Raw genomic sequence first — 144,179 nt, 5'->3', positions numbered from 1 at the left:
TACAAAACATCAATAGGAACAACACCATACAACATGGTATTTGGGCTACATGCTATACTACCCATAGAGTTTTTAATCCCAACTCTACGAGTAACAAAAATCTTGGAATGGACAGAGCATGAGCTCTCTTCAAGGATTGATGATCTTGAAAAGCTAGATGAACTCCGCTTACGGGCTGTCGCGTCAATCTATGCTAAAAAGAGAAGATAAAAGGAATTTTTTGACAAACATGTGCGTACCAAAGAGTTCAAAACAGGTGATTACGTACTTGTTTATACCTTGAAGCAACATGCCAAGAAACTTAAAAAGCGAGGGATGGGACCATTTGTGATTAGTGATCTATCACAAAGTGGAGCTGTCAAGCTTGCTACATTAGCAGGTGAAGAAATGCCAAACTGGATTAGTGGATGTTGACTGAGGAGGTATCATCTACCACTCACACAGGAGATGCTCCAACAAATTCATCAAGGAAAACAACGAATGAAGGAAAAAGAGAGAGTACGGGTGGAAGCTCAAGCGGAAGCACAAGAACGCATTGCAAAAAGACGGCTTCTGCGACAACAACAACAAAGTGGAGCACCATTGTGAATCAATGCCATTCGAATGACTAAGTTGGAGGAGGAAACAGTGGAGCCAATAATTGCGATCAAAGTGGGCAACAATCAAGTTGAATCAACAGCTTTGCTTGATTCGGGTGCTCAAGCAAATTTGATCTCTTACGGATTATACCAACAGCTCAAAGTCACAGATCAAATTCATCCTACTCCCCAAGTGCTGGAAAGTAGCACATCACACCCATTGAAAACATTGGGATGGACTATATTGCATGTACAGATACATCAATATATTTATCCACACAAATTCTATGTGGTGACAGATGAAAGCACACAATACCCAATGATGCTAGGGCAACCTTGGCAAAAAGCATACAATGTGCAGATAGATTGGAAAGCAAAGGCGGTCAAAATTCAGCACGAACATGAACAACAGATGATAGCTTTTGCTCAGCATTACCATCATGAACAACTGCAAGCTATGCAATCACTGGAAACAAAGCCAAAAGCACAAATACCATCAAAGAACAACAGGAAACCTGAGACCAAAAATCAGGTAAAAGCCAACCATACTACTTACAGACAGATGAAGTCACCGGCCACAATGCAAAAATCTAGGCTACCAAAACAAGGTAAACAAGTATGGATGCGGAAGGATAGAAATGCAATGGCGGAAAAACAACAATGTAACAAACGGATTTCAACAAAGCAGACGGTTCAACCCCAAACCAAGGTCATAAAACAGATATGGATCCCAAAGAAAATGCTTAGCCAAAATCCAAATGTCACTCACATTTGGATACCAAAGCAAAAGCAAAAGGAACTACCTGCCGTACAAGCAACAATGGAAAGCAGACAACTGCAATTCAAAAAGGGAAACCGACATATGTGGATGCCGATGAAAGATAAACTAGTGGCAAACAAGAAAATGCCAAACCATCTACAAAAATCGGCAGCAACAAAATACCAATGGAAAGCCAAGGCCATAAAGCCCGTAGCCATTACATCCCAGCCAATTCTATCCTTAAACACAGCTACGACTCCATCAACAGTGTCGGCAAAGCAATTGCCTCTTGCCAAAAAGATAATTAAACAGAGAGTAGTAGAGTTACAGCTGTTACTTGCAAAGAAAGCAGAAAACCTCGACAGCGAATGCCAATAAGCATCTTGCTTATTCCCTTCTCTTGCACCGCATTAATTTTTCCATGCATTGACCGAGTATGCATAAAATAGGGCCACATTAATCGGCCAGGCATTAGCACAACTTTTTCAACCTATGCACGACACATACTCTGAGGCGAAACCTTGTCGTCCAGGAGGACTCCGGCTAGGAGGGGGGGAGGCATTCTAGAGGCACTCTCAAATGCGGAACCAATGACAGAAATAGCAAAAAAGGGCATGATTTTCGACTACTTTAAGGGTTGTTGTTTGATTGCGAAATTTTCTGGAGTAACCCAAGTACATATGCCCTTATACAGCATGACTCTACAGGTATATGGGACCAAACGCCAAATCAAGCCCCTAGGTGTGTGTATATAAGTAGAAATAGCCATTTTTCAGGCAAGATATTGGTAAAACGGAGAAATCCGGCCATAAAAATTACATGTGAGTGTATATAATGTGTTGCGGTGATGTTTGTGATTTATTATGATTTTTGGGGATTTTTTGGGTTTGATTTGCTATTTTCCTTCTAATTTTGCTAATTTTCGGCAGAAAAACTTCAAAAATACAAAAAGCAGGTGGAAAACAGTCATAATGAAAAACAAAAAAATATGGTGATGATCAGTGACTATAGGACAACCTATGGTACAGTGGGGGTGCAATTATGGGACTGGAGCGGAAAGCGTGTTTTGGCCAGGTTTTGACCGAAATGCCAAATTTCTGGTAAACAGAGCAAACAGAGTCCAAATCAAAAAAAATTTGAGCCTAAACCACATCTCGCAAGAAGATAGGAGCACATGTCAAATTTCATGAAAAGTGGTTAGGGGACCTCCATTATAAGAAATTTTCACCCCATTTTTAGCTCATTTTCACTATTGACCTTGTGGAGAGAGCTTCTGCCACCTAGAGTGGATCGACCTTTCAGCAGCTTCTACGACGCGCACGACTACCCGACCAACTCCAGACATGAGTGGTAGACTCACCACCTTGGGCTTTTTGCACATGTTTGTCGTTATGTCGCGAAAACTAGCGTAGGGGTCACACACAAAGCGAGCGGTAGAGACCTACAGGTAGAGACGGCGGCCTAACGGCTAACCCGAAAGCAACAAGACTTCATCGGCAGGTTACCCTAGTCTAGGAGACCAGTCCTGGATAGCCAAAGGCAGTGGGAAACCATCAGGAAAAACCCTAATTCCCAGAAACCCGCAAGAGGCCACCAAATGGGAAATCGGCGAAACGACGACCAAATGGGTAGGAGCATCTCGACATGCTCGACAAGTCTATATGACCCGATGACCAAAAAGTGACCCGAAGCGGCACTAAAACTCAGAAACGGCATCAAACACACAAAGCGTCAAAATGCACTTGCGGCCAAACCGCAAGTCTGTTTGCCATTAAACTTCACGAGCGGCTTTCCTACACCATCAACAACCAAGTCCTATGGTGGTAGACCACCACAAATCATCAAAGGCATGTAAACGCAACCACGGGTGCTTCTAGAGCGACAAATTGCCAAATGGAGCTCCGATGAAGCCAAAGTTGACAAAAACCATACGGCAAGGATCCCCAAGGGATCGGGAATCTATGGAGACCAACATCGAGAAATTTCATTGCCAAAAAGCACTCCAAAAGTCAAAAAACGGCTCGGAGGCTCTGAAGTCCACACAGGGAGTTATACTCTATCCATTTGACTTTTTTTGTTGAAATTAGGCTCAAAAGGGACTTAGGGGAGCAAAGGACAAGCATTGGGAGCACTAGCACTGAAAAAATCACCAGGAGATATCCTATGCGTAGGATGTCTCAAGGGCACTTTTTGGCACAGACACCAACATTTTTTATCATGCACATGTTCTGAATGACATTTACAAGCCATACACCAAGTTTCATCACATTTGGACCAAGTTTGACCTCATATGCATGGAAAAACGCAAAGTTATGGCATAGAGGCAATAATGGGCCAAAGACCTACCAAATCTTGTCCAAATCCCATGAAACTTGCACAACACATCAACAAACAATCTGTGTGGTCAGGGAGAAAAAATGATGAAATAGACATCCTACGCGTAGGATGTTTAATTGACCTTTTTGGCATACAAGGGATGTTTTATCATTCCAGATCCAATTACCTCATCATCAAGAGCCCATATGTCAAGTTTGAAGCCATTCTAATCACTTTTGAACCCCAACACCTTCAAGATACACTTTTTGATCCCTAAAACACCTCACAGAGCCCTACAAGCATCAAATCATGTCCAAATTCAAATCCAAGAACATGGCCATGCTCCATAGGCCAAGGACAACCCACATAACAAGTTTCATGTCATTTTGATGAAAAAGACATCCTATGCATAGGATGTCTCCAGCATAAATTTAGCCTTCTGTGCAAAGAATGACATCATGGAAGCCAATACCATGGTGCAATGAGCCCATATACCAATTTTCAACCCATTTGGACATCAATTGTTACCTATGATGGACATTCTACCCAAATTGTCACTTAAAGCCTGAATCAGCCCAAAAAATCCACTTTTTGATAGCTAAATTCAAATCCAAGCCTATAGCCATGTTCCATGAGCCTTACACTACCTGCATGTCAAGTATGAACCAATTCTGATGAAAAAGACATCCTACCCGTAGGATGTTTGGATGGAAATTTTTGGCCAGATTTACACTGTGAGCACATGCACAGCTTCATAAGTTCCTTTTAGGCTGTAATTTCAATTTTCAAGTCATTTGGATAAGTAAAACTCAGTTTCGTAGCTAATATGGAAAAAACGCTAACTTTGGACTACTGAGTGCAACAGGATCTATGGCAGCCTCGAAGTCACCGGCAAAGAAGAAAAGAATGACAATCAAAGATTATCTGGACGAGGTGGAACCTTTTGTCATTCCAGAGGGAACAATAAAGCCCAGCAGCACCTGGATACAAGAAGATCTGTTAGAGTCAAACGACCTAAAGATCTACCAGGGAGTGTTCAAAGACAATGAAGGCAATGTAATAGAGCTACCAATGCTGCCAAGAGAGCTCAATGAATTTGTACAAAGCAAAATGGCCGGCTACTTGGAGAAAATTGACCTCCATAACTACTTCGAAGCAATACCAGTAGGGGTGGACATCAAAAGAGTATGGGAGTTTGTAACAAGCATCAAGGAGGATGGAGTGGGCAAGGTGACAGATTTACAAGGCAGACCAGATACAGAGATCATAATCACGGAGTGGGTTGTAGCCCATCCACTCGACCTCTCCAATGAGGGGGACAATGTAACAAAAAGAAGGGATGAAGTCAAGGTGTACAAGGAGAAAAAGGCGAATCACACTTTTGAAGACATTGCCAACCCAAAGGTGGCAATTATGAGCCAATTGTACAACCAGTACTTCCACATGTGCACTAGGAGGCCACAGAAGTACAGGATGCCGCCAGGTGCAATTGCCACAACGTTTACTTGGGCAATGACAAAAGACACCCAAAAGATAATTAACTATGCTGCATACATACATGACAGCTTAGTAAAGATTGGCAACAAAAACCCAACCTACATAGTGCCAGGAGAGCTGATCACCAAGGTGGTTTATGGGGCACTACACGCTAAAGGAAGGTGGCCTGACCCCCCATCTCAGAATGATTGGCTAAGAGTAAAAGAAGACAAGGAAGATGAGCCGCAAAGGGCACCAAGGGTGGCTATGAGGTTGAAAAGATGGCTAGAGCCAGTTGAAGAGGAGCAACCCGAGTAGAAGAAAGGAAAGAAAGAGTTTGCTCAAGTGCCGGCCAAAGAGACAAGGTCACAGAAAGCGGCAAGACTCGAGAGGCTGATGGAGAGTTTCCGAGCAGAAAGAGCCCTCAAGGGGGATTTAAACGAACTCTGGAAGCCATCTCTCAAGTCTATGTCCGGATCTTCCAGAAGAGTGCAAAGGGACCGCTTTGAAGATTATATCAAGAATTTCGAGATTCTTGATGCGGGAGCGGAAAACATCCCCCATCTACCTTTCACCGAGGAGGAAGTGGAGCAGATAAGGCAGACACTGCTAGATGAACAAGAAAGCCAAGAAAGAGAAAGAAAAACAAAAGCGAACAGGGACTTAAAGGGAAAATCGTCAGCTTTACCAGATAGCCCTAAACCCAGCCCACAGCCATCTCCACTGCCATCACCACCTCCCAGCAGCCCTCCACAAGAAGATAATGCAGCTGAGGACAAACAAGACAAAAGGCAAGCAGAAGAGCAAGAGCAAAGGCAAGAACTTGAGCCAAAAGAAGAGGCCAAGCCTGAATCTCAGCAAAAAGGATTAGATGAGGCCTATTATGCATTTTTGGACTTGCTACCTGCAGGCTATACAAAGGAAGAAGCCGCCACAGTCGCATTTGACTTGGCGAGAACAGGGCATAAAGAACAGATGCGAGGCATCCGGCTAGTGGAACTAAAAGAAATTGCTACCGACACGGTAGACCTGCACCCGCCCTCCAATGATTGGGACGTGGTGATGACACAGCTAGCTGGATTGAGGGCACAATCTATGGCTTCAGAGGAAGAGATGATAACTCTCAAAGTCACCGAAGAAAAGACCAAAATGGAAAGGGATTCTCTGCAGGCACAAAGCCAAGGGCAAAAAGAGAGAGAAGTTAACCTCCAGGCCAGCTTGGCAACGGCTCTACAAAACTGCCAAGCAATGGAAGAAGCAAATGAGGTAGCAACAAAAAGAATACGAGCAGCTGAAGAAGAGTGTCTGCAGCTCAGCAAGTCATTGCGAGATGCTGAAAAAGAACGACTTAATCTGACACTACAGTTGGCAGAAGAAACAAAAGAAGTTGAGGCCATGAGGAATGCCAAGGAAAAAGCAGAGATAGAACAAGAAGCAAGCCTGGATGAAGTCCTTGAGCTCAAAGACCAATTAAAAGTCAAAGATCAAACCATCCAGAGGCTGCGAGCATCACCTGCTAGAGTCAGAGCTACGAGCTCGACTCAAATCATTTTCGAGAGTCAAATATATGAAGAGCAAATGCAGGAACTTCAGAAGGAGCTGACTCTCGAGAAAAAGCAGAGGTTAATGATGGATGCAGGTTCTATCGTAATGCAAACAAGAATGGAGGAGGGCCAAAAAGCCCTGCAAGAAGAAGTGGAAAGCATAAAGAAAAAGCTCGAGGAGGCGGAAAGAGTAAACGCTGAACTTAATGACCTCCTCGTGAATATGGGCGGAGAAGCTAAAGCGGAAAAGCAAACACTCCTCAGGCAAATTGAGGAGTTGAAAGGCTAGCAACAAGCAGAGACAGAAAGCTCAGGGCCAGCCGCCAATGAGGGCATCGACCTCAAAAATGTGGCAGATCCTGTGGACACACCCATGCAAGAGGAAATCATAGCAGGATCCTCTCAAGAGCGACAGGATCTAACACAAGAAGAGGAGGAAAAATTGCGTAAGGCAATAGAGGAAGAGCTAAAAGAAAGCACGAAGGAAGCCTTGGAATGGGAGCAGAGGGTCTTCAAATCTATGACAATTCAGAAGATCGACGCCAACAATCTTAGGCGCGAGTGGCTTCAACCCTCTCTCCCATATCCATTGCTGAAATATGAGGCAACAACAATCAACAAGCGGATCAAACAAGAGCCAATGGTACCTCTCTACAATGCAGACACCTCGAAGCCAGAAGGAGTTAAGCTTATAGTAGATTCTCAGCCAAAGTGGAGGAAGGCTTGGCTTACCAAGTACCCACAATACCTAATCCACTTGGTAGAGGCACCTAAACATATCAGAGACAACCTCACCTTCTGTCCTCTACCAAGAATTAGGATGTGGAAGGCACAAGAAATTTTGCAAAGAAGCCAACCCACTTGGCTGAATTACCCAAAGCTGTCGGGCGTGAAGGCAGGTGAGAGAATAAGTGTCCAATACATGGTGAAAACCCTAACGGGCGCCATAAAGTTGTTCACTGGCTCACCTGACCTTACATGCATTATGATGAGGAAGATTTAAAGAACAATCTTAGCAGTGTTCGAGACCTTCAAGCCAGGCCATGTGAACGATAGCATATTCTTCTTCCAGGATATATACAGATGTGCCTATGATATGTCAGGTCAGCCTTCCAAGGAGGTGATACATGCGTTGTATCAAAGAATCATGTTTCTACCCTCCTATCACCTCCAAGCTTTTGAAGAAGCATTCTATACGGGGTTCTTCACCACGAATACAGATATCTTTGGCCCCACAATGCTGAACCTACATGCCAGGTACGAATCACTACTAAAGATACGGAAAACGATAAGATCAAGCAGCTGATCAAGGCCATGTCGGGGACGACATGAACAAGGAGGGGGGGGATGTTAGAAGCTGGACACACCCCACCGAATCTAACTACTCGGAGGACTATTATTTTTGTAATTATTCATTCATTGAGGACTTACAGAAGTTTCCAGATTGTATCCCAGTTTTGATAGTTAGATTGAGTAGATGGTTGATTTTGGAACTTTAGGGTTTGAGACATTGTAAGGTATATACCACTTTTTGACCTTAATGAAAGACCTTTTGTCATTTTAAAACAAGTTTGAAGTCTGTGAGTGAGCGTACTGTGTACGAGAGAGAGAGAGTGTGAGCTTCATCTTGACACTACATGTGCTACAGTGGTCGGAATCGAGTGTGGAGAAGTGCAGCATGTTGCCCCCGACTAGAGCTACGAGCCAATACCAACATTGCGTGCGTACGGTCCGGCTTTGCGAGCTCCTTCTACGAGCTTCATCGGTTGTTTGGGTGAGCATACGTTGTCCGATTTTGCATTGCAACATATCGACGCGTTCACATCGAGTAGAACTACACATTAGGCACTTTAGATTTTGAAAACGAAGACCTGCAGATTTCGGCCAGACATCCTACGTGTTTCTGCACCGAGTGTTTTGGGTCGTGATTTCGGTGCATAGACCTTAGGGAGAGCGGCCTATAGGTATTAGTAGGGTCTCCTTCAAGTTCTATGGTGTTTCAAGATTGTTTGATGGGTGTTCGGCTCTAGAAAGCGTTGTAGGAAGTTTCGTCTTTTGTACTCATGAAGGCTGTGACTTAGACAATTGGTAGAGACCTCTGTAGGAATTAGTTAGGAGTCGGTCGAGTGTAAGTTGACACCTTATGCTTGCTTCCACGCGCTTGCAGGTCGAGCTTCGTCCTTAGCTGACATTACATGTTAGGTGAGTTCTCGCTGTGCTGACGTCCGTCGCGGCGTATCCGTCCAACACCCTCTTTGCCCTGCATAAGGAGAAGTATGGGATTCATACATGAATTTCTTATTGTATGGGTGATTAACACATAGCCTATTGCCATTTGGAAGATAACCATCCTTCAAGGTGAATGGTTCTTTTTTCTTCCCTATTGCAAAGGCTGTAATTACATACTTAAAGTCTCAGTCAGTAGCATACTCATCTATCATAAAAGATAGATCATTGTAAGTTGCTATAGACACCACATTTACCCTTGGTCGTTGTGAAAGTACATCGACCACTTGATTGTGCTTGTTAGCAATGTGAGCAATATGAAATTTAAATTGAAAAAGAAAATTTGCCCACCTCGTTTGTTTGTCGGAGAGCTTGGTTTATTGATGAAGTTCTTGAGGCTTTGTGATCCATTTGTAGGATGAATGGAGTCCCCAAGAATAGTGTTTCCTTGTGTTTAGGGCATATAGAATAGCTAGTATCTCTTTTTCGTATTTGCCCAATATGCACTTATTAAAGTTGAGTCTTTGACTCTCATATGCGATGGCATGCCCTTTTTGAAGCAAAATAGCTTTAAATCAATCACCACAAGCATCACATTGGACCTCAAATGGATTTGAGAGATTTAGTAATGTGAGCACACGTTGAGATATAAGCTTCTCCTTAAGCTTCTTCAAAAGCTTCTTGCACTTTTGCAGTGCATGAATACTTAACATTCTTTTTTTGTTAAGTCATGTAATAGGCTTGCTATTAGCGATTTTTTTTTTAATGAAGCATCTATAGTATGCACACATACCTATGAAGCTTTGTATCTCCTGGAGATTCCTTGGATTAGGCCATCCTTTTATTATCTCTAACTTTGTTGGATCCATATGGGTGCCATCTTTAGAGATAATGTGACCTAAATATTGAATCTCTTGTAGGTAAAATTCACTTTTCTTTTGATTAATGAAAAGCTTATTCTCTCTCACAACTTGAAAGATTACTTGAAGGTGTCGCTTGTACTTCGTAAGAGAATTTGAATGGCCTGAATATTTTTGTCCATCATGAGTTTGAATGCGTCAGGAGCATTTGTCAGGCCAAAACTTGTAAATTATCAAATAGATCTTCTACCCACGGCATGGGAAATCTATTTTTGATAGTGATCTTATTTAGTGCTCTATAGTCGACACACATGTGATATGTGTCGTTTTTCTAATGAGAAATGGTGAACAAAATGGAGAGGAGCTAGACCTCGCCATCCCTTTTTCCACCAGTTCATGCACTTGCCTCATGATCTCCTCTTGTTGAGTTTGTGAAACTCGATAAGGAGGCTTGTTAGGCGCTGAGCTTCCTAATAGGAGATCGATTGCATGGTCATCATCACTCATTTTAGAGGTAGGTCACTAGAGATGTCATCAATGAAAACAACTTGGGATCCATTTAGGAAATTAGAAAACTCTAATTCCTCTTGATTCCCTTTATTGCAAGGATATGGTGTTCCCCAACTCACTAGCATCTATGTACATGCTCTTTTCCTTGTAGGTGAAGTAGATTCTCCTTTCAAGGAACTTCATGTTGGAAGCCATGCGGTTAAACCATGGTGCCCCAGCGATAACATTCTCATGTTTGAGAGGGGAGATGAAGAAATCCTTTTGTCCACATAGCTTTGGACATGAAGCCTAAATTTTCCAATTAAGGAAGTAAATGAGATGTCTTGTCCCTTGATAGCTCCATTGGCTTTCAATGCATCTCCCATCTCGTGGGTTGTATGCCTAGCTTGGTGGTCAACTCCGTGGATATGAAGTTGTGAGTTGAACCAGGGTCGAACAAAATAAAGGCTTCATGCTCTTGCATCTTTCCCCAAGCATAAGAAAGGACAAATCCTTGGCAATGAGCATCCTCTTTTGGAGCTTCAAACATAGAGGCTCTAGGAGTCTCATTGCGGGCAATTCTCTTGGGGCAAGGACGATAACCATGGCCTTGCTCCCCACACTTAAAACATTTATGGTCCTTATGAAAAGCTTCTAGCTCTTTAGGAGAGAGTTTATATTTACCTTTGTAAACTCCCTTCTCCTTGGACCGATTGTTGTTGTTGTTGGAATAGCCTTGGTAAGAATTTTAGGCATTGGTTTTTCCCTTTGCATTACTTTTGTTTTTATTTTCCATGGGCTTGAGCCCCTTGTTGGAAATTGATGCGCGAAGAAGCAACCATGGTGTGGTGGATTACTTTGGTGGTAGAACCAGACCGTTGAGAGTTGACATACTCAACCATCTCTTTGGGTAATATTGCACAGAGTTGTTGCTTTTTCTCGGCAAAGTCTATCTTTTAAAAGATAGTGGCCTTGAGATGTAAATCCCAAAACTTGTCCACATATTTGTGGATAGACTCATGAGAGAGAAGCTTGAAACCTCACCATTTGGTAAGCACTTTGTCCTTTGCATCACTTGCAAGGAATTGCTTCATGATGGAAACTCATAGAGCTTTCCATGTCTTTGGGGCTTCGCCATTGCCACGAAGGCTAGCCCACCATTGACGAGCCAATTTCTGAAAGTGCATAGCTACATGGTGTAGCTTGGAGGACTCCGTGAAGCCCTCGTCTCCAAAGGCCGCATTAAATTGTTGGATGAAGGCCGATGAAGGCCAATACTTTGTTGGTAGCACCAAAGGTGCCATCGTAGGTGAGAAAAGAGATACTTTTTCCTCCCTCTTTGAACTTCTTTAGCTTTTTTGACCTTTGCCATGCAGGGTAAGATTTGTGATGTCCTCCCCTCTTGCATTCTCTAGGAGAATAGCCATAGCTTTCATTGGTAGAGGATGAAGGTGAAGAAGAAGGAGAAGAGGGTGACATCTTTCTTGCCCTTTTCTTCCTTGATTTCGTCTCTTCCCTTTTGGAGTGACGAGGAGAAGGACTATGGGTTAACCATTTCCTCTTGGGAGGAGTTGGCGATCGTTTAGTCCACCTTCTTCGTGGAGCCACATCTTCGGAGGAATTTAGGGATTCATTACTTTCGTGATCTTTGGATTCCTCCTCTCGTATGGGAGAAAGTCTTCTTTTGGGGGTCTCATCAAGAGGCCTCCTAAGCTCTCTCTCCTCTTGGAGAGGAAAGGAAATCCCATAAGCACGAAGTTGTTGAGTAACTTCGGCTTGCAAAGCGGGGTTTCCCATAGCTTGTTGCAACCTAGTGACAAGATAATTAACAAACATGGGAGCATCATCATTAGCACCTTCATGTGCAAAATCAAAGTTATCAATGTTCATTCTACTCTCTTGGTTATTGTAAGCCATGTTAATTAAACTTATGTGTTTACTTAGTGTATGCTTTGGCAATTCAAAACCTTAGTTGTTACTCCTCTTAGCCTTTGAAAATAGGCACTTAAGTATCTACACCCACGGCTCGAAATGGTTCATTATAGAGAGTAGTGGAGTGAGTCTAACATAGCGAAGTTGCTGAGGGATAGCTCCTTTCGGACTTCTTATGGCTCAATAATGGTAAAGCCATAGGCAAGTCTAAAAAGACTCCATTATTAAGACCAAAGCTCTCAAGGTGTGCACCATATCCCACATAGTGGGCTCAACAAAACCGATAATAGATCCAATACCACTTACCCTAATATAATTAACAAAATCAACCATTGATAGGCTACTTAAGGACTCTCTTCTTCAGCAAGAAAAGAAAAACCAAATGCTCTGATACCAATGTAAAGGAAATGGCCTATGAACTTTGAGAGTAGCAGAATTAGGAAATTAGATGAAGCACGAACAACACTTTTGCAAGAGAGAGTGTTTAGGGAACATGACAACAACAACTGAGGACCGGATTCATACGGAAACAGTCCCCCCTCCAGTAGGCATTTATATTATAGTTTCTCCCATCAAGAGAGACTTGGTACAACATAATCTTTGTGTTCCTTGTGACCTAGGTGATGCAATGAAGATGGAAAGCTTCATGCATCACAAGCATGACATAAACTTTGTAGAAAGCATTAACTATCCCAAGCCTCAGTCCCAAGGCCTCAAACACCTTCGAAGGTGGAGAGAGCTAGCGGGGAATGAGGATAGGGAAGAGAAAGAAGAAACATTCCATAGGAGAGAGAAATAGTTCCTCACTTATCATCACTCTTCTTGCTAGCATACATAATAGCATAGTAATGAAGATGGAGAAGATGATAAGCTTAAGCATTGAAGCATGGCTCTTGGTTGGATTTGCATTCCATAGCCAAGAGTGTTTGTGTAGGCTCTCACTTCTCACAAGCTTGGAGAAGGAGGTGGAGTTCCTCAACTTTCACCAAGTGAGAATAAATCCACAAAATGAGTGTGTGTGTGTGTGTGTGTGTGTGTGTGTGTGTGTGCGGTGTATATCCCCCCAGCACCCCCCTTGCTTGCTTGGGGTGAGTTGTAGCTTTTACACATGTTTCAAGCTCATTGGACCCCTCTCCCCCCCTAGCCAATCACATGCAGCATGCATTCAAGTACATGGGTAGTCTTTGGACAAGTGTCCTCCTTACCCCTTAGAGAGAGAGAGAGCTTGAAAATATCTAGATATTGGTTGGATGGAACTAGAAGCTCATTGGACCCCTCTTTAGCCCAACCAATAGCATTCAAGCACACCATGTGGTTAAGCATAGGGAGAGTCTGACATTTGTCCCATGTTCCCTTTGAGAAAAGGGGTGCCCTTTGGGTGAGTGGAAGGTTAAGTCAAAGATTCCCCTAACTTTGGGACTTTCATGAATAGGAAGCTTCTCAAGCACCTTCCTCATTAAGTTTGTAGGGTCTCTTTTTGACTCAAGCACCTTAGCCCCCATGCATGGGAAGCTTCTCAAGCACCTTCCTCATTAAGTTTGTAGGGTCTCTTTTTGACTCAAGCACCTTACCCCCCATGCATGGGAAGCTTCTCAAGCACCTCCCTCATTAAGTATGACAAGCACCTCAAGTACTTTAGTCATCAAGCAGGACAAGCACCTCAAGCACCTTAGTCATCAAGCACGACAAGCACCTCAAGCACTTTAGTCATCAAGCACGACAAGCACCTTAAGCTTAGGTCGGATTCCCACCTCAAGCTCAGCCCTAGCTTGCCTAAGGTCAAAGGACTTTTAACACTAACTATTGGAGGTCTTTAATGAAGTTAACCCTAAGGTCTTTTAAGCTCCATTAGATGCACATTGCTCTTTGATAGACTGCCTCCTTTTGGACTTGTATTGAGATGTAACCATCTCCTCTTGGTCCCCTGTTGAGATAAGTCTAGAAGCACTTATTGCACATTGCTCTTTGGTAGACCGTCTCCTTTTGGACCCCTATTGAGATGCAACCATCTCTCCTTTTGGTCCCCTACTGAGATAGGTCTAGAAGCACATGTCTCTATTCTAACTCTTGTTCCCGTTTATTCTCCCACATTAAATGATTAGTTTAATATGAGAAAATCATTTGGGTTAGTTAGGTATTAGATTTTATGACATATGATATGGTCGCTTCTTTGTTGTCTCTTGAAGCACCTTTTAAGCATGTTCGTGAAGGCTATATTTTGGTAAGATGCAACATTAAAAGTTTGCAAAGGATGGTTCAATAAGGGCTACATGCAAGTTATAACTTGTGCATAGTGATGTTTATGGGCCTATGAAAACTCCATCCTTGGGTAATGGCGTGTACTTTGTGACTTTCACTAATGATCACTCCAGACATGCATAGGTGTATCCACTTAAAGCTAAGTCCAACGTGTTCATGTGTTTCAAGCAATTTTTGGTTATGGTTGAAAATGTCTCTAGATGTACTATGGGCACACTCCGTTTAGATCACGAAGGGGAGTATATAGATCATGAATATAATGCATTTCTGGCTATTCATGGGATACAACACCAATGAACAATGCCGGATACACCTTAGCAAAATGGTGTTGCTAAAAGAAAAAAACATGTCGCTTATAGGTATGGCACGATGTATGGTCAAGAGTCGAGATTTGCCATGTTTATTTCGGTTTGAAGTTGTCATGTGTGCTACTTATGTACTTAAAAGGTGTCCCACCAAAGCCTTGAAATCTAAGACTCCTTATGAAGCATGGCATGACAAGAATCCGTCTATTAATCACATGTTTATCTTTGCTTGCTTAGCTTATGCTTTGGTACCACAAATACAATGTAAAAAATTGGATGATAAGGCTTTCAAATGCATTTTTGTTGGTTGCAGTCCTGAAGGTTATAGGTTTTACCATCTGTAAACAAAACATATCTTGGTTTCATCAGATGCATTTGTGAAAGATTCTGTTCAACCTTTGGTATCATGTGCCAGAGATAGTAATGGACTAGTAATGTAAACTCATAGGACATTTATGATACTTTTTGTGGAATATTTTGCTCAACCTTTGTTACCATGTAGTAGAGATAGTAATGTAAGCTCACAAGACATTTATGACACTTTTTTGCCTCTTTTTAATGGTGGAACTTGAATGTAAGTTCCAATGAGTCAAATGTTCAACCTATAGGGGTTTCCAAAATTTTTATGTAGGAGAGGTCAACTTGGATTATGTGCCTACATAGGACAATCGTGCTACTCAGGATAACCCTGCTTATCTTTTCACAAAGGTATCTTTTCACAAAGGCTCTACTTAGTGAAAAATTCAAAGCTTTGGGCTTATTCCCATTTGTGTGATGATCACATATGGACCTTATCTATGCATCAGTGCTAGTTCATATTCATCGCATCCTCCTAGGGAGATTTGTAACCAGTGATGTGTCCCCACACTTAGGACTGGCGGTGCATTTCTTCCCACACTAGGAAGTTTTTCCCTTGTCTTGAATGTATGCCCATCACTCTAGGGCAAGCCTTATCTTTGTACTAGCACATTTAGTAATATTACTTCATGTGCTGTGTGCTCTTGAGCTTCTTCTTAATATTCTCCATCTTTGTGTCCATTTGTGTAGTTGTATTTCCAACACCAAGATGAACTTTAAATTGTTTTGAAGCAACTTGAATCATCAATGAAGAGTGAAATTGTTTTTAAAACTTTAAATCACAATGTAACAAAAGACGAGTTTTCTTGTTGATAGGATACATGTCTTGTTTTAGACCCAAACGTCTTCTTTATTTCAAGACTCAAATCTTAAGAATAAGATACTTATAGTATTCAAATAGAGAAGACGTATACACAAAATGTTTCAATTAATGACAACATTATGAAGGCACTCTCAACAAGATGTTATATAAGTAAGAGCATTACCATACTATGGAAGTGATGTCTGTGAACAACTTACAATGGTGTCAGACACTTTTTCCCCTCATTAGGAAGGTTTTTCCCTTGACTTACATATGCATCCATCACTCTAAGGGAAGGATTATTTTTGTATTAGCACTCATTAATACTACTTTTTGTGTTGTGTGATCTTGAGCTTGTCCTTCATCTTCTCCATCTTCACGTGCATGGCCATATTTCCAACAACTAGTATCAGAGCCAGGTTTCAACATCCTGAGCACCATCACTAGTATTCTCCACGCTCACATTCTCAAACTAAGGTGATTATTGGTGAAAATTTCTAGGGCAGCATAAACTACAAGCAAATTCATAGAGCATGTATCATCAAAATTTTGATTTGGGCTCATTTCAACCTTTGCTTTCACTACTAGCAGTACTACGCAAACAATTTTATCCTTTTGTGCAGAAATTTTGACAAATTTTTCTTTTTTGATAGCTTTTGTGTAGTCTTTGTAGTACTTTGTGGGTTGTGCTTTATAGCATATGCTAGTTTTGTCCAAATTTTCCACTAGGAAAGCAACTTTTGTATCATGCGTAGTTATGCGCCATGGCTAACAACAATGATGTTTTTTGCATGTTGTCTCCTGAGGACAACCTAGAATGTGGAAACTCTCCACTTGGGGCATACATGATGCGACATCTCCTTTTTGCAAATGTCATTTAGAACGTTGTGTGTGGATATGATGTAAGACAAGATTATGTGGATATAGGTTGTAGATGATGACGTACATTCTAGCAATCTTTTGCTAGAGTTGTTTTGCCTACTACTGAGTAGGCACATTGGGATGCTAAGGGTGCACATGTTAATGTGTTGACTGCACTTAATCACTTAGCATGAACCACAAAACAAGCATGGGATAGACTAGCTTCTTTGTATGCAAGTGTCCTTATTTGGCAAATATTGCTTACTTGCATAAGGAGATAGAGTCCAAGATTATGCACAAGGAATATGATATGGATGTCTTCATTGTGGATATTAAAGATAAAGTGATAAATTAATTTCCATCGGTGATTTCATTCCTCACAATACTTTTGTGCAGACAATTCTTGATGCTTTAGTAGATTCTTAATTGGCTTTTACCTCCATATTTAGGCTTGGGATAGAAATTAGACCTGATAATGTGAATTTTGATGGTCTTGTCTTTGTGTTTTTGTAAAAGGACCAATCTAAAAAAGATAGGGCTAATCAATGTTCTATTGAGCACTATGTTGATCAAGCATTTGTGGTTGCATAGAAAAAGAATGACACCAATGTTGCCACCTCCGGCTTGCCCCCATAGCTGCTCCTTCTTTGAACAACAATAGGACCGAGAATTTTGGTGATAAAGGTCTGACAAATGTCATTACTACAAGGCAAAATATCATCTCATTAAGAAATTTCCTAAGCGTAAGGATAAAGACACTTGTAAGAAGAGGCAAAAGAAACCATTCTAGATGCTTCTTCAAATGTAGATTTGGAAAATGTTGTGCAAGATGTAGAACTGGATTTTTGTGCATAGTGCTGGTATGACCCATCTATTCATGATGCATGTAATTTAACATTGAAAAAGAAATACTTTTTTATGAAAGTTTGAAAAGATTTACGTGCACATGACCTATCAATCATAAATAGAAACAAAACATGTAATTTCCCTAGTGGCATATGTAGAGATAAGGGGAGAGAAATGTGTAAAGCACTACCTAGGTTTGAGTTGGAGTTGAGTTTTAGAGGTAGATTGGTCTCACTTGGACTTGGATGATGAGCCCTTGGGTTCTTTCTTTTTACGAAGTAGAGGCTTGTCAAATGAAGAATCTCTAACCTTCTCCTATACCATGTTGAAATTAGGGTCTGCATTCCCTTGTTGAGTCTACTACACTGCATGCCTCACTTGTTGGAGCTTCTCCTTCATGAGGTCATCATTATCCTTGCAAACAGAAATCACTCAAACACTTGATGAAGTATTCCTATAGCGCGGATAATGTGTCGTGCTCTCTACAGTGGGTGGTCCTCAGTGCAATGTGCGTGACAATCTCACTCAAACAGACTGAAAAGAAAGGAAACAATAGACATCAACAGAGCTCACAAAGGCACAACAGCAGACCAAAACATGTGACTCGACTATCTCAAAGACTGATACAGACTCTGGCGTGGCAGCACACTCAGCTCCAGCCAAGAACTCACAGGTACAATGGGGGTGTCAAGGCTCAGATGTGCCGGGATGGTGAAGACGTGCTCTGTGGATAGACTCGCTCTAAAACCACGTAACTGGACCAGAAGTGAAGAAGATGATGATCCTGACCCAACAGCTACTACTCACATGTACAATCATAAAGAGCCACCAACGGCTCATAAATGTCCAGTCAGCTAAGTCTATCTCCAAACTGAGTGGTGGTGGTGACCTGGCCACTATGTCCATTAGACCACCGTCGGTACCCTGCCACATGTCACTCCCCATCCCAGAGGGTCCGTCCAGTGTGAACCAGACCAACTGTAACCAACTGTCCGTCCTGTGAAGTGACAATGTAGCTCTGCTACTACAGGTTGCCCGCCACAAGACCGCTCACCATCTCGGTGAGAGGAATACTGAAAAATGGTGAAGGAAAACCACTAGGTATTGCATCCGTACATCTATCTTTAAGCAGGTGTTATGCACATGATCTTACATACCTCAAAATTGGAGTTAAAAACACTGCACTGCTTGCAATTGCCTTAAGCCTCTAACTAAGCAAGAACCCAGTATGTATGATTGCATAGCCTAAGAATCTCAATTTGCAAAAAAATGAGGCTCTACAGCAAAGAGATAAGCTTAGTTTGATTCCAGCGCTTCTTTATCTTCCTTAACCATAGTGATAGGAAAATGACCTGGTCCATGCTTGCAGTTGCAGATGAACCCTGAAATACTTCTTGCTGACAATCTCTCGCCGTCTTTCAATTGGGATGCAGCCAACATGACAGAAGCGCAAATGCAAAGCTTTATACCAGATTTAGCGAAGCTTGGCTATGTGTGGCAGTTCATTACTCTTGGAGGGTTCCATGGGGACTCTCTCATCACATATACTTTTGCCAAGGATTTGGTGAAGCACGGAATGCTGGCGTATGTGCAGAACATACAGAGGCAAGAGAGGGAGATGGCACATGGGATAGAGACTCTTGCTCATCAAAACTGGTCGGGTGCGAACTATTTCGACCACTTCCTTAAGACGGTGCAAGGAGGGTTCTCTGCAACAGCTGCCATGGATAAAGGTGTGACAGAGGACCAATTTAAGGATTCACAGGGGCCAGGATCAGCAGGTGCCGGCCGAGGCAGCGATGCATTGCAGACCATGCTTGCCAATTAATAGCTGTAAAAGCAGGGAATGTGAGGGGGTGGGTAGGGGCGAGGGAATGTGAGGGGGAGGGTAGGGGCAAGGGGGGCTGGGTAGGGGAGAGGGGAAGGTGAGGGGGTGGGTAGGGGCGAGTGCAAGAGGGTGGTGAGGGGTGAGGGCGAGTGGGTAGAGGGCGAGGGGGAGGGACTAGGGGCGAGGACTTAAGGGGCAAGGGGGACGGACTAGGGCGAGGGGGTGGGTAGGGGCGAGGGAATGTGAGGGGGAGGGTAGGGGCAAGGGGAAGGTGAGGGGGTGGGTAGGGGCGAGTGCAAGAGGGGTGGTGAGGGGCGAGGGCGAGTGGGTAGGGGGCGAGGGGGAGGGACTAGGGCGAGGGGTGGTGAGGGGGCGAGGGCGAGTGGGTAGGGGGTGAGAGGAGGGACAAGGGCGAGGTGTGGTGAGGGGCAAGGGCGAGTGGGGTAGGGGGCGAGGGCGAGTGGGTAGGGGGCAAGGGGGTGAGGGGGAGGGACTAGGGCGAGAGAGGGGGTGGTTAGGGTGAGGGTAAAGGGAGGGGTGGGTAGGGGCTGAGTTGGGAGAGAGGGGGGACGAGTTGGGAGAGGGGTGGGAAGAGTTGGGAGTTGGGAAACGGCGAAGAGGTAGCAAACTATCAAGAGAAGGGAATTCATCAAGCAGGACCTGCTCTGTGAAGGAGGTTTTCTAGACACAGAGGAGAGCTTTGTCATGGTCGGGGAAGCAGAAACCAATGGGACTGATATTCAAGGGGGTGTGAACTCCTGTAGAGGAGATTTCTTCCCGCTTCTATGCTTCTTCATAGGCTCGCCAAATTCAAAGGCTTCCACCAAGGGCGCATCATGAGTAGGTTCTGTGACCTTCAACCTTTGAATTGGCTCAAATGGCTCATTAGGTTTAGTTACTGTGGAAAAAAATTGGAAGAGGTTGTACCTTCAGGCAAAGAGTGAATAGAGACTCCATAACAGGGCAGAGATTTGGTAGCATCCAACCACTCCAATAGATCCTCGTCTGACCCGTCAAGTGGAGTAGGCTGTTCTTGTTCAGGGTTGGTTTCCATTGACAAAGAGACTTGCTGCACCATGGGATCCATACCTCCTTCTAAGAGAATGGATTGCATCGGGGAGACAGAAGTATGTATCCACATGGCATCGTTTTCCCAATCATGAAGTGCTTTAGTGTGTCGCAGCCATGGTCTTCCAATGAGCAAGGGAAATCCGCCCTCAACCTGGGAAGACGAACAACAACGAAATCCAAGTTAAAAGTAAAGTCTTGTACCTGCAGAGGCACATTGTCCACTATGCCCACTGGGTAGACTGTCCACTGGTCGACCAATGTAACTGTGAAGGGAGCAGGGCGAGTAGGCTGTAGACCTAGAGCTAACATAGTGAACTCGGGCATCAGGTTGATGCCAACCCAAAACGGACACTATCAGGCGACGGCTTCTATAATCAATGAGTGGAGCAGCAGGAGTGGAGCAGCTGAAACTGCTTCCAAGAAAGCTTCATCAAGATCGGAGAGCAAAGATTTGGATTCCTTCATGGCACTGGGGGATGGCTTGTTAACAGCTGTCTACAAGCAGGGTATCCACTGGTGTGAGAATGTGTGGGGGAGTTGAACTTGCTGGAATGCTAAGACCGAGAGCGGCTCTCTGGGCCCTGGTGAGGACGCTCGATGGCTCCTCTGCCAATTGCGGTGTCTTATTTTGAGGGGTAACCACGTTGGTAGAAGGGGGCGACTGAGAAACGGTGCTCACTGTTATCAAATTGAGCTTGGGAAAGGCAAACTCGTTCTGGCTTTGACTTGAGTTCGAATCCGTGGATGCACAAAGTTTAGGGCAATCCTTACTGTAGTGATCCTTCGTTTCAGGGCAATGACAGCAAGGAGGGGACCCTTCTGGCAGGGGGCATTTGCTTTGGTAATGCCCATATTCCCCGCATCTGTAGCACAAAATGGGCCGATTCAAAGGGCGAGTCGAAGGGCGAGGTGGTCCTTGCTCCTGGTGCATTGAGTTGGAGGTGGAGGCATAGAAGCTTTGAGGCGATGAGGGAGCAAGGGTATGATAAAAGCTCTGAGACAGAAAAGTACTTGGCATACCTTGCATAGGAGGGGCTGTCAACAATTGTGGCATATGGTGTGGATGGCCACAAGGAGAAACCATGTTGGATGCAGGTGCTGGCCCTTGTTGAAGAGTAGGACCAATACTTTGCTGTATTTGTCGCAATCCCTTGAGGTAGTAACAGTCCTTGTCCTCATGTCCAGATTTTTCACAGAAGTGGCAATAAACCTGAAGGGGGCATTCATGTGGAGGGTGCCTTGGAGAGCGGCATGAGCTACACCAAACCGTATCCTTAGTCTCTTGCTGACCCTTGAGCTCTTCTAGCTCACGCTTGATCTGTTCCAATGCCTCGTGATGTGGAGGCTTCTCCTGTCTAAGAGAGAAGGACCTCTCCTCTTGAAGAGCTCCCTGTAACTTTAGGGCTTCCAGTTCCTTGCGTAAAGAAGTTAAAGGATCAGAAGGACTTTCCAAAAACACAGAGGGGGTCTCTATGTGAGGGGGGTTGGTGAACAGCTTCCTAGCCCCCTCTATCCTAGTAATAGCTGCGATGAACTCCTCCAGAGTGGCGTCGGGTCGGAGACTCTCGTAGTTTTTGCTGAGAAGTTTTGGGAAGCGCCTTTTCTACCCACTTCTTAACCATAAATTCACCTGGTTGTTGGGGAAGCTTGGCAACCAGAGACTTGGTTTTCATCATAAGTTCTGCAAAAGTCTCCTCTGGCTGGAGCACCATGTTGGCCAACTCATCCAACACCTTCTCCTGGTAGTCACCTGGCATGAAAGCTGCACAGAACTGTTGTCTTAAGGCTGCCCAGGTTTCAAAATGGTTCTCTGCAAACTGGCTGTACCATTTGTCTGCTAAGCCATCCAAGGTGGATGGAAAGAGTACCAAATAAGCATCTTCCCTGTTAAGACCACGACCCCTACAGAGAGATACAAACCTCCTTGCATGGTCGTCAGCATCTTCTGAAGAGACTCCTTTGAATGTAGGGAACTTGATGTTTACCTTAGCCAAAACACTAGCCAACGGCTCCATGGCCCCTTGCTGAGCCTGTTGCTCAGTAGCTTGCTGTAGCAGAATATTAGAGAGCTTTACTAGAGAAGGTGATCTGGAAGATGTGGAACCGGAGGGAGGAATGGGTGATGTCGTATGTGGAGGTATGGGCGATGAGGTTGATGGACTTCTAACAGGTTCCAAGGGTCGTCTTCTGTTGTAGTACTTCAGAGGACTCAGGAGTGCGCTTTGACGCTCAACTGACCGCCTTGTATGGGTCATGCAACGACCACCAAACCAACCAAGCTTTGGGCAAGAAAACCTTGAACTGGCTGAAGACACCATGGTCTAGACTCTACTAGACCAGGCAAGTGACTAGACCAGGCTGGACCAGGGACGAGGAGGACTAGACCAGGGTCGAGGAGGTCTAGACCAGGGACGAGGACAGGTTGGAGCATGGCCAGAGAGGACTAGACCAGTTGGACCAGGTGAGATGAGAACAGTGCAAGGCAAGGTCGACGAAGCTAGGCGAAGCTAGATAGACCCAGCTAGCTTCAAGATTTCCACCTCACAGAGTGAGATTTCAGTTGAGGTCCCATCGTGATCGCCAAAATGAGAGCACCTGAAGCGCGGATAATGTGTTGTGCTCTCTACAGTGGGTGGTCATCAGTGCAATGTGTGTGACAATCTCACTCAAACAGACTGAAAAGAAAGGAAACAATAGACATCAATAGAGCAGACCAGAACATGTGACTCGACTATCTCAAAGACTGATACAGGCTCTGGCGTGGCAGCACACTCAGCTCCACCCGAAGACTCACAGGTACAATGGGGGTGTCAAGGCTCAGATGTGCCGAGATGGTGAAGACGTGCTCTGTGGATAGACTCACTCTAAAACTACGTAATTGGACCAGAAGTGAAGAAGATGATGATCCTGACCCACCAGCTACTACTCACATAAATGTCTAGTTAGCTAAGTCTATCTCCAAAGTGAGTGGTGGTGGTGACCTGGCCACGATGTCCACTAGACCACCGGCGATACCCTGCCACGTGTCACTCCCCATCCCAGAGGGTCCGTCCAGTGTGAACCAGACCAACTGTAACCAACTGTCCAAATGTCCGTCCTGTGAAGTGACACTGTAGCCCTGCTATAATTCCTAATTTAATTGTGCAGACCATTTGCTATCCTTTTAATCTGCCATTAAAACCTTCACACTCTTTTCCTTTTTCCTACAAGAACGCTTGAGCTAAGTCTCATCAATTCTACTCCAAATTGTCAGTGTGAATTAGTGTGGATCACATCATATGTTCAAGCTCTTTTCTTTTTTCCTACAAGAACTCTTGAGCTAAGTCTCGTAAATTCTACTCAAAACTGTCAATGTGAATTAGTGTGAATCACATCCTATATTCAAGTTGACATGTTTGAAAACTCCACAAAATTGAGGCATGGTGATGCAACTCATGTTTCATATGCCACAATGTAGCAAAGCCTACATCAACTTCAATGCCATGGCTTGTCTATCCTTTCAATCTTTGGCAAGCACCTACGCAACATCTTTTCTCAAGATTGACTTTCTTCTAGGAATTGTGTCACCTTCCTAGATACCCTTGCATTGTACCTTCTAATTTTGCCAACATGTCAATGGAAACATGAATTGTTTCTCACCTACCTTCATACAAATCCACCATTAACAATCCACCCTTTCATGTAGTCCTTTTAAACTTACATGAGAGTGAGAGAGAGAGAGAGAGAGAGAGAGAGAGAGAGAGAGAGAGAGAGTACACGTGGAGTGTTGACTATACTCCTATGACATACAACGAGAAGTATTGAATTAGTAAGGCAAGTGAGGTATGGATGCTTCACAACACACTGTGAAAGAGCATTTTTTTCTTTGTTTCTTGTTGGTGAAGCTTACACATTACGACTAGTGATCAAAGCAATGATGAGCGCTACATACATGGTTGACACTAAGTTTGTTGTTGTTGCTTTATTTATGGTTTGATATTAATAATACAGTGAGAATTACATCTACCACAAGGATATTGAAGGAGTACGAGCGGAAGTGCGACGCGAGAGAGAGTGCGAGAAGAAGAGCACGACGATATGGTGAACTCGCTCTACTGTAATGGGTAGAGCATAGTGAGTTCTTATTAGATTTTTTACAAAAGAATATGTGTACATACCTAGTGGTCCGCCCACTTACCTGGGCGACCACATTGGGCTTTATACCCCAACAACCTCCCACTTAAAGTCCAATGTGGTACTTTAAGTGTGAGAGAAGCTACTATACAAGCTAATATACAAGAGATGTAGAGAAGTGATGTACTACCCTACACCTAACTGCTTGCGAAAATGCGCAAAGCTCTCTGAGGGAAGTCCTTTTGTAAGTAGATCAGCAGGATTTTCTGTGGTGTGAACTTTGACAAGCTAAAGTTGCTTATCCTCGAGTATTTCCCTGATGAAATGATACTTCACATCCACATGCTTTGTCTTTGAGTGATAAACTGGATTGCGAGCCAATTGTATAGCACTTTGACTATCACAATATAACACAGGCATCTCTTCTTTGATTCCCAAATCTGTTACTAGTCGATTAAGCCAAATTGATTCTTTGCATGCCTCTGATGCTGCAACATATTTAGCCTCTGTAGTAGACTTAGTAACACAATCTTGTAATCTAGAACGCCATGATACTGCTCCACCAGCCAATGTAAAGACATACCCTGACGTAGACCTTCGGTTGTCTAAGTCACCTGCATAATCTGAGTCTGTAAAACCCTTTACACTTAGCTCCTGACTCCCATAGCATATACGCATACTCTTTGTAGCTTTCAGGTATCTCAATATTCCTTTCACTGCCTCCCAATGTTTCTTGCCTGGGTTTGACATGTATCGACTTACTACTCCCACTGCAAATGCAATGTCTGGGCGAGTAGCAATCATTGCATACATCAAACTACCCACTGCAGATGCATCTGGAATCTTATCCATTTCAGCCTGTTCTTCCTCAGACACAGGACAATCTTGTTTGCTAAGTTTCACATATGGTGGCAATGGAACACTCAATGCCTTTCCCTTCTCCATATTGAAACGTTGCAAAACCTTGTCAATATACTCTGTTTGAGATAACCAAATAAACTTCTTTAATCTGTCTCTCTCAATGCGCATACCAAGTATATGACTTGCCTCACCCATGTCTTTCATGTCAAACGATTTTGCCATCTTTGACTTCAAAGCTGAAATTTCTTCCAAGTGCTTGCCAGCAATCAACATGTCATCCACATACAAAATAAGGATCAGCCAACTGCCATCCTTAGCCTTCTTTGTATATAGACAGTGATCGAACTCACTACGTTTGTAGCCTTGAGAAAGCATAAACTTGTGGAATTTATGGTACCATGCCCTCGGTGATTGTTTTAAGCCATAAAGACTCTTTAACAACTGGCATACCCAATCTTCCTTGCCTTTCTCAGCAAACCCTTCTGGCTGCTGCATGTAAATTTCCACATCTAAATCACCATGCAAGAACGATGTCTTGACATCCATTTGGTGCAACACCAAATCTAATATGGCAACCAATGCAAGAAAGCATCTCAATGTAGTCATCTTGACCACCGGAGAGAAGACCATCAAAGTCAATGCCTTGTTCTTGCTTAAAGCCCTTGGCAACAAGCCTTGCTTTGTACTTTGGCTGACTACCATGAGCGGTGATCTTATACCTGTAAACCCATTTACAGGGTAGAGCCTTTTTGCCCTGTGGTAATTTAACTAGCTTCCATGTCTGGTTTTTATGCAGAGCTGTCATCTCTGACTGCATGGCCAATTGCCAATTCCCGGAGTCCTTCATTTGCACTGTTTCCTTGTAACATGAAGGCTCATTGCAATCAGTCAACATGACATAGTTCATAGATGGAACAAACCTATCAGGAGGTCGCGTGACACGTCGAGATCTACGCACAATAGGTGGCTCAAGCTCTGCCACAACCTGTGGTTCCACTCTATCCTGTCCTTGCTCCTCTTGAGCCCTGACATTTTGTCTTGCACGTGCAGGTCCATCTTCTTTGAAGACAACTCTTCTAATCTCCTCAACCCTCTCTGGTTTAGAATGATATTTGGATTCATTAAAGTGAACATCATTGCTGCGAACAACCTTTCTGGATTCGGGATCCCAAAGTCTGTACCCCATCTCACCAGAATTACCATAGCCTAGAAAGATGCACTTTCTACTCTTTGGCTCAAGTTTGTTCCTAAATTCCTTTGGAACGTGAGTATATGCCTCACAACCAAAGACTTTGAGATGCTTGTATGAGGGCATTTTGCCTGACCATACCATCTCTGGCACTGAATCCTTCTGCAAAACCTTGCTAGGAGATCTATTTACAAGATGAACAGCTGTTGATACAACTTCAGCCCAAAAACCATTTGGCAGCTGTGCATTAGACAACATACTTCTGACCTTCTCTTGTATGGTCCTATTCATCCTCTCAGCAACACCATTTTGAGGAGGATTGTAAGGAGCAGTAAGTTCACGTTTTATACCTTTTGACTCGCAAAAGTCCTGAAAGGCCTTTGAAATATACTCTCCACCATTGTCAGTGCGTAAGCATTTAAGCTTCTTGCCACTCTGATTCTCCACAAGTGTCACAAACGTTTTGAAAACACTAAACGCTTCATCCTTGTGCTTGAGAAAGTAAACCCATACTTTCCTCGAGTAATCATCTATAAATGTTATAAAGTAAGAAGCTCCCCCTAGAGATAGGTTAGGCATAGGTCCACACAAATCACTATGAACAAGTGCCAACTGTGTATCTCTTCTACTGCTTCTATGCTTATGTGGCTGCTGTGTTTTCTTACCATACAGACAATGTTCACAGAATTCAAAATCATTAAATGAAAATCCAAGCAAATAACCAGAACGAGACAAGATTTCCATTCCCTTCTTGGACATATGTCCTAACCGGCTATGCCACAAAGAAACGTTCGGATGCTCGGTTACATTGATTACATTTTTAGAGACATTTGATACATAAATCATGTAAAGTCCTCCAGACTTTACTCCATGTGCTACTGTCATAGAACCCTTGGATATCTTCCACATGTTCTGTCCAAAAGTGGTGACGTAGCCAGCATCATCAAGTAAACCTGTGTTGATTAAGCTCTTAGTAATTGCGGGAACATGTCTCACATTCTTCAGCATGAAAGAAGAGCCATTCTGAAACTTAAATTGAACATCTCCAACACCTAAGATCTCACATGTCTGCCCATTGCCTAGCCGAACATGATCTTTAGTGGTCACATAAGAAGTAAACCACTCCTTGTTTGGAGACACATGAAGTGATGCCCCTGAGTCTATAATCCAGTCACTCAGTGCATTTCCATCAAATGCTGTAAGAAGAGATGAGTCCATTGTATTCTTCAAGAAGTAGATGTCTCTTAACACTAGACTGTCATCCTCTACAACAGTGTTTGTCACATTTATTTCTTGAATCTTCACTGAGCACTTGTTCTTCTCACCATGGTCTTCAGCTTTCTCTTTGCCTTTTTCTGCTTTCCATTCTCTGCAGTCTCTTTTCATGTGACCCTTCTTGCCACAATGGTAGCATTCTATGTCACTCTTGCCTTTAGCACTGCGGGACTTGCTACGAGACTGATTCCTCTTTCCACCTTTGTACTTTTCTTTGGTCCTTCCCCTGACAACTAAGGCTGTTCCTTTGCCTTTGTCCATTGTCTTTCTATTGGTTTCTTCAGTAAGCAGACTTCCTTCTACACCTGCTATGTTCAAACCATCTGGAGGTGCAGAATTACTCAAAGCTGTGCGAAAAGTGTCCCTACTTTCCGGCAATGTGATCAACAGGAACATAGATCTAACAGGTTCATCAAACTTGACACCTTGAGCTGACAACTAACTATAAATTGTGTTGAATTCATTCAGATGATTGGACATAGGTGTCCCTTCTTTCATCTTCAAGTCAACAAGCTTCTTAAGCCAGTATACCTGTGAAGCTGCACTCTGCTTCTCATAAAGATCACTCAGCTTTAACCATGCTTGATAAGCCGACATCTCGTCTGCTACATTGAAGTAAACGCTTTCTGCCAAAGTCAGCATAATGGTAGAAAGTGCCAATTAGCAGCATCCTTAGCCAAGGTGGGGGCTGTTAGCAGCATCGTCACTTGGATCATCTGATAATTAGGAGTTTAAGCTCCCATTTTATAGGATTAATCAGCCCGTTAACGACATCGAGCCTTAACAAGATAGTTAATCAAACTTCAAGCTAATGATGATGACCAAAATTCCCTCCTGTCGCTTTATCTGCCTCAACTAACTTCAAGATTCTGCAAATCTTTATTTAAGTCCACTTTGTTAAATATTAAGCTTCAATTTTCTCAAATGTTCTGCAGCTTCGTGCTCTATTTGCTTTGCAGTGCCTTAACACTAGTTCAGTATAATCGGACACTCAAATGTCATCCATTTCAGCATAATGGTAGAAAGTGCCAATTCATCCATTTCGCTCCATTCATCTTCGTCCATATCTTCTGGTTTTATCCCCTTGAGCTTTATAGGTTTTATCTGCTTCTTTTGTACCAACACGTGCCAAATCTGCTTCTTCCACAATGGGAAATTGGTTCCATCCAGCTTCTTGATATTGTAAAGAGCAGTGTCCTGTGATCCAGCCATAGCTACGCTTCACAGTAGTTTACTTTCCTGGGAAAAGTTTGGCAGAGTTTCCCCTGTAAACTAACCTCTGAACCAATATCAACCTGTCAAATGAACCAAGAAAGCTTCAGATTCTGCATAAATTTCGGCAGAGTCTCCTTTGTAAAATGGCTCTAGTGTACTAAAAAAAACAGACCAAAAAACAGCTCAAAAACACTGTCTCTCTGACACTGTAAGCTGTGAGTAAACCTGTCATGCACCTGTACTGTCTCTGACTGTTCTGTCACTGTCCTGTAAGCATAGACTGCGACAATGCCTCAACGGCAGTAAAGCAAAGATGCAATCCCAACTGTCTAACTCACAGTCAATACATCCTAGCTGCCTATCTAAGGGTGCTCGAGGGATCGCTCCAAGACCTGTATCACCGAAAGGATCTCAACATTCGAGAATCCCCCAGCTCAATAAAACCTCACTCGACCCTCAACAAAGGCTGCAGTAAATCTGACAGTACATAGACTTCCCACAAAGTCATACATCCACAAATTTCCCACTGTATACTGTAACCGCTGCGGCGGTTGTTTGCTGCGTGACTCACAGCCAGCAATCCCTCAACAGACATACATCATCTCTGACAATACATCCCATGTGGAAGTACCTGCAATGTCAGGATGAAATCTGGAATATCAAGCAGCAAACACAAGCTACCTGATGAACTAGTGGATGTCGCCTACAGTCTGTGTGTAGATGCGCTCGTGTCGTATGTGACAGGCCTCCAAGAACTGTGAGCCATCCTTCGATGTGTAGACAACCACAAATCAACACTTTGGGAGTGTCGATATCCTCAGCACCTGCAGTCGTAGGCCGAAAAACCCCAAATTTGCAGAGTCGGATCTGCACCCGTCGAGACCACGTAGTCGAAAATGGCCTGCGCAGACCTTTGTCGAAGCCGAACGGTGGCTTAGATGACCTCAGAATGAAATTCTGAGAACATTGGCTACAAGACTTAATACTTGATCAAAAAACTTCATTACAAAACTTGGGTTAGAAAGCTTGACTTACAAGACAAGACTTGATTACAAGAACAAGACTCGAAGACAAGAGAAGAACTAGAACAGGACTTACCTTGTAGGAGCCTCACAACAAATGGTGTTGGCAAGAGTGAGGGGCTTGTAGGCCAAGACCTCTCTTTATACTAAGGACTAATGAGATCTTCCTTCTAAGGGGGTTGAGAACCTTCTAGGTTCTTCCTTCTAGAACCTTCTAGTGCTGATGCTAGCAATGGCATAAGCAATGATGCAGACGATGATGTAGGCAAGACATAAGCGATAATACAAGCAATGACATGAGCGATGATGCAAGCCGTCTTCTAGAACCTTTTAGAACTTTCCCCAAATCTACAAGCATCTTTCACACCATTCTTCTAGAATCCTCTAGAACCTTTCAGAATATTCTAGTGCTTGCTCAAGAAGATTGACTCTCAAGCATCTGTGACATAGAGGGGGGGAGAGAGAGAGAGAGAGAGAGAGAGAGAGAGAGAGAGAGAGAGAGAGAGAGATTTCCTTGCTACCTCCTATATCTAGCATAATCCATAAATTATTTTGTTGATAAAAATGTACGCTGTGAATACTTTTAGAAAGGCATCAAGCTTATCCACATACATAGCTATGAGAAATATTTACACTTTATAGAAAGGGACATGCCATCTGCAAGCAGAAAGTCATAGGAAACCTTTTTTTTACAATTAGTACATTGTAATGATTACCCCCTTCTTATGCTTATAAGAGCCATAATGCAAAAAATTACCAAATCCCTACCGTACAGGCGTGGTTTTGTATGGTTCTTTGAAAACAAATATATTGAGGTGTAGTTAAATTCTCTTTTGTGTTTTCTTTGCATTATTTTATGCCATTATAGCTTGGTGGGATTATTGTATTTCCTGAGCCTCAAATAACCTTAACAATATAAGAGAGAACAAAAATAAAGTACTCATTAAGTAATCCTCAATGGCAGCATGTGAGAATGGATAAACTTGAGTTGATTTATATGAAAAGGTTTTAGGTCTTGCAATATCAAATCATAACTTTCAACTAATATTAGATGGGAATTACAACTGATATCAAATGGGAATTACAAAAATTGTGCTAGAAATATTGGCATCTAATGTATTCATGAAACTGTCTATCTATATATGTCAATGGACTTTTATATTATGGATAGACTTTATAGAGAGAATGTATGTTCCTCTCTTTTCCCCTTTCCCCCTTCAAGTGAGGCTTATTTCCCATCCCCCTACTTATAAGTTCAAAATGAAAAATTATTGGGAACCTACCCCTAACTTATACACTTATTTAGCTTTTTGAAAAGATCTCCTCCCTGCACTTACATGGTCGATCCTGTGGGCTTTGGTATGGATTATGCCAAGATGTGAAGGAAGAGATAATGATGATTCATTTTGAGTTGCACAAAACTTTTTGTTGTCCGTATTCTCAAATTGAGCCATGCCTATCTAGACAAGTAGAATGCTTTGAAACCATGCAAGATTCTAGGTATATTCTTGTGAATGAAGCAACGTAAGATCATATCAATTTGAAAGTGATGGAAGGTAGGCAAGCTCAAAAGGCATGACTTTGTATAAAGTAAAATATTCTCTTCTCAAACGTGTGTGTGTGTGTGTGTGTGTGTGTGTGTGATATATATATATATATATATATATATATATATATATATATATATATATATATATATATATATATATATATATATATATATATATATATATATATATATATATATATATATATATATATATATATATATATATATATATATATATATATTAGAGAGAGAGAGAGAGAGAGAGAGAGAGAGGAAATTGGAATAACCTTTCTATCACCCAAGTGTGGTGATATTATATATATACCCAAGTGTGGTGATATTATATATATATATATATATATATATATATATATATATATATATATATATATATATATATATATATATATATATATATATATATATATAGAGAGAGAGAGAGAGAGAGAGAGAGAGAGAGAGAGAGAGAGAGAGAGAGGAAATTGGAATAACCTTTCTATCACCCAAGTGTGGTAGATTGGTTATCCTAGTTCCCTTTGGAATATAAGATGGAGTTCAAGACTTGTCAGATAGATCTGAGGTCTCTTGGGATTGTTCCTATGACATAAAATTTCTCTTCTCATGTGTGCATAAATAAGAAGAGGAAAATTAACTAAACTTTCTATCACCCAAGTGTGGTAGATTGGTTATCTCTGGAGCGACTAATTAATTAAGCTTTGGAATATTTCAATGTCATATTTACCTATTTCATACCAATGTTTTTTAGCTTTCAGAATCTTAAAGCCACCTTATTGAGCAAAATTGAAAAAGCAGTCAACAATAGAATATAGGCCAGGCCAAAACACTAGAGGGGCCTTAGGAATTGTTGAAATAGGGGTTTAGTAACCAAACCATATCACAAAGAAAAAATCTTCTTAATCCAATTGTGCAAAGGTTTAGTCAAGATCATCCAATCCCAAGAAGCTCAGCACAAGATTCCAGTTTCCAAGACAAATCAAGGTCATCAAAAACTCCAACAACATTAGCTAGCAAGGTCAAATAGTAGAGCCAAGATTTCCATCAACCAATAGTGAAGTATGGGACAACAATGCTTGGTAAAGAATCACACCCAACTACCACCAACACTAGTTTTAGGTAGAGCAAAGGTGTATACTCCTTCCCCATAAGGACTTCTTGTTAAAAAAAACCAGAGTGAGTAGACTTCCCAATCGAATCTTAGAGGTATAACAAATTTTATACATCAAGTCAAGTGCTAGTATCAAAATCAATCAAGCTTTACTTCCCCCCCCTTTTTAAAGCAAAAAAGACCTTTACAAAGTTCTTCCAGAGTAAGAAACAACCAAGAAAACAAAAATTTTAAGCTTTAAAATTAGTTTTAAAGTAAAAACTTGTGAAGAAGAAGCCTCTTCCACAATCTCCATGTGGAATAGAAAGGAGTCAAGCTCAATATACTCACAAGTAAGCAAGACCACCACCAAGACTCTCTCTCTCTCTCTCTCTCTCTCTCTCTCTCTCTCTCTCTCTCTCTCTCTCTCTCGCGTGAGTGTGTAAGACAAGGTAACCCAAAAACCCAAATTCTAAGTGAAGGACAAAGGCCCCTCACCTTAAATATTGGCAAGAGACTTGTAGGTCTGGCATACACCACCTCATCGTGCATGAGTACATAAGCTGGAGCAAGAGAGAGGATGTCCATCCTTCATGGATAGAATTACTCAAAGCAAGAAGCAAGTGATCACTTTAGAAGAAGGCAATACTTTGCAATAGCTACATCGAAGGGGACTCGTCCACTTTTCTGATGGAGATAGTGATATCAGAGGCAATGCGGAAGGATGAGAGGAGAACATCTCCCAAGGAATAACACCACCATCATACAGAGTGATAGAGAAAGAGAAATCTAAGTCAAGGTATGTCATTCAAGCCTTAAAGGGCCATAACAAGAAAACCAAGGACAAGATTCTACAATAGAGCAACTTCAGAAGGAGCAGCCACCCAAAGACTATTGGCAAGGGATAATTCCTTATAATGAAGCACATTTGTAGAGGTTTTTAAACCATGGAAAAGAACCAATAAGGCAAACTTGACCCCAAGGTGAAGAAATATTCCTTTCACAAGACAAACAATGCATGCGAAGTCTAGCAAATAATGGCAAAACCTTCTAAAAAGTGTGGTTCAATTCCAAGATTTGAACCAAGAAGAGTTAGATCTTCTAGACAAGCTACAATCCAAGAGGCTAACGTAGTCGCTTATAATGCTGGTATTAAGCATAGCCAAGATCAAAAGGTAGCTAAGCCTTGATGAGGAAAACTTTATTTTGCCAATATGTGTGTGTGTGTGAATAAGAAGAGGAAACTAGAGTAACCTTTCTATCACCCAAGTGTGTTAGATTGGTTATCCTTGTTCCCTGTGGAATATAACATCTTGAGTTCAAGACTTAATGAATAGATCTTTGAGGTCTCTTAAATTTTTTCTATGACATCAAAGTTTCTCTTCTTCTCTCTTCCTAGATGATGTATACTATTCATCATGATTCCTAGCTATTAGTTAAAACAATAAAAGTTATGGGCTGTATGTTAGTGAAATTTCTCATCTTGTTGTCTATTTTGATCCCCACCCTCCTTTTTCCCTGCACAATAGAAAGTTTTACTAGCTACAAGCTACTTTCCAACTCCCGTTTCATGATCCCTGAATTTTATTATCTTGAAAAATAATGTAATACCCTTGTTTTTCCTCAAGTTATAGATGTATATAAACATACATACAATTAGTGGCTGAGTAAGCACGCGACGCCATCCATTCCAATCTTCCCCTTGTATTGCTAGAGAAGAACTGGCTTACAACAAAGGAGCTGTGGTCTTCTTAAACAGTGAGGACTTGTTGAACTTATTTTTTAGTCTACGTTGATACTCATTGAAAAGCTCACCACATGCAAAAATTTTCTTCTATTAGGTGACTACTGGACAATCACTCTATGCAAAGAAAAATGAATCCAAAACAAAGAGCAGCCTGAATTAACATACATGTGGACAGGAAATACTACATCTTCACTTCAATAAATAGGAAAAAGTGGGTCAATATCTTTTGCCCATGATTCCAAGCCTCCAACAATATCAACAGCTTCAAGTTTACCACTCTCTCTCAAGAACTTAACAGCTAATTGTGAATCATTGCCTCTTCGACACACAACAATAACTGGTGACTCCTGTGATGCTGCTTCAACTTCTGAAAGCCTGTCCTTCAACGCTGCCAATGGGATATTAAGTGAACCTCGAAGAGCACTTATTGCGTATTGATGGGCTTCCCTCACATCCAGCAGAAGATGTGGCTGCCCTTCCTTCAAGCAACCATGGTACTCCTTCACAGTTATTCTTTGCGACTCAGGAATCACACTAAGAGGTTTTGGGTTCTGCAATGATCAAGAAACCAACATAATGTATTGATAAAGGAAAGTGCAACTATAGCTATATTCAAGGCAGACAGCCACAAGATGATAAAAAACCATTAGCTTCACCCGCGGTTTCACCTTCCAAAAATAAGCTTTAGCATGTGCATTCAAGAGGTATTTCTAAAATCCCTGTACATATTGCCATACATAGTACCATTAATTAAATGACCCCTTTCCTCCATAAACCTCTTACTTTTTTTCAAATTCTGAAACTCTGTAAACCCTTTCGATGAACTCACTTTTGAGGTGGACACCCCAGGCAGCTTTCATCATGCATAACAACAAACATCCCCAGTGGTGGAGTAGAATGACAAGCCAGTGTATGCTCCACTCATAGACAAACATATGAGCTTGCATTCATTTGAGGATCTGCATATTGAGCTTCTGTCACAACAAATGCCTCCGTTCAACAAAGGCCCTTACCTTGTCAGACAAAGATGAGCCTGTAAAGCTTTCATAGTTCAGCCCCTCAATCTCCCTTGCTGTTACATGAGAACCTTCACTACAGATACTGCAGTCGGGATTTCTATTTCTTAGCTTCACCTGAGTACCATACCAATCACAAAAATTAAACAAGAATCTGAATTGCTGTAGTAGGGACATAAGAAAGAAGAATTATGAACAAGGTTTTTGATAGGATTAAAAGTAACTCAATTTATATAAATTTGTATATACACTTGGAGAGATGTTAGACATCACATGCTAGTAGGAGCCTCTCAAGAGTTCTCGCAACCCCTTAAATCATACTTCATTCACAACCCTTCACCTCGATCCTCAACTCCCTTCTAAGATGAATGCCAAGATTCACCTTAAAGGAAAGTGCAAGCAATAAACGTGAAAACATAAGATTAAATACTACTACATCCCTGATAACGTCATCACCAACAAGCCACAACAAGGATCAACCAAAACATCGAGATTTATATCCAAAGCTATGTCCAACCAGGTTAGAAAGACTAGGATGATTCAACATGCTTAAATTTTAAGTCAGCAGCACTGGACATTCAACACCCGATTATGCCCTCCTGAACTAGCCACACGTAAATTGGTCATCGCTCCCTTGCCCTGCCATTGGTAGCTGAGGATTAGGATGCTAAAGCATTTCTGAAAAAGTGAAAACAGAGGTTACACAATTCTTTAAAGTACAACAAATTAATATGGAACTTTGGCTTATACGAATGCTCGCCAACAGCTATTTCAAACACGGACAGTGTTGCAGAGGGCTGCCCACTGTTCGAGCTGATACAGAGGAGTTTCCATGGCACATTCGAAGGTACGTTGTATCATCTCCTGGGCTGGTTCTTCATCCCTAGAGGGAAACCTTTATTTGCAGAAGGCTGCCTGCTATTCGGGGCTGATCCAGAGGAGTTTCCATCGTGGTACATCCAAGGGCTTCTGTCCACATCCAGAGAGGACTGCCTACACACCGGTTGCTGCTCCATTCATCCTCCGAATCGCTTTTCCGCTGCCACTTTGATGGATCAGGCACTAAGGTTGGGAATAAGCTTAGCCTACTTCCTTAGGTCAAATCACCCCCAAAAAGGAGAGATAAATGCCTGTTCATGGTGACGAAAGGAGAGGCGGTGGCCAAATTAGGTATAAAAACCATTAATTCCAGAGCATGCACATAAAAGAGAGAGAGAGAGAGAGAGAGAGAGAGAGAGAGAGAGAGAGAGAGAGAGAGAGAAATGAAATGTTATCTTAACGTCTTCAAAAGGCCAAAATGACCTATGAGACCAAAAAGTTACAATTGGTGAATCTGATACCATGTCTGAGTACGGAAACTACAAAGTTACAAAGAACTAACACTAAGACGCTAAGGAGAAAGTAAGGGGGGGGGGGGGGGGGGGTTTGTGGGTTCAGATGAAATTTCTCTTCGGTCGCTGTCGGATCTCATCGACCTCCTCCATGGTTAGTACTCTGGTTGGGCGTCTTCCATGTCGAGCTAGAGTGATCTGTATCTTTTGTTGCAGCCTTCGTCGGTAGTGGGAGACCCCCCGAGGTCGTGGACGTCTGGATCTCCCAAGTTCCGTGGCTCGATCAAGCAGTGTACCTCTAGTATGAGTAGGCTCTGAGATTTGCTGTAATGACTGCTCCGTTGGCTCTCCTCTGGCTGGTGTAAAGAAATCTGTGATTCGTCTCTGAGACTGTCTTTCCTCTGATGTTCTCAGCAAGCTCTCCCTAAGTTTGCGCAGCTCTAGCAGGAACAATTCGAGACACCTCTGATCCTTGTATCTCATGACTCTAGAAAAAGGTCCGAACCCTTCTCTGAACAGGCAGTGGAAGCGGCCGCGTATCTCATAGTATGCCGAGCAGTGACATGTGTAGTGCAGCTCTGTCTTTGGCTCTAAGTTGCATAGGTGACATATCCTAGCTCTTGCCGGCACCCCTCGAAATCGGCCAGTCTCGATTTGGAGCTGATGTGAGGATGTGCATGTCTGTCCAATAGCGCATCTTATCCCATGAGATAAGTGTGTCCATGTATGCAAGCCTAGTCACAAAGCTGTCCTCCGTGAGTTGGAGAAGATGCTCTCTGTAGAAGGCCATCTTCGTGCCCAACTCCTGTGTCGGCTGTATCCATGTGCTCCTCGTATTTAGCTGAATCAGATCCTGACGTATAGAGAGAGAGAGAGAGAGAGAGAGAGAGAGAGAGAGAGAGAGAGAGAGAGAGAGAGAGAGAGAGAGAGAGAGAAAGAAAGAAAGCTTTATTAACGTCTTCGAAAGGCCGAACTCGACCTATGAGACAATATCATATACATGTGTTGATGCTCTAAGCATCGGAAAATAAAAAAAAGGGTACAAACTGAAATGAGCCTATACTATGCAAAAGGGTGTGGTAGGGTGGTACATGTGGTGTACAATGTATAGAGAGAGAGAGAGAGAGAGAGAGAGAGAGAGAGAGAGAAATGTTATATTAACGTCTTCAAAAGGCCAAAGTGACCTATGAGACCAAAAAGTTACAATGCGGTGTATCTGATACAAAGCCAGATTAACAAAATAAATTAAACTAGGATAACAAGATATAAATACTGCGGAATCCTAAACTAAGCTGATAGGTGTGAAAGGTAAAAGGCATGAAATCTGTGAACTAAGCAGTACAATGTGTAGACAGTATGGGAGGGAAGTAGAGATCCATCTTCATAGAGATCCATCTTCATCTGCACTCTAGACGACGAAAAAGTATGGCTCGAATCCTTTGTTGTAGCCTCCTTCGAAACTGTGTAGCTCCTCTTCTCCATCGGGGTCGTCTAGATCTCCCTAGCTCCAATGCTCGGTCTATGAGAATGCCAGTAGTGCGGGCAGACCTCTCCACTGTTGGCTGCTCCTCTGTCTGTTCTTCTGGGTGTACAATATCTAGTGTAAAGAAATCTGTGATCTGTCTCTGGGGTTGTCTCTCTTCAGCTCTCCTCAGTAAAGTTTCTCTATGCCTGTGTAACTCAAGTAGATATAGCCCAAGACATCTCTAATCCTCATAACTCATGACCCTAGATAGAGGCCCAAAACCTTCTCTGAATAGACAATGAAAACGGCCTCGTATCTCATAGTACACTTTGCAATGACATATGTAATGTACCTCTGTCTCTGGCTCTAGATGGCATAAGCGGCATATCTTGCTATCTGCTGGTGTCCCTCTGAATCTGCCAGTCTCAATCTCGAGCTAATGTGAGGACGTGCGTATCTGGCCAATGGCACAACGCAAACCATGAGAAAAATGCGTGTCCATATAGCTAGGTCGAATCACAAACCCATCCCCCATGAGGTGGAGAAGATGCTCTCTATAGTTAGCCATCTTTGTGCCCAACTCCTATATCGGCTTGCCGCTCTATCCATGTCCTCCTCGTGTCCAACTGGATTAGATCCTGACGAATGAGTCTATTAATCTCTACACGCGTCAAAGACCTCAAGGGTGCCTGTAGAGAGTATTGAAAAGGAGGCAACCTATCCATGGTGAAACCATGTGTCTGAAACCATGATGCCATCTGTGCATACCAGCATGATGTATCCCCATTAAGAGCTAATTGTCTGGAGGACTCTAGAGCCACCCTGGCATATCTGTCTCTGGTAGTATCCCACAGACTGTGTACAAAGGAGACTGATCTGGTAAGTGCCTCAATCTCCATAGGGGGGGCAGCTAATTCCGCTCGAATGATATCATGCGGTACGGAAGCCTTGGCTCTAATCAGCCGAGAGATCATAGATACTAGGGGCTTCTCCATACGCCTCCAACCATCCTGGCCTACAGAAGGTCCCCAAACCTGCACCCCATATAACATAGTAGAGGCAACCAAAGTATCAAAGAGCCATAACTTTGTCCTAGGTTCCTGGAACTGAACCTGCGAACACATCCTCTCCATTCCTCCCAGAGCCGCACCAGCTCTAGTTAGTCTAGTCTCGGCTGCTCTTCTCAAAGAAAATCTCGGTCCAGTAAAGACTACCCCCAGGTAAGTGTATGCATCTGTATACTCCACATTCTCCTGACCATATTTGAAATTAGGTACTGATCTCCTGACCCATTGCGGTGTGGTGTTAAACACCATAACCTTGGTTTTACCTAGGTTTACACACAATCCAGTATCCTTTGCAAAACTGCGTAGTGCATCTAAATGTCATTGCATACCTTCTGGTGAGTCACATATCAGCAAAATATCATCAGCATATAGCAACAATGGGATCCACGTCCCTGCCAGTTGGGCACCCCTGTCACCCTCTCTGTCAATGTAATCAAACACCTCATCAACATACATACCAAATAGAGTAGGAGACAATGGGCAGCCCTGTTTCACTCCAATAGTGGAGCGAACTAAATCAGATACCCCTTCCGGAGTGCGTACATGTCCCATCATTGATTTGTACAAAGCCATAATCCCCCAAATCACCTCTATGGGCACCCCCATCTCCTGTAGTTTGCGCATCAATCGAGCTCTTGTTACCATGTCAAATGCTTTGCGAAAATCCACAAAGCTACAATAGATCCGTCTCCCATGTGCTATGGCCTCCTCAATGATGGCCCTGAGTGTCAGAATATGATCAAGAGTGGAGAAACCCCTCCTGAAGCCGGCCTGACCCTTTGCTCGTACACCCTCGCCCTCTGCCCAATTACTCAAGTGTTGCTCCAGAATAGATGCATACAACCGTGCCAATGTGTGTCCAACCATAATAGTGCGGTAGTTCCCAGGCTCTGTAGGGTCACGAGCCTTGAAGATGGGCACAATATTCGACAACCTCCAAGTCTTAGGTAATCCCTCAAACATGGCACGATTGAACAACACTGCGAGAACCTCCATCAACATATCCCTGGCATGTATAAAGTGCTCCGCTACTAGACCGTCATGATCATATGCCTTCCCGATCCTCATCCTGTCGATGGCCCTTTGTACCACCTCAAGTGTAAAGAAAGTGCTCGTAGCTGGGCAAGGCTTGGTAGGGTCTGGAAGGGGTTCCTGTCCAGGAACCGTATATAATGATGTTGCATATTGGCCCCACACATCAGGTGAAGTAATCACTGGGGGAGGGGCGTGCTCATGGAAGAGTCGCCATGCCTCTCCTGAGTCCCTACTCAAGAACATTTGATATAAGTTTCGCTCCATCTGAGCTAGGTAAGCTCGCTTCTTCCATCGCACAAGGCGTCGGAAAGCAATCTGAGACTGTCTGTAAGTGATGACTCCTAAAAGAAGATCCCTCTGAAGCTGGGCTCTCATCTCTCTGCACTCCTCATCATACCAACTATTCTGGGGCATGCTCCCAAAATGTCGTCTCTTGCCCGGCTGAGTGTGTGGGTATGCCACTGATGCAGCCCCATGCAGTGTCTCAGTTAGTAGAGTGGTGCACTCCTCCACTGAGAGGCTTGTACCATTTGTGCCAACTGTGCCTTCTAATAGACGGTCCCAGATCTCCTCTATATAAACGAAATCAGTCTCTGGTGTAAATGTATAGCGGGTGTGTGACCTGCCTCCTGATGTCTGGGTTGTACTATATTGAAATTTAACGGACAGTGTCAAGAGAGCATGATCTACTGCTATGCCCATTGGCCTGGCTCCCACTGTGAAATCCTGAATGCAGGGACAAAGCTCGGTTGTGTCATAACATAATCCACTGTACTGGCCCCATGTCTGTGTGGAAAGCATGTGAAACTGGCTGCTCCAAGAAATCGCTGTAAGCCATTATGTATGGCTAATCCATGTGTAGTCATCATTTCCATGAGGTATCTCCCATACTCCGTCTGCTCTCTGTCATCTGGCATCTTTCAAGTCCCAACTCACCCACATCCAGCTCTCTAAGCGTCTCATCTGAAGTATCGTAGAGGACTGACTGCGAGTTGCCCGTTCGGGCATTGAAGTCCCCTAGGAGAATGATATCACCATCCCTAGAAAACTCCCAAATGTCATCATCTAGAATAGAGAAAGGCAACTGCCCTCTGGATGCAGCATACACTGATGTACTGGGAGGAAAGTAACATATGGCAATATATAGGAATCGACTTGTCTCAGCTCTCAGTCTCACCCACATATATCTAGCATGATCATCTCTTCGTACAATATGAAATAATGGTTGTAGTTCCTCTCTAAATAGCATTGCTACTCCTCTTGAACCTCTACTCCCATGCTCAGATCTCGCATTTGTCATGTGAGCTGTCTCCAATCTGTATCCCACCACATGTGGCATCACCTGTCTAGGGGCCTGATGAGTCTCTGGAAAGAATACAATATCCTCGTCTTTGAAACTGTCCTCAAATGCACCCACGTCCAACCTCACAGACCCATTACAATTCCAGGTAGCCATCTTCAGTGTGGTCCCATAGGTCTCGCACTGTCATGCAGTGCGCCGCTCTAAAATCACCACCCGTCCATCTTTGTAGAAGGCTATCTTTCCCTTCTCCCTTGCCGCTGTAATCTCTGGCATTACCTCTCTCATATGTGCGAGCTGTGAGAAAGTCAGGTCATCACCGAGGAAAATACCTGTCTTTTTGAGAGTAGGCCTCTTCCTCAAGAATTCCTTCTTCTCTTCCAACGACGGGAAGCGTAGTATGAGAGCTCTCCCCTTTGAAGACTCTCCCGTGCCATCACTTTTCTTACCTACCCTCCATGCCTTTGTGTGCAAAGGCTTGTCCATCCCCATCATGGATGTAAGGCTTGTGACCTCTTTCTCCACATTGTTTATGTCCTTGAGACCGGTCACTCTCACATGCACTGCTCGCATCCGCCTTCTTTGTTCCTCTTCGAGGGTCATGTTCATAAGCGTCGATGTACAAGGAGTTTCTTGACCTTTCCCTTTCTTGGCGACCTCAATCCATTTTTCGGCCTCGTCCGCCTTTTTCTGTGTCTTTGTTATCATCTCCGCCCATGAAGATGTCTTTGCCACACTCAGTTTCTCTTCCTCTGTGATCATCCTTACCGGTTCCTTGATTTCCTTGATTTCATCTATTACCGAGGGCTGAAATTCGCCTTCCTCTAGTCCATTGCTTACTCTATCAATAAGCTCCTGTTTAAGGGCTCAGACTTCTTTTTTGAGTGTCCGTATCTCAGCGTTTGGGTTCTCCTGTGTCACAAAACGGGAGCGTACACGAGCACTTGAAAAATCTGAAAATTATAATTCTTTGAAAACATGAGAGAAGGGAGAAGATCGACACAGTATTGGGGACCAGAAGATGGGCTGGTCCCCCCCCCCCCCCCGTTAAGAGTATTCTTTTATTCGGGGAGAATTCTTATACAAGCACGAGAACCCGAGGAAACCCCTCCATTCTGTAATCTTAGACCCGAAGGTCGTGCTTCCCCGTAAAGGGCTTGGGAACAAGGCTGTTCCTTCCCGTAAGGGACTTAGGCGCGAAGCCATACTTTCCCGTAAGGGACTTAGGCGTGAAGCCGTACTTTCCCGTAAGTGACTTAGGCGTGAAGCCGTACTTCCCGTGAAGGGCCTTCCCGTAAGACAGGAGATTCCTGCAAAACAAACCACACAAACACGCGACAACAATTCGTATGGCGAATCCACAATAGATACCTGTCGCTCTTGCGCGGGAAAAAACGACTTCCGTGCTTCGTAGTCTCGCGATCTCTTGCGGCGGCAAAGTCTTCTCTTGCTGACGTTGGTACCTCCTTTGAGTGAGGGCATGTGGTGCCTTTATAGCTCCCTGGCCACGGCATGAATAGCTGCTCGCGTAGAGATCGCGGCCGTTTTTCTTTCTTTTTTTTTTCTTTTTTTTTTGGGCGTTGTTCTACCTCAAATAGGGAGAGAGAATTCGCTGGCTGGTTTTGTTGCTTTATCTTCTAAGTGGCTGCCCACTTATTAAGTGGGCGGCCGGCATATTTTAAGATTGGTCTGAACCTGCCCAAAAACTCAATAAAACCTTATAAGTTAAAACCAATGCATTTCACAACACTTCCCAGGCGTCCCTGGATGCAACCACGTGCACGAATGCAATGCAAACATAGATTCCTCGCGGGAAAGCGTCTGCCTTCCCGCGATTGTTCCTGATTTTCGTAAAAAGATTCATTGAACCCATCTTTATTCTTGTGCTTGCGTTCTTACGCGTATTTTCTTACTCAGTTCGGATTTCCTCCTTAGCCTACGGGATGCCCCCTTACTGATGCACCCGTCACCCATCATGTGACGCATCAGGGGCACTCGTAACCTGGACCTGTCCACCGAACGTACGGGAACTCCTTCGCGATGTTTACCGTCACCCATCAAATGACACATCAGAGTTGTCCGTTCCTGATGGCAGTTCTTGTAGCTGCAACCTTTTAACAGTTCTTAGTGCACATAATAAAATATCCTAAAAAAGAAATTAATCATTAAAAATAAGAAAATAGTCCAATTAGCAACATCCTGTTTGAGGGCTGAGACTTCTCTTTGAGTGTCACAGAGAGAGAGAGAGAGAGAGAGAGAGAGAGAGAGAGAGAGAGAGAGAGAGAGAGAGAGAGATGAAATGCTAGATTAACGTCTTCAGAAGGCCAAAATGACCTATGAGACCACAGAGTTACAACATGGTGGAATCTAGTACAACGTCTGGGTACACAAGATAAAAAGTGGGGTGCTGAAAAATATATAAAAAATCCCTACCTACTAGATGGTAAGTGTGGGGGAAGGGGGGGGGGGGGGGGGGGGGGGGGGGGGGGGGCTCTCATACAATATCTGATACAAGGCTGAGATAGAAGTGATACAAGAGTGAGCATGATATACAAACCTCATCAGGATCACAGGAAGTACATCATTGATCGCTGGCAGATCTAATCAATCTCCTCCATGGTAAATAGTCTGATCGGGCGTCGTGCATATCAAGCCAGGGTGACCCGAATCCGCTGATATAGTCTCTGCCAATGCTGTGTAGTCTCAACCATGGGCACCTGGATCTCCCAAGCTCAGTCGCTCGGTCGATCAGCGTGCCTATGGTGTGAGGAGAGTATGAGCTCTGCTGTGGTCGTTGCACCTCCAGAAACACAATATCCGCTCTACAGAAGAAGTCTCTGATCCGTCTCTGAGACTGGCTAGCCTCTCCTCTCAACAAGCTCTCTTTGTGTCTTCGTAGCTCCAACAAGAACAATCCTAGCCATCTCTGGTCCTCATACCCCATGACTCTGGAAAGCGGTCCAAAACCCCCTCTGAACAAGCAATGGAAGCGACCTCGTATCTCATAGTAAACTGGGCAATGTCATACATAGTGCAACTCTGTCTCAGCCTCCGTATGACATAGGGAGCATGTTCTGGCCTCTGCTGACACCCCAATGTATCCCCAATCTCCACCCGAAGTTGGTGTGAAGATGTGCGTATCTGGCCAATAGCACACCGTCTCCCGTGAGATAAGTTGGGTCTCCATGTATCTAGGCCTCACCACAAAGCCATCCTCAGTGAGCTGGGCCTCACGCTCCCTATAGAAATCCATCTTCGTGCCCAACTCCTGTGTCGGCTAAATCCAAGTCCTCCTGGTATCCAGCTGAGTCATGTCCTAACGAATGAGCCTGGCGATCTCGGACTGTGTAAGAGTCAGAGAGGGGGCATCCAATGAGTATTGGAAGGGGGATAGTCTGTCCATGCTGAATCCATGTAGCTCAAACCATGATGTCATCTCTCCATACCAGCATGTCGTGTCTCCCTGCAAAGCTAATTGTTGAGAGGACTCAAGTGCTAAGCGGGCATATCTGTCTCCGGGAAGGTCCCACAAACGGTGTAAAAAGGAGATTGGTCTGGTAAGCGCCTCAACCGCTGGGGGGGGGGGGGGGGGGGGGGGGGGGGGGGGGGGGGGGGGGGGGGGCAGCTAGCTCTGCTCGAGTAATGTCATGTGGTATCGATCCTTGGCTCTAATAAGCCGTGCAATCATAGAGACCAGAGGCTTCTCCATACCTCCCCATCCATCAGTGCGACCTTTCCTCCCGTGGTGGTCCACGGAAGGCCCCCTTATCTGAACTCCGTATAACAATGCAGAAGCCACTAGAGTGTCAAAAAGCCAGAGCTTCGTCCGAGACTCCTAAAATTGGATCTGTGAACACATGCGCTCCAATCCACCCAATGTTGCATAGGCTCTGGTCAATCTAGTCTCTGCTGCTCTCCTCAATGAAAATATAGGCCCAGTAAAGATCACCCCCAGATAAGTGTAAGCATCTGTATACTCCATTGTCTCATGACCGTATGTGAATGTCAGTGCTGATCTCCTAATCCACTGTGGGGTGGTTTTAAACACCATAACCTTGGTTTTGCCAAGGTTGACAGACAAACCACTATCATGAGCAAACCTGTGCAATGCATCCAAATGATGTTGCATCCCCTCTAGAGAGTCAAAAATCAACACAATATCATCAGCATATAACAACAGTGAAATCCATGTCCCTACAAACTGGGCACCTCTATCACCATGGTCTATCTCTCTCAATGTAGTCTGATACCTCATCCACATACATACCAAACAGTGTAGGAGATAGTGGGCATCCTTGTTTCACCCCCATAGTGGAGTGAACTAAAGTAGAAGCTCCTTTGACGTGCGTACATGTCCACTACTCACATGTATAGTGCCATGATCCCCCAAATCAACTCTATGGCCACTCCAATCTCCTGCAGCCTGCACATCAATCTAGCTCTGGGTACTGTGTCATGCTTTACAGAAGTCCACAAAGCTGCAATAAATCCGTCTCCCATGTGCCATGCCCTCCTCAATGATGGCTCTGAGTGTCAGAATGTGATCAAGAGTAGAAAACCTCTACTGAACCCTCCCTGCCCTGCGGCTCATACACCCTCCCACTCTGCCCATCTACTCAGCTGCTGCTCAAGAATAGATGCGTACAACCATGACACTGTGTCCAATCATGATAGTGCGCTAGTTCCCATGCTCCATAGGGTCTCCAGACTTGAAGATAGGCACAATAGTGGATAAGCTCCGAGTATCAGGTAGGCCCTCATACATGGCACAGTTAAACATCATCACTATAAGCTCTGCAAGGAAATCCTTCGCATGTATAAAATGCTCTGCTACCAAACCATCATGATCATATGCTCTCCCGGTCCTCATCCTATAAATGGCCTTCTTCACCATCTCAACGGTGAAAAAAGCACACATGTGTGGGCATGACTCAGGGGAGTCGGGAAGAGGTGGCTGTCCAGGCACTGTGTACAAGGATGATGCATACTGGCCCCAAGCCTCCGTAGAAGTGATGGCAAGAGGAGTGAAGTGCTCATGGAAGAGTCTCCATGCCGAGAATGAAATGAAATGTTATAGTAACGTCTTCAAAAGGCCAAAGTGACCTATGAGACCACAAAATTACAATGTGGTGGATCTGATACAAATTCTGAGTAACAAAATAAAAATACTAAGGAATCCTAAGCTGCTAGATGTGGACTAAGCAACTACCTGAGATTGTGTAGGATATGAGTGGTGATGGGGGGGGGAATGGGGGGCTAATACTACACAATGCGGGTGTATCCTCAGAAAGAGCTAAATCATAGGAGAACTAGCATCGGTCGCTGGAGGATCTCATCAATCTCCTCCACGGTCAGTAGTTTGACCGGGCGTCGTGCATGTCGGGCCAAAGTGATCCGAATCCTCTGATGCAGCCTCCGTCGATGCTCTGTAGTCCTCCGCAGTCGTGGGCATCTGGATCTCCCTAACTCGATCGCTCAATCGATCAACGTGCCTCTGGTGCGAGGAGAATGTGGTAGTAGCTCCTCCGGTTGTCCATTGTCTACTCTAAAGAAATCTGTGATCCGTCTCTGAGACTGGCTAGCCTCTCCTCTCATCAGGCTCTCTCTGTGTCTGCGCAGCTCAAGCGAAAACAAACCCAGGCATCTCTGCTCCTCGTATTCCATGACTCTGGAAAGTGGTCCAAAGCCCTCTCTGAACAAGCAGTGGAAGCGGCCTCGTATCTCATAGTAGACTCAACAGTGGCATGTGTAGTGCAACTGTCTCAGGCTCCATGTGACACAGGGGGCTCGCCTCTACTGGTACTCCGCTATATCTCCTAGTCTCGGCCCAAAGCTGGTGTGAAGATGTGCGTATCTCGCCAATAGCACATCATATCCCATGAGACAAGTGGGTGTCCATGTATCTAGGTCTCGTCACAAAGCGTCCTCCGTAAGCTGGAGAAGATGCTCTCTATAGGAAGCCATCTTCGTGCCCAACTCCTATGCTGGCTGTATCCATGTCCTCCTAGTGTCTAGCTGAGTCACGTCTTGGCGGATGAGCCTCGTGATCTCGGACTGTGTAAGAGTCAAAGAGGGTGCATCCAATGAGTACTAGAAGGGGGGCAATATGTCTGCTGAACCCATGCACCTGAAACCATGATATCTCCCTATACCAGCATGCTGTATCTCCCTGCATGGATAACTCTCAAGAGGACTCAAGTGCTAGGCGGGCATATCTGTCTCTGGGAAGTTCCCACATGCGGTGTATGAAGGAGATTGGTCTGGTGAGCGCCTCAACCACTAATGAAGCGGCAGCTAACTCTGCTCGAATAATGTCGCGTGGTATTGAAGCCTTGGCTCTAATAAGCCGCAAGATCATAGAGACTAGAGGCTTCTCCATGTCCCCCCATCCATCAGTGCGACCCGACCTCCGATGATGATCCAATGAGGGTCCCCAAATCTCAGCTCCATAGAGCAATGCGGAAGCCACTGAAGTGTCAGAGAGCCAGAGCTTCGTCCGAGGCTCCTGAAACTGTGGACACATCCTCTCCAATCTACCCAATGCTGCATGGGCTCTGGTCAGTCTAGTCTGCTGCTCTCCTCAATGAAAATGTTGGTCCACTAAAGACCACCACAAGGTAAGTGTAAGCATTTGTATACTCTACTGTCTCCTGGCCGTATGTGAATAATGCAGGTGCTGACCTCCTGATCCACTGTGGGGTGGTATTAAACACCATAACCTTGGTTTTACCAAGGTTGACAGACAAACCACTTTCAGAGCAAACCTATGCAAAGCATCCAAGTGACATTGCATCCCCTCTGGAGAGTCGGAGATCAACACAATATCATCAGCATATAACAATAGTGGAATCGATGTCCCTGCCAGTTGTGCACCTCTATCACCATCTCTCTCAATATAGTCAGAAACCTCATCCACATACAAATAGTGTCACGGGGCCGTGGCAACTGTTAACTATGTCATGAGGACGTGGCAACTATTAACTATGTCATGAGGACGTGGCAACTGCTAACTTTAGTTGTTGGTTTCTTTCCAATGGGTTTTGTTTTATTTTTGAGACCCTCTTCTTGAAGTAGCAAACGGTCGGACATTGTATGGCCAAAGTGAACAGTAGTTTCACCCGCAGATGGGTAGTGGTCGGCATTGGAATTCGTATGGTAAAAGGATGTCTAGGCTCAGAGAAAGATCATATAGGTCCCCCCGTCGCACTTAGCAAGTTGGTGGATACTAGGAAGTGAACTCAATAAAGGCCCAAAGTCAAGGTATGACTACCAACAGAAAGTATCCGACAGTTGGGCCACATTGCACTTTTGGATGCGGTCCCAATGAGGATAGATGGTCAGATGACCACAGGGAGCCCAACGGAATCATCTCCTAAAACTTAGGGAACTGCTATTTTGGGCCACGAAATGTGTTCGCGTCATTACCTCCGGTATGACTAGGGGAACATTTTACAACTCTGCCACGAAGTCAACTGGGCGACCAGTTGGGATATTTTTAAGTGGCGAACCCGAAACAGGAAAATGCTTGTAAATGCGCCAAGTGTCACATTTTTGTGCACTTTCCAATGCAAGGAAGAGTTGGCGCTGATTTTATAGCTGGGAGGCTCATTTGCAACTCTCTGTCACAGGTTAAGAGCTATAGAGTGCTTCCTTTCCCTCTTATGTACAGTGCGGTGCCAGGAGTGATGCCCTGCACGCTACGCACTGCTCTCTCTCCCCCCTACGAGCAGTATGTTATGCCCCACTAGTGGGCTTTTCATTTGACCAATGTACAGTTATGTGGGTTCATGCGCGATTCCCGAGGCAAGAGCCTCTTGCAGAGGTATTGGATTAGCTAGCGGCTAATCCCCCGCAGGTACATGTGAATTCGGAGAGGTTTCACATCAGAAATCTCGTCCGGTTCAAAGGGCAAGGAGCCCTACATGTGCGGGAGCTCGAGGTCTTGCTACAGATGCGACCGGCACGCAAAACGGAGCCCAAAACAGGGAATTACAACCTGCTGTGTATTTTTGCAGGTTCAGGGTTTCGGCCCTAAACGGACCCTAATATCCCCAGGAGGTTCGGGACGAGAGGGGACCGCTGTACGGGTGAACTCGCGCATTTTCGGGGCAGAAAACAGAGAATTCAGCGTGCTGCAGATTCGCTCCAGGTTTTGCAAAGTGTCCGTATGCGTCGGGAAAGTCACCTATTGCGTGGGGATACTGACTGTGAAGCGTCCTAGTAAAGTTATGCTACCGAAATCGGGCCAGAACAGGTGTTTCTTAGCCTAGATTGTGCGGGGCAGCTTGTAGGAGATCACATGTTTTATTCCCTCTGTTAAAGAATAAAGAAATACCGAAAGGGGCGCCAATTTTGGGGCCTACAGGTTGTCGGCGTCTGCTCGGAGCATTCTAGCTCCCGAGCCGTGTGTGTACTTAGGTGTTAATCTCCGTTACAGGTTACCTTTGCAAAGTACTCTGTGTGTGTCTAAAGTAAAGAATTTCGGGTGAAAGCCAACGCCTACCGCCCTACGGGCCGGTTTCAAATAGAGTAGGAGAGAGCGGGCAGCCTTGCTTCACCCCAATAGTGGAGTGAACCAGTGTAGATAGACCCTCTGAGGTGCGTACATGCCCCACTACTGACCTGTATAATGCCATGATCCCCCAAATGAGCTCTATGGGTACTCCCATCTCCTGTAGTCTGCACATCAGTCTGGCTCTTGTCAAATACTTTGCGGAAGTCCACAAAGCTACAATAGATCCGTCTCCCATGTGATCTGCCCTCCTCAATAATGGCTCCGAGTGTCATGATATGGTCAAGAGTAGAAAAACCTCTCCTGAACCCTGCCTGCCTGGCTGCCCATTTCCCTTCCCTCTTTGCCCATCTACTCAACTTTTGCTCAAGAATGGATGCGTACAATCGTGCCAATGTGTGTCCAATCATGATAGTGCGATAATTCCCAAGCTCCATAGGGTCTCTTGACTTGAAGATAAGTACAATAGAAGATAAGCTCCAAGTATTAGGCAAGCCCTCACACATGGCACGGTTGAACATAACTACTAGTAGATCTTTGGCATGCATGAAATGCTCAGCCACTAAGCCATCATGATACTCTTGTCTCGCGGCATTTCTCATCATACCAGCTATTTTGGGGCGTGCTCCCAAAACGTCTTTGCTCAGGCTGGGTGTGTGGATATGCCTCTGCTACTACATCATGTAATGTTGTGTCAGTATAGTAGTAAGCTCCTCCAGAGGTCGCCCTGGCTCCTCAATGCACAGGCATCTGTAGATCCCATCTATATATACAGAGTCCGTCTCCCTTGTGAAGGTGTAGCGAGTAGGGGCTGCTACACGTGGCCTGTGTGCTACCCTAAACTGGAAAAAGATGGTCATCGACACAAGGGCATGATCCATTGCCACACCAACACGTCTTGGTCCAACTATGAGATCCTAGATACTAGAGACGAAGCTCGGCTATGCCATGACATAATCCACTGTGCTAGCTCCATGTATGTGTGGAAACCATGTAAAACCTCCCGCAGCGCGAAATTTTTGTAGGCCATTCGAAATGGCCAATCCATGTGCAGCCCCCATGTCTATCAAGTGTCGTCCATACTTGGTATGTTCCACATCCTGTGATAGTCTAGACAGGCTCATCTCTGCAACATCCAGCTCTCTCAGCATCTCCTCTGAAGTATCATAAAACATTCTCTGGTGATGTGCAGTCCTAGTATTGAAGTACCCTAGGATGATAATGTCACCATCCCTAGAGAACTCCCATATGTCATCATCCAAAGTACCCTAGGATGATAATGTCACCATCCCTAGAGAACTCCCATATGTCATCATCCAAAATAGAAAAGGGAATTATCCTCTAGGTGGTAACGTACTCGGGGGAAAGTAGCAAATAGCAATGTAAAGATACCTTCTTGTCTTTGCTCTCAATCTCACCCACATGTACCTAGCCTGCTCATTCTTGCAGGCTATATGTATAAACGGCTGCAACTCCTCCCTGAATAACACGCCACTCCCCCCCTGAGCCCCGCCCTCTGTGCTCTGATCGTGTCTCCTGTCTGCAGGCTGTCTCCCATCTGTATCCATTGATGTGAGGTATAGACTACGCAAGGGCCTGATGTGTCTCAGAGTAGAAGACGATGTCTCTCCCAGTAAAACTATCCTCAAAAGCACCCACATCAAGGCGCATAGATCCATTACTATTCTAGGTAGAAACTTTGAGTGTGGTCCCATAGGTCTCGCACCGTCATGTGGAGCGTCGCTCCAATTTCACCACTCTTCCATCTCGGTAAAAGGCAATCTTACCTTTTTCCCTTGCCACTCTAACCTCCGGCATTACCTCCTGCATATGAGCGATCTGCGAGAGGGTAAGGTCATCCCCGAGAAAGATGCCCGTCTTCTTAAGAGTAGGGTCTCTTCTTCAAAATTCCTTCACTTCCATGGAGGGAAAACGAAGAATGAGTGCCTTTTTTTTCAAGGTTTCCCCATTGCTTCCATTTTCTTTTTATTGCCCACTCTCCAAGCTTTTGTGTGCATCGGCTCATTAACCCCCATCAAAGCCATGAGATCTTTTACCTCTTCGTCACGTTATCTTTGTCTTAAAGGCCACAAATTCTCACATGTAAAGCGCGCACACGCCTTCTTTGCTCCTCTTCTAGTGTCAAGTTAATAATGGTGGATGTGGATGTTGTTTCCTTGCCTTTTCCTTTCTTGGCAACCTCGATCCATTTCTCGGCCTCATCCGCCTTCTGTTGAGTCTTTGTAATAACATTTACCCAAGAAGTCGTCATTTCTTTGTGTTGCTCTTCCCCCTCTTTGATGGCCCGCACTTGCTCTTTAATCCTGTTGAGTTCTTTTATTACTAAGGGTTGCAGTTCTCCCTCTTCAAGTGTGTTTCGTGATCGTACCTCGGCGAGATCCTTCTTGAGTGACGCAATCTCTTTATCTTCGACTGTCACATGATCTTCCAATGCAGTTATCTTGCTTTCGTGGACCAACACGCGCTCTTTGAGCATCTTTATTGTGCCCAAGAGGTAGCAGTTGATCTTGTTAATTGTTTCGGTCATTTCTTCTTTGCACTTTTGAATGGCATCCTCTAAAGGGTGAGTCTTGTTATTCTGTTTCCTCATGCTTGATAGCCGCCAAAAACGAGAGGCAGAAAGAAGACCACACTATACGCAGATGTGTTTCCACATTATCTATACATGTTCTCCCACATCAAGCATACATGTCAAAGATACATTTTGCGTATAGTCTGTGTGCCCTTCTAAAAAGTTTTGAAAAATTTCCCCCCCCCCCCCTTGCAATTCTGTTTCTGGAACCTGAAGGTCTCTATGACCACCCCTCTGCACGGCCTGCTGCGCACAACCCAAGGGTGGCCGCCCTGTGAGGTCTGCGCGCGCGCGCACACACACACACACACACACACACACACATAGAGAGAGAGAGAGAGAGAGAGAGAGAGAGAGAGAGAGAGAGAGAGAGAGATGTTATATTAACGTCTTCAAAAGGCCAAAATGACCTATGAGACCAATCCGTTACAAAATAGTGAATCTCATACCATGTCTGGGTACAAAAGAACTAGAACAAAAATACTACTACTAGAATCCCTCCTCCTTTGCACTCTCGATGTCAAGAGAGTATGGCTCGAATCCTCTGCTTTAGTCTCCATCGATGCTCTATAGCCCCTCTCCTCAATCGTGGCCATCTGGATCTCTCTAGCTCCAATGCTCAGTCGATGAGAGTGCCGGTAGTGGTCGAATGAGTGTGGGCCGAGCTCTGCAGTGATGGCCGCTCCTCTGGCTGTCCCATATCTAGTGAAAAGAAATCTGTAATCTGTCTGTGAGACTCTCTCTCTAGCTCTCCCCAGTAAAGTGTCTCTATATCTGTGTAACTCAAGTAGGTATAGCCCAAGACATCTCTGATCCTCACAACTCATGACCCTAAAGGACCGAAACCCTCTCTGAATAGGCAGTGAAAACGGCCCCGAATCTCATAGTACACTGTGCAATGACATATGTAATGTAGCTTTGTCTCTGGCTCTAGCTTGCATAAGCGGCATATCCTACTGTCTGCTGGTATCCCTTTGAATCTACCAGTCTCAATCTCCAATTGATGCGAGGATGTGCATATCTGACCAATGGCACACCGCAAACCATGAGACATACGTGTCCATGTAGCTGGGTCGAATCACAAACCCATCTCCTGTGAGGTGGAGAAGATGCTCTCTATAGAAAGCCATCATCGTGCCCAACTCTTGTGGCAGCTCTATCCATGTCCTCCTGGTATCCAACTGGATCAAGTCCTGACAAATGAATCTAGTAATCTCGCCCCGTGTAAGCGACATCCAGGGTGTCTGAAGAGAGTACTTGAAAGGGAGCAGCCTATCCATGGTGAAGCCATGCATCTGAAACCATGATGTCATCTGTGCATACCAGCATGAAGTGTCCCCTTGAAGAGCCAATTGTCTGGAAGACTGAAGGGCCAGTCTAGCGTATCTGTCTCTAGTAGTATCCCACAAGCTGTGCACCAAGGAGACTGATTTGGTAAGCACCTCAATCTCCATAGGAGAGGCAGCTAGCTCTGCTCGAATGATAGCGTGAGGCACGGAGGCCTTGGCTTTGATCAGTCGAGAGATCATAGATACCAAGGGCCTACAGAAGGTCCCCATATTTGCACCCCATATAACATAGCTGAGGCTAATAAAGTATCGAAGAACACTAACTTTGTCCAAGGTTCCTGGAACTGAACCTGCGAACACATCCTCTCCAAGCGTCCCAAGGCTACATAAGCTCTAGTCAGTCTAGTCTCTACTGCTCTCCCCAAAGAAAACCTCGGCCCAGTGAAGACAACCATAAGGTAAGTGTATGCATCTGTATACTTTTCAATCTCCTAACCATATGTGAAAGTCGGTGTTGATCTCCTGATCCACTATGATGTGGTGTTTAACACCATAACCTTGGTTTTACCAAGGTTTACAGACAATCCACTATCCTATGCAAAACTGTGTAATGCATCCAACTGTCGCTGCATACCCTCTGGTGAGTCAGAGATTAACACAATATCATCAGCATATAACAACAATGGGATCCACGTCCCTGCCAGCTGGGCACCTCTATCACCCTCTCTGTCAATATAATCAGACACCTCATCAACATACATACCAAATAGAGTAGGAGACAATGGGCAACCCTGTTTCACCCTAATGGTGGAGTGAACTAAATCAGATATCCCCTCAGGGATGTGTACATGTCCCATCACAGACCTCTATAGAGCCATAATCCCCCAAATCAACACTATGGGCACCCCCATCTCCTGTCGTCTACGCATCAATCAAGATCTCGGTACCATGTCAAATGCTTTGCAGAAATCCACAAAGCTACAATAAATCCGTCTCCCATGTGACCTTCCCTCCTCAATGATGGCTCTGAGAGTCAGAATATGATCAAGAGTGGATAAACCCCTCCTAAAACCGGCCTGGCCCTTTGCCCGTACACCCTCACCCTCTGCCCAATTACTCAACTGCTGCTCAAGAATGGATGCATACAACCGTGCCAAGGTGTGCCCAACCATAATAGTGCGGTAATTCCCATGCTCTGTAGGATCACCTGTCCTGAACATATGCACAATAGTAGACAACCTCCAAGTCTCATGTAACCCCTCACACATGGCACCATTGAACAACACTGCAAGAACCTCTACCAGCATATCTCTAGCATGTATAAAGTGCTCTGCTACTATACCATCATGATCATATGCCATGTTGATCCTCATCCTATCAATGGCTCTCTTTACCATCTCAATGGTAAAGAAGGTGCTGGTAGGTGGGCATGGCTCTGTAGGATCTGGAAGGCGGTCTTGTCCAAGAACTGTATATAACGATGTCGCATACTGGCCCCACACATCAGAAGAAGTAATCACTATGGGAGGGGAGTGCTCATGAAAGAATCAACATGCATGCCTCTCCTGAGTCTCTACTCAAGAACGGTTGATACAAGTCTCGCTCCATCTGGGCCAAGTAAGCTTGTTTCTTCCGTCGCACAAGGGCCGGGAAGCAATCCGAGACTGCGTGTAAGTGATGACTCCTAAAAGAAGATCGCTCTAGATCTGGGCTCTCATCTCTCTGCACTCCTCATCATACCAACTATTCTAGGCATGCTCCCAGAATGTCGCCTCCGACCCGGCTGAGTGTGTTAAGTATGCCTCTGATGCTGCACCATGGAGTGTCTCAGTTAGTAAAGTGGTGCACTCCTCCACTAGGAGAGAGAGAGAGAGAGAGAGAGAGAGAGAGAGAGAGAGAGAGAGAGAGAGAGAGAGAGAGAGTCCTGCAATCAGTCAATCACATGTGCGCACTTTCATAGCAAGAATCGTCTTCCAGACTCTCCACAAGGAGTGTTCCAGAAGTATGTTGAGGATGCCAAGCGAAGTTCTATTCCCCTATGAAGCAATCAAAACCTCCATCAGAACAACAATATAGAAGTTCTGTTTTTGGCTCGTTGAACATGATAGCTTTGCTCCCTGAAGGCTATAGTGTGCTCACAATCATCATGCAGCACTCAAAGAGCTCTTCTTTTTGTCTAATGCATTCTCATGATCATGTATTAGAAACTCTATAGCCGCAAAAAGAACGTGAAAAGTTTTATTCAAAACACTTCTTCGTTATGGCTGAATATGCCTAGATGTATGCCTAGATGAATCCAGGATAAGCCCAGATTCACCCTTAAAGGAAAGTGCAAGGTATAGACCCATGGTAGTCACCCACAAGACAATATAACCATCAGCTCCATCATGCATAGTATTCTAAATACCACGACATCCCCACTAACGTCGTCAGTGCCCAATAGTGGGTGTAGAACTACGTACTAAAATATGCTCCCAAACACAACACACACCACACGCACACACACATGAGCATACATCAACACAAAGTTCAGCGTACTGAGTTTCTATCATGACTCCGGAGATAAGGGCAGACTCAAGCCATAATGAAGCCTAGCACTAAAAGAAGCATTAAATCGAAAAAATTAGCTGAATGTATATCAATTATGCACGGACTTCCAACTCTCATCTCTCTCCCTCCCCGCAAGGCTACCTGGTTTATGTAACCAGATGCCTTTGAGAGGGGCGTTGGGATTACACGACTTTGCAGCAAATTCGAGCTTCATGAATCATATGACTCAAATGGTGAAGTCTTTCAGTTGATTCCAAAAAGTCCTAAAGTTTCTGTTTCTCATGTTTTGTAATTACAAGTGATAAAGAATACCTTTTGATGGGAGGCCGGCTTCAGAAATCCAGCCTTCGACAATGTGTCATATGTCAATTTGTCAAGTTCTTGTTTGTTTCTTATCCTTAATTTGCACAGTTATCGATTTAGCAACTCTCTAGTAATTAAGGCCCAATTCAGTTTCATAGAAAACCCAAGGACACACTATAGCTACCAACAAGGAAGCTTCGTCACTAAGTAAGTTTCTTGACCATTGGCCAAGGAAATTCAACCAGACCCAAGTAGCTGCCAGTCAAGTAAATTAAGTTATTGGGATTCCTTAGATTTCTCACTCGATGTTGCAAAAGAACCCTCACATAGTGTATGTGTGGATCGTGAGAACAAATCTAAGCCAAGCTCTCAATGCTTAGCTTTGGAAGATAGGTGGCGGCAAGTTGATCGTGGATTTGAAGAAGGATATTCAAGATTTGCAGACAAAGAAGGCAATCAAAAAACCAAACAATTATGCCTCATGGATGAAAATGAAGCAATTTGAACCCAAGTTTAAGGAGCAAGGAGACCTATTACCAACCAATCTTGATGGGCACAGCTCTGCCTAGCCTAACCTAAGTGCACAGCAAAGACATGATCTAAGCCCATCTAGATTTTGCATTAACATAAAGTTCTACACTAAGAGAGTTTCAATGTTTATGTTGCCAATCTCCGGTAACTTCCGAAGTCCTAAGGACTATCCTATTACTCTGCTCATCTTCTTCATTGAGATCCGCCAACCAAACTCTACTTTTCAGGGTGAAGGAAAAAACAGCCATTTACCGATGTCCCTCAAAGGAAGGCCCATGCAATGCTGATACAATGACTAAATGCTGAGATGCTAATGGGTACTGATGCTGAGTATTAATGAGATACTGAAGGGTACTGCGGTACTAAGGTATTGATGGTACAGAGGGGTGCTGCGGGTACCTGAGGTATTGACGGGGTTCTGAAGGGTGTTGAGGTACTGATGGGTATAGAGGGGTACTGAAGGGTGCTGAGGTACTGATGGGTATCGAGGGGTACTGTGGGGTACTGAGGTACTGAAGGGTTCTATGTCGACGATGATGACGACGACGAAGTACTGATGGGGTCTATGTTGACGACGACGAGGTACTGATGGGTTCTATGTCAATGACGACGAGGCACTGAGGGGTTCTATGTCGACGACGACGACGAGGTACCGATGGGTTCTATGACGACGAGGAGGTACTGAGGGGTTCTATGTCGACGACGACGAGGTATTGAGGGGTTCTTGCGGGTTCTTATGCTGAGCTAGGCAAGGGCCAAGCCAAAACACAAGGGGTACTAGATGTTGGGGTACTGTGTCGACGACGACGACGACGACGACGATGAAGCTATGGCTGAATGCTGAAAATGCTAGCGATGTCGATGGCTGGAATCTGCAACCATGACGAGGCTAGGGACTGAAATCTGATGCGATCATTGGCTGAAAACGCTGGCTGTTCTGGGCTGAAAACACTGATGCTAAAGGCTGAATACGCCAATGAGAGGAGGCTGAAAACGCTGGCTGTTCTGGCCTCAAGCTCTGAGGTTGCACACCCTTCTTCTTCTGCTGCTGCCTCTTCTACTTCTCCTAGCGCCCAAAGGCACGCATATATAGGTGACTTGAAGGCTGGTCGAGCAATCACAAATCAGTCCCCCATGACCAAGGAAATAATAGGCTGAAAATAACTTAATAAGAAATACCATGCTAAGGGTCGGTTCACATGCGGTAAATTGCCTATGTGCGATACTGTGCAAGAGAGGGTATGCAACTATGACCGGCCTAGACATGCACGACCTGCTAGAGGCTCACAAAGGTGCCATGCTAGGTCCTAAGCTAAGACTCTTTCTCCTTGAATCATTAAATTATCCTCCAATTGGATCGCATTGGTGGTGACTGCTTCCCAAGTGGTGATACCTCTAATGACTAGACCATTGTAGATATCCTCATGTCGTAATCCCCTAATGAATCTATCAAGCAATTGGTTATTGTTGAAGCGCTCATTTGGATTACAACGAGAATTCAACAGACACTCTTTCTCCTTGAATCTACTCCACATGTAGTCTCTGGAGCACCTTCACCCACGGTGCCTGCTCACTTAGGTGACTTGGCAACATTTGCTCAAGTTATTGGTCGATCTATTGCTGAGAATATGCGTAATACACCTGATAGAGAGCCTAGAAGTAAGGCAGTACAAATAGCCAAGCTCTCACAAAAATTTAGTGGAGACAGGGATGTGAGGAAGCATATCGAAGTGTTTGAACAAATATGCGATTCTCTAGGAGAATACAATGACCTACATAAGAGCAATGCTTTAAGCCTAACCTTAAGTGGAAAGGCTGGGGATTGGTATAGAACCCTAAGGGTGGAAGAAAAAACGATTTACCCTACTCTTAGGAGACTGTTCTTGAAAGAATACATACGAGAGGGAGTGCTTTGGGGTGTAGCCTCTCAGCTCGAGAAAGCCCAACGAGAGCAAGGAGAGTCGGTGAGAGACTTTATAAGTCGCTTGAAGCATTTGAATTCTCGTTGTAATCCAAATGAGCGCTTCAACAATAACCAATTGCTTGATAGATTCATTAGGGGATTACGACATGAGGATATCTACAATGGTCTAGTCATTAGAGGTATCACCACTCGGGAAGCAGTCACCACCAATGCGATCCAATTGGAGGATAATTTAATGATTCAAGGAGAAAGAGTGTCTGTTGAGCTAGACTGTAGTAGAAGCATGTCCACGTAGCGCACGTGAAGTGCGCACGTGACCTCCCCCCCTGTTAAAGGTGAGGCACAATTGCCAAACTTCTACCTGTGGATTCTTTCTGGATTTCTGATGTTGACTGCTTCTGATGCTTGTGGATGCATAAGCCGATGGAAACTCCTCCAAACGGGTGGGTACTACGGATGTAGAGACTGTTGCGATGTAAACACTAATCACACGAGTTACTAGGTAGCCGTACTACTGTCATTGAATACCAACCTTGGTGTTGACTCTCCCTTGCGAGCAAGTACTACCACTCGAATAGTCCTGTCGTGAAGACATTGCGGGTGAAGATGAAAGGTAAGGGTGTTCGGAGGTATTTCCAATGGTTCCATGTCAACGGAAGTGGATGCACGCTACATGCGAATGTGAATACAGAAGAGGTTTAGGGATCCTGTCTCCAACTCCTTCCCTATCCGCATGAGAGGCAAGTAGATCCTGGTACTCAAGATCTGGGTTTTCGTGTATCCGATGTCGATCTTCGTTCAAAGACATGGCAATGAAGATGGGAGCTGGTACTGGATGCATGAGACTGAGGGTGATGAGAGGCTAATAAGTTCGGGGTAGGGACGTGAAGCTTCTTTAAGGAAAAAAACTGAGAGAGGTTCTTTGGGTTCTTGGGATACTTGGGTTGGCTCTTCCCTTGAGTTTGCGTAGCCGAAGCACGCACAGAGCTCTAATACCAATGTCAGGTGCAGCGGAAGTGTTTATGGATTTAGCTCGGATCTAGTACTCCGCACAAACACAAGGGACACTTTACTTCACTTGAAAGAACTGTACTAAACTGAAAGAAAGAGAGAGACAAGAGAGAGAAAAGAGACGACACAGGGATGTCGAGTCCCAAACCCTCTGTTGCCACAGCAAGTACTTTCTTTAGTCATTGTATCAGCAAGTACTTGCACAATGCTGATACAATGACTAAATGCTGAGATGCTAATGGGTACTGATGTTGGGTACTACTGAGATACTGAAGGGTACTGCGGTATTGAGGTATTGATGGGTACTGAGGGGTACTGAGGTACTGATGGGTTTTGAAGGGTGCTGAGGTATTGATGGGTACTGCGAATTGCGGGGTATTAAAGGGTTCTGTGTCGACGACGACGAGGTACTGATGGTGTCTATGTCGACGACGAGGAGGAGGAGGAGGTACTGATGGGTTCTATGTCGACGACGACAACGACAACGACGAGATACTGAAGGGTTCTACGTTGACGATGATGCTCACGACGACGAGGTACTGGGGGGTACTATGGGGTATTGCGGGTCCTTATGCTGAGCTAGGCAAGGGCCAAGCCAAAACACAAGGGGAACTAGATGTTGGGGTACTGTGTCGACGACGATGACAATGACAACGACGAAGCTATGGCTGAATGCCGGAAACACTAGCGACGTCGATGGCTGGAATCTGCAACCATGACGAGGCTAGGGGCTGAAGTCTGATGCGATCATTGGCTGAAAACGCTGATGCTAAAGGCTGAATACGCTGGATGAGAGGAGGCTGAAAACGCTGGCTGTTCTGGCCCTGCAAGCTCTGAGGCTGCAAGCCCTTCTTCTTTTGCTGCCTCTTCTGCTTCTTCTAGCGCCCAAAGGCACGCATATATAGGTGACTTGAAGGCTGCTTGAGCAGACACAAATCAGCCCCCCGCGACCAAGGAAATAATAGGCTGACAATAACTTATTAAAAAATACCATGCTAAGGGTCGGTTCACATGCGGTAAATTGCCTATGTGCGGTACTGTGCAAGAGAGGGTATGCAACTATGACCGGCCTAGACATGCACGTTCTGCTAGAGGCTCACAAAGGTGCCAGGATAGGTTCTAAGCTAAGACTCACGCTAGACTGTAGCAGAAGCATGTCCACGTAGCGCAAGTGAAGTGCGCACGTGACAATTTTTATAGATTGAAAGCATAGCAAGATCCTTATCCCATGTTCTTTGACTCGCTACCTGATATCGTTTGCTCAGTCAGCACGACCTGACTAAATAGAAATGGTAGCGCTTCCAACCATCTCTTGTCATCTGTATGCCACTTCGGCAAGTTTAGCTGTTTCTTCAAGTTGGCCAATCATGCAAAGGGTCGCAAAGATACTTGCGGGGCTACCGTAAGTTTAAGCACAGCACAACTACAACTCAAACGCTAGAAGTTACGCTTCAACTTCAATGAAAGTGAAGAAAGGATTAGGACATTGAAATTTAGAACTTCGTACCACACGGATAGAAGTTGACAAGGCATCCAAAATCAACATTCTTCTGCTGAGAGGATCTCCAACACCACTTGCAATTTTGATGGCTTCTAGTGCTTGAAAGGTTCCAATTATTCCAGGCACTTGCCAAAACATTAGACAAACACAAAATCTGAACCCCAAACAAGAGACCTCTGAAAAAATTTACGAAGCCTTTTGTTGCAGTCAAACAATAACAAAACTGCAGTCGTCAGCTACTTACCAACGCCTAACACCCCACTATCAGAGCAACGTTGGCAAGCTCCTTGTGGAGGAGGCACAGGAAACAGGCAACGGTAGCAAGGGCCTTCCTCGTAATTGTACACTGTCAGCTGCACACAAAAACTGTCACTATCACATCTCCAACTTGCATTCAAATTATCCAAAGAAAACTTGAGTGCCACTACCTGACCGTCCATACCTAACGCAGCACCTGACACCAGAGGCTGTAAAGGTATGAAGCATGGAAAGTCAGGGCAACAAATGGTAGAATAAAAGAGGTATTGTAATTAGAAATCTGTTTTTACACACCTTACCCAAAGCAACGCAAGTATCACTGATGAGATAACGTGTGGGCACATTGTCAGTAGCATCCACTACTACATCATATCTTTCTTCATGTCAAATCATTTCAACCAAAACTCAAGACTCTCCTAACATTAACAGCAGAGATTTGCTGATTGCTCTTGTTTCCAAGCTTTATTGAAAAGATACTCTTTGATCAAAGCCACAGAATTGCATGACGTCAGCTGTGCGTGGTGCTCCACAACCTTTAGTGTTGAATTTATCCTGTGACAAAAATAAAGATAGCTATGATTCAACATAGTGTTCGAAAAAAAGTTTGGAGAGAAAGCACAGATCAAAATAAAAAAGAGCCAATCAGTGTTACAAGCAATTTTCCTAAAAAAAAATCTCTTACGCGCGGCAGGCCATAGCTGCTGATTGCACTTTGGAATGGCCAATTGAAGATTCAGAGTGTATAATCTGCACACAGGAAAATTTGTGTATGAAACATGGAAAAAATAATCAATCCAGGTACTTTCCTCTGCATGGACTGCAGAGAAAGTACATAGAAAAAAGACTGTTGTCATGCAGATCTGTCCATCTCTCGTAGATGATTGACTAGTAGAGAATAGTCATTGATTTAAACATCAGAAGTAGCCAGTGAGTTACCACACTGGTGACTTTTCAGATCGCTCTCTCTCTATATGGGAAAGTCATTACCAAAATGCATATAAAACATATAGAGGTCACACGACCAAAAAGAAATGCATGCCATATACTTGAAGCACCATAGTGGCATGCATCATGCTAGTACGGAGCTCATTTGGCCCCAAAACGCTGAGACCAAACAACCAACTATGAATTGTAAACGTTGTTAGGTTTATGGGCTTTAGCCTATGCTTGTGTGTAACACCCTTGTATAATGGGATGCCTAGGTGGCATGGAACCATGGGGTAGCATGTGGAAAAGACACTTAAGGGGTATAGGTACCATGAGGGCCATTTTTAGAGGGTGTGGACTCACCTAGACTTAGTTAAAAGGTCCCTAGAGTAGCCTGTAAGGACACCCACGAGTTCACAAGTGGATTTGGGCTGATTTAAAGTTCCATATGATGTCATGTATGATGCTAGATGAGATGTCTACACTAGCTATATAATGGGCGTCTTTGTACTCAATTTGACGCAATCTAGTACTCAAGCTTGTGTCTACGCTCTACTCCATTCTCCAATGTGTGATTAAGTGTTGATTCTTATGTCAATGCCATGAATGATTCTCTAATTTATCCTCCCTAAACTCTACAAATGGTATCAGAGCCATTAAGGATGATTTACATTTCTTAATCATTGTTAAGATCCATTGGTATTTATCCTAGCTAGTTGCATCTTTCACTAATTAGCTCTGATCTAGCTATATGTGGGCATGTCCTCGGTGGACCCAAGAGGCCACTACCCTCCATGGCTAGGTAGGCTCGATTAGGAAGAGTAGGTCTATTAATCGCATAATTAGGAGTGCACACTGCATTTTAGCTAGTTTTTTGGCATAATTTCTCCATACCCTGAAGCTCCAATTCAAAAAGGGATTTCATGCTTCAAAAAGCTCGCAACAAGAGCTCTCATTAGCATCCCCAAGCTATGCAATCAGGTTTTGTTAGCCTCAGCACTAATCCCTTGCGTGCGTGCGTGCGTGCGTGTGTGCACGCGCATGGGGTTTCCACGCTGCTAAGCCGAGATCAAAGAGATTGTTTGGGTATCCTACACCACAAGGTGCCCACATGGAGGTAAGTGGCATAGCCTACCAAGAATAGGCTCTTGACCCTCAGGTCAAATCACTCTATTTTAGTGAGGCAAGCTAGGCGGACATGAAGGCTATCACTCAAATCTCATGCATATTTCCGGTCAGGTCCATTAGGGCTGCATCCTGCACGCGCTCTCAAGCTCCCTTTGCACTTTAAATTGGGCTTTTATCCCTGTTGGGTCCATCGAGCCCACTCGCACAAGCAATCCTCTCACACAAGGAGCTCCAAGATCCATCCCCTCTTTCGAGCACGAGCCGATTGTTCTCACAACTGGCTATCCAAGAAAGGACTCCAAGCTCCAGTCCCACCTAAGAAGGAATTCCCACAAGCCGTGACCTCCAAGTTCACAAGGAGAATTTCACAACTTTCTCTGCGAGCCTTTCTGGAAAACCAGCAGAGCCTCAAGGATCAAATAACTCCCAACAAAGCTTCAAAGGTACTTTAAACTAGATCAAAGCAAAGAAGAAGATTGTGGAGGGTGACTTCACCTTGAGTCAAGAGGTACTTCATATAAGAGCAAGTCAAGGAAAATTTTCAATCTCTCTCCCCCCCTCGACTAAAATCCAAAGTTTGCAGCCGAGCACAACAATTTTAAGATGTATGCTTTCATATTCATCACATCTGGAGATAACTTCGTAATTGTGCTTTTCTAAGAAGCCAGACACTAACTTTGGGAGAGTCTCTTAAGCTATGACCCCTCTAAACTCACACAAATAGAGGAGAAGGGAATTAGGAAGTTCAACGCAGACTGGTTTCACCCTTGGCAAACCAAATTCAAGGGATGTTTAATGAAAAAGGGGTTGTGGGGAATATTCAAGCAGATTAGTATATTCTCATCTAGTGATGGAGCACAAGTGCAGACACGGACTATGAGCGCACAGCACCAAGCCAAGGATAAGCAAGTGTCATGAGGCTATGGCAACCAATAACCTTAGTTGTTGGTTTCTTTCCCTTGATTTTTATTTGATTTTTAGGACCCTCTTTTTGAAGTCACAAATAGCCAGACATTGTGTGGCCAGTGTGAAATAGCCCGTCGGCCAAGAGTTTCACCCGCAGTCGAGAAGGGCAGGTCGCCACGAGATGGTCGGGCCAATCGGCACTGGAATCCGAGCAATAAAAGGGTGTCTAGGCTCAATTCAAAGTCATTTAGGCCCCTCGCTACACTTTATAAGTTGGTGGGTACTAGGAATTAACTCAAAAGAGGCAAATTGGACACATGGCGGCTCCGGGTGCACTTGCCATGCTCATCCCATGAGGGGTGCCCAATTTGAGAAAGGAGGCTAATTTTTGCACTTCATTGTGTGTGACTACAATGTGTGTGTGAGTAGTGGGTGTAGCAGGGCTACAGTCACTTCACAGGACATACAGTTGGACAGTGGGTTACACTGGGACTGGTTCACACTGGACGGACCTTGGTCTGGGAGTGACACGTGGTAGGGTACCTACCTACGACCGACGGTGGTCTAGTGGACCTCGTGGCCAGGTCACCACATGGCTGACACTTATGAGCCGTTGGTGGCTCTTTACGGTGGTACATATGAGTAGTAGCGGTTGGTGATCACTATCTTCTTCTTCACCTTTGGTCCAGCATCGTTCGGGAGGTAAGGAGTCTTACACAGAGCACTGCTTCACCATCCCTGCACATCTGAGCCTCGACACCCCATTTGTACCTGTGAGTCCTGGGCTGGAGCGGAGTGTGCTGCCACGCTAGAGTCTGTACATGGTTCTTTGAGCTATTCAAGTCCACATGTTCTGGTCCACTGTTGTGTCTCTGTTGTTATCCATGGTTTCTGTGTTGTTATCTGTTGTTTCTGTGTTTCATTCTGTTTGAGAGAGTTTTCATTTGTTTGAGTGAGATTGTCACGCACATTGCATTGAGGGGCACCCACACTGTAGAGAGCACGACGCATTATCCGCGCTACAGGTGCTCTCATTTTGGCGATCACGATGGGACCTCAACTGAAGTCTCACTCTGTTGAGTAGCTGGGTTCTTCGCTTCGCCTGTGCAGCCTGTTGGTCTGGTCCAGTTTCACCCTTGATAGCTTAATCTAGCCGGTCTAGTCTCTCGCCTTGCTGGCCTGGTCCCCTCTCGCCCTGGTCCAACTTGCCTCGTCTCTGGTCTAGACCCCTCGACCCTGGTCTAGTCCTCCTCGTCCCTCGTCCCTGGTCCAGTTGGTCTAGTCACTCGTCTGGTCTAGTAGAGTCTAGACCAGTCTTCAACCAGTTCAAGGTTCTCTTACCCAAAGCTTGGTTGGATTGGAGGTCACTGCATAACACAAACAAGCACGTCAGTTGAGCGTCAAAGCCCACTACTGAGCCCTCTGAAGTACTATCACAGAAGACGACCTTTGACGCCGTGTAGAAATCCTTCAACCTCATCACCTATACCTCCACATATCACATCACCCGTTCCTTCGTCATCAGGTTCCCCATCTTCGGGATCACCTTCTCCAGAAAAGCTCTCTCCTATTCTGCTACAGCAAGTTATTGTGCAACAGACTTGCTCTCAGCAAGGAATCATGGAGCCACTAGCTAGTGTTTTGGCCAAGGTGAACATCAAGTTCCCTACCTTCAAAGGGCTGTCCTCAGAAGATGCTGACGACCATGCAAGAAGATTTGTATCTCTCTGTAGTGGACGTGGTCTAAACAGAGAAGATGCTTATTTGGTACTATTTCCATCCACCCTGGATGGCCTAGCAGATAAATGGTACAGTCAATTTGCAGAGAACCATTTTGCAACTTGGGCAACCTTAAGACAGCAGTTCTGTGCAGCTTTCAGGCCGGGTGACTACCAGGAGAAGGTGTTGGATGAGTTGGCCAACATGGTGCTCAAGCCTGAGGAGACTTTTGCAGAGCTTATGACTAAAACTAAGTCGCTGGTGGCCAAGCTCCCCCAACAACCCGGTGAATTCATGGTTAAAAAGTGGGTGGAGAAGGCGCTTCCCAAAACTTCTCAACAAAAACTCCGAGAGAGTCTCCGACCCGACGCCACTCTCGAGGAGTTCATCGCAGCTGCTACTAGGATAGAGGGGGCTAGGAAGCTGTTCAACAACTCTCCTCACATAGAAACTCCCTCTGTGTTCTCGGAAGGTAGTCCTGCTGATCCTTTAACTTCTTTACGCAGGGAACTGGAAGCCCTAAAGTTACAGCGAGCTCTTCAAGAGGAGAGGTCCTTCTCTCTTAGACAAGAGAAGCCTCCAAATCATGAGGCATTGGAACAGATTAAGCGCGAGCTAGAAGAGCTCAAGTGTCAGCAAGAGACTAAGGCTACGGTTTGGTGTAGCTCATGCCGCTCTCCACGGCACCCTCCGCAGGAATGCCCCCTTCGGGTTTACTGCCACTTTTGTGAAAAATCTGGACATGAGGACAAGGATTGTTACTACCTAAAGGGATTGCACAAAATACAGCAAAGTCTTGGTCCTTCTCTCCAACAAGGGTTACCACCATCATCCAACATGGTTTCCCACTACAGCCATCCCAACTACATGCCACCTTTGCTCAATACCCCTGTTGTCCAAGGTATGTCAAAAACTTTCCCGACTCAAAGTTTTTATAATGCTAATGCCACCTCAACCCCTCAGAGCTTCTACACTTCAGCCTCCAACTCCATGCAGCAACCACCTCGTCCCCCGTTTCGTCCTTCCAATCGGCCCATACTCTGCTACAGATGCGGAGAGTATGGGCATTATCAGAGCAAATGCCCTCTGCCAGAAGGCTCTTCTCCGTGCCAACTTTGCCCTGAGGCTCAGGATCACTACACTAGTCCAAAACAACGCGCCTCTACCTCTGCGAGCCCAAGTCAGAGCCAACCTGAATTCACCTTTCCCAAGATCAATTTGATAGCAGTTAGTACCAACCCCAAGCCACCCCTTTCTGCCCATATGATTGCCTCTCAAGACAAGTTGCAGCTGGTAGAGGAGCCAGCTGGTGTCCTCACACGAGCTCAGAGGGCAGCCCTCGGCCTCAATCTTCCAGCAGGTACAGCCCTTTCCTCCCCAATGCCTACACCTCCTCCAGCAGCTGACATGCCATCCCCTAGTGCTAAGAAAGGATCTTTTACTATGCTCTCCGATATTGATGGGGCTTTCTTAGAAGCAGTTGCTGACTTACAAAAGATCAAAGTACCAGAGGAACAACAACAGGTAGAAAAAGAGAAGCATACAGCAGAGACAGTCTTGAAGAACACTTTCCAACAAGTGTCCCTCTATGACATGCTTCGACTCGACAGTCAGAGTCCTATATGATATCCAATCCTGTTGCTCCACTCACTGATTATAGAAGCTCTCGCCTGACAATGTCCGTTTTAGGTCGGCAATTCTCAGGAGTGATAGTGGATGGTGGATCTGGCATCAAACTGATGCCCGAGTTCACTATGCTAGCTCTAGGTCTACAGCCTACTCGCCCTGCTCCCTTCACAGTTACATTGGCCGACCAGCGAACAGTCTAACCAGTGGGCATAGTGGATAATGTGCCTCTGCAGGTACAAGACTTTACTTTTAACTTGGATTTTGTGGTGGTTCGTCTTCCCCAGGTTGAGGGCGGATTTCCCTTGCTTATTGGAAGACCATGGCTGCGACACACTAAAGCACTCCACGATTGGGGAAATGATGCAATGTGGATACATAATTCTGGCTCCTCGATGCAACCCATTCTCTTAGAAGGTGGTATGGATCCCGTGGTGCAACATAGTTCTTTGTCCTTAGAAACCAGCCTCGAATTGGAACAACCTACTCCACCTGACGGATCAGATGAGGATCTGTTGGAATGGTTGGATGCTACCAAATCTATGCCCTGTTTTGGAGTTTCAATTCACTCTTTGCTTGAAGGTACACCCTCTTCCAATGTTTCCAAGGTAACTAAACCTTATGAGCCACATGAGCCAGCTCAAGAGTTGAAGGTCACAGAAGATACTCCTGATGCGCTCTCGGTGAAAGCCCTCTTGATAAAAGCCGTTGAATTTGGAAAGCCGAGGAAAAAATATATAAGCAAAAAGAAATCTCCCCTACAAGAGTTCAACCCCCTTCAAACATCAGCCCCATTGGCGTCTGCTTCTCCAACCAGAACGAAGCTAACCTCTGTGTCTAGCCAACTCCCTTCACAGAGCAGGTCCTGCTTGATGTGCTGGATGAATTCCCTACTCCTGCTCGTTGTCTTGCTGAGAATAGTTGGTTCTGTCCTCAACCTGCACTTTCATAATGCTCTGAACTTCCTCGCCCTTACCAACACACCCTCGTACCTACACACCCCCTCACATACCCTCGCCCCTACCCTAACCCTACTCGCCCCTACCCACCCCCCCTCGCCCCTACCCTATCCCTACTCGCCCCTACCCACCCCCTCACACACCCTCGCCCCTACCCACCCTCCCCTTCCCCTCGCCCCTACCCTCCCCTCTCGCCCCTACCACCCTCTCCCTTCCCCTCGCCCCTACCCACCCCCTCTCGCCCCTACCCACAAACTCACCCCCCCTCGCCCCTACCCTCCCCCTCTCGCCCCTACCCACCCCCTCACCCCCCCTCGCCCCTACCCTATCCCTACTCGCCCCTACCCACCCCCTCACACACCCTCGCCCCTACCCACCCCCTCACACACCCTCGCCCCTACCCTCCCCTCTCGCCCCTACCCACCCTCTCCCTTCCCCTCGCCCCTACCCACCCCCTCACCCCCCCTCGCCCCTACCCTCCCCCTCTCGCCCCTACCCACCCCCTCACCCCCCCTCGCCCCTACCCTCCCCCTCTCGCCCCTACCCACCCCCTCACCCCCTCTCGCCCCTATCTAGCCCTTCCCTCTCGCCCCTACCCACCCTCTCCCCCCACCTCGCCCCTATCTAGCCCTTCCCACCCTCTCCCCTACCCACTCCCCCTCCCCCTCGCCCCTATCTAGCCCTCCCCACCCCTCTCAGGTTCAGCAAGTTTCCCGCACCCTGCATGATCAGCTCCATTCACTTGGTTGCCATCCTATTTGCTGTGAAGGCCCTTTCGTTCTGCCATCATGATGGAGCTTAACCCTATTTGCTGTGTTACTCGGGCTTATGGTAATCCATCTTTTCGAGAAGAGTGTTGTTGCAGAAAAGTATGGCAACTGCAAGCATGGACCAGGCTATGCAATCATACATACCGGTTCCTGCTTAGTTGCAATCAAGAAAGATGTACGGATGCAGTGGCTAGTGGTTTTCCGTCACAGTTTTTTTTAGTATTCCTCAGTTTTTTTTAGTATTCCTCTCACCGAGACGGTGAGCGGTCTTGTGGCGGGCAACCTGTAGCAGGGCTACAGTCACTTCACAGGACATACAGTTGGACAGTGGGTTACACTGGGACTGGTTCACACTGGACGGACCTTGGTTTGGGAGTGACACGTGGTAGGGTACCTACCTACGACCGACGGTGGTCTAGTGGACCTCGTGGCCAGGTCACCACATGGATGACACTTATGAGCCGTTGGTGGCTCTTTACGGTGGTACATATGAGTAGTAGCGGTTGGTGATCACTATCTTCTTCTTCACCTTTGGTCCAGCATCGTTCGGGAGGTAAGGAGTCTTACACAGAGCACTGCTTCACCATCCCTGCACATCTGAGCCTCGACACCCCATTTGTACCTGTGAGTCCTAGGCTGGAGCGGAGTGTGCTGCCACGCCAGAGTCTGTACATGGTTCTTTGAGCTAGTCGAGTCCACATGTTCTGGTCCACTGTTGTGTCTCTGTTGTTATCCATGGTTTCTGTGTTGTTATCCGTTGTTTCTGTGTTTCATTCTGTTTGAGAGAGTTTTCATTTGTTTGAGTGAGATTGTCACGCACATTGCACTGAGGGGCACCCACACTGTAGAGAGCACGACGCATTATCCGCGCTACAGTGGGTTCAGGTGATCACAACTTTAATGGAAAGCTTGCCTTCTCCCTTGCCTCGTGTAGCGCGACAATTTGCTCTCGTGCATCTCTCTCCCCCCCTTTGCACATATGGTAATGCCCCATTAGTTGGGCTTCTCAGATGACCATGTACAGTTCTGGGGGTCTTATGCGTGTTTGCCAAGGCAAGAGCCTTTTGTATAGGAACCGGATTAGCTAAGTGCTAATCCCCCACAGATACGCATAATTCCATTGCGAAGGATTGCGAAAACTCATCCATTTCAAAGGGGAACTCTCCCATTGCGTGCAGGAGCGCCTGAGGCACGCGTAGACGTGCTCGCTCCGCCCAAAACGATCCAAAACAGAAAATTACAGCCTGCTGTGTTTTTCTGCAGGTTTAGGGTTTAGGAGCCTCGAGAAAGCCTTGGGATGCTTAAACAGGGCTTTGGGCACCTGACAGTGATAAAACAGGGAATTGCAGCACGCTCAAATTGACATGCAGCTCACTGGAGAGCTTTCAAATCACAAGGGAAAGTGTCCTTGACGTGTACTTTTGACCTACAGAGGTTTTTGCGCCATTATGCTGGTGAAATTGGGTCAAAAACCTGCAATTACAGCCATGGACAAGTTTGGACAACTTGGTGAGAGTTAGGTAAAAGTGTTCGGATCATCTCTTTGCAATAAGAATAAAGAAATACCGAAAGGTGCACCACTCTTTGGGGCCTACAGGGTGTCGCTGTCTGCTTGGCAGCACTCTAGCTGCCAGGCCGTGGTGTGTGTGAAGTGTTAATTCCAGTCACAGGTTTATTCGTGAAGTTTTCCTGTGTCGTAAAGTTCGAGTAAAGTTTATCAAGTAAAGATTCGGGTGAAAGCTAAAGTCTACCGCCCTACGGGCCGGTTTCATGGTTCCGTCGCCGAGACAGAATCACTTTTTCCTTAAAGAGTGAGCCTTGGTTGGTTTGCGGCGAAGACAGAGAGCATACGAACTTGGAATTACACTATGGCTGACAGGACAAAAGACGCCAGGGAAGAGGGTTCCTTTTCACAGGATAGACAGGTTGTTCCTCCTCCGGTGTTCGAGCTGGCGAGAGTTCATGGCCACCCCTGTCCAGTTTTATTACCTTTTGTTGATTTGAATGCTCCACAAGGTCAAGGGTATATGACTAGGCAACTAGACGAGGATGCGTTCAGGACACAGTTTGTTGCTGTTGTGAATGTGTTCTCTTGATTGGTGCAGAATCCTAGGTTTATGGAATATCTGCAAGCGCTGCCAGTGTCACAGCAAATAAGGCAATTGTCTCATGCAGTAGAGCCTATTGAGGCTCAAGCCAAGGTCCCTTGTGCGTCCCAGCAGGGCAGGGAGCACTCACATGTTGTGGAGTCACGTGGGGCTCCAAGACAAGTTCCTTCTATCCATGAACAGGTGGTTAGGACGCCTATTCCACAGGCTTTACCAGTTCAGCCAGCCGCCTTTCAGAGTCCGCATGCTGCATGCATTAAATGGACAAGGAACTAGTTTCCAGGCTATGCAACAGGTTTTTCCAACACCCATGGTACATCCTGGGTATTTCAGGGGTGGATCAATGTTTCAGAGCATGGCTGGTTATGCGCCTGGAAACCAGCAATATATGCCAGGAACAGAGTTTGGAGGTATGCAGGGCATGATGCCCAAACCCCATGTATGGTAACATTGGCATGCAGCAAAGGTTTCAGTGCAATCCGGGCCAATTTGGAGTGCCATAGGGAAATTTTGGCATGGTTGGTTTTTCCGACCAGCAGGCACGTATGGCACCAGTGACGCAAAATGTCAACGGCAATGGCCCAAGGGGCGCTGATGATCCCTCTTACAGTGTTCATGTTGCAGACGCTTCCCTATGACAATTTGGGAGCACTGGAAAAGCCAAAAGCATACAAAGAAGGTGGTGCAACTGTAAAGTTTGATACTTTCAACGGCTTTGAGGATAAGGCAAAGGCTCTTACTTTCCTCCAGTAGTTTGATACAGCTTATGCGGGGGGGGGGGGGGGGGAGGATTTAACAGAGGCCTCTAAGGTCAGGAAAGTTGCCACTTTCTTGAAAGGCAATGCGCTTACATGGTGGACAACTCTATTGATGCAAGGACAGGCACCCGCCACATGGGTATACTTCAAGCAAATGTTTGCATCTGCATGGTTGTCAAATGAATTTGAAGCCAATGTCATGACGCATTGGCACCAACTCACAGCGGCTACTTGCAAGATCCTACAAGAGTACAATCGGAGGTCCTGTAAAGCGTTCCTCTTAATAACCTCCTACAGGTTTGTGCCACTGACAAAGCGAATTGAGAAGTATTGTTGTGGGCTACCTAATGGGCTCTTTTACAGTCCCTACCCCGACCCCGTTCAATGTTTCTACCATTTGTAGAGTTTAGGGGTGATAAATTTAAAAACCTTTCATGGCATTGACTGTCACAAAGCGTCAGAAACTAATGACGTGGCAGTGCTCGGACACTCACACAATTGTACGGAATCCTGCGATACGCGATGACTGCTGCCGAGACAACGTACGGCCAGGCTGACACGGCACTGTACGGACGCCCGCTTTTTGCGCTGACAGGCTGGCGTGGCAGAAGTACGGAATTCTGCAACTTACGCTGACTTGCTGACGTGGCAGAGCGTACGGATTCCGCTGACAGCTTTTTGTGGCAGTTTTTAACCCATACCAGTATTCTGCTGTATGACTTTATGACACGGAATTCCCGAAAATGAATATGATTGATTTGTACTCGCTCATGTGACTTGTTTGAGTGCAAGAACTGAAAGACGAAATGACTGCAGCATTTTGGTCTCATAAATCTCTATAGACATGATTGCAATAAGGATTAGTTAATTGGGCATCAATGAGGTCCGAAATGGATGCGATTACTAAATACGTTGCCGATGGTCATGGTCTGAGATTTGGAAAGAATTTCTCTGTGGTTTTTCATGTGATGCCTTGTGATGTGATTGTCGTTTTGTACAAGTAATAGAGGTGCCGTGTCTAGTGCGTCGGTACTAACAGTCAATGTCTATTAAGACAGTTTCTGGCCTTTGTCTGTTTTGCAGGCGTAATCGAGGGCGATTACAGTTCTTTCAAGAGGGTGGTAATAGGTATGTCACAAACTGATGACGTGGCAATGCCCGGACACTCACATAGCTGTACGGAATCCCGCGAAACGCGCTGACTGCTGATGTGGCACTGTACGGACACCCGCTTTTCGCGTTGACAGACTAAGGTGGCAGCTGTACGGAATTCTGCAACTTACGCTGACAGCCTAACGTTGCAGAGTATATGGATTTCCGCAGATTACAGTGACAGCTTTTTGTGGCAGTTTTTAGTCTAGTTGATTTTTGAACAAGTTGCTTTTGATTTTGAAAGCTTTTGGGGCTCTGTTTTTAACATCCCTTGTAACTCTTTATAAGTGACCCTAGGGGCTCACTCTGCAGAGCATATGAACGCAGAGTCTGAGAGCGAGCACCCGCGGGGCAATTGTACTTTGTTCAAAGATTAATATAAAAGAAATACCGAAAGGGGCGCCAATCTTTGGGGCCAATATCTCTTGGCACAAAACTACGTCGGGCCGTGTCGACTCTCTTTTGATCTGTGAATTATTTTGAAGTGAATCTCTGTTATGTCGCGGTAGAATCTTGACTTGGGGTGTCCAAGTTTGTTAGACAAAGTGATGACATGGCATGGCCTGAAGGACAGATCTCGACCTAGGAGTCTGACACCCTAGTGAAATGAAGCAAAAGAAGTTCCAACTTACAGGTTCCTGTCGAGAGGCCCAGAGAGGTTAGGAATTAAAAATCTTAACCTTCCAACTTATGGGACTTGATCGAGGGGCCTGGAACCCTTTTAAATGAAGCAAGGACACCCAATTTGCATAGGGCAATGATGACGTGGCAACGTGCATTTTACGGGCTGATGTGGCACAGCATTACGGACTTCTGCGTTTTACGGCCAGCCCAAGAAGCGCCAGCTTTTGAAATCCAGTGCTTTTAGAACTCCACCTTTTCATGTATTTGGCCACAGCCTTTATAAGTGTGCCCAGGGCCTCCTTTGTACTCTAATTAGCTTGAGAGCACTGAGAGAGGGAAGACCCTCGGACATTGTACTTTGTGAAGTCTAATGATAAAGAAATACCGAGAAGCGGCACCAACCTTTGAGGCCATTGCATCTGAGCACAAAACTATGCCGTGTCGTGTCATCTCTCTCTCTCTCTCTCTCTCTCTCTCTCTCTCTCTCTCTCTCTCTCTCTCTCTCTCTCTCTCTCTCTCTCTCTCTCTCTCTCTCCCCAAAGTTTTGCACAGTTATTTGCAGTTTCTCACGTGTGTCGCAATAGATTCTCAGCTTGGAGTGTCCAAGTCTATTGCATTGACATAATAATCAACACTTAATCAGAGAATGGAGTAGAGTGTAGACATAAACTTGATTACTAGCTTGTTTCAAAGTGAGTATTGAGAGGCTCATTATATAGAGCTAGTGTAGGCATCTCATCTGGCATCATACATGAAATCATATGGACCTTCAAATCAACCCAAGTCCACTTGTGAACTAGTGGGTGTCCTCTTAGGCTACTCGGTGTAACAAGAAACGTTTCGTGTGTTTCATTGTTTCGACACGTTTCGTTTCGAAAATGCCAAGACGAAAAATAATACGAAACACACAAATTTCTAGAGGTTATAAAAAATATTTAGGTGTCTCGTAGGTGGATACAACCTATATACATGCTTTTACAAGTGGTAACACATGTTGAACATTATTCATTATGTCTAATTTTGAATTTTGAAAATTAGACCCTTTTTCTTTTAACTTGAGAAACACGTTTCGTCCCCCTGTTTCGAGTTTGATTTGAAACATTTCGAGCGTTGCGTGTTTTATTTCGTTTCGAAGGGAAAAAAAGTGTTTTCTTGTGAATAAGAGGCTACTTTAGGGACCTTTTAACTAAGTTTAAGTGAGTCCACACCCTCTAGAAATGGCCCTCATAGGTACCTACACCCCATAGGTGTCTTTTCCACATGCTACCACATGGTTCCATGCCACCTAGGGATCCCAATAGACAAGAGGTGTTACATACAAGCATAGGATAAAGCCTATAAACCTAACACACACAAAGAAAAACCATAGCCTGATTTGTCTACTATGTAACCTAGAGTGGGCAGACACAATGCCAACATCGTAGTCAAGGCTTGGTGTGAAAGCAATCTACAATTTTGATTCTGTTGTGGAGCCTCAATAAGCCTCTAAGGTGGTCTTATGGCAAACACCAAAGTGATGAGGAAGACCCAAGGAGACTAACTTTAAATATAGCAATGAAAGTTTTAATCTCAGTGTTAAACACTGAATCCGGATGTAAACAAAAAGCTATATCTTCACATGATGAGGTAAAAACCAAAAGCATGACACATACTTGGCGATGCAAGTTGTTCAACTCGACATCATCATGATCAACGATCCCAAGGCAGCCTGTTAAAAGTTTAAAATCATATCAGAAAATTGTCTGAAATTCTATGTATGGGAAAAGTGTATAGCCTTGCAAAGAGAATGTGAAAACAACGTCAAAAAATGCTGCAACAAGCTTTTCTTGTTCTGCTTTATACATATATAGATATAGATATTTTGTAATAATGTGTCAACTTCCCCAGCTTTGAAACATCAAATAGATAATAAAACTAGCTCACATTAAATGCTCATAAATTCTACTGAGCAGCATCAAACACCCTCAGCATGCAAAAGTTGCCCAGGTTCATGCACCACCAAGCGCTTGAGCTACAATTTTACAAGCTTACTTCACAATCAAGTAAACCTTCAAAAAAAAGGGAGTCATGCCGTTACCAATGCCTGCAGCCGCCAAATATAGAGCTGCTGAAGAGCCGAGTCCCCCAGCACCAACCACCAAAATGGACGAATTCAAAAGCTTTTGTTGTCCTACAGATGTAAAACGCTTCTCTTTAAGCCAACAACTTAGGTGCATTGAATTCTCTATTAGCAGCATACAAAGAGAAACATGTACACACAGAATTCAACATAACAAATCTTCAAAGACATCAACTTTTGTCATCCCAGAGTATTTGTCCTGCCTGTGACAGGCTGACATAGCTATGAAGTAGCAGGCATAGTTGTCATAGTATGAAAGACTATTCCAGAGTCGTGCATCGCCATAGAGTACATATCAGGTTGAGGGAAACAATTTGAGAGTGGAGGAAAGGCAAAGAGAAATGGTGCCAAAAGGGCTGACAGTGACAGCCACTTACTCAAGTTACATTTATGGGACAAGAGGGCTACTTACACATAAGGTCAGAAAATTCTGTATTTATAAATACTGCAACATCCCCACTAACATCGTTGGTGCCCAATAGTGAGTGTAGAACTAGGTACGAATATATGCTCCCACACGCCCACACACACATACATCAATACAAAGATTTGCTTACTGAGTTTCAATCATAACTCTAGAGATGCAGGGTAGACTCAACCATAATGAAGCATAGCACTAAAAGAAGCATTAAATTAGCACAAAAATGAGGTAGTTGATAGGGCATACGCACCACATACGATAGAAAGAATAGCACAATATCAATTGATCATAACTCGGACAAAATTGAAAAACTTCACAATGTGAAGTTTGCATGTCCGGACTTCGCTATACCACTAAAAAATACACCTAGATGAGTCCAGGATAAGCCCAAATTCACCCTTAAAGGTATAGACTCATGGTAGTCACCAGCTCCATCATGCATAGTAGCATTGACTAAATACTACGACATTCCCACTAACGTCGTCAATAGTGGGTGTAGAACTAGGTACCAATATATGCTACACCACACACACGCACGCACGCACAAGCATACATCAATAAAAAGATTTGCGTACTAAGTTTCTCTCATAACTCTAGAGATGCAAGGCAAACTCATCCATAATGAAGCCTAGCACTAAAAGAAGCATTAAAGAAGAAAAATTAGAACAAAATTGAGGTAGTTGACAAGTCATACACACCACAGAACATAGAAAGAATTAGCACAATATCAATTGGTCGTAACTCGGACGAGAACTTCACAATGTGAAGCCTACATGTCTACTATACGACTAAAATATACATCTACATGAATCTAGGACAAGCCCCGATTCACCCTCAAAGGAAAGTGCAAGGTATAGACTCATAGTAGTGTCGCTAAATGGACTATTTTCTTATTTTCTAAATAATTTCTATTTAATGAAATTAGGATATTTGAATTTGTGCACTTGAATTCGTAAGTTAGGAACTGTAGATCTACTAGAACCGATAAAAGCCATCGGATGTGTCATATGATGGGTGACATTAAGCATCGTAAAGAAGTTGTTCCATAACTTCGGTGGGGGAGACTGGGAAATCACATTAAGCATTGTAAAGGAGTTGTTCCATAACTTCGGCGGGAAAGACTAGGGAATGGATATTCCTAATGAGTCATAGGATGGGTGACGTGAGCATCGGATAGGGAATATTCCCTTTCAAGTTTTAGTCCCCTAGGTCGGTCCTCCATAAGTTGATGAAGTCCTTTTGTTCCTTCTTCTTCTCCTGCTAGGGTTTAGGCCATCGGCCAACGGTTCCTAGTCCATTGGTTGGCTTGATGTTTCCACGTCACTGACTTGCCACATACCCCTCTCTTAGAGAAGAGTAGTCGTCCTCAATTACATCCGCAAAACAACTTTAGGACAGAAACTTTCTTCAATAGACACTGACTGTATGTACCCATGTACTAGAGTCCACAACAACATACATTCACAGATCATGCAGTTCACAAATCACACACATAATTGACATTGAACGCTCTGTTTCAATCATTCAGTCTAGTCATCTCATCCATCCAAAAGTCTTGATGCACTAGATCCCTGTGTAGCCATCTCATCTCTCCCGAACTTTTGATGCGCTCACCACAGTATCCAGTCATCTCATTCATATAGGAATCTTGATGCACTAGAATCTCATTTCATCATTCATTTAAATTTACAAACAAAATTCATGATTCTTATCTTGGATCGAAAAGTTAACGTATTCATTCATGAGCTACTGTTGCTCCTAATTGCTTTCTGATGCAAATTTCTCGCCATCTCATCCACGATTTCACTTGCAAATAGGCAAAACTTCAAGCAAAAGGTTCACCTCGTTGCAAAAGAGTGGATGTTCAGTTCCATGCTTCCAAATGCTTGCAGATGCGTGTTCCTCGCTCCTATTACCTGTTATCTGTAAACAAATAACAAGATCTTCCAAAAACATTAATTTCACACATGCTGAAATTTTTTGCAGAAACGCTAATTTTCTCTTGAAAACCCTAATTTTCCAAAGTTGTCAGAATCAAAATTCGTTCACATCAATGCGTAGAGCTTGTCGAGAGAATAAACTTTGTCTTTTGTCAAGAAGATCAACTCCTTTTTCTCCTTTTCCTTGTTCTCTCCTCATTTCTTCTTCATCCCACTCCATAGCTCCATCTGTGGGTTGGCGTAGGATCGATTCTCTCGTAAAAAAGGGGGAAAAATAAATAAATAATTCCTATAGAATCTCTTTGTTCTCCGTCCATGTTGATAGAATCGTGCTCCGGTTTGCAGAGGGCAAATGGTCTTGGGTTCTTTACGGCTTATGTCCCTTAAGATAGAGCGGTGAAGACGGAAGCGCGCCCGATGCACGATGGACTAAGGGTGGGAGTGGCTTATAAGTCCGGGGTAGAGACACAAAGATTCTTTGATAGAAAAATTTAGAAGCGTCATCTTGCTGTGTCTCCTCTTTGGTAGGATCGGTATGCTTTCAGAAAAAACACATGCCTGAAGCTCTGATACCATTGTAATCACTTTTGGCGAGCGATCAGACGAAAATACAGAGATGGCCGTAATCTACACACTTGGCAACACCCAAGACGTACTGGCACCAAAGATTGGCGCCCCTTTCGGTATTTCTTTACTATCGCTTCAAGATGATACAACTCCCGATGGTCCAGCCTTCAAGCTCTGTGTCTTGATGCCTGAGAGAATGTCCCTAGGAGCACCTATAAAGATTACAAGGGATGCTCAAAACAGAGCCCCAAAAGCATTAAGCCTAAAAGCACTTAATCTTAAAAGCATCTGCTACTAAAAGCTAGCGCTAAATCTCCCAATTTCAGTCAACGCAATTTGCGGAAATCCGTTGCTACCACAACCCACGTCATCACCAACAATGCAAATCGCAAAAATTCTATACAGTAGTGCCACATGGCATGTCAGCGTGATTTACGAAAATCAGCTCCAACGATCAAACTTTTGTCTTTCGGTTTTTAGGCCCCTCGGCCAGTGCTCCATAAGTTGGAGTCCTTTTATTCCTTCTTCTCCTGCTAGGGTTAAGGCCGTAAGCCGGCGGTTCCTAATCCATTGGTTGGCTTGGTGTTACCACGTCACTAGCTTGTCACACCCCATGATACCCTTCAGAGGATGGAGTCGCAATTTTTGTTGAAGACCTACACTCCACTAGTACACCTAGAAGGATGGAACATAGCACCTACCATGCAAGACAAAGGGCCGTATAAAATGATCACGGCAATCAAAATAAAAAGCGTCCCCCTGAGGACCCTGATCCGTCTAAGAAGCCAGAGGGCACCGAAAAGCGGCTTAAATATCTTTCACCCGCCCAGTATAAACCTTCAAAGAGGAAGAAAGATGTTTCTATAGTGGAGAGAGAGGACACATGAAGCCCAACTACCTTGTTTGGTAGCAACAGCAAGCACAAGCATCTTTGAGGAAAGAACAAACGAAGAAGAAACCCGTTCCACCAAGCTCGAATTCTATTCCTGTTGTACAAGGGAATACGAAAGCACAAAAAGGGAAGCTTCAACTTCTAAAGGGCTGGAGATCTTTGCATAACTAGTGAGTATTGATCCTCTATCATCCGGGATCAACAGACAACTTTATCCCACTAGATACTACAGAACGCTTGGGCCTCTCACCGGCTCAACTAGGCACTCCGGTTACATCCGGATTGGCGGTTATGGCTGAAAAGTGAAAACGCTAGGGCTGATCTGGTGCAAAAATGCCAGAGATGCTGAGGTATTGCAAGTACTAGGTGTTGGTACTACTGAGGGTACTGACTCATGCTTAAGAAGTGATCCCTAGGGTCACTTATATAGGGAATTAAAGCTGGGTCGGGCAATGTAACTAAACATCCCACATTTCTAAAAATGTCACTTATTGATGAGTTAATAAACTCACTTATAAGAGGTGCTTCACATACATATAAATACCTAGGCTGGGTACAAATGTAACTGTATTGCAACACTCCCCAGTGCCTACACGTAGCAAACACTAGCTATGCTCATGTGCAATCAGAGGGTATGCAACTAATCTAAAGTGCCTGGACATGCACGTCTTACGTACAAGCTCACAAGGGTGCCATACCACTTCCTAGGCTCTCCTAAATCCTTGTCCACATGCACATAGGGTTAGATGTGCACACGATATCCCCCCCTTTTCAAGGTGAGGTACTAATACCGAGCTGCATGGCTTCCGTGTAGTCCACCAACAACTGCGGGGAATCTGCAAAGAAATCTTCGTCGGCCCACTCTTTAGAGAGGTATTTGCTTTAGATTGCACAAATGCTCATACAATGGTCCTAGATGTTGAGATGTTGATGGATCTTGCTATTGATGCTTGGACCTGCGAGGCTAAAGGCTGAAAACTGATTATGCTAGGGATGTTAAATGGGATCTGCGAGCGATTGATTTGAGGGCTGAGTCTCAAAATGATGGCCAGTCTGTTGCCTTGGGCTGAAGACTAAAAACGCTAGTGCTGAATGAAACCGGACCGTGGGGCAGTAGGCTTTGGCTTTCACCCGAAATTCTTTACTTTAGACACACACATTGAGCACTTTGCAAAGAGAACCTGCGACGGGAATTAACACTTGAATACACACACGGCTCGAAAACTAGAATGCCCCGAGCAGACGTCGACAACCTGTAGGCCCCAAAATTGGCGCCCCTTTCGGTATTTCTTTATTCTTTGAGAGGGTAAATTACAAAGTAGAGTCCTAGGAATCCTTTACCTGTATCCCGCTAGATTCTACCTGATTTGGCCAAATTTCGACAACATAACAACCCCAAAACTTGCACGAAACCAATTCCCCTGCTGGAACTCACGTCCACTGGCGTATACCCTCTGATTCCTGCCCAAAAACAGTAAATTCAGCACACTGTATTTCTTGGTTTTTGCCATTTTTTCAGCCCCAAACAGTCCCCCTAGCTGTCCTCTGCCAGTGGGGCACGATTGCCAAGGGTTCTAACGTCCGTATGGCTGAAAACAGTCAATTTCTGCACATAAACAGCGCTGAATTTGCACATGTACGGTGAGGTTATGACCCTCACCGATGCCTGCTTTGGAGTATCAGTAGCTACCCCCGTTCCTGCTCAAGGAGGCTCTTGCCTCAGCACAAAAGCATGAAACCACTCAGCTGTACATCAGTCAAACGAAGAGTCCTCTTGTGGGGCATCACATAACTGCACGTAGAGGGGAGAGAGAGCAGTGTGTAGCGTGCAGGGCATCACTCCTAGCACCACATTGTACATGGGAGGGAAAGAAAGCACTCCATAGCTCTTAACCTGTGACAAAAACCAAAATGAGGCCTCTCCCAGCATAAAATTCAGCGCCCATTTTTCTATAAGAGGCAAGTCCATGAAAATCTACCACTTGGCGCATTTACAAGCATTTTCCCGTTCCGGGTTTGCCGCTTAAAAAATCTCCCGACTGGTTGCCCAGTTTACTTCGCGGCAGAGTTGCAGAATGTTGCCATACCGGAGATAATGACGCGAACACATTTCACGGCCCAAAATAGCAGTTTCCTAAATTTTAGGAAATGATTCCGTTGGGCTCCCACTGGTCATCTGACCATCTATCCTCATTGGGACCGCATGCAAAAGTGCAATGTGGCCCAACTCTCGGATACTTTCTGTTGGTAGTCCCACCTTGACTTTATGCCTTTATTGAATTCACTTCCTAGTATCCACCAACTTGCTAAGTGCGACGGGGGGACCCTACATGATCTTGCCCTGCGCCTAGACATCCTCTCACTATACGAATTCCAATGCCGACCACTTCCCGTCTGTGGGTGAAACTACCGTTCACATTGGCCATACAATGTCTGACCGTTTGCTACTTCAAAAAGAGGGTCTCAAAAATTAAACAAAAATCATTAGAAAGAAACCAACAACTAAGGTTAGCAGTTGCCACGTCCTCGTGACATAGTTAACAACTGCCACATCCTCGTGACATACCCCCCTCTTGAAATCGCAAACGTCCTCGATTGCATGCCATAAATACACGCCACCGATGATCTTGTGCTATTAACACTCTTTTATCATCGCATGTATCCGCAAGAAAGGTCGTAACACATAGATACAAATGACTTAATGAGACCTTCATACTTTTTTCATTTCCATCTATTACACCGAATTCATATGTACATTTGATGTACTAGCTCTATCATTACCCCTCCTTTGCACACGTTGGGTTGGGGCATAAGTAGGCTGTAACTCAAAGGCTTCAAGGTAAAGCTGCAATACATTTGGTGACTCTGATAGTTCATGCTCTTCCATCCACTTTGCATCCATAGGAGGATAGTTCTTGAACTTCACTAAATAACGTCTTGCAACTTGTCCTTTAACTTTTCTGTCCTTATGTGCCAATACTTGCGGAGGTACCAGGATCTCATCAAGTTCCTCAACTTTTGGCTGATCCTCATCTGGCATATCTTCTGGCACATCACCCACGAAGGGTCTTAGAAGACTCACGTGAAACGCATTATGAATCTTCCACGCATCAGGCAATTTCAGCCTGTAAGCCACATCGCTGATCTAGGCCCATAGTAACGCATATTGAGCTTAGGAAACAACCGTTCCTTGCCCTTCATCTTCTTTAACCTTGCCTTTCAAACCTTAGCAATACCCAATCACCAGGTGATAACAGCAATTCACGACGGTGACGATCAGCAGCCTTTTTCTGTTTTGCCTGAGTCTTCTCCAAGGCAACTTTAATTTTCTTGTACATTTTATCATGTTCTCAACATATCGATCTGCCTCAAAGATCTTGTCCTTTGTATGCAAAATAGGAGGAACCTTTTTGCCGCTCAAAAGATGCTTTGCCAGTAGACGAATGCACCGTATTATTGTACGCATATTCAAGCATAGGCAAATATTGTTCCCACTTGGGATGCAGAATTGCATGCCTCAATCTACAAGAAGTACTTATGGCTGTGATTCACGCCTTGTCTACCTAGAAGCATTATCTTCTTGTCACGTGACACATCCAACCCTATGTGTCCGTGGACAAGCTACAGCATGATCAAGGTTCAGTCAGTCAAGTCAGTCTAGATTAGAAGTGATCTGGCACTTTTGTGAGTCTATTTGTAGACCGTGCATGCCCAGTCACTTAGTGTAGATGCATATCCTCTGGTTGCACACAACATGATCATCAGTATTCCCATCAGAATCCATTAGAATCAGTTAGGGGATTTTTCCAATGCATTTTGCCTATTTTCCCTATTTTTGACATTTTTCACTTATTAATTTTAATGACTTCCCAACAAAAGTAGATAGGGCAATTTTGCTAAGAAAATATATAAGCAAACCAAAGCTAGCACTCTTTGGCAAATGAGCAAGGAGCACAACAGGCCCCCAGGCAGCAGGTACTCCATCTCTCTCAGCAAAGAACTTCTACACCCCTTGGCGTTTTTGGTCATACCTCATCGCCCACATTCAGCCTTGGCGTTTTGTCACCACCAACAGTCCCCTAGCCCTGGCGATTCCAATTTCCCCTCATCGCCAACATCCCCACAGGTCTAGCGTTTTCACTAACGCTACAAGTCAAGTTCAGCGTTTTCATTTTCAGCCGAATGTGAAGCCATTGTACCAGCATTTTCAGCACTCATGAACAGCAGCAGATTCAGCCCTAGATATTGCAAAAGATCATCATTTTCAGCATCTTAAAACGCAGCCAAATCAGTGTTTTCAGCCACCCCGAATCAGCCCCAGATTTTCAGCCATAGCGTTTTTGTGGACAGCAGTTAGAAGATTGCAGATTTCAGCCCTTAAGTCGTCGTCGCCATCCCCGTCGTCGTCACCGGCATAGTCCCAAGTTGCATCAGTTTCCATGCATCAGCATTGTACCACTTTGTGCAATCATAAGTAGACCACTTTCGCCGACGAGAGAGGGGCCTTCTGAGGAGGGTTTTACAACGTCTCTGGTGTCGTATCTCTCTTCTCTCTCTATCTCTCAGACTCATACACTTGCACGCACAGTGTCCATTCACTTTGTTTGTGATCATGGCATTCTCTCACTAAGAACGGAAGGCTCTACCTTCCATAAGAACAAAAGGAACCTTGAGCACAGTTCGGAGCACTCATCTTGAGCAAAGCGCAAACATTCATTCCGCTGCACCTAACATTGGTATCAGAGCTTTGGCAGTGTTCTGTATCACTCGAGGAAAGAACCACAAGAATCACAAGAATTTTTTTTTGCTTGTTGAGGTCGCATGAACCCAAGTTCGCTTGGGCGTGTCGATTCCTAATCGTGTGTTTTGAAGAGTGACAGGAATCCCAAGAAAGAAGGGCTTGTCGAGCCTCCCCTTGTGTCTCTTTTCACTCATTGAGAGCGGACCGTGCACTTAGCGGCCGGCCACTCGACGTGAGGTGGGAAAAAGCAACCTTGGTGTGAGTGCAAGGCTGCCAAGGGGTGCGCCCGCGGAAAGGAGTAGAACTCGGGTGAAGAGAAGATCCTTCTCAAACGCGGTTTGCAAGCGAAAGAAAACCTCAAGAACCAAGACCCCCAAGAACCCAAGACCCTCAAGAACCCAAGTTCCTCATGAACTTAAGAACCAAAGATCATAGTGCATGGTCGTCACCCGAAGCGGAATGGATACTTCGCATACAGGTGATGAGCATGAGAGAGGCGACGAAGGATTCTCCCAACCAGGAGATTTTTCCAACCCTCCCCCTTCGCCATCTACGCCACGAGTTGGACCCACGTCTATGGAGGCGATGGTCAACTCGATGTTGGACATGATGGCACAACAACAAGAAACGAATCGAGTTGCGTTGGCACAACTCGCAAGCAAAGCAGGACAACAAGAAGCTAAGGACCGCGAGCGCGACGAAAGAAACGCAAGAATTGTCGCACAACAAGAAGAAAATCACATTGCTTTAGAACGCGAACGCGATGCACGAAAAGAAAGAAAAGAACTAAGAAAGGAGGAAGCGGCAGCACGAAGCGCGGCCTTGGAAATCGAGCGAGAGGCTCAAAGAGAACTACGAACTCAAGAATTGGTTCGATAGGTACTTGCCTCGAAATCCAAACCACCCAAGGATCGTGGGAGTTCATCAAGTGGCGCAAGCCACGATGCGGATTCCAACCATCCAATCACAGAGAAGTTGACTTTCAGTAAGTATGATGGTAAGATGGATACTACGGTTATTCATTCTTGGTTGCATCAATTTAATGCTTATTTTGCGACAACTAAGAAGACAGGAAATAGCAAAGTTTTGACGGCAGCTATGTACCTTGCCGGTGATGCCATCAATTGGTACCACGCATGGCAAGAGGCACAGCTAGCCGCGCACCTAGAGGAAGCCGACGAATTCACGTCCCTTTCCTTCAATTGGTCTGATTCCCAAGACAAGCTCAAGGCGCGGTTTATGCCACCTCAGTAGCTGGCACGATTGAAGGACAATTGGCGCGCTCTCAAGCAAGCGCTCTCAAGCAAAATGGTATGCCGGTTATGTCTTTTTCTAATCGTGTTTTGCAGCTAGGTACCCAATTACGCAAGTCGGATGATGAACGCAAAGAGGCATTCCTTTTTGGATTGGACGAGTATATCAAGTACGATGTCGAGGTGCTCGATCCGACCGATCTCAACAAGGCGGTAGCGATTGCTCTCGCACAGGAAATGAAGCACAACAAGGGAAAGCCTAAGGAGAACAAGACTTCCACAAGTACCTCGCAGACTTCTCCGAACCCTCAGAACGGTAAGAACGGTAAGAATGGTAACTCTTCTAACCAATCTTCCAACAGTCCCTCAGAAGAGAATTCTTCCAATGAATCTAAGGGTAAGGCTAACACAATTGCTAAACCTAAGCTTACTCCAGATGAAAAGGTAGCACAAGGAATTGTAGGAGGATACATCACGTCGGAAGAGCAAAGCACTTATTCTAAGGAAGGTCGTTGTTTTCATTATCACAGTAAGGGTCACATAAAAAGAACATGTCCTAAGCTTAAATCGAATGAATCTAAAGAATCCACAGAACCCACTTTCTCTGTCAATGCAATTAATGATAACACGAGTGTGCCCCAAGTTTCTCATGACCCTCCCATTGATGATTCTCTCATTAAATGTTATGGTCGTACGTCGGGGCAGCGTTTTGTCATATTGTTTGACCCAGGTAGTATGTATGATGTGATCAGCCCCTCTCTTGTTGAGAGAGCCCGCCTCGAAGTTAGTCAGAGATCTCCTATCGAGGTCTCTGGTTTTCTTCCCGGTATGGACGCTCTCATCACGGAGGAGTGCCTTGATGTGTTGTTTGCAATTCAACAAGCTGCCTTCACTAGAAGATTTGTTGTCTCTCCTCTCTCAGGATGTGATATGATTTTAGGCATTCGATGGTTTCGTGATGCTAACCCTCTCATTGATTGGGAGGCTAACACTTTCACTCTCAATGCCAAAAGTGATTCTCCCATTGTCATTCATGGAGAGGACATTGTTCATTCTCCATCTCTCATTGCTAATATGCAGGACAAGATTGAAAGGATTCAGGAGAAGGAGACTCTTTCAATCTCTTTTTCTCCCAAGCATGACACACAGGATTTGCATGATTATGAGCAACATGATGATTTGATTGACAATGATCAGCATGATGATTTGGATGATAAAGACAAGCATGATGATTTGCATGATCAAGATGTGATTTTTCACAAGCATGATGAGTTGCATGAAGAAGATGTGATTGTTCACAAGGATGATGTGTTAGTTGATGCTTTTTCTAGCGAAACTAACATCGTTGCAGATTCGATCAATCACGAAGGATCGATCTTGGCTCTTGAGCCTAGGTCCAAAGAATCCCTTCAGGAAGAACCGGTCTTGGCTCTCGAGCCTAGGTCCAAGGAACCCTCACAGGAAGTATTATATGTTCGCATGATTGATACGCACGCATTGTTCAAATGTTTCATTCGTGATCGTTTCCTGTATTTTAGTCAGCATCGTTATGTGATCCCTTTTTCTAGGCATGACATATAGTATGTTGAGCACGTTTCTCTCATGGATGAGCACGAACATATGCGGATTTTTCATGAAAAGCTGAAAAGTATGTATGTAAGGAAGTCACATTCCATGTCTCTTCCTTGGCATGACACAGTTTCCGAACGAGCACATGAAAGTATGAGCACCAAGCGTGGGCATTTCCATTGTGTTTTGCCACAGTTGATTGCTCTAGATCATAAGAGAAAGATTCGATATCATTGTTTGCATGTATTTGATGAACGGGTTGTCACTCCGTCTCTATGTTCATCTACATTGCATACACAGTCTTTAGCACAGACACGATTTTTTCCACTCACTTTACATGGAATAGGTATGATCATGGTTTTGTGTTGGAAATGGTTTCAGGAATTTTCAGCCATGGAGATTCTTGAAGAAGAAAGAAGCATGACACTCAACGAAGTTGAAGCATCAAAGGAGCCACAGGAGACTTTGTGTCGCTTTCGGCGCGGCCCAAAAAAGCAAGCGTTGCAGACCTTTATGAAGTTCAAGTATCGCACGACCCACACATCAGAGTGGGCCGGCGAAGAGTCCCTTCCAGGATTCCGGATGCTATTGGCGATCTCCCTCAACGCCATACAGTTCGGTACCAGTACCTCACTTTGAAAAGGAGGGGATGTCACGTGACACATCCAACCCTGTGTCCGTGGACAAGCTACAGCATGATCAGGGTTCAGTCAGTCAAGTCAGTCTAGATTAGAAGTGATTTGGCACTTTTGTGAGTCTATTCGTAGACCGTGCATGCCCAATCACTTAGTGCAGATGCATATCCTCTGGTTGCACACAACATGATCATCAGTATTCCCGTCAGAATCAGTTAGGGGATTTTTCCAATGCATTTTGCCTATTTTCCCTATTTTTGATATTTTTTACTTATTAATTTAAGTGACTTCCCAACAAAAGTAGATAGGGCAATTTTGATAAGAAAATATATAAGCAAACCAAAGCTAGCACTCTTTGGCAGATGAGCAAGGAGCACAACAGGCCCCCAGGCCGCAGGTACTCCCTCTCTCTCAGCAAGAACCTCTACACCCCTTGGCGTTTTTGGTCATACCTCATCGCCCACATTCAGCCTTGGAGTTTTGTCACCACCAACAGTCCCCTAGCCCTGGCGTTTCCAGTTTCCCCTCATCGTCAACATCCCCACAGGTCTAGCGTTTTCACTAACGCTACAAGTCAAGTTCAGCGTTTTCATTTTCAACCGAATGTGAAGCCATTGTACCAGCATTTTCAGCACTCATGAACAGCAGCAGATTCAGCCCTAGATATTGCAAAAGATCATCATTTTCAGCATCTTAAAACGCAGCCAAATCAGTGTTTTCAGCCACCCCGAATCAGCCCCAGATTTTCAGCCATAGCGTTTTTGTGGACAGCAGTTAGAAGATTGCAGATTTCAGCCCTTAAGTCGTCGTCGCCATCCCCGTCGTCGTCACCGGCATAGTCCCAAGTTGCATCAGTTTCCATGCATCAGCAGTGTACCACTTTGTGCAATCATAAGTAGACCACTCTCGTCGACGAGAGTGGGCCTTCGGAGGAGGGTTTTACAACGTCTCTGGTGCCGTATCTCTCTTCTCTCTCTATCTCTCAGACTCATACACTTGCACGCACAGTGTCCATTCACTTTGTTTGTGATCATGGCATTCTCTCACTAAGAACGGAAGGCTATACCTTCCATAAGAACAAAAGGAACCTTGAGCACAGTTCGGAGCACTCATCTTGAGCAAAGCACAAACATTCATTCCGCTGCACCTAACACTTCTAGGAGCGGATCTTGTGATCAACAGAGTCTGCGGCATTTCCTTACTCAACAAAAAATATCTAAGAAGCAGATGAGATGCGCAAACTTCTTGTCCATGTTTCATTTCCAGATCCTTCATACGGGTGGAAGTAAGAACGTGGCTACAGACGCACTGTCTAGACGGCCAAGGGTGATTGCAATCACTTTTGTATAGGACCAAGAACTGGAAGCACTCCCGGACTTGTATCCGGACCACCCACACTTCTCCATTTAGAAAACGTTACAGAACGGAGACTATGAATATCCCTACTCAATTCGGGATGGTTACCTCTACCACCACCAAGTAATATGTGTGGTGGCATCATTGAGGAAGAAAATCATGGATAAAGCAGATGCTTCCCCTTATGCAAGTCACCGCGGTATTCTCCCTATGACCTTAACATTGGAACGGCACTTCTTTTGGCCAAGCCTAAAAGTAGACATCAACCAACGTGTTAGGGAATGCTTAGTTTGCCAAAAAGTCAAGTATGATCGGCATAAGACGCTTGGGTTACTCCCACCTTTGTCTATGTCTGATCAACCTTGGGAGTGTATTGCCATGGATTTTATTATGGATCTCCCTGAGACTCAAACTAGAAATGATGCGATTTGGATCATTGTGGACAAATTCAGCAAGCAAGCTCTCTTTATTCCAATCAAGAAAACAATCAAGCAGATCGTATGGCTAGGTTTTTCTAGCAGAGATTTTCTAGCATCATGGGATGCCGAAGTCTATTGTGAGTGATCGAGATCCTTGCATGGCAGGAAATTTTTGGTGTGCCTTGTTTGATAACCTTAGTACGAAGTTGAATTTTTCTTTTGCATATCATCCCAAAATGGAGGGGCAAAGTGAGATTGCTAATTCCAGAGTGTTGAACATGTTGAAATCCTATGTGTCGGACCGACTGTCTGACTGGGAAAAGTATTTCTCTCTTGTCGTGTGCACGTATAACAATGTCGTACATTCGTCTACAAGGAAAGCACCTTTTGAGATTCTTTATGGTTAGCCTTTGCTTCCACCAATCCTTTTAACTAAGGATAATATATTTGCAGTGGATAAGTTTGTCCGAGATATGGACACGTCCTATGGGCAAGTTCAGAGGGCCATACTACACTCTCACAAAAAACATGAAAAAGTTGTGGACAAGCATATAAGGAATTTAGACTTAACAGTCGATCAATTAGTCTTACTCAAGTTTGAGAAGACAAGGCTAAAGAAACAAGCGACTCATAAAGAGAGAGTGGTAAAACTTTCCAATCGTTACTATGGGCCGTTTAAGATAATTGACCAAGTGAACGATGCGACATTCTGCTTAGAGCTACCACCTAGTTGAAGGATCCATAATGCTTTCCATGTTAGTTTACTCCGGTCATACGTGGTACCGCATCCAAGTCAGCCTATTGCTAAGGAACCCCCTAAGGTTGAGAAAACACGAGATACAACAACCGGAGAAAATCATTCATCATCGGGAGCGATCATTAAAATCCGGAAAGATTACATGGAACTTGGTAAAGTTTAAGAACTATTCTACCTTGGATGCTCAATGGATGACCAACAAGCAAGAATTAGCATCTTATCCCGAGATTTTGGAAGGATATGTACAAACACTACAATTGAAGACAACTATTTAGAAGCCAGAGGGATATTGCTAAATAGACTATTTTCTTATTTTCTCAATAATTTCTGTTAAATGAAATAAGGATATTTGAATATGTGCACTTGAATTGGTAAATTAGGACTCTAGATCTACTAGGACTAATAAAAGCCATCATAAACGAACATCCCTGATGTGTCATATGATGGGTGACATTAAGCATCGTGAAGGAGTTGTTCCGTAAGTTCAGTATGAGAGATCGGGGAATGAATATTTCCAATGTCTCACAGGATGGGTGACTCGAGCATCGGATAGGGAATGTTCCATTGGTCTGGGAGGAAATCCGAATTGGGTAAAGAATTACCCGTAAAGATGCAAGCACACGAATAAAGATGGGTTCTGAGAGAGCTTTGGATAAAAGCAAGATGTTTTAAGTGCTTTCCGGGAAAGCATGCATCTAGGGACGCCTCGAGAGTGTTGTATAGCATCAGTTTTCAGCTCACAAGTTTTTATTGAGTTTTTGAACACGTTCACACTTTTTTTGATAAGTGTCCGATAAAGTGGGCAGCCACTTATTAAAAATAAAGCAAGTAAGAAAAAGACGCCCCCCTTTCTGGTTAAAAACAACAATCCCCATCTCCTCTCTCTAGAAAAATTGCCGCCATCCATCTCTCTCTCTCTCTCTCTCTCTCTCTCTCTCTCTCTCTCTCTCTCTCTCTCTCTCTCTCTCTCTCTCTCTCTCTCTCTCTCTACCTACGAGCACCCCCTGCTCCTACTATTGTCCGGAGAAAAGCACCGGCTATTCCTGCAACCTCCCAGAGCCGATAAAAACAACTGGGACGCCCCCACTTCATCAAGATGAACCAACGCTAAACAAGGAGACTCTGCCACAATGGAACCGCAAGTGATAATGATAAGTTAAGAGTAAGGAGGTTGCTTTTCCATATTAGGAGCAACAGGTGAGTTTTTTTTTCCGAGAAAAAGATCCTTCTATTAGTTAATGAAACTGCCCATAGGGCTACAACCACCTCTACAAGAGAGGGCTACAACAATCATGATGGGGAGACTCTCCCAATGAAAAAACAGCATATGTACAATGAGGCTAAATCAAGAGATGGGAGGAGGGAAAAGCCACACAGGTGGACGGTAGTGCCATCTGAGCACACCTTGGACCGTGGTGAAAAAAGGCACAAGACGCCAGAGTCGAAGGAAAGCCTCTCTGCACTCCCGCATGCGGTCGGAGCTTCCCTGGAGTCTCTCAAACTGTCCTCTGAGAGTATGGATCAGCTCTAGCCAAAGATGCGGAAGCAGTGGGCCCGCCAGATGAACCAGAGTGTCAGGCCGCTGATGAGCTCCCAACACTCCTCTCTCTCTCTGCACCACTCCTGTGGAGTAAGCTCTGTAGCAAGCTGGAGTGTAGGTCGACCCCCCTGCATCACTATCATCCGGCTGGTGGAGGATAGCTCAAACTGAAGTGTCGGGCCCGTGAGAGTGGACCAAGCAATTGCCCCCCAAGTGTATTGCCGAGCTGTAGAAAGAGTTGGCATCAGCTGAAGAACACGAGCGACACCTGCGATGCCAAAGGACAATCCCAAAGACAGTGACGCTGACTCTCCACAAGGTGGTCACAAGCTGCACATGCGGCCGAGAGACCACTATGTACAAGCCAACTCCCAACTGCTATAGCTCGGTGTGCAACAAACCACTGGAACAAAGTGACTAGCCTCGGCTGTCTAGAATCCCACAACCTCTCCCAAAAAGCTGCCAAGAACTCAGTTGTGAGACCCTCCTCCTGCCAATGAGGTGCTGTAGCAGGACGAGCCTCCCTCTGCGCTGCCAGTATGTGACGTCCCAGTCGAACAATGTACTGAAAGAAAGGGACACCTGGATGGTCTGGTGAAGAGAAAGGGTCCCTCCAAAGCCACTCTCCAGGATCCCACTATACTCGTGCCAGTGGACAGCTCTCCCAAGCCCACAGTCTCCAGTGGCCAGTCTCAAGAGCTGCTGGGTCCGGATCTATGACACAAGTCCTCCCACAGATGCCCACCACTTGGATCCTCTGAAAACAGCACTCTGCCACCTGTGGGGCCTCAACTACAACTCGGTAAAAGCGTCCCTCGCCCTGTAGCTCGAAAAACAGGGAGGGTATAGTCTCTGAGCAAGCCCGAACTGAGATGAGAACCTCCAGTCGCGTGAAGACCCCCATCCATCTAGGCGCTGCTGACTCGAGAGGTGTGAGCCACTCAGCTGGTACTGCCTCTGAGATGTCCCGACACATGCTCTGCACCCCTCTCATGCCCTGTAGAGCTGGATGCCCTGAAGCTCCTCTGACAAGCCTGAAAATTGTAGCCAGTCACCTAAAGTGCGTGCTGGATCCTCTACCATGGGACCCCAAGAAACATGAGGCCTACTACCAACCAAGTGGCCTCTCTGAGTGCTAACCATGGGGTTCCAAACAAGGGGCTATCTCTGGCACTCCTCTGTGCAAGTAGGCTAACGCTGCTCCAGGCCTCTCCGTAGTTGCTCCCAAGATCGGAGTAGACTCACAGCGAAGCGGTCCTCCGGTCTCCTACTCAAGCCAACTCTGCGCATCTCTGTGAAAATCCATCTAATCGAGGGTCGCCAGGGGCCTCCAGCCTGAGGCACCCTAGCACTAAGCCGCTGAAGCAAGAACTTCTTCTAGGGCTCCTCTCCTGGAAGAAGTCCTCTAACGATAAACTTCCCAAGAAGGGCTCTGCTCTGCTGTGTTGGGTCTATGATCCCCAATCCTCCCTGAGAACAAGGAAGAATGATGACCTGCCATGCCACTTTGGCCCGGGCTATTTGAGTGTCACGCCCTGACCAAAGGAAGTTCCTGATCAGCCTCTCTACCTGGCTAATACAAGAACTCGAAAAGATCCAATAAGAAGTGATGCACCACATAGTAGCCAACAAAACCTGGTTGACCAGTACAACTGTGCCTGCCAAAGAAAGTCGTGCGGAGCTCCAATGTAACAACTTCCTCCTGATAGACATGAGGAGGGGAGCAATCTGCTGCTCGGGAGACAATTCCAAACCAACCTGACAACCCAAGTACCGAACTGCAGTCCCCGGGGGAATCCACCTGAAACCCTCACCTGGCATCCAATCAGGCGTAGGAGCACTACCAACCGAGAAAGCCACTGTCTTTCTCCAGTTGATCAATGCGCCTGATACACAACAAAAAGTCTCAAGAGCCTGCTCACACCTGTGAAGGTTGGCCTCCTGGCCATCCAAGTACAAGGCGGAGTCATCTGCAAACTCAGCGTCCAGTAGCTCATCTCCTCGAATAGGGAGCGCTAAGCCACGTAAACCAACCTGTTGTGAAACCAAATACCTGCTCATCGCCTTAGCATAGAACAGAAAGAGGAAGGGGGCAAGAGAGCAGCCCTGTCTGACCGAGCGTGTGAGCATGAAACGATCCCCTCTACCTCCTGACAAAAGTACCTGGCTGTGCCCGTCTGTACAAAGCTGACACCCCTCTGATCCAAGCATCTGAGAAGCTCATCCTGCGTAGAGTGCCCTCCAAAAAGTCCCAATCAACTCTGTGTGGCCTTCTCAAAATCGAGAGGAAGAATCACCAGATCCTCACAACGGAGCCGCGCGAGGACAGAAGCCTCCCAAAAAGTAAAGATGTTGTCAAGGATACTACGCTCCTTGACAAAACCTATCTGTGTCCCATGTATAATGCTCTCTAGAAGTGGCTGAATCCTCAAACTTAGAGCCTTGGCAAGAATATTGTAGGCTGAGTTGAGGATGGTGATGGGGCGCCACTGTCGAATCTCATCCAAGGAGCCAACCTTCTTGGGAATGAGGTAAATCAGGCCCTCGCTCATGCTGTCAGGCATCTCTCCTATGTGCAGGATGAACTGAAAAGCACTGCAGAGATCTGGGCCAAGCAAGTCCCAGTACTCCAAGAAAAAGCTGGGAATCAAGCCATCCTCACCTGGACAGCTACCCCGGGGAGTGCTCTAAGAGCCGTGTGTAGCTCCTCTAGCTGAAGAGGAAGCTCAAGCCTCTGGCGCATCTCCTCAGTCACAAGACAAGGCCTCTATGCCCACACCTGCTCTCTGCATGCATCTTGACGCTCTGACTGAGACTCTGCAGACAATAGATCACGGTAGAAGTCAGTAGCAACTGCACGCATGTCCTCTGGCTCTAAAGCAACTAACCCGTCGGGCCTCCTCAACTGGCTGACCTTGGCATGCGTATGCCGAGGTCCCACTGCCTCAAAGAAAGCGCTGGTCACTCTGTCACCCACCTCGGTCCATTGAGCTGCATGTCGATGGAAAGCAAAGTCATGGCACCTCTTCTCTGTGTTGACAAGCTCTTGGCGAGCCTACTGTAACTGCTCCTCCAACCAAGGACTGTCTGGATGCTGCTCCTGCATCCTCTGCAAGGAAGCAACGCCCCATCGGAGACGCTGCTCCTCCTCTCCCACTACAGCCAGGCAAGCCGAAGACTCCTGAAGAAATAAACGACTAAGCTGCGCTAGTCCTGAGGCCACTCTGTCAACAGGAGAATCCTGCATGTCTAAGCTCTCTGTCCAAAGAGCCTCCACTTGCTCTCTGAGCGCAGAGTCCAGCAAGACCCTCTCAGGGATGTGCAGCATCGTGCTCCCCCTCCTCTGCATATCAGTCAATGTAAGGATCACTGGTGCATGGTCCGAAAAGGAAGTCCCTGCCAAAATGCCAACTGTCCCACCCAAGTCACAGAAGTGGTCACTAGTGCAGAAGCGATCTATCCGAGATAGATTCACACCTCCCGCTCTGCGGTCCGAACGAGAGAAGGCCAAGCTGTTTGGGGGCCTCACAAAGTTAGAATGCTGCCACACATCTGAGACCCGCAATCATACAAAACCTCTCCCAAGCTGCCAGCTTAACTCCATGCACAGTAGTATGGCTACCACCAATCCTGTCAAGAGGGGTCCTCCAACATGTTGAAGTCACCCCCTATGCACCATTGCTCTGCCTGCGACAGAGACTCAACAATCTAAGACCAAAACTCTGCACGTGCACTCGCCCCATTGGGCGCATAGATGTTCAGGAAGCCCACGAGACAAGCCTGAACCTGCATAGTGATCCACTGAACCCTGCCTGGCATAATAATCCCTCTGCCCACAATGGCCTGCTGCAAAGAATCCGCAAAAGTCATACATACCCCGCCTTGGATGCCTCCAGGTCTAAATGCAGCTGACCAAAAAGTCTCATATTGTCCACGCAAAAGCTGACCACAACGTCTAATGCGGCTCTGACACAGATGATACTCCTGTAGCATAGTAACAGGGAACGGGCGGAACGGGGCCCTCCCGTTCCCAGAACGCGTTCCCAAGCCTGGCGCCTCCTCGAAACGGGAAGGGGACCGAACGCCGTTCCCTTCCCAGGCATAACCGGAACGGCAGGCGGAACGGGGCCCGGAACGGCAAATCCGGAACACCAAAGTTTTAAAAAATGAGAGTTTGGGGCAGATTTTTTGAACTTTTGGGGGGGTGTTATTTCCATCCTCTCCTATATAAAGAAGCGCTTTAAACCCTCTCTCTCTCTCTCAAGCTCTCTACCTCACCCTCTCCCTCAAGGCTCCCTCTCCCTTTCCCTCTCCCTTTCCCTCAAGGCTACCGTTCCGGCCTCCGTTCCCGTTTCGCCACCCCGAGGGGCCCCCGTTCCGGAAACGTCCCGAAGCCCCCCGTTCCCGTTCCCGTTCCCCGTTCCCGTTCCATGTAACTATGTCCTGTAGCATAAGAAGGTCAATCTCTCCTCCCATAAGGCATTGTTGAAGCTCCTGACGCAGTCGGCCCCTCTGACGCTAAAATTGGGGCCCACCTAATCCCTGTACGTTCCATGAGACGATCCTCATGGGGAGCGAGAGAGAACTGATGCTGCCGCAACAGCTAACCGTAATATCTTCGAGGCAGGCTTGGATGGAGAGTAATCCGCATCCGAGCGTCCTCGAGATAGGCGTGACTGCAAAGAGTGTCTGGCCCAAGCCCAAGTAGACCGAGCCGTGCGTAAAGCAACCTCCTCTGTCCAAGAGTCCTCATGTATGTGTACATAGCATGGTGGGCTCTACGTGTCAGCAAAAAAGTGAACCACAATGTGTCTACATCCTACTGCTTCTGGAGGTGTCACAACAAACTTGGCCAATGGCCACAGAGTCTGAAGCAAGTCTGTAATCTCTAGGTCTCCCATGTGATACGAGAACTCTAGGGCCTGTGTCTGCAACCACTCCAGCACTGAGTCTATAGTCCACTCAGCCTGGTCCTTGCCACATAGGGGAAAAGAGAAGCGATCATGGTACATACACAACAGACACAATGCCCATACACAATAACACATGCAATTACAGATTAGAGCCCTCAAATAATTGCAAGAGTAAAAGTTAGAGATAAGACTTGAAAGTTGAGCTATAATATTGAGCAAAATATAATTTTCGCTTAATTTTGACTAACAAGGCCCGCCAAGGCGCTACAAAAAAACCAAAGGTGACATATACCATAATGAGACTACAAGGGAGGCAAACCACAATAACCAAAGACCAAAGGTGACAAATACCATAAAGATGCTACAAAGAGGGCAAGCCGCAACACAAAAAGGTATGGATAATGGAAGTCCTAAAGTCTCAACTCTCGAGTCTCAATACTCAAGACTCAAGAGCCACTAACCTGAGAAGCCTCCCAATTAATAGTAGTCGGTTGTACGTCATCATCGAGCTCTAGGCTCGGCCCGGACCTCTGCCATGGATGAAGTACTTGGTGATGAAGTACTTGGTGTTGGTGCCTCTGTATCTCCACCTGGCTGAGGAGCCTCTTGCTCCATCTCCCACTGTGTAAAAGGCTTGAGCCTTGAGAGAGAGAGAGAGAGAGAGAGAGAGAGAGAGAGAGAGAGAGAGAGAGAGAGAGATATATTAACGTCCTGTCGAGGCCAAAGCTGATCTATAGGAAAAATCATAATACATCCTTGGTTACAGTGTCTTCCATCATAGCAAAATGAAATTAAAATAAAACTACCTCAGTAGCTCAGAGCTCCATGGTCATGAGCTTACCATTACAACATGTATTACCCATGCTTTCTACATATAAAGAAAAGAAAGATGTGCAATCAGGTTTCTTTAGTTTCATGAGCTTGAGGCTTGAGCATTGAGAGAGGGAGAGAGAGAGAGAGAGAGGGTAGAGAGGTGAGCCATAGTTACAGGGAATGGTCATTTTCAGGTCTCCGTTCCCCGTCCCCATTCCAACTTCCCGTTCCGAATCCCCATTCCCTGTTTCAAGCGTGAGTGTTTGTAACAAGGAATAGCGTTTCACGCCCGAGAGAGAGAGAGAGAGAGAGAGAGAGAGAGAGAGAGAGAGAGAGAGAGAGAGAGGGGGGGGGGGGGGGGGGGGGGGGGGGGGGTAGAGCGGTGAGCCTCAAGAGGCTAGAGCTTGATAAGGTAGAGGCTAGAGTTAGAACAATGCAATGATGCATTCACTTGTAAGTTGTGAAGGGAAGGAGTAAAGGGGTAGCATATAGGTCTTTGCTCACTTTCAAAAAAACAACAGTCCAAAAATTCTGCCCGTTTTTTACTGTTGGCCGGAAATATGTCCATTGATCTGAACCCGGTCGTTCGGCCAGTCTGCTGCCGTTTCGGCCGGTGCATTCCGGTTTGCCACTGTCTGCCGAAACGCCTGTTTGTTCCAGGACGTTCCATGCCAACCCCTACTGCCAGACCGCTGTTTCGGTGTTCCAAAGCCATGCAGAGGCGTTCCCCAGTAACTATGGCTCCATGTCTAAGTTTAAAGCTTTAGCAAGGAGAGTAGCTCAGTAGAGAGAGAGAGGTGCTGAGAGCTTGAGGAGGAGGGGACAAGTCCCCCAAACAGCCCCAAATCTGCCCTCCAAACCTGCCCCAAATCTGCCACCAAACAACCCCAAATAGATCCCAAATGGCTAGTTAAAAAAACGTTGACTTTGTTAGTTGACTATTTCGGATGCCCATTCCGCCATTCTGGATGTCGTTCCGTCCCGGTCCAAGTCACCGGGTCCTGGTTACACCTTGTTTCTAAACGGTGTTTCGTTCTTGACTCCGTTTTGAGAGCCGGACCTGTCCGAAACGTCGTTTCGGAACAATTTGGCTACGTTCCGCCCGTTCCCTGCTACTATGCCTTCAAGGTCAAATTTTCGAAGAAAGACACTAGAAGATACATATCCCAAAATCTTTCATAGTAATCTTCCATAGATTCTAATTGTAGTCTTCCATAGTTTCATTAGCTATCATTTTCGAGTTAGCCCATTCTTTTATAGTTGCACTTCAAATGGAAGGTGGCTGCTTAAGAAGTTTTGGATTATTCTCTATAATTCTCGAGTGAATAGATGGTGTCGAATTGTTGAAGAAACTATGCTTTCTTCCATTCTTTGATCTCTAAGAAAGCAAAAGACTTGTCTATTGATCCACCATCCTTGAAATCCTTGGGTTGAGGAAGAGTTTCCATCGGTGGTGGTGGATAATACGGGTAAGCATAAAAATTTTAGGAGTTGGTAATGGTGGTGGAGGCAAAGGTGGCACAAGAGAAGGTTCTTCAACCATCTCACAAAAAAACACCACCCAGAGGGATAATAGAAATATGTCGGCTAATGGATCAAAGCTCTCGAATTATCAAGTGCCGCAAGAGGTAACACCAGAGGCACAAAGGGAGGCATCTCAAAATTCAAAATTGATCCACAACTTGTGCAGAGGATGTCTAGAAAACAAACCTTGCAATTCTTTGAATCCATAGCTTCCAGTTATGGGTTTGACACTTGTTCGAATCCATAGCTTTCAATTGTGGGTTTTAATGTAGGATCGGTTTGCTTATCGAAAAAGCAAACCGATCGCTCTAATACCACTGTAAGGCACTACGTACTGACGGAAAAGACCACTGCAAAGTTGCAAACAAATATAGCACTTAAAACACTTGAATTGGAAAGAGAATTTCACACTTGAGACGAGACGCGAAGTGGTGGAGTTCCAATCCCAAATGCACTCGCCCCTAACTAGGTGCCCCTTACAATATTTCTCTATTATGGCTCTTCACAGATACACCTGCCAGGAGCCACTAGCAAAACCACTGAGTACTTTTACATAGAGAAAATCCCTTGGCTTTTAATATTCCAAAAGCTACCAAAGTGTTAAGTGCAACGGAATTGAAATGGTGAAGATCTAGGTTTTACACTTCCACAACTCATTTACTTTCTTTTCTTGCATTAATGATTCCTTTTAGCTTGAATGATGGTTCCGTTTACTTTCCCTAAAGAGAGGGAATGAGAGCGGTAGAGATGTGTAAAGAGAGAGAGAAGAGGAGAATGACACCCGATGGGGTCCCAACCAACCCTCTCAAGGGTTCCCCACAACCGTTGCCGATGTGGTATTTGCTTTTAATGGCATATATGGAATTTACACACATGCAGTACCTCAAGTACATACTCTACTGACTCAAATGGTGAATGTCGCCACGGTAACTTGTCAAGACCAGGCACCTCCGGGGTTGATTTGATGGACCTTTGGATCCTTCTCAATGTGGGATTGCGGATGGCCACCAAGGGGAACATCTGGGGCTGAATTGCTCTCCCGATGTGAGAGGAATGAAGGCTGAAAACGCAGATCTCGATGATGCCGATGATGGACAGTAATGGAGCACTCGAAGCTGACGAGGGAATGGCCAAGAAGAGGCTCAATGGGCTGCCGAAGTACCAGACCGCATCTGGATGGCTAGTGCTTGCAGATAGCGCATGCCTCCCGTGAGGAAATGGGCTGAAAACTGAAAATGCTTGCTGAACTGCAGGTAATCTGCTAGAACTAGGCTGAAAACTGCAAATCACTAGTGCTGATGTGCTGCCAGTGTCACAAACTGATGACGTGGCATGACCACCCGGGCGGGAAAAATTATGAGGCAGAACTATACGGATGCGATGACATGGCAGCAGTACGGATTTCCGGATTTTGCGTTGACATGCTAACGCGGCAGACTGTACGGACAGTCCCGGATTTTGTGCTGACAAACTATACGGACTTTCTGTAATTTGCATTGACTGCTTGGCAGTTTTTGGGACCAGTTGCTTTGGAACTCACTGCTGTAGAGTTAAACTGCTTTTAGGGCTTTGCTTTTGGCATCCCTTGTAAGAATAAAAGAGCCCTAAGGGCCTCACTTCTAAGGGCATCTGGACGCAGAGTCTAAGAGCGGAGGTCCCTTACAAGAGTTATACTTTGCCAAAGATTAATATAAAAGAAATACCGAAAGGGACGCCAGTCTTTGGGGCCAATCTCTCTTGGCACGGAACTACGCCAAGCCGTATCGACTAAATTGAACTGTGATTTTAAAGTTGTGAAGCATTTTAAGTGAATCTCTCTTGTGTCGCAAGAGAATCTAGACTTGGGGTGTCCAAGTTTTGTTACAGCTAGAACGCTAGGGGCTGATCTGGGAGCAAAACGCTAGGGTTGGTCTACTACTGCCAAAACATTGAGGGCTCCTCCAACTAACGCTTCCAATTCTAATGATCAAACACTAGGCTGGATGCTCCCTTTATAGGTGAGGCTTGGGGCTGATAAACCGCTAAAGATTTGGGTAAGGCAAAACATTTGTCAAATTCCTTAAAATAAATCATAAAAATGATTTATAATAAGTTTGACAAGAGCTCAGTTTTTGGTGAAACTGTCGCACATCTGCCCATCCGAGAATCCGATCGACGCAGGGAATGGCTCGTTGGATTCCTCTAACCTAAAACTATATGCACGTCACGCCAGATGCCCACCATAGTGTAATAACATCTATCAAATCGTCTGTCAAATTCTTAAAAATAAATCATCAAAATGATTTATTAATAAGTTTGACAAGAGCTCAGTTTTGGGTGAAACTGTCGCACATCTCCCCACCCAAGAATCCGATTGACGCAGGGAATGGCTCGTTGGATTCCTCTAACCTAAAACTACATGCACGTCACGCCAGATGCCCACCGTAGTCTAATAACATCTATCAAATCGCGTGTACAAACCATTTTTGCAAGAGGGTCCCAAGACTGGAAAATTGGCTCTAGAAGTCGATGAAGCATGTCCATGTGGCACATAGAGCCACGTGCATGTGACACAAAATCAACTACTTTCCATGACTGATGCAAGATGCCACATAAGCTCATTGTACGGATGCCACATCAACTTGCATTTTTCGTCGCAAACCGCGGGCCTATCAGTACTTATTTTGATCCTGCGGGTTTAGACATATTAAAGTTTAGGCATCTCAAGTGAACTGCCCAATGTGATCCCATTATTTAGTTTGGCTTTTAGGTACTTATTTGTCAAAGTCTTGGGTAGGGCAATTTACTAGGATTGCTATATAAGCAACCCCTTGCCTCCATTGTATACACATTCAGTTATTCATTTCCAAGGTTGATTGGTTCAGGAGACTCTCTCTCGTGCTCACTCCCCTTGGTCTCTACGCTTCCGCATCGTCGATTTTGACGTGGTATCAAAGCTTCGTGCTCCGCGACCTCGGTGGAGCAAGGCGTCTCGCAGAGGAGGAATCTAGGAGGAACAACGTGAAGAAAGTGATCTCGGCAAAGGAGGCCCTTGCTGGCGTTTTATCCTGCGTTTTAAATCGTTGTAGTAAAACAGCTAGGCTTCGCAAATAGTGCTACAAGGTGACGTGGGTGCCACGGCATGAGAGCGACAGCAGGTTGAAGCTTTTTTCTTGCTTGCGTTTTGATATGCGCCCAGCGGCCTTTGACTGCGACGACCTTCTCTGTCTTCAACGGCGCCCTACAAATGGCGTTTATTGCGCCCTTGCGTTCTTGCGGGGTGCGCAGTAGACTCGGAAGCGCTATGAGGGTCTGGGTGATGCTAGCAAGGACTGCCCACAATTGCATTATAAAATGCTTAAGGCACTAAGGGGTTCACATGCATGGCATGAGAGACCCAAATGTCAAAGACAAGAGGTGGTTCCCATGGCAACCTCAAGCGATGCCGACAAACCAATACCAACAAATGGCTATGGACAATGGATCAATCATCCACTTAGCGACCTATGCACTGGCACAGTTCTCAAGGAAACCGGAAAATTGTTTTGCTCAAGATTGTGAAGCCAAAAGCAAATGGACGAGTTCGCTAGAGGACAACGGCAAAGGCACGCTTGACACGGATGGCAATGCCAGTACTCAGTTAGCTGCCTCCGTACCCATAAGGTACGATCACAGTTGTTATGAATGTGACTCAACGCTTTGTTTGGCTCGAGAGTTTGAAGCCAAAGGCAAAAGCAAGAACTCATAGGAAGACAAGGATAAAGGCAAGCTGGACAGAGATTACGGTAATAAAGATTTGACAAAGGAGATCGGCATGGCACACGTGGTGGTGGCCACAGTGGCCTCGACGTCAGATTTCTAGTCAAATGACAAGTGTCACCACTAGCTTCAGCCAAAGAGAGGCTTGTGAGTACAGAGAGGGGCAAGCAATGACTGCTCCCTATAATTAATTTGGACCCTTGTGTTGGAGTTAAGTTATTGGTGTTTGGACCCACAGGTCGGAGTTCAATGCACATGCATCTGGCAAGGAACCAATTAGGCGTCTAAAACACTATGGATGAGTGCACCAATCCATTGTTGTTGGTCAGATTTTGGACAGGATGTGTTCCAACAGTTCATTGTCTTGAAGTTTTATATTTTGGACGTGATGTGTTCACAGTTCACGAATGGGGATTATTGGACGTAGTATGGTCTATAATTCAAAGTTTCTACAAAGGCAACCGATGCTCAAGATGGCATTACTTTCAGGTACAAAGTTGAGGAGAGCAACACTGAGGTGTATCCAGTTGGTGGCCACTACTGAGATGTCCATGGTAGCTTCTTCATCGACTTGGTCTCACTATTGAATTCCACTATGAGCTGCAAAGAGGGTGTTAAAGTTTAGGCATCTCGAGTGAGCTACCCAATGTGATCCCATTATTTAGTTTGGCTTTTAGGTATTTATTTTACTTATTTGTCAAAGTCTTGGGTAGGGCAATTTACTAGGATTGCTATATAAGCAACCTCTTGCCTCCATTGTATACACATTCAGTTATTCATTGCCAAGGTTGATTGGTTCAGGAGACTCTCTCTCTCTCGTGCTCACTCCCCTTGGTCTCTCCGCTTCCGCATCATCGACTTTGACAAGTCAACCCCTTGCCTCTTCTCCCTTGGTGTTGGTCATGCCACGTCATCCAGCTGGGACACTTTTGGACCAATTATTCAAAGTAAAGAGGCCATGTACCTATAAATTAAAGCCTAGGGGGAATTATTTTCATTCAATTATTGGGCAGTTCTAAAGGTAAGAGGCAATGTGCATATACATTAAAGCCTAGGGGGAGTTAATTTCATTGAGTGTTAGACAAGTGTTCCTCCTAGCAGTTGTATCTAAGAAGATCAATAGTAAAGAAATACCGCAAGGAGCGCCTAGTTGACGGGCACATGCATCTAGAAGATGAACTCCGCCACTCCGTGTCTAGTCTTAAGTGTGACGTTCTCTTTCAGTTCAAGTGCTTAAAGTATTTAAGTTTGTTCCACTTATTACTTTCTATCGGCACATGGTGCCCTTCCAATTTCAGTGCTACCGAAGAGTCAACCGTCTGTTTTTCTAGCCAAGCAAACCAATCCTACTTGCAATTAAAGCTATGGAGCCGGAAGAAGATACAGCAAGATAGAAGGGGATGAAGAAGAATAAGAAGCTTTATGTGTAATCAAAGAGAGGGAAGAACAAACAAATCGAGAGATTTTTGCAATAGAATATACATATTTGATATATACGTAATAGCGGTAGAAAAGAGCAAGGTGGCAAAGAGTTACTTGCTTTTTGACATGTTTGGCCAAGTTGACGACAATTGAGTTGGAAGCCCATAGAGAATTAATCGAGCCGAAAGAGCAAGCTTTAAGTGTCATCTCCAAATACTTTCATGGCTTATAAGCTCGTTGTTGTTGTTAGAGTTACACCACGGTTGCTTCGCCATTTTGTACGGCTAGTGATTGTCCCTGGTTGGCCACCCATCACACATCATGTAGATTGCATGGGCAGACACTTTTAGCACGTGTCCTGCTGGTCATCGATGTCACCTCCTAAGCCAAGCGCTAGCATAACTACACCATTCCATCACGAGAACCTGCAAAAATTTCAGCCTAGCGTTTTTGCATCTATCAGCCACGATCTGCATCTTCACTGCACGCACTACCCTCCTAGCCAAAGATCCCACCCAAAACAGCCCAAATCAGCCTTGCATTTTCTTACCATATACATGTGGTAGTGATGTGTGTGAACACAATAGGACCGTCGGGGCATTTTTTCCCTCTTTAGGAGTTTTTTTCCCCCGTGCATTGCATATACGCCCATCACTCTAGGGCTATCCATCTTTCCATTGCACACTAAGTAATACACTCTCAATTGTGTGCCTTGAGCTTCCTTCGTCTTCTCCAAGCTGTGTGCGTTTCTCTGCAACCCTAATTCCAACAATTGGTATCAAAGCAGGTGCCATCCTCCCGGGCTTAGGCAGCAGCTCCAGCACACACCTGCTCCTTTTCTCACATTTCAGTGAGCTTTGGCGAGCTTTCGCAAGTCCATAAAAATTTTGAGCGGGCTTGTAGAGCTCAGTCTGCTCAGATTTCTGATTCCGGCTCATTTCGACCTCCGTTTCCACTACAAGCAGTACTGCATAGGCTATTTCGTCATTTTGTGCAGAATTTCTGTCAGTGCCGTTCTCTGCATAACAGGTACCTTACAATTTTCTACAGTTTGTGCTATATAGCACGTGTTGTTCCCGCTTCGTTTCTCCTCTTTACGGGCAGTTTTCACATCCGGTGCAGCATTTACCATGGCTGACAACAACACAAATGTGTTCAAGATGTTTGCTGCTGAGGACAGGTTGGATGGGGATAATTACCCTATGTAGGCTTACATGATGCAACATGTTCTTGTGTCAAAGGGCGTCTGAAATATTGTGCAAGGCATTGATATACGTCCTGGTTCTGATGATGCAGGCGATGTTGAGGATGTTGCAGGTCTTGCTGCAAGAATTGCTGCTATTAGAGTTGTTTTGCCTACGGCAGAACAATCTCGTTGGGATGTAAAGGATGCGCAGGCTCATGCATTGATTGCGTTGTCTGTGAAGCGCATCATTGTTCCTCACATTCGTTCAGCAAAATCTACAAAACAGGCTTGGGATATTTTGGTTGGTCTTTATGCAAGTCGCAATGAGGCTAAAATTGCTTTGCTGCGTAAAGAGCTAGAATCGAAGATTATGCATGAGGAAGATGATATGAACGCTTTCCGTGCTGGTGTCAAGGATATCAATGAGCAACTTATTTCTGCACGTGAAGTCATTTCAGACAGTTCCCTTGTGCAGATTGTTCTTGATGCCTTACCAGATTCTTACGAGACTTTTGCTAGTACTTGGAGACTTATGACCCGAGAAAATCTTGAAGTTGTCAAGTTTGATGCATTATGCACATTGTTGTTGCAAGAGTCGCTTTCCAGAAAAAACAGGACTAGGCAGCGTGCAGTTGAACAGGCTTTTATTGCTTCTCAAAGAAAAGGTGGTAACAGCAATGCAGCCACTTCTTATGGTTCTACTGCAAGTGGCAAAACTTATGTTCCTAATGCTTCTAATGGTAGCAATTCGTCTGGAAATTCTGGTGATAAGGACAAAAAGAAGATGCGTTGCCATTATTGTAAAGCTAATGACCACTTGATCAAGCAGTGTCATAAGTTGAAGGCCAAAGAGACTAAGAAGAAAGAGGGTGGTTCCAATGCAAATGCTGGTTCTACTACAAATGCATCCATTGTTGAGTCTTCTGTCAAAGGAGACTATGTTGCTGATGTTGATGCAAAATGGGCTTTTAGTGCAGAGTGCACTTACAATCCTGCTATCCATGATGCATGCATGTCAGTTGCTGCAGATTCACATGTGTGGTATTTCGACAGTGGTGCTACAAAGCACATTACCTCACATCGTGAATTGTTCACCTCTCTCGAGTCTGTCCCTCATGGCAATTCAGTCACTTGTGCCAACAACGCCTCTTATCCGGTTCATGGAGTTGGAAAGATTGTGCTTACTGCTGCAAATGGCAGTTCTTTCACACTTGTTGATGCACTTTATGTACCTGGGGTCAAGAAGAATCTTTTGTCTGTATCTGCACTTGCTAGACTTGGACTTGTAGTCAAATTTGTGGATGGCAAATGTACAATCCATGATCTCAGTTTTGGTGATGAAATTGTTGCATCTGGGCTTCTACGCCGTGGGATGTATAAGCTCACTTTGTATGACAAGTGTGGACAAAATTTTGCAAATGCAGTTGCAGATTCAAGGGCCATTTTAGATGCAAAACTTTGGCATGCACGTTTTGGTCATCTGAATTTTGCCAGTTCGCTGCGTTTGCAGAAATCTAATATGGTTGCTTCTTTGCCGCCTCTTGAAGCACCTGTCAAACATGTTTGTGAAGGCTGTATTTTGGGTAAAATGGAGCGTTCTAAGTTTCCAAAGGATGGTTCAGTTGGGGCCATGCAGGTTGCAGCTTGTACATAGTGATGTTTGTGGGCCCATGCAAACTCCGTCCTTGGGCAATTACCTTTACTTCGTGACTTTCATTGATGATTACTCCAGGCATGCATGGGGATTTCTGCTTAAAGCAAAGTCCGAAGTTTTTATGTGCTTCAAACAATTTCTGGCTATGGCTGAAAATGTATCGAAATGTACTATGGGCACCCTCCGTTCCGATTGAGGGGAGGAGTATATGTCTCATGAATTTAATGCATTTCTGGCTAGTCGTGGGATAAAACACCAATGTACAGTGCCTTATACACCTCAGCAAAATGGTGTTGAGAGGAAAAACAGGTCACTTACGGAAATGGCACGATGTATGGTCAAAAGTCAAGCTTTGCCGCATTCTTTTTGGCTTGAGGCCATCATGTGTGCCACTTATGTACTTAACAGGTGTCCTACGAAAGCTTTGCTGTCTATTACTCCATATGAAGCACATGCGTGTTTTTGGCTATTTGGCATATGCTTTGGTGCCACAAACACAGCGCAGAAAATTGGATGATAAGGCTGTCAAATATATTTTTGTTGGTTATAGTGCTGAAAGCAAAGGTTACAGGTTGTATCATCCGCAAACAAAGCGTATTCTGGTTTCACGGGATGTTGTGTTTGTGGAAGATTCTGTTCAGTCCTTGCTGTCATGTACTAGAGACAGTAATGTAAGCTCACGGGACATTTATGACACTTTGTTGCCTCTTTTCAGTGGTGGAAATACGAATGTAAATTGTACAACCTATGGGGGTTTCAAAAAATGTTATAGATCAGCCTATTACTGATGCAGATGAACATGATGTACGTGATGAGGAAAGGGCTGAAAATGAGCAGGCTAGAGGTATGCCAGAATGGCTGGTGCATACATTGCGTGACACTAAATTGGATGCACCTTTGTCTACTCGTACTTGTTCAGGCTCTCGCCATGCATCTTATGCATCCGATTGTTATGCTTTGGTTGTGTCTAGCTTACATGATGTTGAGGAACCTCTGTCTTTTGATGAAGCATAGAATTCAGAAAATTGGATGGCTGCCATGCAATCAAAATATGATGCACTTATAGAAAATGACACGTGGACTTTATGTGATTTGCCTCCTGGCAAAAAGGCCATTGATATGAAGTGGGTTTACAAGTTGAAACGCAAGCCAGATGGTGAGATCGATCACCATAAGGCTCGACTTGTTGCAAAGGGTTATGCACAGCAAAAAGGCATAGATTATGAAGAGACTTTTGCTCCCACTTGTCGTATGACTACTGTGCGTTTTCTATGTGCATTGGCAGCTCATTTTGGTTGGGATGTACATCAATCAAACATTGTTACTGCTTTCTTGAATGGTGACATATTTGAGGAAGTTTATGTAACACAGCCTCGCGGTTTTGTCAAGAAAGGACAAGAGGACAAAGTGTGCAGATGTAAGAAGGCATTGTATGGGTTGAAGCAATCTCCTCGTGCTTGATATGAGAAAGCTGACACTCATTTGGTCAAACAAGGTGTTCGTAACAGTCCAACAGAAAGCACATTGTATGTAAAACGTGAGGGTGATGTACTTCTCATTGTGGTTCTTTATGTAGATGATTTGTCGATCACTAGACCAAATGAGAGACATATTGCTGAATTTAAGGCTGATTTGAATGCTACTTTCAAGATGAAAGATTTGGGGTTGTTGCATCATTACTTGGGCAAACAGTTTAAGCAGTGTGATGGTGGTATTGCCTTGTGTCAGAAAGGTTACATAGAAACATTGCTATGTAAGTTTGGACTTGAGGATTGCAAACCTATTGCCACTCCCATGGAAACAGGTTTGAAATTGAGTCTTCATGATGCTGGTGATCCTACAGATGTCACTCTTTATCAAACTGATTTATGTATGCAACACGAGGCCAGATATTCAGTTTGCAATCTCACATCTACTCGGCGCTCTACTACAGGAGTAGTTTTCACACTCGGCTCGAGACCCATTTCATGGAGCAGTAAGCGACAACCCACCGTTGCGCTATCTTCCATAGAGGCAGAGTACAGAGCAGTTTGCTATGCTGCTTGTGAGGCCATATGGCTACGGAAATTACTAAGAGAGTTGTGTTTTCCCCAAACTGCTACGACTCGTCTTTGTGCGACAATCAGAGTTGCATTGCTATTGCCAAGAACCCTATCTTTCACGCTCGGACAAAGCACATTGAGGTGTAGTACCACTATGTTTGCGAGCGGGTTTTAGTTGGAGATCTTCATTTGGAGTATGTTCCTACAGCAGACAATGCAACAGACATCTTCACGAAGGTTGTACCTCAGAGGACTTTGGCTTCTCACCTTTGACTCGTCTCTGTTGTCTTAGCATCCAGTGCTAAGATGGGGTGTTAAGAGTTACACCACCATTGCTTCGCCATTTTGTACGGCTAGTGATTGTCCCGGGTTGGCCACCCATCGCACATCATGTAGATTGCATGGATGGACACTTTTAGCACGTGTCCGACCGATCGTTTTCTGAGCATGGCTGGGTGCACACATTTTTAGCCATTTTTGGCTTTTATGTTTTTTGCACCAGTTACGCATTTTGCCCTACCTCAACCTAAGATTCTATAAATAGAATGCTTAGGGTCTTGTAGTCATTCAGATTGAGATAGTGTATTGAGAGCATCATTTGCAAAGCAGTTGTGTTTTCTCTCTCTCTCTCTCTCTCTCTCTCTCTCTCCCTCGAGTGTTTTCGGCGCGCGTGGCTCACACCCTTTCCGCTGCTCACTCTCACAGTTGCTTGAAAAGCCACTTTTCTTAGTTTCGGAGAACTCTAAAAATCTCCTCAATGGTTGAGAATTTGGAGACGCCGTAGAAAACAAAGTTGGTCCTCTCAATGAGCCCTATGCGTTGACACAAAAGGATTTTGATTCCGACTACCTTGGAAACTTACGGTTTTCAACAGGCAAATTAGGGTTTTTGAAAAAAAAAATAGCATGTGTCAAGTAATGTTTTTTGGACAGATAACCAGTAACCAAAATGGGAAAGAAGGATTTAGCAGCATTTGGAACCATGGGAGATGGAGATCCGATCTTATGGATAAGAGAGGAATACTGTTTGAGAATACTATTTGCCAATTGTTTCCACTTATCTTCGTGCTTTTGAGCACTCATAAAAGTAAGAGGCCAAGGGTCTATAAATCAAAGCCTAGGGGAGTTATTTTCACTCAATGTGGGACAAGTGCTCCTCCCAACACTTGTATCCAAGGAGATCAATGATAAAGAGATACTGCAACGGGAGGGGAATTATTTTCACTCATGCAGGACAAATGCTCCTCCTGACGCTTGTATCTGAGAGATCAATAATAAAGAAATACCGCAACTGGCACCTAATCCAGGGGCTAATGCATCCAAGAGTGGAACTTCGCCTCCATGTCTCATCTCAAGTGTGAATTCCTTTTCCAGTTGAGCTTTTTCTGTCGGCACGTGGTGCCCCTCCGATTATAAGGTCACAACTCAACACTCCCGAATGATACAGACATGCACACATACAGAAAGTCAATACCTTTGAATTGTACAACAATTAGGAAAGATACGTAACCTTGGACACCAAAGGCAGGAACAAGGAGCTGCCTACTATATCGATGGATCATGTGCTGATCCAAAGCATGTTCTCCGCCCGCCCGCCATGTTGCGCAAGAGGAAGTAGGATCATCCAAAGTGCCTCTTTCAGAAATGCTGTTGTCCGCTTGACCAAAAGACCGCAGTTGGCCTCGCAGATGTGCATTCTCCAGTTGAAGCTTCTGCAGCTCCTCGGCAAGGTCCATGGGCGGGGGGAGAGAGATTTCAACCTCGTAGGACTTTTCGGAATTCCAAACTAGTTTGCTTCACTCTGCTAATTCAAAGTTGGTGTGGCTCGAGCATGCTAGATTTGGCCACTTGAGAGGCTAGCTTGGGACAAGAGCCAGTTCACATGGGCACGTGGTTTGCAACATGTTGCCAACTTTTTGTATTCACTAAAAAATTGGCAACATGTTGCCAACAAGTTTCCAAAGAGCTCCATGCCCTAGGGTGGAGCAAGATGGCAGCCACAAGTAAAGACAAAGGGGAAAAAGTGTTCCTCATTAAATGGAGGAAAGGACAAACCTCTTTTGCACTTCTCTCTCACTTACTTTTTCCTCCCCATTTTCTTAAGAAAGAAATCTCTCCCACTCTCTCATGTGAACTGGCTCTAAGTTGGGAGTCTCTCGTGGAGAGATTGCCTAGCATTCTCTGTGGACAGTTGTAGAGGGCAGTTATAAGGTCCCTCATAGAGCGATTACCTAGCATCCTCTCATTCTAGTATTTGCAGTGCTTCTTAGTTCGGCAAGCAACATAGAGGGGGCCTTTTTGAACCAAGACTAGAATCATTCTTTGAAGCCACTACACTGATTCATGCAAGCACAAGGGGACCAATGTACGTGGCTTCCTTTAGTGGACCCTTGTTCATGTTGGTGTTTGTGTCATACCAAGCGCATAGCCAGGGGGGGTCATGGACCTGGGCCAGGAGGCTAGCTGCCAGTGTGGTCTGGAGATTCAAGGGCCAAGGGCTATATATGGGAGGTTGGGTGGTGAATCCGGACCAACAATCCTCTAGGCATTATACTGGTATCAGAGCATGGTTCTATTTTGGGGGAAGAAGGTGTGGAGCCACCCACTTGCTTTGCATGTTGCATGAGAAGGGGAGGCAAGGCGTGTAAGCTCTCTGCACAGAGAGAGGATCCGAAGCTGCAGCGTGGGTAGCAACACTAAGGGGGGGAGGAACAAGACTTTGACCTAGGTGAAATGCCCCGGGATCGGGCTTGACGGGTGCACGTCACCGGACTAAGGACTTCTCGACATAGGCATGCCACCATGCGAGCAACGTAGCAGGCGGGAGCTCGTTCTCTCTCTCTTTGTGTCGAAGCCTGCTCGCAGTGCCGTCGTGCCACCATGCGAGCAACGTAGCAGGCGGGAGCTCGTTCTCTCTCTCTCTGTGTGTGTTGAAGCCTGCTCGCGGTGCCACCATATCGAGCCTTAAGCTTACACACCAAGGGCCGCCCACATGGTATTTTTTGACCCTTTGAAGCAAGCAAGGGTGCATGCCCACCCTGGCACACACCCCATTGACATAAAATTGCCGTCGGAGCTCGACAAGGTGCCGATCGTCAACCAAGGTTCGCCCTTATTTCAAGCAAACAGTAAATTATGCGTAGCCTGCAGAGTTTTACTTATTGATTTGAAATCAACTTTCCAAGATCTTTATTTGAAGTGACCTTCACGTCTACAAAAGGCGTCGGTTGCAACAAGTTCGACATAGAACTTGGCATCGGATTAGTTAACAACAACTGATCAAGAAGTGCAGATTTGGGAATTCTTTTTGGATCACATACGTTGTGGTTATTTACGACAACAATCTCCCAATTGGTAAGGTCTGCATCGTTGACGACCAAAAGCGATTGGGAGATTTCAAAGATCCAACAATACCAGCATGTCTTGGTTTCTCGGCATTCATAGATCTTCGACTTGCGGCCATTGCGGGGCCTAATTAGCACGGCTAATTATCACGCCTGCGGGGCATTCTATGATTACGAACTTTTTTTGGAATCAAGGTATTCTCCTTCTTTTTTCCTAGCACTGCATAGTCGCCATGGATTCAGATATCAACATGAATTTTGATTTTGAGCACAATACGTCCGATCCTCCCAATGATGTCTCGCGGTTAGATACTCTCACGGAGGGTACCCCAAAGCTACAGGAGGAGATGATGCTTACGAACTGCTCAATATTCAAGAATTTTGAGCACTTCAAGCACATATGTTAGTGATGGAAACGAATTTTGCATCACTAAATGAAAATGTCAGTAAATTATCCACTTTAGCACCAGCAGGCCAAGGGTCTTGTTGACACACATGCATGCACACATAGCCGATCAGGGGCGGGTCCTCTTGGTCAGGGACAAGGTCCCCCTCTGGATTCTCTGCACTCTCTCACTGCGAAAAAGGTAGACGAGTTATTGAAAAATACAAAGCCGCCAACTTTTAAGGGAGAGGACCGAGAGCGCAATAAGGATGCAGTGAATATCTTTCTCAGCAAGTGGGACGGACTTCACACCTTTCACACCTTACGGCGTACTCCGAATGCAGTCAGGGCGCTGTAGACAAGTCTGACTATGGAAGGCAAGGCCTATAAATGGTGGATGTCTCTCAAGGAGAAGAATATCATACCACAGAGTTGGATAGCTTTTGAGGCTATGTTTAGAAAAGAGTTTCTGCCCACAAATGAGGCAGATAGAAATCGGACGGTTTGGGACATGTGTTCCACGCGCCAACACCCATCATTGCTTGGATATATCTCGCACTATCGGGATGTTATCCTCAACTTGGAAGGGTTAGACACCTTTCAACAAGTACATGGGTTTATCCGTGGTCTGACGTCAAAGCTTAAGAAGCACGTCAAGACTCAGGACCCTAAAACACTTGAGGAGGCCATAGTGAAAGCTCACATTCATGATGATCTAGATGATAATAAATCACATACTACTCACGTGCCTGCTAATTCTCATGGTAATACATGCACACAGCATGGGCACAATAAAAGGAAATTTATAGTAGCCAACTCAGAAGCAGCTAAGAAACCCAAGGGGTCTCGAGGGCCTCTCTCTCCTGAGGAATTTGAGAAGGCTAAAAAAGAGAGAAGCTATGTTTTCAATGCTTGGGAAGCGGCCATGGCAAAAATGATTTTTTCCAAAGGGAAATCTGATGCTCAAGGCAAGGAGAAAGCACTGCACACCGTGCAGCTGTTGCCTCTTGAGTCTTCCTCATGTTCCTCCAAGGTGGAGGTAACACACACCGAGGTGGTTCATGAATGCTATATCACAGCTTCCATGTGGCAATAGACCTTCAATCCACATCAGCTAGTGTATACACGGATCTCTTCAAGGGCACAAGGTGCGTATCTTGGTAGATGACGGTGCTACTCACAAACTCATTAACTATGGCTTAGTGAAAAGACTCAAATTGCCCCAAACTCCGAGTTCCCACTGCTACAAGATAAGCAATGATGAACGGCTATGATGCCGAAGTATGGGATACTCAAGTGAGAGCTGTACCGTTGGAAATTCAAGGCTATTCCATATAATTGGATTTCCAGGTTATGAATATGGAGCTGGCAGATGTGGTCCTTGGTAGAGATTGGTTGCATAGAACAAACAACTTATATGCCAAAGAATCAAAGTGTGATTTTCTCAAGGAGGAAATTCACTATCTAGGGCATGTTATCTAGCTAATGAGCTGCACATGGATTAATCCAAAGTGGATGCCATTCGAAGGTTTCCTCTCCCAAAAATCTGGAAGAGTTATAGAGTTTCTTGGGATTTGCAGGTTTTTATCGATGGTTTGTTAAAAACTATGCTCATATTGTTGTGCCAATGACAAACTAGCTGAAAGGCAAAGGGAAAACCTTTCGGTGGGGTACCCTCAACAGCAAAGTTTTGATACGCTCAAGGATGCACTAGCTACAGCTCCTATTCTACTTATTGTGGATCCTTTGAAGCCATTCATTTTGGAAACGAATGCCAGTAACCATCCTTCTACAAGAGGGGAGGCCAATTGCATTTGAAAGCAAGAAGCTTGATTCAGCATAGCAGAATTATTCTGCTAATGGACGCGAACTCTACGCAATAGTGTCTGCCTTAAAGACATGGCGGAATTATTTGTATGGAGCTCAGTTTGAGATTGTCTTTGACCACGAAAGCATAAAACGGTTTACACAACAAACTGACTGTCAAAATACCAGGTGGGATGAGATTCTTCACGAGTATGATGCAAAGCTCCCGTATCGTAAAGGACGATATAATGTGGTGGCTGATGCTCTTAGTCATATGCCTGAGATCAATTCTCTTTTGTTCACAGAACTTCGTAGTGAGTTTTTGGATTCTCTGAAGGGCAAATATGAGCATGATGACGCATACTCCAAAGTGTGGAGCCATGTGCAAATGAGGGATCCTTCTCACTCCAATGCTGGTAGTGTGTCGTATTAACCTCCACACATAGTTCTCCTCCGTCGAGTGATGAGCTACAGAGATGGAAGAATTTTTCCATCGATAAGGGGTACCTATTCCACAAGGGGAGAGTCTGTGTACCAACGGACATGGACGTTCAGTGCCAAATTCTTTATGAATGTCATGACAGTCCAAGTGTAGGGCACCCAGGCATTAAAAAGACTTATGCTCTCATAAGACGACAATTTTATTGGTCAAGTTTACATGGCTTTGTTCAAGACTATGTCTTGCATTGCCAAAAATGTCAAGTTAACAAAGCACAGCACCTGAAGGCAGGAGGACTCTTACATCCTTTGGAGATTCCCAATGGTAAATGGGAAAGTATCTCTATGGATTTTATTATGGGTTTGCCAACCATTGTATGAAGTCATGACTCGGTATGGGTGGTAGTAGACCGGTTGACTAAACTATGCAAGTTTACTCCAACCAAGTCGACCATCAAGACTCCAGAATTAGCTAAGTTATTTGTGGACAATCTGTACAAGTTGTATGGATTGCCAAGTAACATTGTGAGTGATCGTGATCCCAAGTTTAACAGTCATTTTTGAAGGGCTATGTTTAAACGATTGGGTACACAACTCAACCTTAGTACCATAGATCATCCATGTTCAAATTGAACGAGTCAACCAAGTGCTAGAGGATATGCTATGAGCATACGTTAGCAAGAAACAAACAGACTGGGAAGAATATCTACCTCTTCTTGAGTTTGGTTACAACAGTGCTAAGCATGTCACAACTGGATTTAGTCCTTTCATGCTAATGTATGGTTTTCAACCTAGGTCACCCGTTACGGTGGGGTTGGCAACCAAAAAACTCCAGTAGGTTAAGGACTTTATCCAAGACCATATGGATATGTTGAAACTCGCTCGTCATATTGTCCGACAAGCGTAGGATCGGTATAAGAAGTATGTTGACGAGAAATGTCGGCAAGTTACCTTTGAGGAAGGGAAAGAGGTATTTTTACATGTGCCATAGCATTCAAAAAGTCTGAAGACTGGGCCAACACCTAAATTATCTCCAAGATATTGTGGGCCTTTCATGATACTAAAGCGAGTTGGTGATCGTGCTTACAAACTCTAGTTACTAGCACACTCTCGTGTCCATCCGGTATTTCATGTAAGTCGTTTACATAAAAGTTTGCATGGGGACGACAACATCATTGACCAACAGATCTGGTTGATTTTTTTGAATTTCCTATGCCACCGCATGAACCTGAGCAAATTCTCGACTATTATGATTTATATACGCATCATCATGAACGTCGTCAAGCTTTAATCAAGTAGAAAGATCGACCTGAAGAAGGCGCCACTTGGGAAAACATTAGTGTTCTTAAGAAGAAGTTTCCCACTTTTGTTTTCGAGGACGAAAACACTTCTCCAAGGGGGGGAGTAATGTCATTCCAAGGGCATACCCAGGGGGATTCACGGACCCGGGCCAGGAATTCGGCTGCCAGTGTGGACTAGGGATTCAAGGGCCAAGGGCTATATATGGGAGGTTGGGTGGTGAATCTGGACCAGGCAGTCCTCTGGGCATTATAGTTTTTGGATGACCTATAGAAGGTACACTCGGTCTAAAGCTCAAATCAAAGGCTTTTACCTACTTCAAAGACTAGAGGACTATAGTCACGCATAGTTTACGTATAAGGAGTCTACATAGTGTTGCAAGACAGACCGCATCGAGTGCCAATTGACAACTCCTTACACTCCATCACGTAATGGAGTCATTGAAGATCATGCAGAGTGATTCTTGAGCATGCTTCTCTTCCTCAATTTTTATAGTAAAGGCTTGCTCCTTTGCAGTTTGTATACAAAATATATTGCTTAATGCCTGGAGGATATGTCACCTTTTTGGGTGAAATTCATCATTGGCACACTTCATAGTGTTAACTTTCCTAGACTTTATACATGTTTCAAAGGAGAGGCATACAAAGTTGGATCATAAGTCAATAAGGATGACCTTTATTGGCTATTCTCAAGAGTCCAATAGATTTTGGCTTCGGGATTCAGATTAGTCTGTTAAAGTTAGCCATGAATTAGTGTTTGACAAGATCTTTATTGCTATAGGGACCGTTCACATGCCATATTCTTTGATACCTCCTCTATCTCCACCTATTATGCCTGCTATGGAAGCAAGGACTATTCCTACATTGGCTTCACCTGCACAACATCCATAATACTTTCTAGTATCATAGATGTCCTAAAGTAAATCTTTGAAGATGCCCTATTTGATATGGACAATAGAACCCATTCTTAAACAGAGATGAATATCTTTTGTATCATTTATAGCTTTCTATGACATTGAATTTGAGATTCATGTATCATAGATGTCCTAAAGTAAATCTTTGAAGATGCCCTATTTGATATGGACAATGGAAACACATAGAACCCATTCTTAAACAGAGATGAATATCTTTTGTATCATTTATAGCTTTCTATGACATTGAATTTGAGATTCATGCAAGAATCGCATACTCCTCCTTATGGAAGGAATTGTGGCCTAATTGTGATCATATGAGAGGTATAGCATGCTTCTATTCACCAACCAGTTCTCTCTCTCTCTCTCTCTCTCTCTCTCTCTCTCTCTCTCTCTCTCTCTCTCTCTCTCTCTCTCTCTCTCTCTCCCCCCCCCCCCCCCCCCCCCCCCCAAAGTTATCTTTTGTTATTATATGGAATTACCAACATATTGACAATGGAGAACAAAAATTTGTTGGAGAAGACGAAGGAAGCTCGAGGCACACAACAGAGAGTGTATTACTTAGTGTGCAATTGAAAGATAGATAGCCCTAGAATGATGGGCGTATATACAATGCACGAGGGAAAAAACCTCCTAGTGAGGGAAAAAATGCCACGGTGGTCCTAAGTGTGTTCACACACATCACTACCACATGTATATGGTAACAAATCCCCCTGGAATGATCTGGTGAACGAGAGCTGGCACATGATTAAAGGGAAGTGCCATGCCCTGAGGACATGATCAGTCCATAAAGGGGAGTAAGCCCAAAGCTTTGCGAAAAGCTTCGAACTTCTCACGAGACAATTCCTTTGTGAAAAGACCTGCAAGGTTGTCCTATGTTCGCACATAAGCCAAGCTGATTTCTCCTATTGAGAGCCTCTCCCTGACATAGTGATAATGCACCTCAATGTGCTTTGTGCGAGCATGAAAATTTGGGTTCTTTGCAATTTCCAATGCGCTCTGACTGTCAGTGTAGATAGTGTTGGCAGTGTCATGTCCAACACCCAAATCAATCGTAAGGCGTCTGAGCCATACACACTCAACCGTACTTGTGAAGATTGCCATGTACTCAGCCTCACAACTAGAAGTGGCCACAGTAGGTTGCTTCTTGCTTAACCATGATATACATGAATTGCCAAGCATGAAACAAACACCACTTGTGGACACTCGCGTTTCAAAACAGCCATCCCCATTTGACTCTGAAAAAGCATGTAAGTATGGCGGAATGATCCCCCCTTGGGATAAAACAAGACACGATGTAAAGTGCTACTCAAGTAGCGAAAAATCCTCTTGACACCCTGCCAATGCTTAGACCTTGGGTTATGCATAAATCTGCTGACCTGTGAGATTGCAAACTGAATATCTGGCCTCGTGTTCCATACATAAATGAGGCATCACAGCAGTTTGGTAAAGAGTGACATTTGCAGGATCACTAGCATCATGAAGACTCAATTTCAAACTTGTTCCCATGGGAGTGGCAATAGGTTTGTAATCCTCAAGTCCAAAATTACACAACAATGTTTCTATGTAACTTTTCTGACACAAGGCAATACCACCATCACACTGCTTAAATCGTATACCCAAGTAATGATGCAACAGTCCCAAATCTTTCATCTTGAAAGTAGAGTCAAATAAGCCTTAAGTTAAACAATATGTCTCTCATTTGGTCCAATCATCAACAAATCATCTACATAAAGAACCATAATGAGAAGTACATCACCCTCACGCTTTACATACAATGTGCTTTCTGTTGGACTGTTACGAAAGCCTCGTTTGACCAAATGAGTGTCAGCCTTCTCATACCAAGCACGAGGAGATTGCTTCAACCCATACAAAGCTTTGTTACATTTGCACACCTTATCCTCTTGTCCTTTCTTGACAAAACCGCGAGGCTGCGTTACATAAACTTCCTCAAACATGTCACCATTCAAGAAAGCAGTAACAATGGCTGATTGATGTACATTCTAACCAAAATGAGCCGTCAATGCACATAGAAAATGCAAAGTAGTCATACAAGAAGTGGGAGAAAAAGTCTCTTCATAATCTATGCCTTTTTGATGTGCATAACTCTTTGCAACAAGTCAAGCCTTATAGCAATCAATCTCACCATCGGGCTTGCGTTTCAACTTGTAAGCCCACTTCGTACCAATGGCCTTTTTGCCAGGAGGCAAATCACATAAAGTCCATGTGTCATTTTATATAAGTGCATCATATTCTAATTGCATGGCAGCCATCCAATTTTTTGAATTATGTGCTTCATCAAAAGATAGAGGTTCCTCAACATCGTGTAAGCTAGACACAGCCAAAGCATAAGAATCTGATGCATAAGATGCATGGCGAGAGCCTGAACGAGTATGACTAGACAAAGGTGCATCCAATTTACTGTCACGCAATGTATGCACCAGCCATTTTGGCATAACTCTAGCCTGCTCATTTTCAGCCCTTTCCTCATCAAGTACATCATGTACATCTACATCAGTAATAGGCAAATCTGTAACATTTTTGAAAACCCCCATAGGCTGTACTTTTGGCTCATTGGAATTTATATTCAAAGTTCCACCACTGAAAAGAGGCAACAAAGTGTCATAAATGTCTTGTGAGTTGACATTACTGTCTCTAGTACATGACACTAAGGGCTGAACAGAATCTTCCACAAACACAACATCCCGTGAGACCAAGATATGCTTTGTTTGCGAATAATGCAACCTGTAACCTTTGCTTTCAGCACTATAACCAACAAAAATACATTTGACAACCTTATTATCCAATTTTTTGTGATGTGTTTGTGGCACCAAAGCATACGCCAAACAACCAAAAACATGCATGTGCTTAATAGAAGGCTTTCTATTATGCTATGCTTTGTATGGAGTAATAGACTGCAAAGCTTTCATAGGCTACCTGTTTAATACATAAGTGGCACACATGATGGAGTCAAGCCAAAAAGAATGCCGCAAAGCTTGACTTTTGACCATACATCGTGCAATTTTCGTAAGTGACCTATTTTTCCTCTCAACAACACCATTTTGTCGAGGTGTATAAGGTACTGTACATTGGTGTTTTATCCCACGACTAGCCAAAAATGCATTAAATTCATGAGACAAATATTCCCCCCCTCGATCGGAACGGAGGGTGCCCATAGTACATTTCAAGACATTTTCAGCCATAGCCAGAATTGTTTGAAGCACATAAAAACTTCGGACTTCGCTTTAAGCGAAAATACCCATGCATGCCTAGAGTAATCATCAATGAAAGTCACGAAGTAAAAGAAATTTCCCAAGGATAGAGTTTGCATGGGCCCACAAACATCACTATGCACAAGCTGCAACCTGCATGTGGCCCTAACTAAACCATCCTTTAGAAACTTAGAACGCTGCATCTTACCCAAAATACAGCCTTCACAAACATGTTTGACAGGTGCTTCAAGAGGCGGCAAAGAAGCAACCATATCAGATTTTTGCAAATGTAACAAACTGGCAAAATTCAGATGCCCAAAACGTGCATGCCAAAGTTTTGCATCTGAAATAGCCTTAGAATCCGCAATTTTAGTTGCAAAATTCTACCCACACTTGTTATACAAAGTGAGCTTATACAGCCCACGACATAATAGCCATATAATAGGGAATTGTCAAAAGGGCAACAAGTGGAGACACACATGTGTCAAACTTTGTCCCTCCTCACCAAGCAGATTAGCCACATGTAGAATGACGTTGTTGCTGAATTGGATCCATAGCACCACTTTCAAGATGGTCATAGTTGAGGATGATCATAATGGGTGTTTGAAACTTAAAACATGATTTTATCTTTCGAGGCTAGAGAGAGAAAATACTCCTCAATGCCCAAAATTGAGATATGAAAATAAAAAGAACAATAATGTCAAGTTCTTGAACTATCACTTTACTCTTGAAACATTAAATGAAAGCTATTTGAAATGCTTTCAAGGATTCTAAGAAGATTTGTTGGGATTAACATGGTCTAGAAATTTCCTTGAAAGTTTCAATGTTAGTACATAGAATGTGTGAGAGAGAAGGAAGTAAGTCTAGAATAGCAAGTTAAGAAGGAAGCTTCCCACAAAACTCATCAGTCCCCCATTAGGTCAGGTCAACTCCAATATTGGTGAAAAAGGTACACATACTTGGAAGGCTGGTGCATGCACAAACTTTCTTAAAAATGGAACTAGTAGGGTCCCCCAATCTCAAAAAAATAAAAATCATTTCAAAACATCTCAAATGCACATGTGAAGGATGGTAAAGAAGAGGCCAATAATTTGAATCGTGGGAGGAAAAGTTTTGAGCAGTGCTTTGATGTATCTTTGCCATAGACGAGTTTGCTCTCTCTCTCTCTCTATCTCTCTCTCTCTCTCTCTCTCTCTCTCTCTCTCTCTCTCTCTCTCTCTCTCTCTCTTTGTGCATTATTTGTTGTAGATTGTGTTGATGTCCTTCTCTTGCTTGCCTCCTCAAGCTGCCTCCAAGATTTGCATGGTCAATTGATGATGTGGACATGTATGGTCGTGGTTGTGGTGGCTGCTGCGATCTAGGGATAGGCCAAGATGCATGCTTGCTATTTGGGTAGCATGGAATGCCAAACTAATCTCTTCATGATCAAGAAGGGCTGACACTCTAAAACGGATGAGGATGGCAACATGCGTGAAGGTGAATGGGGTTCAATCATGTGTGGCAGATGTTGCAAACCGAAGGGAAGACCACATGGGGCTACCATGGCAGTATGATACGATTGCACTCAAGCAAAGAGAAAAATCTTGGTGGCACTCAAGTCGTTGGGTAGGATGCAATGGAAGCATCTCCTTGTTGGTGATGGTTGAGTGTGCTAGAGATGCACTTGCCACCCCTTATCAAAAAACGAAATCTCTAAACAAAATAATGGTTTTTATTTTTTTAAGCCATTAGGAACACCTTTTAATATATTGAAGTTGTTGTCCATGTTGGGATCATCCCTTCTCTAAAAGTTCCTCTGCTAGATGCAACAATTTCATCACCAAAACTGAGATCATGCACTGTACATCTGTCATCCACAAACTTGACTACAAGTCCAAGTCTAGCAAGTGCAGATACAGACAAAAGATTCTTCTTCATCCTAGGTACATAAAGTGCATCAACAATTGTGAAAGAACTGCCATTTGCAGTAGTAAGCACAAACTTTCCAACTCCCTGAACCGGATAAGAGGCATTGTTGGCACAAAGTGATTGAATTCCCATAAGGGACAGACTCGAGAGAGGTGAACAAATCACGATGTGAGGTAATGTGCTTTGTAGCACCACTATCAAAATACCACACATGTAAATATGCAGCAACTGACATGCATGCATCATGGACAATAGGATTATAGGTACACTCTGCACTAAAAGTCCATTCTGCATCAACATCAGCATCACAATCTCCTTTCACAGAAGACTCAACAATAGCTGCATTTGTAGTGGAACCAGCATTTGCAATGGAACCACCCTCTTTCTTCTTAGTCTCTTTCGCCTTTAACTTAGGACACTGCTTGATCAAGTTATCATTAGATTTACAATAATGGAAATGCGTCTTCTTTTTGCCCTTATCACCATAATTTGTAGACAAATTGCTGCCAGCAGAAGCATTAGGAACTTGTAATTTTCTACTCGTAAAAGAACCATAAGAAGTGGTTGCATTGCTATTACCACCCTTTCTTTGAGCAGCAATAAAAACCGGTTAAACTGCACGTTACATAGTCCTGTTTTTTCTGGAAAGTGACTCTTGCAATAGCAATGTGCATAATGCATCAAACTTGTCAACTTCAGGATTTCCTTGGGTCATAAGTCTCCAAGTACTAGCAAAAGTCTGGTAATAATCTAGCAAGGCTTCAAGAACAGTCTGCATGACTTTACTTGGAGAAATAAGTTGCTCATTGATATCCTTGACACCAACAAGGAAAGTGTTCATATCATCTTCCTCATGCATAATCTTCGATTCCAGCTCTTTACGCAGCAATGCAATTTTAGCCTCATTGGGACTTGCATAAAGACCAGCCAGAATATCCCAAGCCTGTTTGACAGATTTCACTAAACAAATGTGGGGAGTAATAGTGCACTTCACAGACAATGCAATCAATGCATGAGCCTACACATCTTTTACATCCCAACAAGCTTGCTTAGATGTAGGCAAAACAACTCTAATAGCAGCAATCCTTGCATCAAGACCTGCAACATCCTCAACATCGCCTACATCCTCAGAACCAGGATGTACATCAATGCCCTGCACAATATTCTAGACGCCCTTCGACACAAGAACATGTTGCATAATATAAGCCCACATAGGGTAATTGTCCCCATCCAATTTGTCCTCATCAGCAAACATCTTGAACACATCTGTGTCGTTGTCAGCCATGGTAAATGTCGCACCTGGTGTGAAAATTGCCCGAAAAGAAGGAGAAACAAAGCGGGAACAACACGTGCTATATAGCAAAACCACAGAAGACTGTAAGGGATCAGTTATGCAAAAAACAACACTAACAAAAATTTTGTACAAAATGACAAAATAGCCTGTGCCGTACTGTTGCCTGTAGTGGAAACGGAGGCCGAAATGACCAAATTAGAAATCTGAGAAGACTAAGCTCTTTGAGCTTGGCCAAGATTTTTGTCGACCTACGAACACTCGCCAAAGCTCACTGAAATCGGAGAGAGTGAGCAGGCGTGTGTTGGAGCTGCTTGGCGACTAAGCCCAGGAGGACGCAACCTGCTCTGGTACCAATTTTTGGAATTAGGGTTGCAAGAAAACACACACAACTTGGAGAAGACGAAGGAAGCTCAAGGTACACAACAGAGAGTGTATTACTTAGTGTGCAATGGAAAGATAGATAGCCCTAGAATGATGGGTGTATATACAATGCACGAGGGAAAAAACCTCCTAGTGAGGAAAAAAATGCCCCGGCGGTCCTAAGTGTGTTCACACACATCACTACCACATGTATATGGTAACAAACTTGAGGGTTCCACTCCCCAAAAATCCCAATGTACCATAGACACATAGGCATATGCTAACTACTTATTTTAATCCTAGGCTCCCCTCCTTCTTTACAGGGCTACCAAAGTACATGCTTTGAAGCCTTTAAGATGGAATAATGTGACAATGGTCTTGTCGTAGGTTGTTTTTTTGTGTTAAACAATGCACAATGCTTGGCTTGCAAAGAACTAAGACTTCATAATCTAATATTTCTTTAGAAAGGTTCTCTCTCTCTCTCTCTCTCTCTCTCTCTCTCTCTCTCTCTCTCGTCAATGTGCAGGATCTCTCTCTCATCAATGTGCATGTTTATCTTCACTAAATTATATTTGAATTTGGTTATGATGTTTGCAACAAAACATAATTAACATAATTATATTAGCCACAACATTCATGTGACTATAATTGTCTTCTTTAAATGGATGATATGATTCAAATTGTAGAAAGCCTTCATGCTATCAAGAGGCTATGTTGCACAAAAATAAGCAGAAGCGGAAGAAAGCTATGAAGTAAAAAATGGAGAGTCTAATGAAATATGCTTCTTGCGTGTATGGAGCCTGCTTCACCCCTTGTAATTTTTAGTTTTAAAAAACGCACATTTGTAAGGCCCCCATTATGAGGAGAAGCCATTGTGCGTGAGGAAAAAAATAACTCGAGAAACCAAAAATTCATGGCTGGTTCGTTGGAATATTCTTTTTCGCCAAAATATTGTGGTCGGACGGCAATCAAAAAATGGTTGAAAAATGGCCGATCGATTGACCTGTGGTGGTCAAAAGTCTTTGGCGGGTGGCCGAATTCAATGGCCAATGGATGAGTTTCAGTCGGACTTGGCTACGACTACACATGGGCACATGGACCAATTTCAAGCAGACTTATCTACCTAAGGACGGCTACACATGGGCGTATGGGAGAGTTCAAGATGAGATTGTCTACACAAGGGCGGCTACACACATGGGTGTGTCTCTGAAAGAGGGTAGCCCTTTTGGCCTATAAAAGGAGACCTATTCTACACACAAAACTGTATTGTGGAGTTGGTGAAGCAAGGTGTGTGTGAGGTGATGAGAATGAAGCAAGGTGAGAGTTCCATTAATAAGGGTATAATCCCTTTGTAGCCTACTTCAAGATTGAAGTGCAAAGCCAGTGAGTGGTTGCTTTCCCGTGAACGTAACCCACATGGGGTGAACCACATATATCATGTGTGCTCTCACTCTCTCTCTCTCTCTCTCTCTCTCTCTCTCTTTTGTGTGTGAAAATCATCTCTCTCCATCAAGTAAATCACTGTAATCTCTTTTTAGCTATGCCTTTATTCCTAACAATGTTGGTTTTCTATATAGGTAGCTTACAAGATGAAGGCTAGCTCATGGGATGCTATGCCCAAATATAAGACATGGTTAAGTGTCAAAGGAGATGTGATTTTTATGAGATTTTGTAATGGATTATAAAACGACTGCCATTCTGACCATTGTTTGCCCAAATATAAGACATGGCTAATTATCAAAGGATTCAAGCAAGACAAAGGACATATGATTTTCATGAGATTTTGTAATGGATTATAAAGATGAATGTTATTGTGACCATGGTTGCTTTGGTTGCCAAGGAGGACATAGAGCTTATCCTCATAGGTTTTCAAACAACAATCTTACATGGTAATCTTCAGGAGGAGTTTACACCAGACAATAAGAGGGAACTATATTTTAAAGGAGAATGCTTTGATAAGGTGTAAAGATAAGAAAGAAAGTAATATGGAACATTGTCCCTACATGATCAAGGAAAATAAGTTCTCCATTGCTTGCCTTGTGAATCTTAGCCTAGACATTAGTTCCAAAGGGGATGAGAAAAGGCCAACGACTGATGTGTTTTACCCTAGATGTATACAAAAACATAGCCCATCATACACATACATGTTTCTATCATTACTAATACATAGTATACAAAGACGAGTAGGGTCTTGCACTCTCAATGTTGTGTGTTCTCCAAGTGGGCTGTCTTCTTCTTATGCCTGTCCAATTTTGTGCGCTCCTTGCTGCACTGTCGAAGCAAGGGACTTGCCGATACACCGTGTGCGAGCCACAAATGGCTCCAAGCACACAACAAGCCTAAACTAGCAAGCTCAAGAGAGCAAAGGGTGTGTCACTCACCGCTCTACGCTCGCCTTCGTGGTGGATTCCTCGCCGCGATGAAGAAGAAGCTGCAGTCGTGCCGCGCTCAACCGCTTCGCCGCCGTCGTGCCGTCGTAATGCTCGATCACACACACACTCTCCCTCTCTCTCTCTCTCACACACATACACACACACAAGGAGGTGAAGAAGAAGAAGATGGAGATGGAGATGGAGCAAGAGCACTCTTCTATTGCACAAATGAGAGAATGAGTGAATTTTAGGTTTAGTTGGCTTTTATATGAGCTCACCCCATTCACACTTGGGTGCCCATGCTTAGCCAACTAATCCCTTGAATGTCTCGGTTAGAGTGCGCCTCTCATCGGCGATCACTCTTACCCTTTTCCTATTGGTCCGACAAGCCTGGTACCTGACTCTACCAAATACATAATACACGTCCGTCGTAGGTGATGGGGTGTCCATGAGCTGTGAGGGTTAACATGCCCCCCTTCCTGATGTAGATTCCATCCTCGGAAGCTATTGAGTTGAAGTTCGTTCTTCAAGGTGGAAGAGCATTTGAGATTAATGTCCAGGGCCTTCTTCAGTCACTGCAAAATCAAACATGCATTCTCATAAGTGATTAAAAAGCATATGCAGTTTTAGGTAGACAAATTGATTGGTAAAAGAATTTCAAACAATTTGTCAGCAATGAACATTAAATTGCAATGTAATCAAATGCATAAAAAGATGTAAAGGTAAAAAATTAAACAAGTCTGGGGTCGCTAATTTGACGGTCGAAAGGCACTAGAGATCGAATATTAATACCATGGGTAAGCTTCTTAATTTTCTGTGGTCAATTAAGTTGTTTAATTGCGAGAGCCAAGTATTCATGTTCGAGGGCTGACTAGAGGCTATATCTAGAAGACCTTGTAGTTAAGCTACCATAAAAGGAATTTCTCATGAAATCATCGCCTGACTGATTACTTTTTCTTTGACCCCCCAAATTCTTTTTTTTCACAGTGATTCAATTTTGATGTGTGTGCTTATTTTGTATGCCTTGGGTTTTTTGCTTTTCAAGAAAAAGCACCCATACTGGGAACCTCTAGGGCTCTAGTACCATAGGCGATACATGTGAGTGAAGTACCCAATCAAACTGAGATTTCTCTTCCAGCTTAAGATTTTACAATGTGGCACTTTGATTTTTTGTTTGTTCATTTTCATCATTTTAATTTTGTAACTTTGGGGGGTCATATAACACTGATACACCTCCCCAGGCTCATCACACTAGTAAACACCCTTTATAATACTTAAGCTAAAGGTCAATAAGGTCAAGCCCACTAGAAAGCCCTAGTACATTTTACACAATGCTGCCTAGATCGGATTAAGAACCTAAGTAACCATTGATTATTAGGAAGGCATTCCCCATGGTATTAAGAGAAGATCTCTAACACCTAACTTGGTCAAACTAGCTTAGTCAAACTTGCTTGATTTTTAAACCTAGACAAGTGATTATGACAAAAAATTACATTGAATTAAATGTTTGATACTAAGCAAATGCGGTGAATATTAGGCTACCAATCACAATTAAAGCAGACAATCATAGATGCAAAAAAGATAAGGGGCAATGCTAATGGACAAGAAACACCTGTTTGTGTTGATGGTGGCGCTTGAACAGAAGAGTGAATGAGAGAAAGGTTCCATGAAGGTCCAAATTCTAACCACAGCAACATGTTCCTGTACACACTATGAAACACAAACAATACCTCTAGGAGGCACATTAGTGGGAAAAGAGAACTTTGCTAATCACTCAACTCTAAAACAGAAACACTCCTATCGTACTAATCTTACCTACCCTCCATCACTCAAGTGATGAGGATCAAAGGTGTTTCATGACATAGGTTTCTGTTTCAGTGTACCGGATGTAAATGTGTAGGTCTGGGTCAATGTTTTGACTTTCATTGTGCATACTCGTTTGCTAATTTCTCTTGCTCTTTATTTTTTTTGTTTTTTGCGAGTATAAAGCTTTATATGTACATTCCCTAAGATTGGTGATTGAGAGGTCAGGGAAAAAGGTTGAGAGGGAAACAAATGAATGATGACTGTCAGCAAACACTCCCCCCTTCCTTGGGTAGATCATACCGTTTGAAATGAGCTTGTCACCCTTTGAAACCAATTGTTCCAGTTGGTAATAGGTGGAGATTTTTGCAAGTAGTTTTCTATTACCTTAGGCGCCTCGTTGAGTTGCAAGGGTGGTAAGGTACTCTCCCAAGATCGAACTTGAAGTAGTTCATCAGGTGATTCTTGAACACTGGGAGGTGTGGATTCCTTTGTAGCTTTATGGAGGTCCACTATTGTAGGTGGAGGCTGTGGAGAAGCTTTTACCTCTACGGATGCATTACATGAGGAGCTAGAAGCTTCATGGGACTCCCCCCTTCCTGAGCTAGGTGGAACAAATCGTTCTTTCTTTGGTACCCAAACTAGCTCTGGAGCGGGTGTGTAGCATTCTGTGATTTTTTTCTTTCCACGATCATTGATTCGTTTTGGAGCTACGGGATTGGGCTCACATGGGTCAGGTGATAGGTAAGGGCACAATCTACGTTTTGGCACCCAGATTTGATCATTTCCTTGGTAGTAGCCTTGGGCTTCCAATAGTCGTTTAGGTTTCCATCGCAACATTTTCTTACTTTTCTTGGAGCGAGTGGTACGTTTCTTACAAGGCTTCTGTTTTTTAGCACTAGCTATGGTCACTAAAGAAGCTTTAGGGACCCACTTGTATGTTTTCTTCGTTACATTAGGATGAGTCTTGTCAGAAGCTATATGCATTGCTTGTAGCATATTTAAGGGTACAGGCATTTCATCCCCCTCAGGTGTTACCCAGGTCGTCCCCCTATTTCCCCAAGTGTCTATGGTTGCTGCTAGGTGGACCCAATCCACATTGTCCGACTCAGTCATCCCAGGTAGGATATCCATATAAGGAGAGTTCTCCCCAATATCCGTGTCTTCGTTACACGTGTAACAATACTGTAATGGAGCTGAGTGAATTGTTGTGTCTAATCGACTATCAATGATGAATTTATTTCCTAGAGGATGCGTTCGACCACTTAAAAGATCAACTCGAATGATAGAGTCTTGGAACTGTAAGTAGACGTGGTTTTTGGACCAGTCGTGCACCATTTTTGCTTCCCTCATGAATGGACGCCCTAAGATCATCTCAAATGACATAGGATGCTTGGAAAAATCCATAACAATGAAAGTCTGCCTTACCTTGTGTCCCAAGACCTTGATCCTGAGATCCTTTAGCATTCCAATAGGCGTAACAATAGATCCATTAGCCATTTTTACCACTACGCTTGTGGCTTCAAGGTGAGGTCGCCCCATAGACTCCCAACAACTCTTTGTCACCATGCTAACTCCCGCACCACCGTCAAGGACCCCCTTTACAGTTAATCCTTTAGTAGTGATTGGTAGAGTAGCATTAGATTCATCACCTTCAAAGTATTGCCCCAACTTGTTAACGGGTACTTCAATTATAGATTCATGTCCCGCTAGGTCAGATGGTGGTGCTAAATGTTCCTCATCATTCATTACCGAGTCAGGTTTGTTCATATGTGCAAACTGTGGTAATCCGGCATGTAATTCTCCATTGAGGAAGGCTCGAAGAGCTGAGACTAGCTCGGGGTCTTTATATAGTTTGGACATGATGGTGGTTCTAACTTGTGAAGACATGAAATCCATCGATTTGGCAACATTTAATGGCATCTTGTGGACATAGGACCCTGACAAGAGAATGGTGAAGATGGAATCTCCACTTTCTCAAGGGGGTCGGGCATTCCCTCACCAAACATTCTCTCTAGTAGGAAAGGTGTGTGTCCACTTTCAGATGTCCTACCCTCACTCTCTTCCCGAATGATACTGGGTATAGCTAACGGCCTGTAGTTCTTGTGAGGTTGAACTTGTGTGGGAAACACTGTGTCCGACATCTGGATATGTTTGGGTTCAGGTTCTAATGTTTGTTGAGTTTCTTCCACCAAACCCCTCAGTTGTTGGACTCGTTCAATTTCCACTGTTGGGTTTGGATAGGTTCCAATCTTTCTCTTGCAATCCTCATTTTTTGTCTCTCGTGGCTTATCTTGGGGGTTCGCAACTGGGTGGTTTAACTTTGAATACTCTTTTGGTGTTCGTCGTAATTCCCTCTCGTGATCCTCCTCACTGGCTTTTTCCTTTGTAGTAACAGTTTTGGTCTCCGTGGTCTCTATCGAATCTGAGTCATCCTCAGGGTCATTCATATACACGGGATCCTCTCCTGTCCCTATGTTAGTCTTTGAACTAGGTTTTGAGCTAGAAGCATTAAGGGATTTCTTTCTTCGTGTTTTCTTCTTTCTCGCTCGGCCAATGGATGCAGCATCTCTCTCTTCGAGGATGTAATTTTGCTTTTGGAGCATCGACCGTGTGAGTGCATTCACTGGTGCTATGTTTATAGTTGGTGGTGTCCCATCAACAATCTCTATTAAGTTCAATGGTGTGATTTTCGGTGCGTTTGGATTGTTAGGACACTGTGCGATCAAATGATCTATGCCGCAACGATTACAAGTGAGTATTGGCATTGCCAATGCACTCCCTTGACTTGTTTGCATTAGTGCGGCATTCTAATGGGGCACTCAACTACTCGATGTGGTCCACCACATTCGTAGCACTGAAGAGGTGGTCTCCTGGCAAAACTATTAATGTTTTGGCCTATTGCTGCTAGCGCAGTAGCTTGATATACCGGTTTGATTTGTCCCCAATGGTCTTCCATATAGTACATGGGTCACTCCTCAAGCATGTCGACTCCATAGGTGATACTAGAGTCTATGTCCTCTTCGCAATCTACATAAGTACTAGATGACTCGCAACCTATTTGGTTCATAGCTGTAACTCTTGGATGAGGGGGTTGCGGTCCTAGCACTGGAGGTGGCAACGGTGTGGTTTGGACCACATTTTGGGTTCTAGGGACCATGTGTTGTAATGGCAACTGTTGCTCCGTGGGTGGGGTCTGCCCAAGCTATAGGCGGTCTATTTTCCATGATGCGTTTAAGCATTAGGCAATCCTTCGCTTGATGGCCATACCTACCACACGCGTTACAAGTCCCGTTAAACTTTACTCTGAAAGTAGGGCATTCACTCGTAGTATGTGGGCCCAGGCAAATTGAGCACCATTGTTGCTCCCTTCTTGGATACATCTTCTCCACACAACCACACACCTTCCTTCTTCACAAATCCTTCTCCACACAACCACACCTTCCTTCTTCACAAATCCTTCAATTGAAATTGCATCACAAGAAAGCGTAAAGTGCTTAACCGAGCTTAGTGTAGGGCATTTCCCCGGCAATGGCGCCAAAAATGTGCGCTCCTTGTCGCACTGTCGAAGCAAGGGACTTGCCGATACACCGTGTGCGAGCCACAAATGGCTCCAAGCACACAACAAGCCTAAACTAGCAAGCTCAAGAGAGCAAAGGGTGTGTCACTCACCGCTCTACGCTCGCCTTCGTGGTGGATTCCTCGCCGCGATGAAGAAGAAGCTGCAGTCGTGCCGCGCTCAACCGCTTCGCCGCCGTCGTGCCTTCGTAATGCTCGATCGCACACACACTCTCCCTCTCTCTCTCTCACATACACACACACACACACACAAGGAGGTGAAGAAGAAGAAGAAGATGGAGATGGAGATGGAGCAAGAGCACTCTTCTATTGCACAAATGAAAGAATGAGTGAATTTTAGGTTGAAAAACCTAAGGGTGTGATACATGTCCCACTTGCACCAGTAATTCCACCAAACCAGGAACAAAGAGAGCTAGATTCCAGTCACGAGCATGGACAAAAGCTCAAAGACTCTACATTAGGGCCAAGGATAGTGTTGAATACCACGGATAACTCTTCCAAGGAATTTCACATAGTTATACCTGACAGATATAAAGAAATAGATGGTTATGACGAATTGTGGAAACAAGTCAGAGAGGCCAATGAAGCAAGTGAGATAAGCAGGAAAGTAATACAGACAATGGAAGAGGAGTGTCTCTTCCACCAAGAGAGGAATTTGAGGTTGGATCTCAAATGAATCTAGAAGTGAAATTGTATTCGGGAAAGAAAGAATATGTACAGTCTATGGACAGTCAACCCCATTTATTGAGAACAGTACCGTCCTATACGGGAGAGTACAAGGCCAACTCAGATTTTGTTGCAGTCCCATCACAGAGACTGTCTCCCAACAAGGTCACCGATTCAAAAGGGCTGATAGACATTTTGTTGACACCAGTCAATTGTACGATAACGTTAGCCGAGTTGCTCAGAATACGACCAAACATGTGGGCTACTGTGGGAAAATGCCTAGAGAAATTTGGTGTTAAAAAACCAATGACTCAAATCAAGGAAGGGATCAAAGAGCTGGAAATGCCGCAGCTAAACACTAGGCCAGTGCCATTAAACAAGGTTGGTGAGTATTATGAGGGAGAATATGGGAACACCACTCTTCTAGTGGAATTTCAAGGTGTAAAAACCATGGCAATCCTTGACAGTGGAGGCGGCGTTTCCATCGCAACAAAAGAGGTCTGGAAAACATGGGGAAAACCAACAGTGAGGGCTACAAGGATGAACTTGCAACTTGCAGACAGATACATGGAAAGGTCCATAGAACTATTAGAAAAAGCAGTTGCTACTTCTTGTGGCATTGAATATGAGTAAACCTTTGCTATTGTTGACTTTGGCAAGAAGAACAATTATGATATCATTCTAGGAAGACCATTCATGAGACAACTGAAAAGGTCCAAGATTGGGGTTATGGCCATATCTACTTGAGACATATGGAAACCATGACAAGGATAAACTTGAAGGACCATAGTTCTAGGGATGTGACAAGAACACCTATGGAGGAGTTTGATTTCGCTCTACTGTAGCAAGGTCAGAACTTCCAGCATGGTTGAGTAAGCCTAAAGAGCTGTGGATGTGTGGAGCTTCACAATGTGGAAGCTTGAATGCATCCTAAAAAGGGAAATTGAAGATAAGGATTATATCCGAGAACCCTATCCCGAGGAAAAGTTAGAGCCACTTGAATGGGAACACATGTTGGCTACCCTAGATGTGTGCGCTATTCAAGACGATCCAACAATGAAGTTTTGTAATGAAAATGGCTATGATGTTATTCCTTACATTGCAGTGAGTGTAATCCAGGAAAATGAAGACGAGTTCTATGACTCTGTAGAACACTTGGAGCTTCAAGAAGATGCGACAAAAGAAATCCAAACGACACAGTAGGTGACATAAACAACACTTTAACTAATGCGCAGTTTAATGATTCTCCAGATCAAAAACCCAGGTACCAATGTCAGTACTACAAGAATAAAGTGCATCAAAAGTGGATTCCAAAATCCTCGGTGGAAACACAACCGCAACAAGCACCCTCACACATGATATAGGAAGAAAAGACCCAACCAACGAGAAGACAACCATGTCAACGAGCTACCAACGCTTTAATCAAGTGGATACCAAAGTCATCCCAAAAACAACAAACAAAGAGCAAGCAAGTAACTTTCCATAACCAGCCAAACCACAAAGGAAAAGTGCTAGAATGCAACCTTACTGAGGATAGCAGCAATAGTGATGATTCTTATGACATCCCCTACTAGCAACTCAGGTCATCGCTATCACCATCAGCTTCAGTGACAACCAAGGACGACCAAAAGAAAAGAACAACAAGTCAGCACCAAAAAGTTCAATAAATCTGGATACCAAAAAGCTAGATTGGCCAAAAATAGGTATAAATCAAGAAGACAATGATCTTTGATTAAAAATCACAAGATCCAATGCAAAAATAAAGTAGTCGAAGCACGCAAGAACGACAAAGAAAGTCACAAAGTTGCAAGCTTCCACTGATCAGATTTGGGTTTCAAAGAAGTTAACCCAAGCACAAAGAGGCCAGGAGTTCATTTGGATTCCAAAACGGCTGAATTGTTAACCTTCAAAGTATCAACTCCCAAAGTCTGAATCTCATCCTCAACGAAGAGTAGAAGAGCTTAAGCATAGACCACTGAAGACTCACACAAAGACAAGGTGGATCCCAAAGTCTGTTCAAACACAAATGAATCAGGGACAAGTATGGGTTCCCAAACGACCAGCATCAAAAAAACAACCAGTGATCACGAAGAAGTGGGTCCCAAAGGTAACCATTTAAAACTATTGTTACTGCATCGCCACTTTAATTCTTTCAATTCCTTCGACGGTACAATACAGTTAGAAGAAAACCCACCCTGAGGAACAATTCCAAATACAAAAACCAACCACAAGGCTTAACTTGGTTCCAAAGAAACATCAAACAGATAAGTAAGCCTTCAAAACAGCTCTATAACCTTCATCAAGCAAACAACACAAGAGCTTCAAAGAAACTAACATTTCTTAGAATAGGAAGCTTCGTCAGCAAATGCCAATAAGTAAATTGCTTATACCCACATCTTGCACAACATAAATCTTTTCTGTGCATTGATTGTGTATGCATAATAGGGCTACATTACAAGGCCTGCATAGGCACAATTTTTGATTGCCCAAGGACAACACATACCCTCGGTGATACCCTGTCGCGTAGGAGGACTCCAAACAGGAGGGGGGAGGCATTGTAAATGCGCACCTAATATATGAATATTAGAGGGTAATGTTTTGTGAGTTGTATTAAATTTTTGCATTTGATTGTGAAATTTTTTGACAAAATTTAGAGTATATGCCCTCATAGTAGAGTTACAAGAGGAGTACGGGGAAAAAATCCATATATGAGCCCCTAGGGATGTGTGTATAGTGTACATAGCATTTAGGATTCTATTAGAATGATTTTGCTTTTTTGGTTGAGCTGATTTTTAGTTTTATTTAGTTGTTTTTTGATATTTTCAACAAAAAAAAACAACAACCATAATCCATATGAAGAAAAGATTGAAGAGATGTCGAGCAGCACAAAGAGAAGCAGGTACGAGAAAATGACGAAACTTCACGAAGCATGTCTCAAACGCCATACGCATAATGGATAATGTCAGAGGTAAGAAAAGAATGCTGATCAGTCTTCAACAACAACATGAGGCCAAACATGATTGAGAATGGTCATCAAACTCCGGGATGGACTACAAGGACAAACGATGTGGGTGATGCGACTAAATGAAATCACCCATTAGGTGTAAAGTTGCCATCACACACTTGATGCGACTACAAGGCCGTATACAAGAAGTAGATCTTTATACTATAAATCTTCTATCTGACTTAATGAAGCCTAACAAACAATAGGGACTAACAGTCTTGACCAGAACAGAAGGTGCCAGAGATGTCCATCAAACATTCTCAAGATTAAAAGTCAAAGATTAAACTTGAAAAGCCAAATACAAGTCCAAATCAAGCCAAACTTTTTCAGGAGGCTATGAATAGAGAATACAAGCTAAGGGTTTTTTTAAAAAATAAAAATAAAAATTTAACCCCTAGCCAAAGATACAATTTTTTCCAATTTGAAGCCATGGTAGCCACCTACATACCTTGTACATCATGTATATGAATTTTGGACACAAATGGACAATGATAGCTCATAGATGGGCATCTACCGCAAATGATGTAAGATAAATCCCTTTTGATGCAAGTTACTAACTTGGGAAATTAACTAGGGTTTGTCGGGCTTTAATTAATCATGTATCAAGTAGAAGCATTATAATGATTACTAAACACACAAAAGCTAAGAGTGAAAAATGCAAATTTGATCACCTTGATGCAAGAACAAAATTCCCCAATGAAGAAAAGCAGACACAAAAGTAAATCAAAGGATCTCAAAAGATTGTCCTTGATGAAGCAGATCGACTGCTGAACATGGGTTTGGAACCTCAAATCAAAAAAATTATCTCCCAAATTCAGCCTAAAAAACAGACTTTGCATTGGAGTACAACTTGGCCTAAAAGAAATTGAAGTTTAGCCAGACAATTTCTATAGAATCCTTACAAAGTTGTCATTGGCTCACAAGATCTGAAAGCCAATCACTCAATTCTACAAATTGTAGAAGGTGTTTTTGAGAATCACAAATACTTAGAATTGACAAATTTGTTGGAGCAAGTGATAAATGGAGCCTTCTCTATCCATGATGATAAGAGTCAAGCTGAACGAGATTGTGTTCTTTCTGAATTTAGATCTGGAAATAGACCTATAATGACAAAAGCAGATGTTGCATATGAGCATGGATGTGAAGGACATAAAGTCATCAATTATGATTTTCTTGAATCATGTGAAGACTATGTACATCGGATTGGACGAACAAGACAAGCTCGTGTAAAGGCTACAACCTATAATTTCTTCACGACAACAAAATGCCAACAAAGACCGCACCGACATCGACAACCAAGTCATGTCAGGGACGACATGAACGTAGAGGGGGAGAGTGTTGACGGCTGGGTCAACAGCACGACATAACTCAACAAAGTCTTATTCTCTGAGAGTTATGGAATTCTGCGGATTATGGTTAGAAACATAATTTGTAATAAGTAGCTAGTCTAGTTGTAGAAGCTGGGGTGCAATGGCACTTCTAGATTATAAATACAAAGCCATTTGACCCTTTGAACTCTATTTTTGGTTAACTTAAGGAAGCCTTTATATATAAGTTACCTAGGTCATTTTGTAAAGAGAATTTTTATCATAATCAAGTTTTAAGTTGCCATCTACTGTGTGAGAGAGGAAGAGAGAGAGCGTGAGCTTCATCCTGGCGCTACTCCCCACTCACTCATCACATTGGAGAACCGATTGCACCATTGCACGAGCCTCGGCAAGAGCTACACGACAATCCAAGCATTCCTCGTGGAATAGAGCTCTTTGAAATTGTAAGTATATCAAATGATGTCTGTTTTCTGTTTGCAAGTAGTTGTTAGAATTGTAACGACATAAGCTACACATAGACACTCATACATTTCAATTTCGGGCACTTTCAAAATTCAACTCTGTCTTTATACGTGTTCTTTGCAAATGGGTTTAGAGCTAGGATTTTGAGTGTAGAGGCTTAGGGATAGGTGTATCCTAGTGAGGGGATGGTGTTCCTTAAGTTTTGTATGATTTTGGCATGATTTAGTGAGTTTCCTTCCGTTGTGTGTATGTGGGTAGGTGGTGTAGTTGAGATGGCGAGATTCTAGATTGTGGTTTAGTTGGCCTTCAAGAGTGTTGTATGTGTAGGATGATCTCAGTCTGACAAGCTAAAGAGATTTCCTTTGTTTGCCTATCCTGTCATCTGTGTCCTCGATTGACATTATGTTGATCTAGTTTGTGTTGCAAGCACTTTATGGGTGGTGTGATTCGCTCCTGCAACACACACTCACCCTCATGTTGTAAAGGTCTCAATAATTCTTTGACGCCCTCTTATTTTTTTACAACTTATTCACACCCACGACTCATCTATATCAATATTTACCAAAAAATTTATACTTGGTTTGGATGAAAAACCCACTCTACTTGAGGCAATCAAGTGATTTGCAAGGGTTTTTTGTCATACCCACATGAGATCCACATCAACATTGTAGCTAATTATGATGTATTTCATCAAAATGTTTTGTATTTGTAAGCTTTGTTTGAGGGGCACATAATGCAATTAGTCTTGTTGGTTGGTTGTCTCCAAAGACCATAGCTCAATTGTTGGAACAATGCATAGTTCAATAGCCTTTTATATTAAATAGGATTGGGCATGAAAATTTGACCTAGATGATGAAGAAGTAGGTGCAACAAGGATTGGGAAGTAGGGGGGGTGAGAGAGGGGCAAGACTATCGATAATACGCTGTGTGAAGATAGGCCAACTGCCATAATAAATGCTACAAACACAAAGAGCTTGCAAGAATACTAAAACATCCTCAGTGTTGCCCTATTGAGGGCAATCTTCCACTTGGCCATGCTTGATTGACGTACTACACTATCTCTATGTTATTCTCTCCAAAGCCTTGGATGTGCCTATACCCTTGATCTACTTTGTCCCCACTTAAGTGTCATCAAAAGTTCTAATCTCTTGATGTTGAGGGTTAGGGTTCTTCCACATGGGCTTTTTTCCTTTCAGAATTTGCATGTGCAGAGACCATGGCGTGCTAACAAAGTAAAAAATAACACCCAATGAAAGAGAGAAATCGGGAGCATGGTCAACTTTGATCGTGTTTAACTATAATATCCTCAAAGGCATAACCATTACATTAATGGTTTTTAGCCGATTTCATGTTCTTTTTATTGTTAAGTGATTGACCATGGTCTTAAATTTGCACCAAGCTTGGAGATTGACAACCACAACATGCTCCAACGCCTCCTCTCTAGCGTACTAGATGGGGGTTCTGATACTAGTACACAAAGAAAGCCCAAAATAGGTCCAAGAGGGTCTTGGTGAAAACATCTGCAAAATTGTCTTTGTTCCAAGTAAACATGACTATCTACAATCCTAAACCAAAATGATATTGAACCAAACTATTAATGTCAAACAACATTTTTAATTCATGGAACATTGTGGAATTTCCAATGAACAACTTGAGTTTGTCTCATGCATTAGCTCTTTGGGAATCTGAGTAGCTCAAGATCCTTGCTTTGATGTTTTCACACTAGCAAGGTAATACACCATAAAAAAATAAGTCTATGAAGATACACATCAAATAGAAATCCCTACATTGTTCTAGTCTATCTCATCTCCTTATGCCTTATTGAGCATGTGAAACACATCAAGAAAGAGTGGGCTCATTGTCCTGTCTTGAAGGGCAATAATAAGCACATTCCAGGATGCTATAAATACCAAAAAACCATACTCATGTGTGTGCATGTGTGTGTGTGTGTGTGTGTGTGTGTGTGTGTGTGTGTGTGTGTGAGAGAGAGAGAGAGAGAGAGAGAGAGAGAGAGAGAGAGAGAGAGAGAGAGAGAGAGAGAGAGAGAGAGAGAGAGAGAGAGAGAGAGAGAGAGAAGACGAAGAGTATTAAACGTTGTAGGAAACTATCCCAAGAGACCTTAAAGATCTATACAACAAGGAGAGTTGATTCTTGGGTTTGGTTGTTTTTGAGCCGTGTTTCATAGGCTTCTTGGAGGGCGTCTAAATGCTTATTAACCTTCTCGACCAACACTAATCCTCCCGAATTAGCACTTCTTGAATCACTTTCCATTGATGGTTCTTTTGGAGGTTGAGACATCTACGTAAGAGAAGGTGCAACCAATTCCTCGTGTTGTCTTATCTTCTATTCAGCTTGGGTAAGCTTCTCAGCTAGGGATTTCTGCTCTCGTTCCCTACGTGCTTTCATCCTAGCCTTTCTAGCTTTCCAGTGATTCTGCTTGCTTTTGGTTCTCTGATTAGGTGCGTCAGTCTTTGGCTCACTCGTCTCTGGACTCGCCTCAGTTTCCATTTTCTTTGTCTCTTGCTTCTCATGAGCTTCCTTTTGAGCTTGCACTCTCGTAACTACTTAAACTGGTATGACATTTTCATTTTTTGAGCTATTGGGTAGCTGAACAATTCTTGAGATATTTGTTGTGATATTTCTGACTCGGTTTGGGTATTTTGGACAGTCGGGGATCAAGTGAATGACACCACAGTCATGACATTAGGCATTGACTTATATGATCTTTGTCTGAGGACATTGTTTGACCAAGTGGTTGCCACAAATTTTGTGACAATCTATCTGTGGTTGAGGAGATTTTTATTGCAATTCCTCTAGGCTATATGCAGGCTTTGACCTAGCTAAGCCTCTATTAGCAATGAACCGGAATGTTCCTTTGACCATCTCGTATCTTCTTTCTTCAGGTCGAAACGCAAGAGGTGGAGGTTGTACCGGCCTCACCACTCCATATGTTTCTCTCATTTTCTTCCGCTTTGAAGTACCCGCTTTGGTTGTTATAATACATTGTAGCTGGTAATGGTGCTTGTTTATTGGATGGTTCCATCATTTGCGTATATCTCATGTCTATAGGCATTCTAGCACTTGGTAGTGTAGGTGGTGGTCCTAAGACAAGCTGTGGTCTTGCAACTTTTACTGGTCCCGATGCATTCCCCATATAGGTGGAGGAGGTGCTACTGGAATAGGTTGTACCTACCTCTCCCTAGCATATTCCATGCCATAGTAACACTCTTCTCTCGTATGGTTTGTCCATTTTCTCTCAATTTTGCACTATAGAGGTTCTTGGTGGTCAGATTTGACTAGAGGAGCAAGTCTCTGAGCTAATCCTTCTATAAGATTCATTTGCTCACTGGATATCTCTGGATTTATTGTGGGTTGGGTTCTTGGTGAATCACTCCTCTGAGAAGATGTGTCACTCTCACTCTCAGTATCATGTCTTCTCAAGGTTCTGCTCTGATTTGAATAGGAGTAAGTTATAGGGGGTGGTGATGGTACATATGGTCCTGTTGTGACCGTAATTCCACCTGTACAAAAGTCATATTCTATCGTTGCATCAGGGTACAACCATGGTCCACTAGGCAGATTCACTTGAGGAGGCATGTATGCCATCTCTGCGATCATTTCATCTCTCCTTATCGCTCTAGAAAGAATTCAGGTGGCTCCCTTTTTGGAATTCTCATGTTTGGTGGAGGTATCCGTGGTCCTTCATTGAACAAATGTCCACCTCTTTCTAGTGATTGTGTGGGTTTATGTCAAAATGTGAATAGATTCGCATTTCAGCACTTTTAGCTTGGCTTGCCATACCTCTGGTCATATCTGCAAAAGGATTGGTAGACTGGCTTTCCATCTTGATGATCTTAGCTTTCTTAATGCCAGGCCCACTCAATACTCTCAAGATAGTCCTTAATAAGCACCTTTGGCCCTTTGTCAGTTCCCTAAAAATCAAGTCTGGGTGGTCTTCTAACCTCTGGATACTAGTTCTGGGTACCTTAAAAGTTTGGATTTAGAAAACCTAGGAAAATTCATCTCTAAAACCAAAACTATGACTAGGTGTGTCCTATTGCCCGCAAGCTTTTCTTCTGGCTATACCTGACTCAATTTGGATTTGTCTATTAAAAGTTAGAGACATTATACGCGTATATTGTCTATGTGCTCAGAATTTGACAAAATTTGGTATGTGAGCTCTCCTTAATGTCCTCTACCCACTCCAAGTTTCAGTTTGTGAATTTAACCTTTATTTTGACACTTGAGACATTATACGCATATAATGTCTTTCATGGCAGAATGAGGTGAGTTTTGTTCCAATGATTCCTTATCACTCAAGCAACTCTTAGCAAGTTTCATAATTCGATTTGGACATTTTTTGAGCAAGTTAAGACCAATACAAGCTTGAATCTGCAGTTTCTGTTTTTTGCTCATTGCGAGCCCAAATGAGCTGCAAATTTTATGAAATTTTGGTTAGGGACTTCTTTTATACTCTAGGACACTGAGGTATACTCAAATGTCTGTTTTGACCCAGATCGAGCCTATGAGACATTATACGTGTATAAAGTCTTTTGGCTCAAAAATCACTTAGATTTCTACCCAAGGTACTCCTTGATGCATAGAACAAGAATATGTGATTACAGCAAATTTTGGATGTCAAAATTGCTCAAAATCACCACTTTTTAACCTTTATCTTCTTGTATCTGCAAATTGTCTTTAAATGCAAAAGTATGTGTCCAAATGAGTAGAAATTTTGCAAGCAAGCTTAACACATCATTTCCCAACCCCGTATGTGGTCAAAAGTGAGATTTGACTTGTAGATCTGGCCTTGAGACATCATACACGTATAACGTCTATTTGCTCAGATTGACAAAATTTGGTATGTGAGCTTGTCTTGTTGTGCTTAACACGCTGGTAAGCTTAGATTTCAATTTTGGTCTCTAATAGTGCCGTTTAAACATTATACGTGTATAGTCTAACTGGTCAGAATGAAGTGAATTTCACTCCAAAGGTTTCTCACTACAGAGGCAACTCACATCAAGTTTGAAAATTGAATTTTGACACTTTTTGAGCAAGTTATGGCCACTACAAGCATTCACTTGCCTAGATGTGTCTTATGGTTTTTGCAAGCCCAAAATTGCTTCAAATTTAATGAAATTTGGCCTATATGCTTCCTAAATGCTGTAGATCACAAGGGTTCACTCAGTTGTAACTTTTGACCTCAGATCTGGCCTCTAAGACATCATACGCGTATAATGTCTTTTGCTCAAATTTTAGTTATGTTTCTACCACAGGTGCCCCCCCGGGAATTCACCATAGAAAACTTATCGCACCACGTAAATGCAGGGAAGGGGGGTTGTTTGTTTTCTGTCTGCAAGTAGTCGTTAGAATTGTAAGGACATAAGCTACGCATAGACACTCATAGATTTTAGTTTCGGGCATTTTAGAATTTGACTCTGTCTTTATACGCGTTCTTTGCAGATGGGTTTAGAGCTAGGATTTTGAGTGTAGAGGCTTAGGGATAGGTGTATCCTAGTGAGGGGATGGTGTTCCTTAAGTTTTGTATGATTCTGGCATG

The 144,179-nt window shown here is 44.3% G+C and overlaps 1 protein-coding gene and 1 pseudogene across 1 annotated transcript; one reads left to right on the top strand and one right to left on the bottom strand.

Annotated features, from left to right (window-relative positions):
* The first annotated feature begins 19,049 nt into the window (after positions 1 to 19,049).
* Positions 19,050 to 19,439, top strand: LOC147443973 (isocitrate lyase pseudogene; annotated as a pseudogene).
* A 15,276-nt stretch (positions 19,440 to 34,715) lies between these two features.
* CNX5 (co-factor for nitrate, reductase and xanthine dehydrogenase 5) lies at positions 34,716 to 112,312 on the bottom strand. Its single transcript, XM_086526759.1, has 11 exons — positions 111,960 to 112,312; positions 77,027 to 77,119; positions 76,602 to 76,657; positions 62,955 to 63,019; positions 62,750 to 62,824; positions 62,567 to 62,645; positions 62,443 to 62,481; positions 62,259 to 62,367; positions 62,021 to 62,139; positions 35,600 to 35,719; positions 34,716 to 35,137 (listed from the first exon to the last, which is right to left on the bottom strand). The coding sequence occupies exons 1-11, from the start codon at positions 112,183 to 112,185 to the stop codon at positions 34,781 to 34,783; spliced, it is 1,338 nt and encodes a 445-aa protein (XP_086382885.1). The 5' UTR covers positions 112,186 to 112,312; the 3' UTR covers positions 34,716 to 34,780.
* Positions 112,313 to 144,179: the final 31,867 nt, after the last annotated feature.

The sequence above is a fragment of the Adiantum capillus-veneris genome, chromosome 13 (assembly GCF_014529385.1).
Source record: "Adiantum capillus-veneris isolate H3 chromosome 13, ASM1452938v2, whole genome shotgun sequence".
Classification (NCBI taxonomy): Eukaryota; Viridiplantae; Streptophyta; class Polypodiopsida; order Polypodiales; family Pteridaceae; genus Adiantum; species Adiantum capillus-veneris.
Note: the sequence above shows the minus strand (reverse complement) of the source record. Positions and strands in the feature narration are given on the sequence as shown.

Bases quoted from the DNA above. Each gene is read 5' to 3' on its own strand.
- CNX5 (XM_086526759.1), bottom strand. From the start codon at position 112,185: ATGGACCTTGCCGAGGAGCTGCAGAAGCTTCAACTGGAGAATGCACAT. The intron at 63,020-76,601 runs GTATGTGTCATG...TCCTGTGTGCAG, and splicing joins TGAACAACTTGCATCGCCAA to ATTATACACTCTGAATCTTC. The intron at 35,138-35,599 runs GTAAGGGCCTTT...TGATCATTGCAG, and splicing joins GCTCATCTTTGTCTGACAAG to AACCCAAAACCTCTTAGTGT.